Raw genomic sequence first — 144,179 nt, forward strand, 5'->3', positions numbered from 1 at the left:
TTGTCTAGGGGGTAATATATTGTCCATTGGAAATATAAGAGTCACTCAGTTCCTGCAGGCTTCAGCCTTTGGGGACCGCTGGGTTTTCACTTGTTGGAGAGAGAGAGATTTGTGAGAAAAAGAAACTTGCCCGGGTCTTTTGATGAGGCCAATCCATTGGGTCGGGGGAGTTGGTTCCCCATTGTTAGTTCAAGAAAATCGTTTCTGTGATACCCGCCACCGGCTCCCAGGCAAGGGAAACCGAACGCACATGGCTTCCTTCAAATGGCTGCCCGCTATTACGGGATCGCTAGCGTGTCTTCTGGTGCGTCTGAGGGGCCGTCTCTACAGCCCCTCTTTTATCTGGACTCACGGGGTCTCAGATGTCAATCAGGTTGGGATGATGCAATCTCTCCCCGTCACCCAGCCCATGTTGCCCTGAGGGATGGCATGTAGCCCAGTCCCCAATCCACAAAGGTGTCTCCAAGAGACAATGGCCATTATCCGTGGCTTTGTCTTGCTGAGGGGCCAGGACACATTCCAAAACCTTGAGGATTCTCTCTCATTTCCTGGGTCCAAGACCCGAATTAATAGCGATCTTGCGATTCTCAAGAAGGTGGGGGCTGCGGTCATAACACTTCAATCTACATATAGATTGGGTGAACTAAATTGGTAAGGGTGCTGAGGAAGAGGATTTCTTGGAATGTATGCGGGATGGTTTTCTGAACCAACATGTTGAGGAACCAACTACAGAGCAGCCATTCTAGATTGGATATTGAGCAATGAGGAAGGGTTAGTTAGCAATCTTGTCGTGCGAGGCCCCTTGGGTAAGAGTGACCATAATATGGTGGAATTCTTCATTAAGATGGAGAGTGACATAGTTAATTCAGAAACAAAGGTTCTGAACTTAAAGAAGGGTAACTTTGAAGGTATAGGACGTGAATTAGCTAAGATAGACTGGCAAATACTTAAAGGGTTGACGGTGGATATTCAATGGCAAGCATTTAAAGATTGCATGGATGAACTACAACAATTGTTCATCCCAGTTTGACAAAAGAATAAACCAGGGAAGGTAGTGCACCTGTGGCTGACAAGGGAAATTAGGGATAGTATCAAGTCCAAAGAAGAAACATATAAATTAGCAAAAAAAAGCGGCACACCTGAGGACTGGGAGAAATTCAGAAACCAGCAGAGGAGGACAAAGGGCTTAATTAGGAAAGGGAAAAAAGATTATGAGAGAAAGCTGGCAGGGAACATAAAAACTGATTATAAAAGCTTTTATAGATATGTGAAAAGAAAAAGATTGGTCAAGACAAATGTAGGTCCCTTACAGTCAGAAACAGGTGAATTGATCATAAGGAACAAAGACATGGCAGACCAATTGAATAACTACTTTGGTTCTGTCTTCACTAAGGAGGACATAAATAATCTTCCGGAAATAGTAAGGGACCGAGGGTCTAGTGAGATGGAGGAACTGAGGGAAATGCATGTTAGTAGGTAAGTGGTGTTAGGTAAATTGAAGGGATTAAATGGAGAGAAAGCAGGTACAGGGTTCTGAGTTGGATGATCAACCATGATCATACTGAATGGCGGTGCAGGCTCGAAGGGCCGAACGGCCTACTCCTGCACCTATTTTCTATGTTTCTGTGTTTCTATTTAATTTCTAGTTCTACCCTCCCTCAAAATGGGATCAGCTCTGGTTCACAGGTGTCTGAAGAGGCCAATGTGGGAGTCACAGACACTGCCGCAGAAGGGGCAGGAGATGGCTGACAATTGGGCAATCTTGGAGGCTGGACACTTCCTGCTGTCCTCTGTGTGTGCTTCTGGTACACGGATTTACATTTCTCAATGAAATCCCAAACACAGTCCATCCACTTTGAGTGTCTTTGGGCCTGAAGTTCTGGGGAGTGAGTGGGGATGTTGCATTTTTTCATGTTCAAATCCTCTGCCCACCAGGAAGCTTTTCCTTTTATGGATTTAGAAGGAGTGGATTGGGACAATTCGTTTTATGGGAAGGTTGTAATAGAGAAGTGGAGATCATTTAAAGGTGAAATTTTGAGGGTACAGGTTCTTTATGTTCCTGTTAGGTTGAAAGGAAAAGTTAAAAGTTTCATAGAACCATGGTTTTCAAGGGATATCGGAAACTTGGTTCAGAAAAAGAAAGAGAGCGACACTAAATATAGGCAACATGGAGTAAATGAGGAGCTCGAGGAATATAAAGAATGTAAAAAGAATCTTAAGAAAGAAATTAGAAAAGCTAAAAGAAGATATGAGGTTGCTTTGGCAAGTAAGGTGAAAATAAATCCAAAGGGTTTCTACAGTTATATAAATAGCAAAAGGATAGTGAGGGATAAAATTGGTCCCTTTGAGAATTAGAGTGGACAGCTATGTGTGGAGCCAAAAGAGATAGGGGAGATTTTGAACAATTTCTTTTCTTCGGTATTCACTAAGGAGAAGGATATTGAATTGTGTAAGGTAAGGGAAAAAAGCAGGCAAGTTATGGAAACTATGATGATTAAAGAGGAGGAAGTACTGGCACTTTTAAGGAATATAAAAGTGGATAAATCTCCAGATCCTGACAGGATATTCCCTAGGACCTTGAGGGAAGTTAGTGTAGAAATAGCAGGGGCTCTGACAGAAATATTTCAAATGTCATTAGAAACGGGGATGGTGCTGGAGGATTGGTGTATTGCTCATGTGGTTCCATTGTTTAAAAAGGGTTCTAAGAGTAAACCTAACAATTATCGGTCTGTAAGTTTGATGTCAGTGGTCGGTAAATTAATGGAAAGTCTTCTTAGAGATGGTACAAATAATTATCTGGATAGACAGGGTCTGATTAGGAACAGTCAACATGGATTTGTGCGTGGAAGGTCATGTTTGGCAAATCTTACTGAATGTTTTGAAGAGGTCACTAGGAAAGTTGACAAGGGTAAAGCAGTGGATGTTGTCTATATGGACTTCAGTAAAGCCTTTGACAAGGTTCCGCACGGAAGCTTAGTTAGGAAGGTTCAATCATTAGGTATTAATTTTGAAGTAGTAAAATGGATTCTACAATGGCTGGATGGGGAGATGTCAGAGAGTAGTGGTGGATAACTGTTTGTCAGGTTGGAGGCCAGTGACTAGTGGTGTGCCTCAGGGATCTGTACTGGGTCCAATGTTGTTTGTCATATACATTAATGATCTGGATGATGGGGTGGTAAATTGGATTAGTAATTATGCAGATGATACTAAGATAGGTGGCATTGTGGATAATGAAGTAGGTTTTCAAAGCTTGCAGAGAGATTTAGGTCGGTTAGAAGAGTGGGCTGAAAGATGGCAGATGGAGTTTAATGCTGATAAGTATGAGGTGCTACATTTTGGTAGGACTAATCAAAATAGGTCATACATGGTAAATGGTAGGGCATTGAGGAATGCAGTAGAACGGAGTGATCTAGGAATAATGGTGCATGGTTCCCTGAAGGTGGAATCTCATGTGGATAGGGTGGTGAAGAAAGCTTTTGGTATGCGAGCCTTTATAAATCAGAGCATTGAGTATAGGAGTTGGGATGTAATGTTAAAATTGTACAAGGCATTGGTGAGGCCAAATTTGGAGTATTGTGTACAGTTCTGGTCACCAAATTATAGGAAAGATATTAACAAAATAGAGAGAGTACAGAGGAGATTTACTAGAATGTTACCTGTGTTTCAGCACCTAAGTTACAGAGAAAGGTTGAACAAGTTAGGTCTTTATTCTTTGGAGCATAGAAGGTTGTGGGGGGACTTGATAGAGGTATTTAAAATTATGAGGGGGATAGATAGAGTTGACGTGGATAGGCTTTTTCCATTGAGAGTAGGGGAGATTCAAACAAGAGGACATGAGTTGAGAGTTAGGGGGCAAAAGTTTAGGAGTAACACGAGGGGGAACTTCTTTACTCAGAGAGTGGTAGCTGTGTGGAACAAGCTTCCAGTACAAGTGGTAGAGGCAGGTTCAATATTGTCATTTAAAGTAAAATTGGATAGGTATATGGACAGGAAAGGAATGGAAGGTTATGGGCTAAGTGCAGGTCAGTGGAACTAGGTGAGAGTAAGCGTTCGGCACGGACTAGAAGGGCCGAGATGGCCTGTTTCCATGCTGTAGTTGTTATATGGTTATATGGAACTTAGAGCAAAGCATCTATTTTGGGAGTTCAAAGTAAGGGGTGCAAGCAATGTGGCATCCTAATGTAGTTAAAGGAGTATAATCAGATTTGTTGGCCTTGGAGAGAACATTGGTTTCTTATTCTTCTTGTGGATTTGGAAGATTTGGCACAGAGAGTATTGGTGAAATTTTTCCAGTATTTTGATTTGCCCAGGTCTTACTGCTGCTGATGGTGGATCATGAATTTTGTGTCATGTCTGCATCTTCGAATACTCTTTTTCTCAAGTCAATCAAGGACTGTGCTGGCTCAATGAAGTCAAGGGTGAATTTCATCCTGAGATAGGGGAAACTCTTTAACAATAAACTTTTACTGTTGGAGGGCTGTGTTGCATAGCGGGGAACTTGCAGATGTTGAGAGTATGACCCATGCTTTAGGAAACGTGTTGATGATGATATGAAATTCTGGGTGGGTGCAAATACAGGCATTGCCTGTATACTGAAACTTAACTGCTCAGATACTTGTGGCCTCAGACCTAGAGATTATTCACCAAAGGTTAACCAGTTCCCATTAGTTCTGAAGATTGATTCAACCACCACAGAGTTTTTCTACAGATGCGGTGAGAAAAAATGTGAAAAAAAATGTGTTGTGACAATATCTCAGCCTCATCTGACATTTTCTTTATTAAGGTTGGTTCTGAATTTGAGAGGGAACTCCACTATCGCTCTTAATTGACAGAGTGAAATGCTTGAGTGAAAGTTGGTTTAGTGGCTGGTATTTTACCTGAAGTTCTTGTGCACTGATGTTTGTGTGCCACTATATGGATTGAATCCAGAATGTGATTTGGGAAGCAGGTCTTTGACTATCAGAACAGACCTGTAAAGGTTCGTGGTATTGGCTTCAGCTGTGTGAATAGTGGGAAGGCATTTCTGTGGTTACCATATGCAGCTACGTTTTTTTATTGTTAGATTGATTCTTTCATAATGACTGCTTAACACACCACCATTGTGTTTATATTTCTAATGAGCCACTGAGCTACTGCACTCTTAAAGGTGGGCAGATTATTTTTGATGATTTACTTGTGGAACATGGGTCTATGTGGTGTGTGTGTTGCTGGGGTATTTGGCTGGAGAAGCACCCTGAGCTGACCTCTTCAATGAGGAATGTTTCCTCAGTAGCAGGTTTTAGGAAAACAACAGCTTTTGTGCAAAGGTGGGTTCTTTTATCCAGCATCCAGAATTGCACAAGGCCCTAAGACATAGGAGCAGTATAAGGCCATTCGGCCCATCAATTCTGCTCTGCAATTCGATCATGTTGATCTGTTATCCTTCGTGTTCTCCCGTCTTCTACCTCAAACTTTTCATACCCTTATTAATCAAGAAGTTATCAACTTCCGCTTAAAATTTACCCAATTTCTTGCAGATGGTGGACAGGCTTTGGGGAGTCAGGAGGTGAGTTACACGCTGCAGGATTCCTAGCCTTTGATCTGCTCTGGTAGCCACAGTGTTTATATGGCTAGACCAGTTCAGTTTCCTGTCAATGGTAACCCCCAGAATGTTGATAGTAGGGGATTCAGTGATGGTGATGCCACTGAATGTCAAGGGTCAATGGTTAGAGCCTCTCTTGTTGGAGATGGTCATTGCCTGGCATTTGCGTGGCTTGAATGTTACTTGTCACTTGTCAGCCTGAGCCTGGATACTGTCCAGGTCCTGCTGCATTTGCAAAGGAACTGCTTCACTATCTGAGGAGTCGTGAATGGTGCAGAATATTGTGCAGTCGTCTGCGAACATCCCCACTTCTGACCTTATTGTGGAAGGAAGGTCATTGATTAAGCAGCTGAAGATGGCTGATCCTAGGAGAGTTCTCTGAGAAACACCTGCAGTGATGTCCTGAGGATGGGATGACTGACCTCCAACCACCACAACCATCTTCCTTTGTGTCAGGTATGATTCCAACCAGCGGAGGGATTTTCCCCTAATTTTCACTGACTCCATTTTAGCTTGAGCACCTTGACGCCATACTTGGTCAAATGCTGCCTTGATGTCAAGGGCTATCACTCTCACCTCACCTCTGGTATTTAGCTCTTTGGTCCTCGTTTGGACCAAGGAGGTGATGAGGTCAGGAGCTGAGTGGCCTTGACGGAACCCAAACTGGGCATCCTTAAGCAGGTTATTGCTGAGTAGGAGCTGCATGATAGCACTGTTGATGATGCCTTCCATTAGTTTGTTGATGATTGAGAGAAGGTGGTAATTGGCTGGGTTGGACTAGTCCTGTTTTTTGTGTACGGAACATAACGGGGCAATTTTCCACATTGCTGGGTAGATGCTGGTGTTGTAGCTGTACTGGAACAGCTTGGCTCATGACGCGGCAAGTTCTGGAGCACAAGTCTTCAGGCTATTGCTGGGATTTTGTCTGGGCCCATAGCCTTCACAGTATCCAGTGCTTTCAGCTGTTTCTTGATATCATGTGGGATGAATTGGAATGGCAGCATACTGATGCCGGGGACTTCTGGAGGAGGCTGAGCAGAATTATTACTAAGTGTGTTTTTAAATGTTGCTGCTGTAATGAAATAATTTCCCACTCGGGTTCAATAAAGTATTATTATTATTGTTATTATTCTTGCTGCCGCCATTAGGTAGAAGGTGCAAGTGCCTCAGGACTCACACTCCCAGGTTCAAGAGCAGTTGCTACCCCTCAACCATCAGGCTCTTGAACAAAAGAGGGAAATACATTCACCTATTGAGTTGTTCCCACAACAAAATGAACTCACATTAAAGCCTCTATCCTGTTATTTCATGCTGTCATTATTTATTGCTATTTCTTTATATTTACATTTGCACAGTTTGTTGTCTGTTATACTCTTGCTCTTGCATTGATCCTGCTTACAGTTACTATTCTGTAGATTTGCTGAGTATGCCCTCTGGAAAAAGAATCTCAGGGTTGTATGTGGTGACATTTATGTACTCTGATAATTACATTGATTTTTCTGAAGTTTAATACTGGAATATATCTTTCCTTTGTAAAAGATAAGACACAATCAAACGCAAGGAATGGTGAATCAGATAATCTCTGACATCAGAGTTTCTTTGTCTTCCACTTAATATAATGAGAGGCCACTGAAACTGTGCCAGCACAGCCAAGCATGAGTCTCCCCCAACATTTTCTCCATGTTGTATATGGAGTGAATTAAGAGCTGAATATCTTATAGGACCAAGACTCATGAAGGGTCACAAGCCCGAAATATTAACCCTGCTTTTGTCTGTTGCCTGATCTGCTGACTGTTTTCAACATGTTCTGTTTTTCATTTCAGATTTACATCGGTAGTTTTGTTTTTGTTTTCTATCTGACATGATCCTCAGGTCTCCCTGCCTGGAATGTCAGAGGCAGACAGAGGAGCGCTTATGGCATTGTGGAATTATAGAACAGGATTCCAGGAAGCTGCAGAACAGTATGGTGCGTGTGATGCCTCAGGGAAGAAACCAAATAGCAATTGGTCTTGATTGTCAGGACTATGTCAACTTGGGACCATGGATTCAACTCATTGCCTAAGTGTTTTGTGGCACAGATGGGGAGATTTCCACAACACAATTTTACAATAAGAAGTTCTACAGTCCTTAGCCACAGTCACAGAAGAACTGGAGTCCCCACTGAAATCCCAGGTCATTGACATAACACTACCAACCCCTGTGATAGGCCAAGGGAGAAGCCAGTGAAATTATTTCACACAGATGTTCTAAAAGCTTCTGGGGTCAGAGACCCCTTTCACCTAAAAAGCATCGGTTAAAATTGATACCTGTTCCCAGCTAGAAGCCCCAGAAGAGAATATTTGTTACCCAGAATTAATGTTCTTAGTGCTGATTCTGAGTACAATATTCCAACTATTGATTGCACCATGTTTGATACGCTAAGTGACAACGTCGGTCTCATCGGCCAACTTCCTTGAACTCAGTCACAAAGGCGCAAAGTAACTTAGCCCATGTTCTCTGGTTTGATGCAACCCAACTAACATAAGCCTATTGTCCTTCTTTTGTTTAATGCAAATGAGAAAGTCTAATGGTCACTTTCTAAACCATATTTCTTGAGCAGTCAGCCCTCTGCAGTGAACCAACAACCAGTGCTCTGTAAACAGTGCTGCTGAAAATCCAAGTCTATGCATAAAGAATAAAATCAAGTTTCTGTTCAGAATTTTGGACCTCTTGTTTCTCATGGTGTATATATTGTTTGAATAAGCATTCTTTGTTTGTTTACATAACTCATTGTGGGCTATATGTAAAAGTACATGAATGATATACGTCATCATGCCACCGCGTCATACGTGCGCTCCTCACTAAATTAAAAATCTCCTGTGTTTTTCTTTCAATTAATTTGATGTTTTGGAGTTACAAAACATATCATTTCTACCTCTAATTTCAGTACTTACTTTGGTCCAAAACCATTGATGGAGATGGAGTGGAATGTTGCAGAATTATATATTTAGGGATCTCTTTATTTGTTTTATTTTTGTTTATTTAGCGATGTAGTGCAGAACGGGTCCTTCTAGCCCATTAAGCCGCACCACCTACTAACCCAACTATTTAACACTAGCCTAATCACAGGGCAAATTTACAATAACTAATTAACCTATTAACCAGTATGTCTTTGGAATGGGGGAGGAAACCAGATCACCCGGAGGAGACCCACACATTCACTGTGAGGCATGTATGAACTCCTTACAGCGGGTGTCGGAATTAAACTCCAAACTCCACTGCCCTGAGCTGTAATAGCACCAGGCTACCTGCTGAACTATTGTGACTTTCCATTCATTTACTTCAGATTTTGGTGTCACTGGCCCAAGGGCTTACCTTGTCTCAGCGCTGAACACACTCAGCTGCTGTGGACTCACTTCTGGGATTCTGCATTCATGTTCCACGTGTTTTTGTTTAACTTCTTTGATTGTGAATTGACTGGGGCACCTCAGCGCTGAACTGGAGTAACTCTGCAGATAACGCTATTTGTTTACTTTTTATTGTTTGCACCATTGGGTTTTTTTCACACATTAGGCGTTTGATGTTCTTGTTGAGTGGGATATTTCTTTCAGTGGGTTCTATTGTGTTTCTTTGTCTCTGGCTTCCTGCAAGAAGATGAATATCAAGATCGTATACTGTACACATACTTTAATAATGAATAAGTATACTTTGAAGTTGTGCACAATGTAGCCACTCTACGTTATTTCTTAGCTCTCCATCAATGCTTTGGGTAGTAGATGGTGTCTGTTTTGTCCTGCATGACATTGAAAGTTTTTGAGTGTTTTTGGTGCTGCACTCATCCAGACTAGTGAGGCATAGTCCATTGTGCACCTGACCTGTGCTTTCGATTGGGTGTAAAGATGTTGGAGTGACATGAGTTGACCTGTTTTCCATAGGATATCCAACTTCTAATCTGCCCTTGCATTCACAGTAAAATGTGATGGGGGACTTGACCAATGCAATGACATTATGTACTGTGGTGAGATGCTAAATCTCTCTCAGTGGCGATGGTATTTGTCCAGCCTTTTATGGTATGTATGTTACTTACCACTTGACAACCCATACATGAAATTTCTTCAGATCTCCCTGGGCACAGACATGAGCTACTTCATTTTTGAGCAGTTGAAAATAGAAATAAACCTTGTGCAGCCATTAGCAATCTTCTCCACTTCTTACCTTATGATGAAAGGAAGGCCAATGCCTTGAAACAGCTGACGGGGGGACACAGGACACTGCCCTGAAGAACATCTGGAGTAATGTCCATAAGATATAGAAGCAGAATTAGGCCATTCAGACCATTGAGTTTTGCTGCACCACTCCATCGTGGGTGATCCTGGATCCTACTCAACCTCATAAGTCTGCTTTCTCACCATAACCTTTGATGCCCTGACCAATCAGGAAACTATTAATTTTCACTTTAACTATACCCATAGTCTTGGCCTCCACAGCTGTCTGTGGCAGTGCATTCCACAGATTCACTGCTCCCTTTTAAAAGAAATTCTCCTTAACTCTGTTCTAACTCATGCCATCTTGGACAATGACTCCCATCCACTCCATAATGTACTGGCTAGGCACAGGAGTACATCCAGCCAGAGACTCATTCCACCGAGATGCAACACTGAGCGTCATAGGAAGTCATTCCTACCTGTGGCCATCAAACTTTTCAACTCCTCCCTCGGAGTGTCAGACACCCTGAGCCAATAGGCTGGTCCTGGATTTATTTCCACTTGGCATGATTAATTTATTATTATTTAATTATTTATGGTTTTATATTGCTATATTTCTTCACTATTCTTGGTTGGTGCGGCTGTAACGAAACTCAATTTCCCCCGGGATCAATAAAGTATGTCTGTCTGTCTGTCTGTCTGTCTGTAAAGGGTAGTTCCTCAACTAAATTAACCTCTGGGAGTTTCGCATGAGGACTCTTATGTCCCTTTACACCTCTAATGTTTGAATTTTCATTTAGATAATAGTCTGCACTTTTGTTCCTTTTACCAAAATGCATTATCATACATTTCCCAACACTATAATCTATCTGCCACCTTTTTTCCTAATTTGTCTAGGTCCTTCTCCAATCACATTTCTTCCTCAGCACTGCCTACCCATCTCCCTATCTTCATATCATCTGCAAACTTTGCCAGAAAGCCATCAATTCCATTATCCAAATCACTGACAATGAATATGAAAAGTAGCAGTTCCAATAGTGATCGCTGAAGAAAAATACTAGTCACTGGTAATCAAGCAGAAAAGGCCTAATTTATTCCCACTCACTGCCTCCTGCCTGTCAGCCATTCCTCTATTCATGCCAGTATCTTTCCTGTTAACCAGCCTCAGGTGTGGCACCTTATCAAATGCCTTCTGAAAATCCAAGTAAATGACATCCACTGTGTTTCATTGTCACCAGCTTGTTTCTTCATTGAAGAACTCTAACAGATTAGTCGGGGAAGATTTACCTTTACTGAAGCCATGTCGATTTTCACACCAAGTTCTCTGAAACCTCATGCTTAATAATGGACTCCAACACTCTCCCAACCACTGAGGTTAGGCTAACTGGCCTATAATTCCCTTTCTTTTGCCTTCCTTCTTTCTTAAAGAATGCAGTGACATTTGCAATTTTCCAGTCCGCTAGAAACATGCCAGAATCGAGTGATTCTTGAAAAATCACAACTATTGCATCTGCTATCTTTTCAGCAACCTCTTTCAGAATTGTAGGATGTAGTCCATCTGGTCCAGGTGACTTGCCCACCTTAAGATCTTTCAGCTTGCCTAACACTTTTTCCTCTGTAATAGTAATTGGACTCACTCTTGCTTCCTGACACTCACAGACCTTTGGCACACTGCCAGTGTCTTCCACAAAGTACTTATTCAGTTCATCCACCATTTCTCTGTCCCTATTACTAGCTCACTGGCATCATTTTCCAGTGGTCCAATATCAACTCTCACCTCCCTTTTACTCTTTATATAACTGAAAGACCTTTTGGTATCCTGCATTATAATATTGGCTAGTTTGCCCTCATATTTCATCTTTTCCATTTTTATGGCTTTTTTAGTTGCCTTTTTTTGGATTTTAAAAGCTTCCCAATCATCCAACTTCCCACTCACTGTTGCTACCTTATATGCCCTTTCCTTGGCTTTAATGCAGTCCTTAACTTTCTTTGGCAGCTACAGTTGCCTGCCATTTGAGAACTTCTTCTGTGGGATGTATGTACCCTGCACCTTGTAAAATACTCCCAGAAACTTCAGCCACCTCTGCTCTGGCATCATCCCCACCAGCATCTTCCTCCAATCCACCCGACAAGCTCCTCTCTCATGCCTCTGTAATTCCTCTCGTTCCATTTTGATACTGATACATTTGTCCCTCTCAAATTGCAGTATGAATTCAATCATATTATGATCACTGCCTCCTAATAAGATTACATTAAGTTCTCTAATAAGATCTGGGTTATTACACAGTGCTCATTCTAAGACAGCTTTTCCTCAAATAAGCTTACGTACAAGCTGCTCTAAAAAGGCATTCAACAATTTCCCTCTCTTGTCATCCAACACCAACTTGATTTTCCTAATACTTATGCATTTTGAAGCACCCTCCCATGCAAGACTCGCAGGAAGTTCATTTACAGGTTGAGTCTGTAGTAAAGATGGCAAATTCAATGTTGTCATTTATTTCAAGGGGAATAGAACAGAAAAACAAGGAGATAATGCTGAGGCTTATAAGACACCGGTCAGGCACATTAGGAGTATTGTCAACAGGTTTGGGTCCCATGTCTTAGAAATGATGTGTTGTCTTTGGAGAGAATCCAGAAGAGGTTCACGAAGATGTTTCTGGAAATGAAGGAATTAACATATGAGGAGTGTTTATTAGCTTTGGGCCTGTGCTCACTGGAAGTTAAAAGAATATGGTGGGGGGGGGGGGGGGATCTCATTGAAACCTACTGAATGTTGAAAAGACTCGATAGGGTGGATCAGGAAAGGATATTTCCTCTGCTGGGGATATCCAGAACTAGAGGGCACAGCCTCAAAATTGAGGGGCGACAATTTAGAGGAAAGGTAATGAGAAATTTTTTTAGCCAGAGAGTAGTGTATCTGTGGAATGTCCTGCCACAGACTGTGGTGAAGGCCAAATATGTGGGTATACTTAAAGCAGAAGTTGACAGTTTCTTGTTTGATCAGGGTATCAAAGGATATGGTGAGACGGCAGGTGTATAGGGTTGAGTGGGATCCAGGATCAGCCAGGATGGAATGGCGGAGCAGACTCAACGGGCTGCTCCAATGCACTGTCTGCATTTGTACCCATCATCGGCTTGTCCTTCCTTGCATGTTACACCCACCATCTACTTGTAAACCTGTTGGCTCATCCTCAGCTCTATCATACTGGTTCCCATCCCCTTGCCATATTAGATTATACCACTCCCAACAGCTTTAGCAAATCTACCTTGCAGGGATATTGGTCTCCCTCGGATTCAGGTGCAGCCTGTCTCTTTTGTAGGGGCTGTGGCTGAGATGAGTAGCCTCTAGCACCCAAAACCACCTTCCATGTGCAAGTTGTGACTCGAGTTATTGGAGTGCTTTTCCTTTGATAACCATTAACATCATTTTTTTCCAGGGCTCTTTGATGCCACCTTAGTTGCACAGGCAGTCACTAACACCGCTTCACTTGGACTGAGCTGTGTGTTTTGGTGAGCCAGTTATTGATGACTAAGCACTGTTTCATTGCATCTGTTAATTGCATCTCCTATCAATTTGTTGATAATTCAGAGTCAGCAGATTGGGCAGTAATTAGGTACATTGGATTTTTCCTGCATTCGGTGACCCTTTTTCCATGTTGTTACATAAACATCAGTGTTCCCTTCCTGAAATAATTTGTTTTGAGGCTAGTTGGGAATGCAGATAATCAGCACTACAACTGAGAAGCGGTCTGTTCCTGAAAATTTGCTGCATCCAGTATTCACAAGCATGGCTAGATACAGTATAGAGTGAATCACATTGGCTGTAGTCTAGCTTCTTTGGATCGTGGAGTTGTACAGAGTAGAAACAGAACCTTCAGCCCATCTTGTCTATGACGACCATCCCGCTTACCTATGCTAATCCCACTTGCCTGCAATATTTCCATATCCTCTCTGTCTATTGCATTGAAGTACCTGCCCAGACTCTTCTTAAACATTGCTGCTGTTCTGGCCTCCAGCATCCTTCCTCATTCCAGATAACAAATACTCTTTGTGTTAAACACTTACCCCTTAGATCCCCTTTAAATCTCCCCTCTCTCATCATAAGCTATGTTCTCTAATAATGCCATCCTTGCTACAGGGAACAGTTTCTGGCTATCTATATATAATCTCTATCACCTCACCTTTCAGCCTTCAGTGCTCTGGGCAAAACAGACCCAGCTGATCTATCTCTCTTTATAACTCATTCTTCCCACTTCTGACAACACCCTTGTGCATCATTTTTCCTTGGTCTCTGGCTTAATGACACCTTTCCTTAGAGTGGCAACCAGAACTGCATGTTGCTTTCCAAGTGCTGCCATGGCTTTGCACATCATCTGAAAGTGGTTCTTCAAAACTGCACTGGATGTTAGCCAAGGCACTGAAAGTGGGCTGTGGTTCTTCAAAACTGCACTGGATGTTAGCCAAGGCACTCAATCTTGTGTGTCAAGTTACTGCAGTAGCACAAGAACCCACAAACATCTGATTCAGAAATAGGCATGCTGTCACTGACACACAAGAGCTGAGATGGCGGAAGACTAGAGTGGAATATAGTCAGTGTTGTAAATACGCTGGGGCTATTTTGTATGTGGTATAATCTGCATTTTAATCAAAAATAAAAAAGTGATGCAGGGTCACATAGATGGGGCATAGAAATGGAAAGGCACAGTACAGTAGTGGTTAGCACAACACTTTACAGTATCAACGACATGGGTTCAATTCCCACCACTGCCTGTAAGAAGTTTGTACATTATCCCCATAATTGTGTGGGTTTTCTTCAGGTGCTGCAGCTTCCTCCCACAGCCCAAAGATGTACTGGTTGGTGGTTAATTATTCATGGTAAATTGTCCTGTGGTTAGGCTAGGGTTAAATTGGGGGATTGCTGGGTGGGGCGGCTTGAAGAGCCGGAAAGGCCTATTTGGCATTGTTTCTCAATAAATAAATTAAACAAATAAATGAACTAACAGCACTCTCCATGGAATACTTGCTAATGGTTTTTCGGTTAGACAAATCCATTCACTGAGGGTCAATATTTTGTCTGATAGTGCAGCTTTAGGCAATTAGGTAGAAGAGTGTTAGGGCAGCAGGGCAGTGCTGATGGTTTTAAGTGATGTTTGTTCTGTCTCCCTTGAATCCTCTCAATGACAGCAGTCAGAAATCACTTCTCCTTGCTGCTCTTTCACTTCCCCTGCACTCAAGAAAACAGTTTCTTAAGCTGATTGTGTTGTGCTGGCAAAGTCGCACAGATTTAAATAATTTGTGTCATGATTTTGTTGTGTAAGTCACGTTTCAGAAACCTGGTCGCATGCACTGCATTCTTAAGCTTTCTTAAATGTCCTTAATATATCTAGCACCACCCTTGGCTGGGTATTTCATTCATCCACAACTCACTGTGTAAAAAAAATCACCGCTGACATACTCCATATATTTTCCACTAATCCAACAGCCGTGGATGAACTAGAAGGTTTGTCATCTGCTGAGGGCTAGATCTGTAGTATTTAGGTCTGGTAACCCAAGTCTGTAACAAGAAAAGCAGGTATGACTTGCTGAGGGTTACTTCAAGAGCAAGGAAACAATTCCAAGCGAAGTTGGAGGTGACATCGGATGCACGGCAACTCTGGCAGGGTCTGCAAGACATTACTTCCTACAAAGCGAAACCCAATAGCAAGAATGGCAGTGATGCTTCACTACCAGATGAACTCAATGGCTTCTATGCACGCTTTGAAAGGGAGAACACAACTACAGCTGTGAAGATCTCTGCTGCACTCAGTGACCCTGTGATCTCCGTCTTGGAGGCTGATGTCAGGTTGTCTTTCAGGAGGGTGAACTCTGGCAAGTCTGCAGGCTCCGAAGGAGTACCTGGTAAGAATCTGATAACTTTGCCAACCAACTGGCAGGAACATTCAAGGACATTTTCAACTTCTCACTGCTTCAAAAAGACAATGATTATACCAGTGCCTAAGAAGAGCAGTGTGAGCTGCCTTAATGACTATCATCCAGTAGCACACACATCTATGGTGATGAAATGCTTTGAGAAGTTAGTCATGGCTAAAATGAACTTATGCCTCAGCAAGGACCTTGATCCACTGCATTTTGCCTATTGCCACAGTAGGTCTACGGCAGACGCAATTTCAATGGCTCTTCACACGGCCTTAGATCACCTGGGCAATACAAACACCTACATCAGGATGCTGTTCATTGAACATAGCTCAGCGTTTAACACCATCATTCCCACAGTTACGATCAATAAGCTACGGAACCTGCGCCTCTGTACCTCCATCTGCAATTGGATCCTCGACTTCCTAACCGGAAAACCAAAATTTGTGTGGATTGGTAATAATATCTCCTCCTCACTGATGATCAACACTGGGGTGTGCGTTTAACCCACTGCTCTACTCTCTCTATACCCATGATTCTGTGGTTAGGTATAGCTCCAATGCCATCTATAAATTTGCTGATGATACGACCATTGTTGGTAGAATCTCAGATAGAGATGAGTGTACAGAAGAGAGATATGCCAACTAGCTTAGTGGTGACGCAGCAACAATTTTGCACACAACTTCGGTAAGACGAGAAAGCTGGTTGTAGACTTAAGGAAGGGTAAGGCAAGGGAACACAAACGGTCTTCACAGAGGGATCAGAAGTGGGGAGATTGAGTAATTTCAAGGTGTTCGGTGTCAAGATCTCTGAGGATGAAACCTGGTCCCAACATATCAATGCAGCCATAAAGAAGGCAGGACAATGGCTATATTACAGTTGTCTCTGTTTCAGGCTTTTGTACGTTATTATCGCACATTATTGCAAATTATTGCACATTGGTAAATAAATTATTATTGTGTATATTATTATTCTGTACTTTTTCAAGTCTGCACACTGCTAAGTGTGTTTTTAAATGTTGCTGCAGTAACAAAAGGATTTCCCACTCAGGATCAATAAAGTATTTATTGTTATTATTATCATTATTATTTGTTTCATTAGGAGTTTGAGGAGATTTGGTTTGTACCTAAAACACTCAAAAACTTCTATAGATGTACCGTGGAGAACATTCTGACAGGCTGCGTCACTATCTGGCATGTGGGGACTACTGCACTGGACCGAAAGAAGCTACAGAAAGTTGTAAAATTAGTCAGCTCCATCTTGGGTACTAGCCTCAGTAGTATCCAAGACTCCGTCAAGAAGCAGTACCATAGAAAGGCGACTTCTATTATTAAGGACTTCCATAACCCAGAACATGCCCTCTTTTCATTGTTACCATCAGGAACAAGGTACAGAAGCCTAAAGGCACACAGTCAGCGATTCAGGAATAGCTTTCTGGATTCAGGAATCCCTGCTGGACATTGAACCCATCAACACTACCCCACTTTTTTATATTATTTCTGTTTTGCACTATTTTTGATCTAACTATTTAATATATACATATATATACTTACTGTAATTGATTACATTTTTTCTTTCTATATTATCATGTATTGCATTGTACTGCTTCTGCAAAGTTAACAAATTTCACGACACATTCAGATGATAGAAAACTCAATTCTGATTATATCCCTTGTATTAGCCAACTCCCCCCCGGGAAAAGGTCTCTGGGTATCCATTCGATTTATGCCTCATCATCTTGTACGTTTCTATCAAACCACCTCTCATCCTCCTTCAGTCCAAAATGAAAAACTCCCCAATGTATCTTCATATGTTCTCTAATCCAAGCAGCATTCTTGGAAATCTCCTCTGAACCCTCTCCAAAGCTTCCACATCCTTCCTATAATGAGGTGACCAGAACCAAACACCACATTCTAAGTGTGCTATAGCCAGGTTTAATAGAGCTGCATGGGCTAGATGGCATAATATATGCTCTACACCTAGGTCTTTATCTACATCAGTCTTTAGTAGAAAAGTCCCCCTTGACATCTAGCATACAAGATCTAATGGAATGGTTTCTTCCACCTGTTTGTTGCTGAGAGGACAACTGGTAGCTAGGCAGTTCGAAGGTAAAAGTCTATAGTAAATTTATTATTGAAGTACATATACAGTATGTCACAATATACAACCCTGAGATTCATTTTATAGCAGGTATACTCAATAAATCTATACAATAATACCCATAACAAAATCAATGAAAGACAGCACCAACTTGGGCATCCATGCTGTGTGGAAAAGACAGCAAACCGTGCAAATACAAAAAGAAAGGAAGAATAATAGTAAATAAATAAACAATAAATATTGAGAACATGAGATGATGAGGCCTTGAAAGCGTTTGTGGGAACATTTCAATGCTGGGGCAAGTGACGTTGAGTGAGGTTATCCCCTCAGGTTCAAGAACCTGATGGTTGAGGGATAGTAACTGTTCCTGAACCTGGTGGTGTGAGCCCTGCTGCTCTTGTACCACCTTCTTGATGGCAGCAGTGAGAAGAGAGCATGTCCTGGGTGGTGGGGGTCTCTGATGGATGCTGCTTTCCTGCAACAACGTTTCATGTAGATGTACTCAATGGCTGAGAGGACTTTATCGTGATGGACTGGGCCATATCCACTACTTATTGTAGGATTTTCTGTTCAAGGGAACTGGTGCTTTGATAGCAGGCTATGATGTAGCCAGTCAATATACCTTCAGCTACACATCTATAGATGTTTGAAAAAGTTTTAGATGTCATACTGAGTCTTCGCAAACTCCGAAGGAAGTAGAAGGACTGCCACACTTTCTTCCTAATTGCACTTACGTGCTGGGCCCGGGATATGACCTGCAAAATGATAACACTGAAGAATTTAAAGTTTGCTGACTCCCTCCATCTCTGACAAGGATTGGATCATAGACCTCTTGTTTCCTTCTCCTGAAGTCAATAATCTGCTCCTTAGTCTTACTGACCATAAACCATAAGGGATAGGAACAGAATTATGCCATTAGAACCATTGAGTTTGCCTCACCAATTCATCATGGCTGATCCAATTTTCCTTTCAGTCCCAATCTCCAGCCTTCTCCCCGTATCACTTCATGGCCTGACCAATCAAGGATCGCTCAACCTCTGTCTTAAATATACATAAAGACTTAGCCTTCCTTGCCTGTGTCAAAGAATTCCACAGATTCACCGCTCTCTGGCTAAAGAAATTCCTCCTCATCTCTGTTCTAATTCTAGTGAATACAGGCCCAGATCCATCAAACACTCTTCATATGACAAGCCAGTCAGTCCTGGAATCATTTTTGTGAACCTCCTTTGAACCAGTTTCTGCACATCCTTTCTGAGATAAGGGGCCCAAACCTGCTCTCAATACTCCAAGTGAGGCCCTGCCAGTGCTTTATAAAGTCTCAACATTACATCCTTGCTTTTATATTCTCGTCCTCTTGAAACAAATGCTAACATTGCGTTTACCTTCCTCACCACAGACTCAACCTGCAAATTAACCTTTAGGGAATCCTGCACAAGGACTCCTAAGTTATTTTTTTGTGTTTTCTCTCCATCTGACATTGAGTAAGAAGTTCTTGTTATGGCATCACTCAGCCACATTTTCAATCTCCCTGCTATACTGATTCACCATCACCTTTGATTCAGCCTGTGATGATGGTGTCATCAGCAAATTTGAATATGGCATTGGAGCTATGCTTGGCTACACAGTAGTAAGTATAAAGTGAGTTGAGCCAGGGTCGAAGCACAGTGACTTGTGCTGATGACGATTATGGCGGAGATATTGCTGCCAATCCGAACTGACTGCGGTCTGCAGGTAAGGAAATCTAGGATCCAATTGCACAGGAAAGCATTGAGGCCAAGGTCCAGGAGCTTATTGATTAGTTTTGAGGGTATGATTGTTATTGAATACTGAGCTGTGGTCAATAAAGAGCATCCTGATATATGCATCTTTGCTGTCCAGGCGTTCGAGGGTTGAGTCAAGAGCTAATGAGATGGCATCTGCTGAGATAAGAACAGGATGTCAAAAGAATGTCATATCAAATGATACCGACAGCAAGCAGAAGGTGCACTGAAGATATAAGGGACTCTACTGATCCAAATGTAGTTTTGTCAGTTGGGCTGATGATAGGTAAAAATGGAAGGAAATTGTATTGAAGGAAGTCAATGGCAAACAGCAAGCACACAAAAGATCAAATCTGGACCACTTGGGAAACTAACTTTAAATGACAGGATTCTTTGACGACCTTTTCACAGAGCAACTGTTTCGATGTACACCCAACTGTGCTAGCTTCCAGGGTTTAGATGCTCCAGCTCTCCGGAATATGGATAGTTGGCCGGCTCCTTTAAAGGCTCAGCCCTGCCCTGTTAATTGGTGGCCGTGTTCTGACACCAAGATTTAGTATTTTAAAAACACCTGAACCGAGATTTAGAGCTCAATCGCCAGTTCTACTGTGGATTCTTGTCAAACATTTAGTTCTCGTCTCTGTCTCGTACAGTGTTGCAATTCTACTTTCGCATACTCCACCACTTGGGTCCTAACTATTCTTACTTGGGTGTGTGGTCACAACAACTGCTTCTTTTTTCTCACACTACTGAACAGCGTGGGGAATTTACTACTTGACCAACAAAATATTAGGCAATCTATGACTGTGAGATAAAAATAAGCTGGATGACTTGGCAGATAGACTGACAGACGCAATTTCACCTGAAGTGTTAGTTTCAGTTCTGAAAATTCCTTATAATTTTCACAGAAGCACAAGACCGAGCAGTGAAATACTTAAGTTTTTCTTCACCAGCAGAAGTGAAAGTTTTGTCTTCTCCCGTCTTCTTTTGCAATGATTCCTTTCAAGTACTAATTATTACTTCCTGACCTGCCCTTCTCTGAAATGCTGATAGTTATGCTGTGGAATGCATGAAAATTTCCATGCATTTGTTCCTTCACGAAAGGGCCTAAAACACTGCTGTCTAGCCTACATTTGGTCCTTTATTGGCATCATATTCAGTAGTTAATATTATTGGATTGTTTGGTAAATCTCTACAGAAAAATAATAAAATTTACTCTGAAATATGTGTCATTCTATTGAAAAATGTGATCATGATTGTGGGGCAAGGTCAAGTTGTTCCTTTCATCCTCATGTATATAATTATCATTGCCCTGTATCAAAGCAGCAATATTTTGAGAAGCTTCAAAAGCATTTAGTCTGGAAAGATCATCTTTTATCTGTTCAATTGAGCAAAACAAATCCAGTTATGTCATATTGACTCTGACTTTTATTGCAGAGTAGGACTAAACTGCTGACCAATCCAGCCAGAACATTAGTGATAAAGGTAAATCTTGTATAGCGTTCAGTTCACCCAGTTGGAACAACATTTAGAGTGGCACAGTTGCTTTGAGCACCTTTTGTTCCAAAATACAGTCACTGCATCCATATATAATAATTGCAGGCATGCCATTATACTCAAGGCAATAATGCAAAGACATTAAACCCTTCTTTGGCAATATGCAGTTGATCTCATTGAGAAAATGTGCAGGGTTAATTTCGGAGCTTCTATCTTGAAGCGGGCGGACCCAATTGGACTACGAGAACAGATCATAAACCAGTATGTTGATCACTAAGGTGTTTCTCATTAACTCTACAATGGCTGGTGCAAGATAATGTGCTTGGCAAATGCTCAAGTCTTCAGCGAGTGCTTGCGACAGGAGACGCAGGACATCATTTGCAGATTCCATGGCTTCTGCACAAACTATCGACACCCAGACATGGATGTACAGGAAAGGATTTTTTTCTGGAGTATAAGACGGGGAATCACAAGAACACCAGAGTACATTCTGACAGATTTTCAGTGAAGTTTAATTGGAATTTACTCTTGTAGTATTTGTCTGTCTGGGATTTTTATTCTGAAAAATAAATTCCAATGTGAAAAGAAATGACTTAAATTACAGCAAAAAATTTCCATGTGTCCGAATACTGTTTGAGGCAAGAATTAAAAAAAGCTTCATATATGTGTGCTCCCAAAAAGGAACACACTCAGAATAATGAATCAGGCTTACATACAGAAGCTCAAAGCTTTCTTAAGATGTAGCTCCAAACTGGGAATGAAAGACCATGCTGTAGATGCACTTTGTTAAAAAGGAAGGTCTTATTCTTCAACAGCACTTCTGTTATTCCACGTGCTGTGTTCCTCTGTTACTGAGCACAGCCTGTCCCCTGTGCTGTGTTCCTCTGTTACTGAGCACAGCCTGTCCCCTGTGCTGTGTTCCTGCTTTGCTGAGCCCAGCCTGTCCCCTGTGCTGTGTTCCTCTGTTACTGAGCACAGCCTGTCCCCTGTGCTGTGTTCCTCTGTTACTGAGCACAGCCTGTCCCCTGTGCTGTGTTCCTCTGTTACTGAGCACAGCCTGTCCCCTGTGCTGTGTTCCTCTGTTACTGAGCACAGCCTGTCCCCTGTGCTGTGTTCCTCTGTTACTGAGCACAGCCTGTCCCCTGTGCTGTGTTCCTGCTTTGCTGAGCCCAGCCTGTCCCCTGTGCTGTGTTCCTCTGTTACTGAGCACAGCCTGTCCCCTGTGCTGTGTTCCTGCTTTGCTGAGCACAGCCTGTCCCCTGTGCTGTGTTCCTGCTTTGCTGAGCCCAGCCTGTCCCCTGTGCTGTTCCTCTGTTACTGAGCACAGCCTGTCCCCTGTGCTGTGTTCCTGCTTTGCTGAGCACAGCCTGTCCCCTGTGCTGTGTTCCTCTGTTACTGAGCACAGCCTGTCCCCTGTGCTGTGTTCCTGCTTTGCTGAGCACAGCCTGTCCCCTGTGCTGTGTTCCTCTGTTACTGAGCACAGCCTGTCCCCTGTGCTGTGTTCCTGCTTTGCTGAGCACAGCCTGTCCCCTGTGCTGTGTTCCTCTGTTACTGAGCACAGCCTGTCCCCTGTGCTGTGTTCCTCTGTTACTGAGCACAGCCTGTCCCCTGTGCTGTGTTCCTCTGTTACTGAGCACAGCCTGTCCCCTGTGCTGTGTTCCTGCTTTGCTGAGCACAGCCTGTCCCCTGTGCTGTGTTCCTCTGTTACTGAGCACAGCCTGTCCCCTGTGCTGTGTTCCTCTGTTACTGAGCACAGCCTGTCCCCTGTGCTGTGTTCCTCTGTTACTGAGCACAGCCTGTCCCCTGTGCTGTGTTCCTGTTTTGCTGAGCCCAGTCTGTCCATTTGCTGTCTTCATGTTTTACTGAACACCGCCTGTCTCGTGTGCTGTTTTCCTGTGTTACTGAGCATAGATTGTCCCATGTACTGTACTAATGTGTCACTGAGTACAGTCTGTCCCATGTGCTGTGATTGTGGGTTACTGAGTACTGCCTGTTCCATGCATTGTGTGTAGACCATAAGATCATAGGACATAGGAGCAGAATTAGGCCATTCAGCCCATCGTGTCTGCTGCGTCATTTCATCATGGCTGATTCCAGATCCAATTCAACCCCATACACCTGACCTCTCATCATATCCCTAGATGCCCCGGGCAAGCAGGAATCTATCAACTCCATTTTGAATATACCCATGGACTTGACATCCATCGCAGTCTGTAGCAGAGCATTCCACAGATTCACTGCTCTTTTAGTTAAAAAAATTATTCCGTAATTCTATTTTAAAAGCTTGCCCCTCAATTTTGAGGCAGTGCTCTCTAGCAGAGCAGTAGAAACATCCTCTCCACATCCACCTTTTCCAGTTCTTTCAACATTCAGTAAGTTTCAACGAGATCCCCACACATTCTTCTAAATTCCAGTGAGCACAGGCTCAAAGCTGCCAAAGGCTTCTCATATGTTAACCCCTTCATTCCTGAAATCATCCTTGTGATCCTCCTCTAGACTCTTTCCAATGATAAAACATCCTTTCAGAGATAAGGGGCCCAAAACTGTTTGTAATACTCCAAGTGTGGCCCGACTAGTGTCTTGTAAAGACTCAACATTATCTCCTTGTTTACATATTCTATTCCCCTTGAAATAAATGTCAACATTGCATTTGCCTTCTTGTGAATTAACCTTCTGGGAGTCTTTCATGAAGGCTCCTAAGTCCCTTTACATCTCTGATGTTAGAACTTTCTCCCCATTTAGATAATAGTCTGCGCTATTATTCCTTTTACCAAAATGCATTATCATACATTTCCCAGCACTGTATTCCATCTGCCACTTTTTTTGCCCATTCTTCCAATTTGTCCAAGTCATGCTGTAATTATATTGCTTCTTTAGCACCACCTAACTCTCTACCTATCTTCACATCAACCGCAAACTTTGCTACAAAGCCGTCAATTGTGTTATCTAAATCATTGATGAACAATGTGAAAAATAACAGTTCCAATACTGACCCCTGAGGAACACCACTAGTCACTGGCAGCCAAGCAGAAAAGGCCCCCTTTATTCCCACTCACTGCCTCCTGCCTGTCAGCCATTGCCCCATCCAAGCCAATATAGTTCCATTGTTCCTGTGTTACTGAGCACAGTCTGCCCCATGGGCTGTGTTCCTGAGTTTCTGGGCACAGTCTGCCCCACTTGCTGTGTAACTGTGTTACTGAGCACAGTCTGCCCCATGTGCTGTGTTCTGTGTCACTAAACATAGATTTTCCCATGTACTGTGCTCCTGTGTTACTGAGTACAGTTTATCCCATACGCTGTGCTCACGTGCTACTGCGCACAGTCGGTCCCAGCTGCCGTGTTTCTGTTTTACTGAGCACAATCTGTCCCATGCGCTGTTTTCCTGTGTTACTGAGCAGTTTCTCTGATATGCTGTTCTCGGGTTACTGAACACGATCTATTCCATGTGCGGTATTCCTCTGTTAGTGAGCAGAGTCTGTCTTGTGCTCTGTTCCGTGTCACTGAGCGTAGATTGTCCCATGTGCTGTGTTCCTGAGCACAGTCCGTTCCATCTGCTGTGTTCCTTGGGTAATGAGCACAATTTGTCCCTTTTACTGTGCTACTGATTGCAGTCTGTACTCTGTGCTGTGTCTCTGAATTACTCAGCAGTCTTTCCAATTTGCTGTGTACCAGTGTAAAGGTCTATCCCATATGCTGTGTTCCTGTGTTACTGATCAGTCTGTCCCTGTGCTGTGTTCTTCAGTTACGAAACTGTTTGTCAACTGTTCTCTGCTCCTGAGTCCCTAAGCACAGTGTGTCCCATGTCCTGTATTACTGGGCACAATTTATCTGATGATCTGTGTTGCTGTGTTACTGTGCACTGTTTGTTCCATAAGCTGTGTCTCTGGGTTACTGAGCAGTGCCTGCAGGCTGTGCTGTGTCCCTGTGTTACTGAGCGCATTCTGTTCCTTTGTTTGCCGAACAGAGTCCGTCCCGCGAGCTATATTCCTCAGTTACTGAGCAGAGTCCGGCCGATGTGCACAATCATTACCACGTTTTGTGTTCCTGTGTTACTGTGCCCAGTTTGCCTCACGTGCTGTTACTGAGCAGAGCCTATCCCATGAGCAGTGTTTCTGTTTTACTGAGCAGATTCTGGCCTGTGGGCTCTGCTCCTGTGTTACTGAGCTCATCCTGTATCTTGTGCTGTTGTTTCTGTGCTACAGAGCCGAGTCTGCCTCATGTGTTGTGCTTCTGGTTACAGTGCATAGTTTGTCCCACAAGCTGTGTCTCTGTGTTACTGAGCAGAGTCTGTACCCTGTGCTGTGTCTCTGTGTTACTGAGCAGAGTCTGTACCCTGTGCTGTGTCTCTGTGTTACTGAGCAGAGTCTGTACCCTGTGCTGTGTCTCCGTGTTACTGAGCAGAGTCTGTACCCTGTGCTGTGTCTCTATGTTACTGACCACAGTCAGACCCCCTGTCCAATGTGCTGTGTTTCTGTGTTACAGAGGACAAACACTCCCATGAGCTGTGTGCCTGTGTTACAAAGCACAGACTTGGCCTCCACCGCAGTCTGTGGCAGAGCATTCCACAGATTTATTACCCTGTCGGTAAAAAAATTCCCCTTTACCTCTTATCTAATGGATCAATTTTGACGCTGTGCCTTCTAGTTCTGGATACCCCCACCACAGGAAACATCCTCTCCGCATCCACCTTTTCTAGACCTTTCAACATCCGGTAGACTTCAATGAGACTATATCCCGCATTCTTCTAAGTTCCATTGAGTACATTCCCAAAACTGCCAAAGGCTGCTCACATGAAAACCCCTTCATGCCAAGAATCATCCTCGTGAACCTCCTCTGGACTCTCTACAACGATAACACATCCTTTCTGAAATATGGGGTCCAAAACTGTTGACAATACTCTAAGTGCAGCCTGACTAGTGTCTTACAAAGACTCAGCATAATTTCCTTGGTTTTATATTCTATTCCCCTTGAAACAAATGCCAACATTGCATTTGTCTTCTTTACCACAGACTCAACCTTCTGGGGGTCTAGCACGACCATTTGTACCTGTGAAGTTTGATCCTCCTCTCCATTAAATAATAGTCCACACCATTGTTCCTTTTACCAAAATGCATCATCATACATTTTCTGACACTGTATTCCATCTGCCACTTTCTTGACAATTTTTGCAATTTGTCCAAGTCCTTCTGCAATCGCGTTGCTTCCTCAGCACTACCTGCCCCTCCACCTGTCTTTGTCTCATCCGCAAACTTTGCCACTAAGCTATCAATCCTGTTATCTAGGTCATTAACAAGCAATGTGAAAAGCAGTGGTCCCTGAGGAACACCGCTAGTCACTGGCCTTCAACCAGAAAAGGCCCCTTTTATTCCCACTTGCTGCCTCCTGTCAGTCAGCCATTCCGAGATCCTTGCCATTATCTTTCCTGTAATGCCATAGGATTGTATCTGGTTAAGCAGCCTCATGTATGGTACCTTATCAAACACCTTCTGAAAATCCACGTAGGTAACATCCACTGTCTTCCCTTTGTCTACCCTGATTGTTACTTCCTCGAAGAACTCTAACGGATTTGTCAGGCAAGATTTCCCTTAACAGAAACCATGCTGATTTCGACTTATTTTATCATTTTCTCCAAATACCTCAAAACCTCATCCTTAATAATAGACTCCAACACTTTCCCAGCCACCGAGGTTAGGCTAACTGGCCTATAATTTCCTTTCTTTTGTCTGCTTCTCTCCTTAAAGAGTGGAGTGACATTTGTAAACTTCCAGTCCTCTGGGACCCAGCTAGAATCAAGTGATTCCTGAAAGATCATGATCGATGCATCTGTTATCTCTGCTGCAATCTCTCTCAGGACTCTGGGATGTCATCCATCTGGCCTAGGTAACTTATCCACCTTAAGACCTTTGAGTTTGCCTAGCATTGTTCCTTTGTAATAGCAATGGCACTCACTCCTGTTCCCTGACACTCATGGGCCTCTGGCACACTGCATGTGTCTTCCACAGTGAAGACAGTTACAAAGTACTCATTAAGTTCACCGGCCATTTCTTTGTCCCACATTACTACCTCACCAGCATCATTTTCCAGTGGTCCAAAATCAACTCTAAACTCTCTTTTACTCTTTATACAACTGAATAAACTTTTGCTATCCTGCTTTATAATATTGGGTAGTCTGCCCTCATACTACATATTTTCCTTTCTTAGAGCTTTTTTAGTTCTCTTTTGTTGGGTTTTAAAAGCTTCCCAATCATCCAGCTTCCCACTCACTTTTGCTATTTTACATGCCTTTTCCTTGGCTTTTATGCAGTCTTTAACTTCCTGTGTCAGCCACAGATGCCTCCCCCTGCCATTTGAGAACTTCTTCTGTGCGATCTATCGATCCTTTGCCATGTGAACTGTTCGCAGAACCTTTGGCCATCTCTGCTCTGCCGTCATCCCCGCCAGTATCCTCCTCAAATCAACCTGGCAAGCTCCTCTCTCATGCCTCTGTAATTCCCTTTATTCCATTGTGATACTAATGTGTGTGAATTATGCTTCTCCGTCTCAGATTGCAGTAGTATGTCAATCGTAGTATGATCACTGACTCCTACACTAAGCTCCCCAATAAGATCTGGTTATTACACAATGCTCAATCTAAGGTAACTTTTCCTCAAATGGGCTCACACAATCTGCTCTAAAAAGCCATCTCATAGGCATTCAAAAAATTCTCTCTCTTGTGATCCGACACCAACTTGATTTTCTTAATCTTCTTTTGCATATTGAAGTCCCCCGTTACAATAGTGTCACTACCCTTACTGGGATGCCTCTTCCGTCTCCATTTGAAATCTTAACCCCACAGCGTGGCTACTATTTAGAGGTCAATATATGATCCTATAATGATTTTTTTACTCTTGCAATTTCTTAACTTCACCCACAAAGATTCAACATTCTCTGACCCTATGTCACCTCTTTCTAAAGGTGTATAGTATCTGCTTATTAAAGGGATTGAACCATCTAGTCATCTAGTTCTCCCAGCACCATTACTCTTTCTTCAAATTATTCACTTATATATGGAGTCATAGAAAAGTACAGCAAGGAAACAGACCATTTCGTTCACCTAGCTCATGCTAAGCAATTTAAAATGCCTCCGACCTGCCATGGGGTCTTTTTCCTCCATACCTTATGCATCCCCGTACAGTTTTTATCTAAACTTCTCTTAAACACTATAATCGAGCACACACACACCACTTGTGCTGTCGGCTGGTCCTACACTCACATGGATCTCTGACTGAAGAAGCTTCCCTTCATGTTCCATGTTCCAGGCAGTGAATGCTGTCTATGTGGACTTTAGCAAGGCATTTGACAATGTCCTGTTTTATAGGTTGGTCAGGAAGGTTCAGTCTCTCTGCATTCAGTAAATTGGATTAGACATTGGCTTTATGGGAAAAGCCAGAAAGTGGTTGCAGATGGTTGCCTCTCTGACAGGAATTCAGTGATTAGTGGATAGCCACAGGGATTGGTACTAGGCCTACTGTTGTCTGACATTTATATCAATGATCGGGATGACAATGTGTTTGACTGGATCAGCAGATTTGTAGATTATACCATGATTGGTGGTGTAGTCAACAGAGAGGAGGACTATCAGAATTTGTAGAGAGATCTGAAGCAGCTGGGAAGATGGGCTGAAAAATGGCAGATGGAATTTAATGCAGAAATGCAAGGTGCTGCCCTTCTGTAGGACCAACCAGGGAAGGTCTTACACAATGAACTGTAGGGAACGCGCAGAACAAATGGATCTAGGAAAACAGGTCCATAATTCATTGTAAGTGGCATCACATGTAGATAGTCATGAAGAAAGCATTTTGCACAAGGGCCTTCATAAATCAAAGTATTGAGTACGGGAGCTGGGACGTTATGTTGAACGTGTATAAGATGTTGGTGAGACCTAATTTGAGGTATTATTTGCAGTTTTGGTCACCAACTTACAGGAAAGATGTAAGTAAGGTTGAAAATTTACATGATATTGCATTGCTGCTACTGGAGGTCCTGAGATAAGGAAAGATTGAATCTGTTTGGACTTTATTCTTTAAAATGTAGAAGATTAAGAGGAGATTTGATTGAGACATACAAAGTTATGAGCAGCATAGAGAGGGTAGAAGCAAGCAGGCTTTTTCCTCTGAGGTTGGATGGGATTCCAGCCAGAGGTCATGGGTTAAGGGTGAAAGGTGAAATTTTTAAGGGGAACATGAGGGAAGCTTCTTCTCTGAGAGGGTCATGAGGGTTTGGAATATGCTGCCAGCATGAGTAATGCATGCAAGCCCAATTTCAACGTTTAGGAGATGTTTGGGTAGGTACATGCATAGTAGGGGTATGAAGGGCTATGGTCCAGGTGAAGGTCAATGGAAGCAGGCAGTTTAAATGGTTTCAACATGGAATACATGGGCTGAAGGGCACCTAATTGCCCACCATTGAGAACATTTATCATAAACGCTGCCTGGGCAGAGCAAAAAGCATTACCAAGGATGCATCTCATGCTAACCATTGAGTTTTTACTCTTCTCCCATCCAGTAGATGTTTCAGGAGCCTCCACTCCCGCACCAGCAGGCTCAGGAAGAGCTTCTTCCCTGAGGCTGTGACCCTGCTGAACCTCACATCACAGCGCTAAGCAGTATTGCACCCATATTGTACTGTCTCAGTACTTCTATATTTGTGTGCTGTAGCACTTACTTTTCATTCGCAATTGTTTTGTAAATAACACTATTCTTTTGTACTTCTGGTATGATGCTAACTGCATTTCATTGGCTTTGTATCTGTACTCAGCACAATGACTATAAAGTTGAATCTAATCTAATCTAATTTAATTTCTGTGCTGTACTGCTCTGTGACTATGACTTCAACTGCAATTTATTATACTTAGATTCACTCCAGTGAACGCTGTTCTTTCATATACTGATCTTACTGCATCCATGCTCTATGACCAGTCTAACTATGACTAATGACCAGTTTCAGATAATTTTCCCTCATGTCCCCCATTGTGCATCCTCCTCAACTGATAACTGCACAGCCGTTCCAAAGTGAGTGCTCACTCAAATCGAGAGCAGAAATAGTCTCAAACAAATTTGTGGTTTGATAATTAGGGAGGCCTTCTTCAATCTGGGTTTGATAAAATAAAACTTTCTAGGACAACATGCAAGGATTACTACTTAGAAAGAATTCTGCAGTAATAATTAATGGGAAACTGGAATCTATTATTAGAATGGAAATTACATTGACACAAAGTAAAAAAGCCTTTTAGTTATCAGTTATTCTCATTTTAATTATGATATTTGTTGTAAAGAGATTAGTCATAAATGTTATTTAATAAAGTAATCGTAATGCATAGCTCATAAAATTCCTGGATTGGAAAATGCAGTGACAAACACTTTGTGAGATAGATTTTTCTTTTGTATGGGGAGCATGATTATCAAAAAGTATACTAAAATTTTGCTTTTAATTCTGAAGGACTGAATTATAGTAAAGCTCTGATAGTCTAGCACTAAACTCAAAAGAAGATTTTTAAACTCAATTTGATTTAAATATCTACGGTGACTCCCAATGTAGGGAGTTTAAACTCTTCAAAGACTAGCTTACTTCCCTGTCTAGTCTCTGTGGCGAGGTCTAGCTGTCAATACCCACTACTTGAGTGCTGGGTCACCCCTCCCTGCCAAGGAGAAGATGCTTACAGCTAACAAAATAATTTACTTACTTACTGTCCATTATGCCGCTGGCATTTAGGGCAGCGGTGTAAGTCCTCCATCTTTCCTTGGCTGCACTCAGATGCAGAAGGATTCTTCATTGCTGTTTCTGTAACAGTTTTCTTAGACCAGTAATGGTTGTTAGCCCTGAGCTGAACCCTCAAACCTGGAGGAGCAGTGGACCACTGCTAGTCTGGCATCTACCCTTTGAACTGCTTGGCATTGGTGACCCTATTAAGAGCCGAAGTATAAAGCCCTGACTTTAGCCAGCATAGCTCTCTGGGTCATTGAGGCTCAGAAGCCTCCAAACCATGATAAGGTTGTGTTCCTCTTGGAGGATGAAGAAGTTTAAATGCAGTCTGTTTCATTTTTAATTATAGAAATTTAAAATTAGAAAGAATCATTTTTTAACACATATTAAATACTCACAGAGGATTTCTGATTTATAAAACATTTTCAACTTACAAAAAATTTACAAACTACAAAGGATTTCCAAACACAGGTACAAGTCTTATAAATTAGAAGAACATGCCCCACGTTACAGACTAATGAGTCGTCCGTCACAGAAACCAAAGGCTGAGGAATGAATTCTAGTTCTTCTTTCTGTCCTCCTGCTTGATGTTCCTAACAACTTTCAATGTTTCCTAATATTTGCACTGTTTTCTATGAGATGGTATCATCTGATATGATGTTTTCCAGATACCTTTTGATGGGACAAAGTAATTTACACAGATGGGTTTAAATCATTTGCAGACAATGGTGCAAATAATGCAGCTGTAGTTGCCAGGTTTAATGTAGGTCAGTTATCCTAGTTCCATTGTCTTGCATTTGGCCAAAGTAGCCTAGACTTATGGTCACTTCACTTTGCAAACCCCATCTTTTAACAATCATCCTAGTTGTCCGTTTGATTGGTATTTGCAATATACATTAAGAACTGAAGACTTGTTCTTGTTTACAATAAGAAGTTGAGCAAAAAATATTTGTTAAAGTTTAACTTTGTCACAAAAAGCTCTGATGCTTTGGAAAGGTCATAATGTTGTAGCAGAAAGTTAAGGTTAGCAATAAGCCTCTTGGGCCTTGAAAAGTGAATACACATCACAAGGCAAGTAGATTTTGCAGGCTGTTGGATGTTATTTTCCTTTATACCCCCTTATTTCCTTTATATGACTGTTTTTGAAGTTCTAACTACAAAGTAGTATAATATTTTTCCCCTGGTGAAATAAGTAACTTTAAAGGGAGTGCAGGAAAAGGGGCCCTGGTGAGTTGATTAGGAACACAGGAATCAGGTGCCTGGAGAATGGGAAAACAAGCATGGTACTGGGGCTGCAATGTGTGGCTTGGATGTTTCTCCTAATAATATTGAAATGCATTTCTATTTCGCTACCCATTTTTCCCATATTAGACAATATCATAAAATAAAGCTTCCAATGAGCCCAGTGAGCTTAAAGGGAGAGGAAAACATACAAATGCCAAGTTATTAGAGTTTTACTCCATTTCAAAGTAAGCATGCAAGCAGAAGCAAAATGAGCATTAATGCTCCACCACTATATTACTTCAATAATTGTGACTTCAAATTATGAACAATGGCTTTATGTGGTATGGCATTCAAATTTGACATGGAAATGTTAAGAAGACCTTTGAATGCAAACCAGCTAACATTTTTCTCAAGTTAATAACTGATGGTAAATAACTTAATTTAATAGATGAATGTTAAAACTAAGTCAGAAGTTTGAAGAGAGAGAACCATGGAAAACATTTTTGTCTGATTCAGAGTCTGATTTTGGCAGGATGAGGGACTTTTTAAGTTAAAATATTACCTGGTGTTTAAAGCAGAAACCATAATTATTGAAAAGGTAGAATTTTCATTGGAGTTAGAGATTTTCTATTATCGTTCTTAATTACCCATCATCCTCCAAAGAATTAGACTTCTCAAGCTGTTGGTGATCCCCAAAGTACAAATTGGATTCTGGCCAAGGTGTAGTCACTGTGGGGAATTTACAACTGTTTCATTAATTTTACAAGTACCAGACTTTTTCTCAACTCATTGTTTGAGCATTTATTAGACCATTTTTTCAGGGAGTCTTTCCCTACCTTCAGTGAAGTCAGTCACAAAATATTTATTTAATTGCTTCTGGCAAAATTTCAAACTACAAGAGGCTTACATTGATTTTAGAAAGTTTTTACACTTTTTATATATCAATAAATGTTCCTTTTTCTGCTACTTTGTTTCTTACTGGCCTGGTCTCCTATTCCATTTTCTCTTGCTCATCAATGCCTTGATCCTACTCTGAAGAATTCTGAAATTTTCCAAATTTGCTGCTATTTGTGACTTTCCCCTTTGACTATGTTTAGCTTTCCTTAAAATCCGCAAAGGAACACTTTCCCTGTTGCGTTGGGTTTTGCGTTATGTGGGTATACATCTGGCTACATCATGACTCAGTATCAACACTGTCTTTCATGATGATCTACAGCCAATGAAATCAAGCCTTTTCCCTGACAAATTTAACCCTCAACAACACCCAGCCCACACTGATCTGTATACATGCAGGGAGGTTGCTGAAATTAGAAGGACAAGCCAAGTACAGCCTAAGGAACATAACTCTGAAAATGGCCATGCGTTGTTGCACCTAGTGGCAGGATCCAGATTTTGAACCAACACAGGATGGGATTGGATGGCATGTTAATGTGAATTTGCCACCTACTAAGGCAGCAGCCAAGAAGAAAGGTGAAATTGCTTTACACCATTGCCAATGCAAGCCAGGGAAGCAACTATGCTTTAATTATTAACAAAGGTCATTGTGCACTTTTGTGTACTGGTATAGATCACAAGTAGCCACTTCTAATCTGTTGATATTCAGCTGATATTCAACGCCATTGAAAGTCGTTGGTCAAACCCAACATCGTGTCCTTGCATAATGTAAACATACAACAGCCAGGAAGACCAATTAATTGATATAGTGAGGTACAATACTACAGTTTGTGTAGAGCTTACTGCTTCAGTGAGCCTGGGCCCATCCTGGATCTCGGGTGCTCTCTATCTGCTCTGTGATAGTGTGGCATCTCCCCTGAGTTGTTCCAATTCCCTCCCACATCCAAAGACATACAGATTGGTTGGTTCATTGTCCACGGTAAATTTCCCCTCATAGATAATGAGTGGATGTTAATGAGAAGAGAATGAAAATGGGATCAACGTTGGATTAGTGTTAATGGATGCTTGATGCTCACTTCAGAATTGGTGGGGTTGTGATGGTATGGGTTTTTTTTGTCCACAAAATCCTAACCTCAGAAGAAGACTTTGAAGAGTGTGGCCTAAGGTAGAAGGAGTCCATTTTAGAAAACCTAGCACATTCATTTTTGAACATAGTCTCCTCCTACATTTACACACTTAGTCCAGTGGTCGCGGAGCATACGGATCTTGGATCTCCAGAAAGTGTCCATAGATGGGTGATTGATAAGTTTGTGGCCTAAGGTAGAAGGAGATGAGTTATACAGCTCTTGTTACATGCACATGCAGGTCAACTCTTTGAGTGATTATACAGAAAGTTGGAAGTTAATAACTCACATCCTTCCACCTTAGGCCACAAACTCATCAATCACCCCTGAAGGTCAAATCAGTCGGTTGAAACTCAGCGGCAGGAAGAAATCCACAGTCTGCAGAGTATCAGCACCTATGGGATGTGGAAGAAGTTTCAGGCACAAGCAGCAGTCCAAGACACAGCCAGGCACATCGTAAAGTGGAGAACGTGCAAGGACGTAAGCCATTGGTGAAATGGCCAAAGTCTAACAGCAAGGAGTGGGAAACCGTCAATGCAGATGTGAACCTGATCTTAAGTGGCATCAAGGGATCAGCAGAAAAGAAGTTGGAGAAGATGGGCGACCTGATCTACAGCTATGGAAAGGAGAAATTTGGAGTGAAGGAACAAGTCAGCAGGAAAGATATGCCTCCTCCCCCCAAATCCCGTCGTCTCCAGGAAATCCAACAACTTGTTAAAGAAAGAAGAGGCCTGAGGAAGTTGTGGAAAAAAGCAACAGCAGAAGAAAGGGAGGGCATCAAGCTCCTTCAAGAGGACCTTAAACAGAGGCTCTCGAAGTTGCGCAGAACAGAGAATTTAAGGAAACGAGGCAAAAAGAAGGAAAAAGCGAGAACAGACTTCTACAAAGACCCCTTTAAATATGTGAAAGGTACTTTCACAAAAGAGAAAAGCGGATCTCTGAAAGCATCAAAAGAGGAGGTTGAAAGATATCTCAGAACCACCCACACTGATGAGCTAAAAGATGAACCGATACTTGTCCCAGCTGGCATCCCACCAATCTCACCCCCACAACATCTATTTAACATCAGCCCTCCCAAGCTGAGTGAGGTAAAAAAGGCAGTGAGGAAGGCAAGATCAGCATCGGTGCCAGGCCCAAACGGTGTTCCATATTGTGTTTACAAGAACACCCCGGATGTTCTGAAATTCCTCTGGAGAAACAGGAGGGCTGCGTGGGAAAAGCAAGTTATCCCCAAAGCCTGGAGAAGAGCCGGGGGGAGTTCTGATCCCAAAAGAAAAGAATTCGTCCACCATTGAGCAGTTTTGCCAAATAAACCTTCTGAACATAGAAGGCAAGATCTTTGTCAGCGTGTTGGCGCAAAGACTTGCAAAATATCTGAAACAAAACCATTTCATTGACACATCAATCCAAAAGGCTGGCATAGCAGGCTTCTCGGGATGCCTTGAACATACCAGCGTCATATAGCATCAAATCCAGACAGCTAAGGAAGAAGGAAAGGATCTGCATGTCTTGTTCCTCAACCTGGCCAACGCCTATGGATCAGTTCCTCATTCCCTGCTGTGGACTGCTTTTGAATTCTTTCAGGTGCCTGCAACAATAACAAATCTGGTAAAACACTACTTCCAGGATCTGCAAGTTTGTCTCACAACATCAGACTTCACCACAGCTTGGCAACCACTGGAAGTAGGCATCATGGCGGGGTGCACCATCTCCCCATTGGCCTTCACTATGGCAATGGAGCTCATTATCAGAGCCTCAAAAAGGGTTGCGGGAGGAAAAAGGCTACAGTTTGGTCAAAGGTTACCAACGATACGAGCCGATCACCCAGCAAGTGCAGAAGCATCTCCATTGTCAAAGGTCAAGTCACGGATCAAAGATTTCATATTGATGGGACACCTGTCCCAACTGTTTCAGGAATGCCAGTGAAGAGCTTGGGTTGATGGTATGATGCTAAGCTCAAGGACACTGAGCAGTTTAAACAACTCAAAAAGGATACCATCACATACATAGCTCACATCAACAAGACCTTGCTGCCAGGAAAACTCAAGCTGTGGTGCTTCCAGTTCAGCATACTCCCAAGACTCATGTGGCCTTTAAGAGTGTATGAAATACCCATCAACAAGGTGGAAAAGCTCGAAAGAGTAATCAGCACACATGTGAAACAGTGGCTTGGACTTCCACAATGCTTAAGTCCTGTTGGATTGTACGGGAACGGCAAATTGGAATTACCAATTCCAAGTCTTGTGGAAGAATACAAATGCACCAAAGCAAGGTTGGTCATGACCCTCACTGAATCTGAAGATACTGTTATTCGAACAGCAGCCCTCCGTGTGGCAACGGGAAGGAAGTGGACCCCATCTGAAGCTGTTCAGAGTGCTAGGTCTGCTCTTCACTTCAGTGATCTGGGAGACGGAGGGATCTCGGCTAAGTTTTGTCATCAGAGCCACTTATGACCTCCTACCAACACCCCAGAACCTGAACCAGTGGTGGGGAGAAGACCCCACTTGCTCTCTTTCTCAAGCACCTGGATCACTAAGGCACATTTTAACAGGATGCACCATGAGCCTCGGCCAGGGGTGGTATACTTGGCGGCATAACCAAGTTGTCAGACAGCTGGCATCAATCTTGGAACAGAGGCAAACCACCGTAAACCCTCTCCCACAAACATCGGCAGGAAATGTCCACATTACACGATTTGTACCAGCAGGCCAACCTCCAGAGCACCAAGTAACATCAAAGGATATAAGCATTCTGCATGTTGCTCAGGATTGGAAAATGGACGTGGACTTGGAGAAAAGGCTTGTGTTTCCCCCAGACATTGTGGCTACAACACTCCGGCCAGACATAGTCCCGTGGTCCACAACAGCCAAGCTGGCATATGTTGTGGAATTGACAATACCATGGGAAGATGGTGTTGAAGAAGCTTATGAGAGGAAAAAGACCAAGTACTCTGAACTGGCAACTGAAGCTGCTCAGAACGGCTGGAAGATCAAGATTTTCCCTGTAGAAGTGGGATGCAGGGGATTCGTTGCTACATCTACGACCAGTCTATTGAAGAAGGTGGGGTGAGGGGTGTCTCCCTCCAACAAGCAATCAAGTCCTTGTCAAATGCAGCAGAGGAAAGCAGCAACTGGATTTGGATTAAAAGGAAAGACAACAACTGGGCTGCAAGATGAAGACAGGAGGGTACGGAACTGAGGAGGGTGTATCTGGGATGTCAGGTAGCACCGTTGAGCCCCCTGGAGACTTCATGGGCTTATCAACGAAACGTCAAAGAAGGAGGGTGTCCACCTAATGACGTTGATGACATAGCTACCCTCCTCGTCACCACTCCAAGCCTACTGACAACATCGAGAGTGCCAACTTTAACATTGGGATTGAAACATCAAGTCCTATTAGCTCTACTCTACCGTAAGTCCTATCTGACATAGATAGGAAAGTTGAAAGTAAACTTATTATCAAAGTACATCCATGTCATTATATACAACCATGAGATTCATTTCAAGATTCAAAAACTTTATTGTCATTCTAACCATACATCAGCTCTGCAGGGCAGAATGAGACAGCGTTTCCCAGGAGCAGTGCAATCATAACATAACAAACGCAACACTAAATAATAAACATAACAATAAATAGTAAAACACAACAGCCACATGTCAGTTAAAATCAAGTTATAAGTGTCCAGTGCAAGTTAAAAGTGTCCAAAGCAGAGTCAGGAAGAGCAGCTATTTAGCAGTCTGACTGCCTGTGGGAGGAAGCTGTTTAGTAGCCTTGTGGTTTTAGTTTTGATGCTCCTGTAACGTTTACCTGATGGCAGAAGAACAAACAGTTCATGGAGAGGGTGTGAGGGGTCTTTAATGATGTACTGTGTCTTCTGGAGGCATTGATTTTGAAAGATGTCTTGGACAGAAGGTAGGGAGACCCCAATAACCTTCTCTGCTCCCCTAACCACCCTCTGCAAGGCTTTTTTGTCGGCAGCTCTGCAGCTGGAGTACCAGGTTATGATGCACACTCTCAACCACGCCTCTGTAGAATGTAGTTAAGATGTTAGTGGGGAGTGATGCTTGTTTAAGCTTCCTCAAAAAGTGCAATCTCTGCTGGGCTTGTTTCACAATCCCAGTGGTGTTCCTGGACCAGGTGAGATTGTCTGAGATCTGCACCCCAAGGAACTTGATGTTTTCCACTCTCTCCACTGTGGAGCCGCTGATGCTGAGGGGTGTGTGCTCAGGCTGAGACCATCTGAAATCGACAATCATCTCCTTGGTTTTGGTGACATTAAGCATCAAGTTGCTGTCACTGCACCAGCTCTCTAGGTGTTTGACCTCCTCCCTGTACATTGTTTCATCATTTTTGCTGATGAGCCCCACCACTGTGGTAACATCAGCAAATTTAATGATCAGGTTCTCCTTGAATCTGGCTGCACAGTCATGTGTTAGCAGTGTAAACAGCAATGGGCTAAGCACACAGCCTTGTGGGGATCCAGTACTAGTGTGATGGAGTCAGAGATGTTCCTGCCAACACGGACTGACTGTGGTCTCTCTGTCAAGAAATCCAGAATCCAGCAACACATGGCAGTGTTAAAGCCAAGCAGCGACAGTTTCTCCCCTAGTCTCTGCGGGATGATGGTATTGAACGCTGAACTGAAATCAATGTTCAGGATTCTGGCATAAGTGTCTTTGTTGTCCAAGTGAGAGAGAGCTGTGTGCAGTGTGGTGGATATTGTGTCCTCCATAGAGCGATTTGGATGATAAGCAAACTGTAGAGGATCCAGCGATGAGGGGAGGCTGGCTGTGATATGAGGCTTGACAAGCCGTTCGAAACATTTCATCACTATGGGGGTCAGGGCAACGGGACGGTAATCATTCAGACAGGCTACAACTGATTTCTTTGCTACAGGGATGATTGTGGAAGTTTTGAAACATCTGGGGACAATGGCTTGACTAAAGGAGGTGTTGGAAACTTCTGTCAGGACATCTGCTAATACATCAGCACATTCCTTGAGCACACGTCCAGGGATGTTGTCGGGACCTCCCGCTTTTCGTGGGTTAACCCTGGCAAGGGTCCTCCGTGTTTGCACGGAATCAATGATTGGAGCCGGCTGGTCAGATGATAAGAAGGGATTGGCTCTCCCCCTTGCTGTAGTGTTTGATGCTTCAAAGCGTGCAAAGAAATTGATGAGCCTGTCTGGAAGAGAGGCGTCACTGTCATCAGTTTTCTGCCTGATCTTGTAGTCTGTCAGAGCTTGAATTCCCTGCCACATCCGTCTGGTGTCACCTGTGTCACAGAAGTGTCCATATATTTTGCCCACGTAGGCCCTTTTCGCTTTCCTGATCCCTAGTGAAAGCGCAGTCCTGGCTGAGCGAAGCGCACTCCTGTCCCCCGATCTGTAGGCTGTGTCACGGGCCTTCAGTAGTGAACGCACCTCTGTTGTCATCCATGGCTTTTGATTACCACGTGCAGTGAAGGTTTTCATCACAGTGACATCCTCCGTGCATTTGGCTATGTAGCTGATTACTGCCTCCGCATACTCCTCAATGTCTGTATGGTCATCATAGGAGGCTGCTGTCTTGACTATGTCCCAGTCTGTGTGCAAAAAACAGTCTTGTAGTGCTGAGGCTGCTCCTTTTGGCCAAACCCTTATCTGTCTTTTCTCTGCTCTCATACGTTTCCTTGTGGGCATTCACACTAAGTACTAGAAACCCAACAGAGGTAATGAAAGATTGCATTCAGCAAGACCCTGACAAACAAACTATAAATACAAAGAGAAAGAAAAAGAAGAACTAATAATAATAATAAAGAAGAAACTATCCAACACATTTCAGGATCCTGCCTGCAGCTGTTTAACTCAATCTGATTACTTGCATTGCACAACCAAGTGGCAAACATCATTCACCAAAACCTTGCTTTAAAATACAATTTAATTGAAGACGCCATATCGTACTACATTTACAATCCTGATTCAGTTTTAGAGTCAGAGTCCTACAAATTATATTACGACCCATCTATTCTTGAAGATGGGACAATCCATAATAACCATCTGGATATAATATAACAGGATGAGCAAACAAGAACAACTTACCCAGTAGATATAGCCATTCCAAAGACACATAACATACAGAATTCAATAAAATAAAAACTCCAGAAATAAGCTGTATTAAAAGAGGAAATTGAAAGACTGGAACATGAATAGGATATACATTGTCCCAATAGTTATATCTACAACTGGTATCATCCCAAAGTCACTGCACAGTCACATTAAACAATTAGGGTGAAATTTATGTAGTAGTAGTCTCTCGAAGACTGAGGAAGACGAATGTGTTGCGCAGTCAATGTCTGTGGGCACGCATATGACTTCTGAGGCTGAAGTCCAAAGCGCAGATACAGTCGCAGATGGGGCAAGGAGCACCGCCTGTTGGGGCAGGAGCGGATGCCTTCCTGTGTCTTTCTTGACTCGCCTTGAGGCGCTGCATGCGCCAGTTGGCTTGGAAGTTGTTTGCTGCCTTGGAGCATAGATTGCGCCACTTGGACCGATCAGCAGCAGTGTGTTCGAGATCGCGGGGCTGGAGTTTGGCCCATTTAAGGTTTGACTTGAGGTTGTCCTTGTACCTCTTCCTTGGGCGACCTTGGGCACGGTTGCCCTGCTCCAGTTCTCCGTAGAACAACTGACGCAGCATTCTGGACTCATCCATGTGGATCACACGGCCAATCCATCGGAGCTGAGCCTTCAAAACCTTGGCTTCAATGCTTGTGGAATTGGCTCGGTCCTGGACTGTCAGGTTGGAGATACGGTCTTGCCAGCGGATTTGCATGATCTATCGCAGAGCGCGATTGTGGAATTGTTCAAGCTGTTTGACATGGAGAGGCGAATGACTTTGTGCTACAGAACTTTGACCCGGAGCCTTCTGAGTGCCTGGCTTGCTTTCTGGATCCTTGACGTGATTTCTTTATCGAGGGCACCGTCGCTGGAGATGGTACTCCCCAGGTATTTGAAGTTGTCAACGTTCCGTAGTTGTGTGTCATCGATGGTGATGCATGGCTATGGCGGGGCGCTGTTAGGTGCAGGCTGCAGGAGGGCCTCTGTTTTACCAAGGCTGATGGTCAAGCCAAACAACTTAGGTGCGGAAGGGAATTTGCTGACTATTGTTTGTAGGTGGTCCTCTTGGTGCGCCATGATTGCGCAGTCATCTGCAAAGAGTGCTTCCGTGAACAGCTTTCAGAGGGTCTTTGTGTGTGCTGCAAGGCAACATAGGTCAAAGAGTTCAGGTGGTGTTTGATATAAATGCCCAGGTTTAGGTCTTTGACGGCATGCATTAGTACTTGAGTGAAGAAAAGTTTGAAAAGTACTGGTGCAAGCACACAGCCCTGCTTAACGCCATTGGAGATGTCAAATTTCTGGCTAGGCTCGTCAGCTGAGAGAATCTCTCCAGTCATGTTGTCATGGAAGAGGCATATGAGGTTGATGAACTTTGGAGGGCAGCCAAGTTTCCCGAGGATGATCCACGAGGCTTCTCTGTTGACAGTATCAAACGCTTTAATGAAGATGAAGTACAAGTTCATGTTCTGCTCCAGGCATTTCTCCTGCATTTGTCTAACAGAGAAGATCATATCCACAGTACTGTGTTTAGGCCAAAAGCCGCATTGCGATTCTGGGAGGTTTCCTTCGGATACTGTTGAAATAAGTCTATTGAGGATGATGTGAGCCAGGATTTTGCTGGTGATGGAAATTAGGGAGATGCCCCGGTAGTTCCCACAGTCTGTGCGTGGGCCTTTGTTTTTGTATAGGGCGACTATTGCAGCATCGGGAGGCATTACTTCCTCTTCCCAGATACTGACCAGGATGTCCTGGAATGCTTCGAGTGACTCCTGGTTGAGGGCTTTGAACAGTTGTGCGGGAATGCCATCCTTGCCTGGTGCTTTGCCACAGCTCATCTGTTTGATGGCTGTGCTGACCTCGGTCAGGGAGGGGGGGTTGTTGAGGTGCTCATGGACTGGGCTCTGGGGAATCTGGTCGAGTACTGACTGGTCAACAGTAGAGGGGCAGTTCAGGAGCTAACTGAAGTGTTCCTTCCATCTGCTGTTGATGCCCTTTTTGTCCTTGATAAGCGAGGATCCATCTGCAGAAAGCAGAGGAGCTATGCTTGACTTTGAGGGACCAAAGACAGACTTGATGGCGTTGAAGAACTGCTTGGTGTTGTTTGTGTCAGCATAGTGCTGAACCTCATCCTGTTACCGGGACGTGGCAGGAAGGACGAACCCAAGTGCAGGACTCTGACACGGAGGCAGGATCAGGAGGCAGAATCTCCGTAGCGAGCGCAGAATCGAGCCCAGGCTGAGTCAGGACTAGGGAGGCTTGATTCACGAAGAGATACGGGGTTGGAGACTTGGAGCAAGCTTCCTCTCTTTCTGAGAGTCAACTGACCATCTGGCAAGGGCTGACCGGAGCCGTCGGGGTCTTATCCTCCGGTGGCTAATGGAAACCAGGTGCTGGTGATTGAGAGGAATTGGGAAAGATTGGGAATCGAGTGTGGGGATTAAGGACCAATTAGGGAGGAAAGGGAAAAGGTGAGAAAAGCCAGCCAGGACCATGACAGAACCCCCTCCTCAAAGGGAGCCCCCCGGCGACTTTCCCGGCTTGTCGGGATGGTCCCGATAAAAGTCCTGGATGAGGGAAGGGTCCAGCATAAAGGAGTGGGGAACCCAGGAATGCTCCTCTGGCCCATACTCCTCCCAATCCACCAAGTACTGGAACCCTTTGCCCCTTCAGCACACATCCAATAGTCGTCGGACGGTGAAGGCTGGATGGTTGTCAATGATTCGGGCTGGTGGGGGAGTATCGGGCGGTGGACACAAGGGGCTGGCCGAGACTGGTTTAACTTGGGAGATGTGGAAGGTAGGGTGGATGCGTAGGGAACTTGGTATCTTCAGTCGGACCGCCGTAGGATTGATAACCCGTTCAGCCCTGAACGGACCAGGGAAGCGAGGAGCGAGTTTGCTGTGCTCATTCTTGAGCGGAATGTCTTTGGAGGACAGCCATACCAACTGCTCAGGTTGGTACTCCGGTGCCGGGGTCCGGTGTCAGTCGGCTGTTTCTTTGTAGCGATCTGTTGAATGGGCTAGAGCCGCGCGTGTCTCCTCCCAAATCCCGCGGCACCGGTCAATATGATCGCGGACGGATGGTACAGCAATCTCTGCTTCCTGCGCGGGAAACAATGGGGGCTGGTACCCCAGTGAGCACTCGAACGGGGATTTTCCTATGGCTGAACTCACGAGGGAGTTGTGGGCGTACTCGACCCACGGGAGTTGGTCACTCCAGGTGGCTGGGTTGTTTTCGGTCACACAACACAACGTCGCTTCCAGGTCTTGGTTAGCCCGCTCCGTCTGTCCATTAGTCTGGGGGTGGAAGCCGGATGATAGGCTGACCGATGCACCCAGGGCTCGGCAGAATGCTCTCCACACCTTGGGGATGAACTGGGGACCTCGGTCCGAGACGATGTTGGCGGGGATCCCGTGGAGGCGGAAGACATGGCGGACAAGGAGGTCAGCGGTCTCTCGGGCTGAGGGGAGTTTAGGTAGGCCTACAAAATGCACAGCCTTAGAAAATCTGTCCACCACGGTGAGGATGGTCGTATTCCCGCGGGATTTGGGCAGACCCGTAATGAAGTCCAGGGCAATGTGCGACCATGGGCAGCCAGGAACAGGCAGGGGGCGAAGCAATCCCGCAGGCGGCCGATGCGAGGCCTCTCCCCGGGCACAGGTGGGGCATGCCGCGACGTAGGAGCGGGTGTCTGCCTCCATGGAGGGCCACCAAAAATGCCTTCTTAGGAGTGCCAGGGTTCGATTACTTCCTAGGTGGCAGGCAAATCGAGACGCATGCCCCCACTGGAGGACCCGAGATCGGACACGTTCGGGCACATAGAGGTGGTCGCTGGGTCCCTTACCTGGGTCTGGGTCACCTCGTTGGGCTTCTTTTACCACGGACTCGATCTCCCAGGTGAGGGAAGCCACCACGCAGGATGGGGGGGATGATCGTTTCTGGACTGGAGGTGTCCTCCCTGGGGTCATATTGGTGGGAGAGCGCATCCGGCTTTCCGTTCTTGGACCCTGGACGGTAAGTGATGGTAAACTTGAATCGCCCGAAGAATAATGCCCAACGGGCCTGGCGGGAGTTCAGGCACTTGGCGGTCTGAATATACCCCAGGTTTTTGTGATTTGTCCAGACAACAAATGGGTGCTCTGCCCCCTCCAGCCAGTGTCTCCATTCCTCCAACGCCAGTTTGGCCGCCAATAATTCTCGATTTCCCACGTCATAATTCCGTTCCGCGGGGGACAACTGGCGGGAAAAGAAGGCACAGGGGTGAACCTTTTCGTCCGTACCCGACCGTTGGGACAGGACTGCTCTTACCCCGGAATCTGAAGCGTCCACCTCCACGATGAATTGTCGGGACGGGTCCGGATGGATCAGGATGGGGGCGGTAGTAAAACGTCTCTTTAAGTTAGTGAATGTTGCTTCCGCTTCGGCGTCCCAAGAAAAGGGTGTGGAGGGCGAGGTAAGCCGGGTGAGGTGGGCAGCCACCCGACTGTAGTCCCTGATAAAACGGCAGTAGAAGTTTGCGAACCCCAGGAACCGTTGGAGTTGCTTGTGGGTCGTTGGCCTAGGCCATTCCTCCACCGCACGGATCTTCTCGGGGCCCGCTCTCACCTGCCCACCTTCGACGGTGTATCCTAGAAAGCTGACCGAAGGGACATGAAACTCACATTTCTCCGCCTTCACAAACAGTTGGTTTTCCCACAGCCTCTGAAGGACTCTACGGACATGACGAACATGTTCTTGCAGGCTGCGGGAAAAAATCAGAATGTCGTCTAGATAGACGAACATGAAACGGTTAATGAAGTCCCTTAACACATCGTTGATGAAGGCCTGGAAAACGGCGGGGGCATTCATAAGGCCAAACGGCATTACCAGATATTCAAAATGGCCCAGAGGGGTGTTAAAGGCTGTCTTCCACTCATCCCCTTCTCGTATCCTAACGAGGTGGTAGGCATTCTGTAGGTCCAGCTTGGAAAAGATGGTCATTCCGTGCAGCGGGTCGAAGGCTGAACTAATGAGGCAAGGGGTACTTGTTCTTAATGGTGATATTGTTCAAGCCTCGATAATCGATGCAGGGGCGAAGCGATACATCTTTCTTTTCCACAAAGAAGAACCCGGCGGCCACAGGGGAGGAAGAGGGCCAGATGAGGCTGGCTGCGAGGGACTCGCCCATGTATTTCTCCATGGTCTCCCTTTCTGGTCGCGATAAGTTACAGAGGCGACTGGTGGGCAGCGGGGGCCCCAGGGAGGAGGTCGATGGCACAGTCATAAGGGCGGTGTGGAGGCAGGGCAAGTGCTCGTTGTTTGCTGAACACCTGTCCCAGGTCGTGGTATTCAGCAGGTACCCGGGAGAGGTCAAGGTCTTCGGAGACCAGCGGAGTCGCCGGAGCCTCCCTGGGAGGTGGGGCCGACTGCAGACAGTAGGCGTGACATGCCGAACTCCACCTGGCCATCCTCCCGGCGGTCCAGTCGATCTGGGGATTGTGGTGAACCAGCCATGGGTATCCTAGTACCACCAGGGCTCGAGGCGAGTGGATTAGATTGAATCTAGCCTTCTCTTGGTGGTTACCGGACAGGACTAGTGTTAAGGGCGGAGTGCGGTGGGTTACCCGAGCCAGCAGCCTACCGTCCAGACCCTGGGCCTCCACAGGGGTGGTGGGTGGTTCTTGAGGGATTCCAGCCCGGGTGGTTACGACTTCATCCATCAAATTCCCCTCAGCACCGGAGTCTATCAAGGTAGGCAAGGACGGGGACTGTTGGTTGTAGGTTACCGTAGCTGGGATCTGCATCTGGGTTTGGGGAACTGAAGGGAGTGTCATCTGATTCACCAGAACCGTTGGAGTGGGGGCAACACCAGGAGTGGACGGGGAAAGAGAGGCTGGCCGAAGGTGGTAAGGTGGGCCATAGGATGCCCCGAGGAGCGGGGCGACCGGCCTTCTCTCTCCGACGTTCTCGAAGTCGGTTATCTAACCTGGTGGCTAGAGCAATCAAAGCATCCAGGCTGTTTGCGTCATCCGTGGTCGTTAATTCATCTTTTATCTGGTCGGAGAGACCCCGTTGAAACACTTCCTGTAGTGCATCGTCCTTCCACCCAGAGTTGGCCGCTAATGTTCAGAACTCTACAGAGTATTTCGCTACGCTTTGCGAGCCCTGACGGAGAGTCAGAAGGCGCCTAGCGGCGTCCCTCCCGTGAATGGGCTGTTCAAAGACCTTCCTCATTTCGGAGATAAAGGTGGAGAAGGAGGAACAGATCTCTGGCCGGTTGTCCCAGATCACGGTGGCCCACGATAAGGCATCCCCTCGTAGCCCCATGATGTACGCAATCTTTGATCTGTCCGAGCAGTACGTACGTGGCTGTTGCTCAAAAACCAGAGAGCACTGCAGTAGGAAAGCCCGGCACTTCCCTAGGTCCCCGGCGTAGGGTTCTGGTTCGGGGACATACGGCTCTCGAGGGGGTCTTGTTGACGGTTCCAGGGACACAGACAGTCCAGGTTGCCTGGATGGGTCGGCCGGAGTTCTCGGGGGTTGAGGTGGACCAAGGAAGACGGACAGCCGGTCCACCCGCTCAATGACCTTCCCCACACTTGTGGCCAGCGTATGGAGGTGTTCCATAACTTCCCGGAGAAATTGGTCGTGGGCGCCCAGCAACGTTGCACGGGATCCGAGTCCGCTGGGTTCATGGTTGGCCATATTGTTCTGTTACCGGGACGTGGCAGGAAGGACGAACCCAAGTGCAGGACTCTGACACGAAGGCAGGATCAGGAGGCAGAATCTCGTAGCGAGCGCAGAATCGAGCCCAGGCTGAGTCAGGACTAGAGAGGCTTGATTCACAAAGAGATACGGGATTGAAGACTTGGAGCAAGGTTCCTCTCTTTCTGAGAGTCGACCGACCATCTGGCAAGGGCTGACCGGAGCCGTCGGGGTCTTATCCTCCGGTGGCTAATGGAAACCAGGTGCCGGTGATTGAGAGAAATTGGGAAAGATTGGGAATCGAGTGTGTGGATTAAGGACCAATTAGGGAGGAAAGGGAAAAGGTGGGAAATGCCAGCCAGGACCATGACACATCCGCATTCTTATTCCACCATGTGTTGCGCATTATACGGATTTCCCTTTGAGCGAGTGCCTGATAGGACTTGAATCTGTCCTTTTTGCAGGTGGAGTTTGGGTCATTCTGCCATTCTCTGAATGCCTTGTTCTTCTTGGTGAGTAGGTCATCGATGATGGTGCTATTCTCATTGAACCAGTCTTGGTGGGTGCGCTTTCTGCGGCCTAGGGTTGATTTTGCCGTTTCAGTTATAGCATTTTTGAAGTGGCTCCATTTCTGGATTGGGTTACCCGTGAGTGGCTGGTTTGTTGATAGTTTCTGTTTAAGAGTGTTTTGAAATTCGCATAGACACGGAGGGTGCTGAAGTTTGGAGGTGTTAAAGGATGGCCGTACTGCCTTTGGACGCTTTTTGTGAGATTGAACGATGTGTAGCTTGAGGGTGGTGCGGAGGAATCTGTGGTCCATTCAACACTCTGCTCCTTGCATGGCTCGCGTGATGATTACGTCTCGGATGTCACATTGATGGACAATGACATAATCGATCAGATGCCATTGTTTGGATCTAGGGTGCATCCATGTTGTCTTGAATTTGTTGGCCATTCTGAACACTGTGTTCGTGATAGTGAGGTCATACTCTTCACATCTGCTGAGAAGCAGAAGGCCATTGCTGTTCATCTTCCTGACTCCATGTCTGCCGAGCACTCCACTCCACTGATCATGGTCTTGGCCGACTCGGGCATTAAAATCTCCCAGCAAGATCAGCTTATCACTGGCCAGCACTGAGCGCAGGATGGAGTCAAGGTCGGTGTAAAACTGCTCTATGGTTTCAGTAGGGCTGGTCAGGGTGGGGGCATAGGCACTAATGATAGTTGCATGTCGGTTTTGGCTGAGGGGCAGACGTAGCTTCATCAATCTTTCACTGATGCCAACAGGCAGGTCAGGGAGCTGTTTCATCAGGGTACTCCTTATGGCGAAGCCCACTCCGTGGATCCTGTCTTCGTTCTGCGCCCTTCCTCTCCAGAAGAAGTTGAGCCGCTGGCAAGCTCAGTGTTGGATCCCTCATCTGCAACCCTGGTTTCGCTCAGCGCTGCGATGTCAATGTTGTAGCGAGCAAGTTCTTTACCAATGAGAGCTGTTCTCCTTTCAAGTCTTGCAGTGTTTTCCTTATCCATTAAAGTGCGAACGTTCCATGCTCCTAGACAGAGAAACTTTTTCTTTGGATTTTGATTTCGACCGCAATGATTGGGTGATCCATCAGTCGCGGTTAACTGACCAGATGATCTAGGGCAGGCGATGTTTAGGACACCTATTCTAGGCCCCTCCCTGATTACAGGGTGGGCAGCGCTGTCTTAAAAAGGGCTGCCCAGTCACCCTGGATGCTGCCGGACTCCCCTACTGCCCTGGGTTCAGAGGAGAATGACCATCTGTCCAAGGGCCGCCGACGTGCAGGTTTGCAACTGCAACTCAGTGGTCACCTCCTCCTGTTGGTTCGCTGCTCTCCCATCACCGTAGGACTTTTGAAGAGAGAAGGAAGACGAAGATGCACAACACAAGGACCTGTGCGTGAAAGATATTATAGTGAACAAGCCTTAGTGTGGAGACAGTCCCACTCTCTCAGCCTCGGAGGTCAGGATCCACTGGCACGAAGATCGTTACACATGGTGGCCTCTTCGGCTGCAGGAGTTGCCAGACAATAGATTGATGAAGTCCTCCCTATTGACCGCCTACGGGCCTCCGGCTCTGGATTTCTTCTCAGGATTTACTCCCATAGCCTTTCCCACGATTGGGTGTGGCCACAAGGCAGCAGAGGTTTTAAAATCAGAGTTTTCCTTCTCCTAGGTGGGCAGTCGACCAGGACTAACGAGCCCCACCTGCCCGAAGCATCTGGTTTTGAGGCGCCAGAGACCCACCTTTGCCCCTTCTCCCGTTGGTAGGAACAGTTCCGCCACGTGAAGGCCGGGAGCTGGACTTGGTTGACAGAGGCTATTTGAGGCGCAAGCCATGTGGAAGCACTTTATAGGTAGTGAGAGCTTATCCTCATTACCACCTCCAGCTATGTCAACCTTGGAACCGAAATTTATGTAAATATTTGTGTAAATCTCCAAAAAGCCAAAATTCTAAACACCACTAAAATACTCTGAAAGTTCCTAGCAATTGAGAAATGAGTATGCTTGGCTATGCCTGTACCAGCTTGAGCTGAGAAAAAAATATAAAAATAAATAATAATAATAACCAAGCAATAAATATCGAGAACATGATATGGAGAGTCCTTGAAAATCAGTCCGTAGGATTCTAGTTATTCTTTCTCTAACCCCATCTGTCTGTCATTTTCCTTGTCATTCCTGACAATCCCCAATGCTACTTCCCCAATTTCTACTTCAGGGACACCATCAAGATGATTGTCTCGTGCGAGCAGTTCCAATGGAAAGCATCGGGTACTCCCGATTCAGTCTGCTACAGCTGAGAGTCACATCTACATCTGAAATCTGTACAGTTAAACCTGATGCTGATTCCCATTCTTATGCTATTTTCTATTAGATGACATCAATCTAATGATTGATGTTTTCCAGATATCTTTCCTAGGACTAAGTAACTCACAGATGTTCTTAAAAGCTTCTGGCAACAGGATCCCAAGTGTCTGCAATTAATGCTGTGAGGGGTGACCCTCTGAGTACCCAGACATCTCAACGTGAAACTACATTTGATGCGCTAAGTGACATAACCCCATTGTCTTGCATTTGGCTAATGGAGAGAAGAAGACTCTCGGTCACTTCACTTGGCAGAACTGTGTTTCCAACTTCAAATGGATTGCTGTTTGTTATTTATATTAAGAACTGGAGACTTGTCCTTGTTTACAACAAAAAAAAATGAGCAAAGAATATTTGTTAAATGTTTAACTTTATCATCAACACCTCTGATCCATTGGAAAAGTCATATTGCTGTGCTAGAACGTTGAATTCAGCAATATACTTTTCGGGACGTGGAGAGTGAATAACCATCGCAGGGGAAGGGAATATTTCAGTGCTATTTTACTGTATGATTCTAGAAATGATCATCTCCAACCAGGATCTAAACAGTTTTGCACCTTCGGGCTAATATGTTTATCACCTTGATTTTACATCTCAAACATTCTGTGAAAGGATGATCATAAAAGATCTTTGGTTTTGATTTTCTACCAGACGTGAGCATGTCTAAAGGAACATCGTTGAATTTATGGCATAGCTAGAAGGGAAAGTTTAAAGTTCTCTTGTGTACAGCTGTTGTCAACCAAACTAATGGAATATGTAATCAGCTTGATCCCCAGCATCTTACAATGAGCAAGACATCAAAGTGATGCACACTGATGCAATTGCATGCCTCAATTGCCTAAATAATTGTTCATCTACATCAATGCTTGACAAGCACAAGAAAGATTTGTCCTTTTTAGCAAGTCATGATAAATCAAACGATATTTCTCTATTTGCCTTGTCACTTAACCACAGCTAACTTATTTGGCAGACATAATTTCCTTTTCGGCACTGCTTTTCTGTGGCTTCCAAAGAGAATGTATTGCAACGAACATCTGTTATCTGTTGAACATCTGTTGCTGCATAAGGCTTGAAAGAGTTTGGTTATTAATCTGGATATAATTTAGTTTGGGTTTTAGCACGTGGGAGACATAAACCAAGATACATCACAGGAAATAACCCCTTCCCCAAACATTCCCCCCACTGTTGTTCCTCAATATGTTGCACCTTCAATCTAAAGCAAATATAATTCAGATGAACATTGATACATGGATCTGCAAATCAGAACCAAGCACTCAAAATAGTTTAAAGGACCACTAGCCTTTTGATAAATTACATACGTTTCTACAGGTAGCTACTTCTTTACCCTTAATCTTAAACTGGATTATGAAGATAGTGAAATAGTCAAAAATGCATAATCTTGAAGGAACTGAGTCACTTTTAAAAGTAAAAGTAGAAAATGCAGAAAAAACTTAACAGTTTTGGCTGCCTGGTCTGCTGTGTGTTTTCAGCATTTCCTGTTTCAATTTTAGACTTCCAGCACCTGCTTTTTACTGTTTAATTCTTGCTATTGAAAAATGTTTTGCAAAACAATGTGCACAAACTGAAATGGAACACATCCATATTCATAAGATCACAATAAAAATGTTCTCAAAAATTGTCACAAATCCACAGCATAGCTTTCTGCATTATTTTCATTTGGTAATGGCTGGGCACTCACTAGAAAATACACCACGGGTTTGAATATTTAGTAGTACTGCAAGTATGCAGTCATTAAAGTTCCCACCTCAGACTTCTGTTCATTTGTATTATGGCTGCTGAACAATAGGTAGATGGAGATTCATGATTCAGCAGCAACTAAATGTCTACAATCTGTAGGGCTTCACGCTAAAGACATTTAAAAGACCTGCCATTGATATTTGAATGTGAAAAACTGAATTAATGGCAGAAAAACTACCTTTATTAAGGACTTCATTGTGGAGATTATGCTCTATGATATCCATTAAAATTGGAATGTCCTCCTTAAAACTGAACTGTTGTTTGTGCTGAGGTCCAATGTCTTGGTCAGGAGTTGCAGAAAGATGCATTGTCCTTCATCAATCAAAAAAGGTGAAAGATCTTCTAAAAGCAGCAAGACTTCTAGACCAGGACATTCAAATTTGACCACTCTTAGTATACACCAGTAGCATGACAAGTTACTTGGGTGCTGCTTCACTGTGACCAAATTCAAATCACTCTGGCAATGCTACTGTCAGGTGCATCACTTGAAGAGGAAACATGAGTGGGATTGAGAGGCCAAGAGGATCTCCAGGAGGAGCAGGTAAGGTTTGCAAGAGCAGTGTCTCAGGCAAAACAGGACAGTGGACAAGGTGGAAAAACACTGAGAAAAGAAAATTCAGTGGGAAAGACTGATGGGAAAAGGAAGGAAGAAAGCTCAGCTTCCTTATAAGAGCTGTTTATGATGTTCTCCCAACTCCCAAAAATCTGAGCCAGTGGCTCAGTGAAGACCCTGTGGAAGAACAGCAAACTTCAAGCACATCCTCTCATTTTGCAAAGTAAGCCTCACTCAAGGAGGATACGCATGAAGGCACAACTAGGTCCTCAGATATTTGGCATCCATTGTGGAGAAGCAAAGGCTGAATAACACTCTAAGCCCCATATGACTGGAAGAACCACCATCATCTTTGTGCGGCAAGGACAGGCAGTGCCACCCTCACTGACACGGTGTCAGGCATACTGGAGCCTGCTCATGACTGGAACGTGGCTGTCGACCTTGCCAAAAGGATGATGTATTCCCCAGAGATAGCCACTGCCACCCTCAGACCAGACTTGGTCTAGTGGTCCTGCGGTCTGAAGGCTGGAGTAATCTCAGAGCTCACGGTGCTCTGGGAAGATGCAGTCTGCGATGTGTATGAGCAGAAACATGTAACACTGAGCGGGCCACAGATGCTAACCAGTGTGAATGGAAGGTGTAGATTTTCCCAGTAGTGGTTGGCTGCAGAGGGTTTGTGGCTACTTCCATGATCAGATTGCTGAAGGGATTGGGAGTCTGAGGCCAGGGCCAGTGGCAAGCTATAAAAGAACTCTTAGAGGTAGCCGAGCAAAGCAGCCACTGGGTATGAATGAAGAGGAGTGATGGCAGCTGGGCCCTAAAATGACCCATGGGTGGCCAGACGTGAAAAGACACTGCACCTCAGATGCCGGGTTGTACTGTTGAGCTTTCTGGGGATGTAATGGGTTAAACTGATGAAACATCTAAGAAGTGGGGTGCCCACCTGATGACCCCTGAGAAGCATCTGTCACCCATCAAGTCCTATCTTATGATCTTTATGCTGTGGCCCGAGTTAGGATCTGCTTAACAAGGGGATTGAAACATCTAGTCCTATGAGCTTGAATTATAAATCTGATTCATCAGTGACTGCTGTGAAAGAGCAGTTGACAACCAGGGAAAGTCCTGTTGACATTTTGGAAAGACAGATGACAGGACGGAAAGACCCCATTGGGGTTGCCAAGGGCTACCTACCCATGGCAGCAGACTCCTCTTGCCTAAGAAGCATACAGGGCTCAAGCACTGATGGCTACAAGAACTACATAAAGAAGGATACTCCCAGAGTCAGTGAGAGTTGGGACACAAGATGACTCAAGGATAGATACTCCGGTAACAGAGCATGGCATAACATCGACTATGAGAAACATAGACAGTATAGTACTCGAGTCAGTGACATCAGCGGGAAGCACACTCCAGAGTTGCATCTGCGGCTGGTCCAAAGCAACATCAGCTAGGGGCTTGAAGATACACCAGGGCAGGATGAAGTGCCTGATGGAGACAAGGCTAGGACCTTGTATCGACCAGAATTTCTTGAGGAAAGGACGAGTAAATCAAATAAAGTTCAATGGCAGGATGGAACCCAAAGTCTGCAGAGCATCAGTATCCCAGGCGCCGTCTCAGAAGTACACATCAGCACTGAAGACCACTCCTCACAAGATAGACAAGGGCAGCCAGCAGAATAGAAGCTGGAGGTGAAAAAGTGACATGTGAAATGGCCAAAAACCTGCTACAAGAAAGAATGGGCAATGGTCGACAAGGATCTAAGCATATTCCTCAGTGGGCTAAAGGACACAGTTGAGAAGATAATGAGAAGATGCGTGACCTCATATACAACTACAGAGCAGAAAGATTTGGAGCGGGGTAAATAATTAAATCAAAGCTACCAGTACAGCTCAAATCAAGGAGACGAAAGGAAATAAAGGGCCTCATGAAGGAGAGACGGCAACTGAAGAAACAGTGAAGAAAATCAACCATGGAGGAAAGAGAAAAAAATCAACATCTTGCAGGCAGAACTAAAGGCATGATCGTTGACTCTAAGGAGGGCAGAAACTTTTGTCATTGGTCATTCTTTCCCTACTCACTTACGCATTCATAGACAGGCAGGTAATCAATATACCGTAACGGCATAAACTACAATATGTTACCACGAGGCTGAGATATGGTAGTCTAGCAGTTGTCACCGCAGCAACACAGGAATGGGGAGACTTGAAGGACTTGAATTATGGAAAGAGGCTGAGCAGGTTGGAACTTTTCTCACTGGACCACAGGAGAATGCGGGGCAATATTATAACAGTGTATAAAATCATGAGGACCGTAGAAAGGGACAATGTCCACAATCGTTCCCCCCAAGGGCTGAGAAATCATGACCTGGAGATCCCAGGATTAAGGTGAGGGGGGAGGGATTTAATAGAAACCTGGGGGGGGGGGGTGTTCCCAGACGAAGAAATGAGATGGGTACATAAATAAGATTTAAAATTACTTTGACAGGTACATAGACGGAAGAGATTTAGAACATAGAACATAGAATATTACAGCACAGGAACGGGTCATTCAGCCCATGATGTTGCTCTGAACTAGCTAAAAAATAAATCATAACCCTCAAAAACTAATCCCTCCTACCTACCCAATGTCCACATCCATGTGCCTATTCATCATATCTAAAAGCCTTTCTAATGCATTTGCCTCTACAACCATACCAGGCATCCATGATGCTCTGCATAAAAAAAACTGACCCCTCACATCTCCTTTGAACCTACCCCCCTCTCACCTTCAATGCATGCCCTCTGGTATTGGACATTTCTACCCAGAGAAAATGTCTACTCTATCTAAGCCTTTCACAATCTTATAAACCTCTAACAGATCTCCCCTCAGCCTCTGCCACATCAAAGAATACAACCCAAGTTTCTTCAGCCTCTTATGACAGCAAATGGCATTAAAACCAGGCAACATCCTGGTAAACCTCTTCTGCAACCACTCCAAAACCTCAACATTCTTACTATAGTGGGTGACTGGAACTGATTGCAATACTCCAGATGTGGCCTTACCAGAAGTTTATAACATTGCAACATAACGTCTTGACTTTTCAACTTAATGCCTTGACTAATAAAAGCAAGCATTCCATCAGCCTTTTAACTACGCCATCGACATGTGTAGCCACTTTCAAGGAGCTATGAACTTGGACCCCAAGATCTCTCTGCTCAGCAACATTGTTAAGAAGGATATGAGCCAAGCCGGGTAAATGGAACTAGATTAAGATGGGGATCTTAGTTGGTATAACACAGTTAGGCTAAAGGGCCTGTTTCTGTGTTGTATGACCCAATGGCTCCATGACAAAAAAGTGCTGCACGAAAATTGATTGCTGTAAGCTACCACTTAGTGGCAAAAGAATAAAAGAGAAATAAACAAAAGCTTATAAATGGCAGGGAGACAGATTTATGAGGGGAATGATTTGACTGAGTTCAATGAGTTGAATAACTTCCATTTGTACCATAATAAGTAAGTACCTGATACCAGTTTCAAGTTATATCTTGTCAAAAGCAGGCCAACCATAGCACTGACTCATTAAAATTCCATGCATTACCCATTCCAACAATGACAAGAACTATTACAGCACAGAATTCAAATTCTCTTTAAATTGTAGAGTCATGTGTTTTCCCCCCATAAATGCCAGGGGTAGCCTGTAGAAGTAACAATCATTTCTTTTTAGAAAAGTAATTTGTTCAATTCATTGTGCAATATGTGGTACTGAAGCTTAACTTTCTCTTGATCCAATACTAATTTATTCTTTACCAGAAAAGAACATATGCAATTACAAATATTGTAATTATATATTCATTAAAATGTAACACTCAAAATTTTGGGGAAATTTGTGCCTCTTTCCTTACAGTTTCTGACCTTTTGTATTCCAGGTAGAATGTTTTGTTGAAGGCATAGGAAGAGTGATCACTGTTTTTAACAAAAAGGACATTAGTATGCATGCAAGCAGACCACAAAATAATGTTACATATTTGAATACCATCAACAGAAACTTTTATCTCATAAAAAAGCAAACTCACATTTTGCATTATAACCGATCACTTCTTAATCTCAGAAAGTTACAGCCACCATCTTGAAGAGAGTAAAGTGATGTCAAAATAGTGTTGTGGAACATAATGGTCCCTGTGAAGTCAGGAAGTTGGAATTGTCATTTCACAGAATACACTTGGGTTGGTTTAAAAGAATAATTGAGTTGGATGGGTAGTTGGGAAACATAGAAAGCACAGAAAACTTACAACACAATGCAGGTCCTTCGGCCCATAATGCTGTGCCAAACATGTACTTACTTTACAAATTACCTAGGGCAGGGGTGTCAAACTCATTTTAGGTCATGGGCCGGATTGAGCAAAATGCAGCTTCATGCGGGTCGGATCAGTCGGACGCGTGCGAACGCAGCTTTCGTTGCCTCCGTTTTTTCAACCTGCTCTCATGTGTCTCAGTCTCTGCTATAACTACAAAGTGTTTCACTTTACAAATTCCGTTTCTTATGAAGAAGACTGCCGAGCAAGACTGCCAAATAAACACTAAAAACCCTGAAAACCTGGTACCTGAATAAACTCAGCATTAGCCATATCATACGCCATAGGCGCTTCGATTACTGGGGCCAGCTTTTATAGTAATTAGATATTATCTTGTGAGCCAAAGATAATTCCACCGCGGGCCGGATTTGGCCCGCGGGCCTTGAGTTTGACATATATGACCTAGGGTTACCCATAGCCCTCTATTTTTCTAAGCTCCATGTACCTATTCAAGAGTCTCTTAAAAGACCCTATTGTATCCACCTCCACCACTGTCACCGGCAGCCCATTCCACGCACTCACCACTCTCTGTGTAAAAAACTTGCCCTGACATCTCCTCTGTACCTACTTCCAAAGCACCTTAAACCTGTACCCTTTCACGTTAGCCATTTCAGCCCTGGGAAAAAGCTTCTGACTATCCACACGATCAATGCCTCTCATCATCTTATACACCTCTATCAGGTCACCTCTCATCCTCCATTGCTCCAAGGAGAAAAGGCCAAGTTCACTCAATCTATTCTCATAAGGCATGCTCCCTAATCCAGGCATCATCTTTGTAAATCTCGTCTGCACCCTCTCTATAGTTTCCACATCCTTCCTGTAGTGAGGTGACCAGAAATGAGCACAGTACTCCAAGTGGTGTCTGACCAGGGTCCTATATAGCTGCAACATTACCTCTCGGCTCTTGAACGCAATCTCATGGTTGATGAAGGCCGATACACAGTATGCTTTCTTAACCACACAATCAACCTGCACAGCATCTTTGAGTGTCCTGTGGTCTACAACCACTCTTTGCCTTCTGTGGGCAAGCCAATTCTCAATCCACAAAGCAAGGTCTCCTAGGATCCCATGCCTCCTTACTTTCTCAATAAGCCTTGCATGGGATTACTTATCAAATGCCTTGCTGAAATCCATATACACTACATCTATTGCTTTACCTTCTTCAATGTGTTTAGTAACATCCTCAAAAAATTCTATCAGGCTTATAAGGCATGACCTGCCCTTGACAATGCCATGCTCACTATTCCTAATAATATTATGCCTCTCCAAATGTTCATAAATCTTGCCTCTCAGGATTTTCTCCATCAACTTACCAACCACTGAAGCAAGACTCACTGATCTATAATTTCCTGGGCTATCTCTACTCACTTTTTTGAATAAGGGAACAATAGCGGCAACCCTCCAATCCTCTGGAATCTCTCCCATCCCCACTGATGATGTAAAGATCATTGCCAGAGCTCAGCAATCTCCTCCCTCACCTCCCACGGTGGCCTGGGGTATATTTTGTCTGGTCCCGGTGACTTATCCAACTTGATGTTCCTGCACATCCTCTTTCTTAATGCCTGTATAATCAAGCTTTTCAGTCTGAAGTAAGTCATTTCTACAATTGCCAGTCCTTTTCTGTAGTGAATACTGAAGTATTCATTAAGTACCTCTGCTACCACCTCTGGTTCCATACACACTTTCCCACAGTCACACTTGATTGGTCCTATTCTCTCACATCTTATGCTCTTGTTCTTCACATAGTTGTAGAATGCCTTGGGGTTTTCCTTAATCCTGTCCGCCAAGGCCTTCTCATGGCCCCTTCTGGCTCTGCTAATTTTAATTCTTAAGCTCCTTCCTGCTAGCTTTATAATCTTCTAGATCTCTATCATTACCTAGTCTTTTATAAACCTTTCGTAAGCTTTTCTTTTCTTCTTGACTAGGTTTTCAACAGCCTTTGTACACCACGTTCCTGTACCCTACCATCCTTCCCCCATCTCAGTGAAACGAACCTATGCAGAACGTTACGCAAATATCCCCTGAACATTTGCCACGTTTCTTCCGTACATTTCCCTGAGAACATCTGTTCCCAATTTATGCTTCCAAGTTCCTGCCTGATAGCCTCACATTTCCCCTTACTCCAATTAAACATTTTCCTAACTTGTCTGTTCCTATCCCTCTCCAATGCTATGGTAAAGAAGATAGAATTGTGATCACTATCTCCAAAATGCTCTCCCACTGAGAGACCTGACACCTGACCAGGTTCATTTCCCAATACCAGATTAAGTACATCCTTTCCTCTTTTAGGTTTATCTACATATTGTGTCAGGAAACCTTCCTGAACGCACCTGAACTCCACCCCATCTAAACCCCTCGCTCTAGGGAGATGCCAATCAATATTTGGGAAATTAAAATCTCCCATCACGACAACCCTATTATTATTGCACCATTTGAGAATCTGTTTCCCTATCTGCTCTTTGATGTCATCATTATTATTGGGTGGTCTATAAAAAACACCCAGTAGAGTTATTGACCCCTTCCTCTCTCTAACCCACCCACAGAGACTCAGTAGACAATCCCTCCGTGACTTCCTCCTTTTCTGCAGCCGTAACACTGTCTCTGATCAGCAGTGCCACGCCCCCACCTCTTTTGCGCCCCTCTTTGTCCTTCTTGAAACATCTAAAGCCTGGCACTCTAAGTAGCCATTGCTGCCCCTGAACCATCTAAGTCTCTGTAATGGCCACAACATCATAGCTCCAAGTACTGATCCCAGCTCTAAGCCAATCTGCTTTGTTCATAGTACTCCTTGCATTAAAATAGACACACCTCAAACCATCAATCTGAGTGCATCTCTTCTCTATCACCTGCCTATCCCCCCACTCACAAGCTTTTTCTAATTGCGAGACAGCCGCCTCTTCATCTGTCTCAACAGTTCGGGTCCCACCTCCCAGCAATTCTAGTTTAAACTCTCCCCAACAGGATTAGCAAACCTCCCTGCCAGGATATTGGTCCCCCTCGGATTCGAGTGCAACCCATCCTTTTTGTAAAGGTCACACCTGCCCCAAAAGAGGTCCCAGTGATCCAGAAATCTGAATCCCTGCCCCCTGCTCCAAACCCTTAGCCATGCATTTATCCTCCACCTCACTCTATTCCTATACTCATTGGCGCATGGCACATGCAGTAATCCTGAGATTACTATCCTTGTGGTCCTGCTTCTCAGCTTCTTTCCTAACTCCCTGTAGTCTGTTTTCAGGACCTCCTCTCTTTTCCTATCTATGTCGTTGGTACCAATATGTACCACGACCTCTGGCTGTTCTCCTCATTTCACGTGTGGGGAGCAGGAGTGAAACTGCTATGGGTTTCCACTGGGGTGGGGAAGTGGGCTGTGGGGACTTGCAACAGCAATCAGCGTGGAGCTCCCTGAGCAAGCTATCTACCTCAACAAACCGACTCCATGATCAGTTACAAAAAACATGGAACCAGTCGGGAAGCATCCATCCCTGCTTATTGTGCTGACTATCCACTACAGGCACTGTATAGGGTGAGATAGTTCTACTGGAAAGCCAAGTCCCATGGGTATAGTGACTTGATGTAATTGCTTATCTCTGCACACGGGGTAAGCTGACACTTCTGGCACAGGGATCTGAAAATATACCCATGCGTATTTTGTATATATTTCTGAAGGTTAAAACTATGCAAAAGAGTATTTTGCCCGTCGCCTGGCCAGTGAAGATGCATACATCAGGATGCTCTTCATTGACTACAGCTCAGCATTCAATATTATCCTGTCCTTGAAGCTCATCACTAAGCTCCAGGATCTGGTCCTTGATATCTCTTTGTGCAGCTGGATCCTTGACTTCCTCACTTGTAGATCTCTGTCAGTATGGATTGACTGCAACATTTCCTCATACTCACCCTCAGCACAGGCCCTCTGCAAGGCTGTATGCTTAGCTGTCTTCTCTACTTGTTGTTTACCTATAAAATCTAGTTGAATAGGGCCACAACACTGTGAGCAAAACCGAAGAACTGATTCTTCACTACAGGAGGAGGAAGCCAGAGATCCATATGCCAGTCCTAATTGAGGATTGGAAGTGGCGAAGATTGGTAACTTCAAATTCCTTGTTTTTACCATATCGGAAGATCTGTCCTGGGATCAGTACATAAGTGCCATCACAAAGAAGGCATGACAACATCTCTACCTCTTCAAAGTTTGCATTGATTTGGCACATCAACAAAAACTCTTCAAACTTCTATAGATGCTCAGTGGAGATAATACTGACTGGTTGCATCCCGGTCTGGGGTAGAAATACCAGTGCCCACGAATAAAAAAGGTCTAGAATAAATGATGGCTACAGCTCAGTCTATGACAAGCTAAGCCCTCCCCACCATGGAGCACTGCTACAGGAAGACAGCACTAATCTCCAACGACCCCCACCATTTAGGCCATGCTCTCTTCTTGCTACTGCCATTGGGCAGGAGCTATGGAAGACTTAGTGAGGTTCAAAAACAGTTAGTACACTACACCAATTAGGCTCCTAAACCAGCATGGCTAACTCACTACAACTCTGAACTGATTCTACAATCAGCAGACTCAGTTGAGCAAATATCAGTAGTCTCCAGTAGGGCCTGCAATGGATTGCATTCTTGAGATGGAAGTTTAATCTTGCATCTAAAAGGAATGGCACTTTGACACTCCCACAAGTACTATCCCAAAGCCAAAAAGTAAAATACTACAGAGGTGAGAAATTGGAAATTAAATTGAAAACACAGATCTGTGGGTATAGAAAGGGAAATAGGGTTAATGTTTCAGAACAATGCCAGATGAGTCTGATGACAGGTCATCAATCTGACCCATTAACCCCTTTTTAATAACCAGCTAGCTGAGCACTTACAGCCTTTTCAATTCCACTTTACCGCACTGAAGTACTTATTTAACCTATGCGCTCAAGTCCAAAAACCTTCTGAATTAAAAGTAAGGATCCTGCAACTGAGCTGCAGCTAACACCTGGAGTATGTGTAGGGAAGGGAAAGAAACGTCATTGTGATCCATGCTAGCAGTCTCTGCATCTGTATCAACCATCCTGCTAGGTCATGCATTATTCAAACTAACCACTTAGGGCGATATACAGCTGTAGCTTCCTTACCCACTCTTTGAATGAGGGGTTGCTCTGGGAGAAAAGAGAAAAAATCTGCACTGAAACATGTCCAAGGGGTGAACAAAGTGGAAAACACTGAAGGCAATGACCAGAAACTTAATGAAGTTGCAAAACCCTCTGTCATGGAATTTTTTTTCCTTATTCATTATTATGATCTGGTCATAGTTGACAAAGGCAAAACATATTGTTCTTCCCTATTTACCATTGGGTAGATAGTAGTGAGCTTTCTTCTTAAACAACTGAGTCATTTTGGGGAAGGCCCTGCCTCAATGCCATAGGGGAATGAGTTCCAGCACTTAAACCCTGCAACAACAGTCGCAGTGATAGACTTTCCAGTCATTTTGATGTTATCTGAGGTAAATTTAAAGCTAGAGACTTAGACGAAACATGTCATACAATTGAAGTTGGAATTTCTGCCATGCATGCTTTCGTACTGATATATTTCTCTGCCTTGAGCTTCACCCCACCTACCTACTATTCTTTCCACGTTACACTTATTCCCAGCTTTGCTGCTGTTTTGCAGCAGATGGAGCTTCATCTGGGAAAGTATGAAGTAATAGATTTTGGAAGGTTGAATTTGAAGGCAAAGTATGAGGTTAATGGCAGGATTATTAGTAGTGTGAAGAAACAGAGCGATCTTGGGCTCCAAGTCCACAGATCTCTCAAAGTTGCCACCAAGCTGAAAGGATGGTGAGGAAGTCGAATGGTGTGCTGACCTTCATTAGTTAGAGGATTAAATTCAAGGGCCACGCGGTAATGTTGCAGCAGAATTTTTTAATTCTGGCTAGATCATATTTGGAGTACAGTTGGCCTTCCTTATCCGCGGATTCTGCATGTACAGATTCAACCAACCGCAGAGCGGGAAAACCCAGAAGTTCTCTCTCCAACACTTGTTGCTTGAGCATGTACAGACTATTTTTTCTTGTCATTATTCCCTAAACAGTACAGTATAACAACTATTTACATAGCATTTACATTGTATTAGGTATTATAAGTAATCTAGAAATGACTTTAAGGTACAGGCCATAGGTGTCAAACACAAGGCCCGCGAGATCATTTTAGATAGATCTATTATTTTAATTATTAATGGCCCGGCGATATGAAGCGCTGATAACACACAAACTACAGATCCCATAATGCAGCGCAACAGCAGCCGATAGGCTACCCGGGAACATTCCCGCGTCAAGCGTCTGTTGCTGTATACAACGCTATTCTGAAGTCAAAGCTGACCCCTAACAATGGCGAAGAGAAAAGTTGATTCTGAAAAAAAGAGTCTTTCAAAACCGATGAGTATACGTTTACTGACATTGTCGGTAAACCCGTGTGTCTTATTTGTGGAGCTAATGTGGCTGACATAACAACACATCTCAGCGTCTTAAACCTTCAGCTCCAGGGACGTGACCGCATGATCACTGACATGTATGATGCAGTGAAGGCATTTCAAGTGAAGCTGCTCTTATGGGAGACACAAATGCACCAGTGCAACTTGCCTCATTTTCCCTGTTGCCAAGTAATGTTGAACCAGGTCGGCGCAATGATGCTCCCAAATGCGCACTTTGCTGATAAACTGAGCGCACTTCGCACTGAGTTCGCACGGCGCTTTGGTGACTTTGAAGCACAAAAAATTAATTTCGAGCTGCTTCGCAACCCATTTGCCGTCGACGTGGAAACTGCACCTGTACAGATTCAGATGGAGCTGATAGAGCTGCAGTGTAATGGGACACTAAAGGCAAAGTACGACACTGCAGGGCCCGTACAGTTTATTCGCTCCATTCCTGAAGCAATGCCTCAGCTCCATCTACATGCCGCTCGAACCTTGTGCATGTTTGGTAGCACATATCTGTGTGAGAAGCTTTTCTCAGTGATGAAGATTAACAAAACATCACACAGGAGTCGTCTCACTGATGAACACCTGCAGTCCATCCTGAGAATCTCCACAACACAGAACCTTACACCAAACCTAAACGAACTTATTGCCAAGAAAAGATGCCAAGCATCCAGCTCTGACAAAACGGCATAAGAGCAAAGAAAACTGAGTGTTTTGATTTGTTGTTGTTTTAACTTTTGCTGAAAAGCACAAATTTTATTTATATTTTCAGGGTTTTTTTGCAGCATGCTCATATTTCTAACTTGTATAATACTGACAGCAGATATTTTTATGGAGAGCAAAATATTTAAGTTATTTAAAGTTTTAGTTTATTTTTTCTGGAATAATATTCCTGTCTGTTTTTATTCATATTTATGTTAAAAAAATGTTTAGTTTTAGTGTGTTCAATAAATGTTTATCCTGTTTGGCCCATGACCTAAAGTGTGCTTTGAGTTTTGGCCCCATGTGCAATTGAATTCGACACCTCTGGTACAGGCAGTCCCCAGGTTATGAATGAGTTCCGTTCCTGAGTCTGTCTTTAAGTCAGATTTGAGGTCGGAACAGGTACATCCGGTATTATTTAGCGTCAGTTAGTCAAACGTTTTTCTTACACCTCGGACTTCAACTACTGCACAGAGTCTTGCCATCTTCAGAAGTTTTCTGATGACTCTGCCATAGTTGGATGCATCAGCAAGGGAGATGAGGCAGAGTACAGGGATATGGTGGGAAACTTTGTCACATGGTGTGAGTAGAATCACCTGCAGCTTAATGTGAAAAAGACTAAGGAGCTGGTGGTGGACCTGAGGAGGGCTAAGGCACCGGTGACCCCTGTTTCCATCCAAGGGGTCAGTGTGGACAGGGTGTAGGATTACAAATACCTGGGGATACGAATTGACAATAAACTGGACTAGTCAAAGAACACTGAGGCTGTCTACAAGAAGGGTCAGAGCCGTCTCTATTTCCTGAGGAGACTGAGGTCCTTTAACATCTGCCAGACGATGCTGAGGATGTTCTACGAGGCTGTGGTGGCCAGTGCTATCATGTTTGCTGTTGTGTGCTGGGGCAGCAGGCTGAGGGTAGCAGACACCAACAGAATCAACAAACTCATTCGTAAGGCCAGTGATGTTGTGGGGGTGGAACTGGACTCTCTGACGGTGGTGTCTGAAAAGAGGATGCTGTCCAAGTTGCATGCCATCTTGGACAATGACTCCCATCTACTCCATAATATACTGGTTAGGCACAGGAGTACGTTCAGCCAGAGACTGATTCCACCGAGATGCAACACTGAGCGTCATAGGAAGTCATTCCTGACTGTGGCCATCAAACTTTACTACTCCTCCCTCGGAGTGTCAGACACCCTGAGCCAATAGGCTGGTCCTGGACTTATTTCCACTTGGCATGATTAACTTATTATTATTTAATTATTTATGGTTTTATATTGCTATATTTCTGCATTATTCTTGGTTGGTGCGGCTGTAACGAAACCCAATTTCCCCTCGAGATCAATAAAGTATGTCTTTCTGTCTGTCTGTCTGTCTTAGTATATAGTACATATTTTACCTTTCTATGCATAGAAAACACTTAAGAAACATACGTATTTCAATAATTTAACCACTACGTTGCTTAGTAATAATTGTAGCTTTCATCAGGGCAGGGCCTTTCACATGCTCCATTAAAATTGTTCCAATCGTTGACCGACTGTAGCCTAACGCTTTTCCAATGACCGATGGCATTTCACCTCTTTCCAATTGCTTTATTACTTCCACCTTATTTTCAATCGCGATCGTGATTACTTTCATGAACAGAAACACTGTGGATTCAGAACTGCGCCACCAGGTCCTAATGTCCACCATACGGAGACATGTTAAATAAAGTCCGGGGTTCCACTGGGTCCTAAAGACCACCGCACTGATACATGTTAAATAACGGACTTGAGCATCCGCGAATTTTGGTATCTGTGGGGGGTCCCGGAACCAATCCCCCGCAGATAAGGAGGGCTGACTGTATTGTGTTCAGTTCTGGTTGCTTCATTCTTGGAAGGACGTGGAAGCTTTAGAGCAGGTGCAGAGAAGATTTATTAGAATGCTGGAGTATTGTCAACAGTTTTGGGCCCCATACCTCAGAAAGGATGTGCTGTCGTTGGTGACAGTCCGAAAGAGGTTCACGAGGATGATTCCAGGAGTGGAGGGGCTGACATATGAGGAACGTTTGGCAGTTTTGGGCCTGTACTCACAGGAGTTTAGAAGAATGTGATTGGATCACATGGAAATCTACCCAATGTTGAAAAAACTAGATAAGGTGGATGTGGAGAGGATGTTTCCTATGTTGGGGGTATCCAGAACTAGAGGTCACAGCCTCAAAATTGAGGGGTGACCTTTTAGAACAGAGTTATGGAGGAATTTTTTTAGCCAGAGGCTAGTGAATCTGTGGAATGCTCTGCCACAGACTGCGGTGGAGGCCAAGTCCGTAGGTATACTTAAGGTGGACTTTGATCATTTCCTGATCAGTCAGGGCACCAAAGGATTTGGCGAGAAGGCAGGTATGGGTTGAGTGGGATCCGGGATCAGCTATGATGGATTGGCGGAGCAGACTCGATGGGCTGAATGGCCTAATTCTGCTCCTAAGTCTTATGGTCCTACAATGAAGTGTCTCGGCCTGAAATGTCGACTGTACTTATTTCCATGGAAGCTGCCTGGCCTGCTGAGTTCCTACAGCATTTTGTGCATGTTGCCTGGATTTTCAGCATCTGCCGATTTTCTCCAGTTTATCAGAATGCTGCCTGGTTTAAAGAATGTTGTTTTTTTTAAACTTTATTTTTATTGTTTTGCCAATAACAGAACAAATAGGATAAAGACAAACAAACAGACAGGGTCATCATAGGTGAAGTAAAATCCGTATCTTATAATAGAGAAAATGAATAGAGAAATGGGTTACATTTGCTATATCAAGGTTAACCAAACTCTTATGTCCATAATTGTCCTTCAAAGTCTCAGGGGACCTTAAGATCCATAACTTTAATGTCCATTCTGCAGGTTCCCTCATAAGAAAAAATAAAACAAAGTTCTTCAAGGTAAATAAATGTACAGTGAAGAAGTCATTTCAGGCCAAAATAAAATGTCCAATTTTCCCAGAATCTTTCAAATTTTTTAGTGGCATGTCTCAGAGAGTAAGTCAATCGTTCTATAACATAAATTTCTTGAACTATTTCTATCCATTCCAGGACTGTAGGAGATTCTCTGCTTAGCCATTTCCTGGTAATTGCTTTCTTACTGACTGCTAGCAGCATTTGTAACAAATATCTTACATGCTTTTTGAGCCCATTTGGTACATTACCCAAATAAATAACGTTAAAGTGAAAATTAATCTCTGGGCTGAGTATTGACCTTATCTCTGTTACCACATCTAACCAATAAGACAAAATCTTTCGTCACTCCCAGAAAATGTGAAAATGATCAGCCAACAGGTTATCACACATTCTCCAACATTGACCTTGTTCAGGTCTGTTACTTTGTAACTTCTTTATTTTTAGCATTATGACAACTCTTCAGGTATTCTTCCAGGTGAATTCCCTCCACAGAACTGAGCTTGAAGTAGTCGAATGTGTTCTGCATAGGTTTAACCGATCATCTTCTGTCAATTTTATGTTGGCTTCTTTCTCCATTTGGATTTAACATACATTGTGGAGAGACCCCTGTTAGATTGTAAAATCAAGTAAATCCTGGTTATCAGTTTCTTTTTAATATTACCTTTATACACATCAATGAATATATTAATCAGACTTAACCCTTTCTCTCCAATAGTTTTAGTATTATTATTTAAATATTGTCTTAGTTGAAGATATCTAAAGAAGTCTAGTTTCTCTAATTGATATGCTTCTGTGAGTTGTTGAAAGGACTCCAGACCCTTAATGGAGGATATTGTACAGTATGAGGTGATTCCCTTACTTGTCCAATGTGTAAATCTACCATCCAAATGTGCTGGAAGGAATTCTGTGTCATGTGCCATCCAACGTAGTATTCTTATGTTCCTTTCAAATTTTGGGTCTTTAAGTTCTTTATACCAGATGTTTAGAGGGACTGTTGTCCACTTAGTCAGTTTATTTAAATGCTTCTCTTGGAGTGTTTTATCCCCCAGTAAAGATTGGGAGAGATATTTATTAGACTTTGTTCTAAATCCTTCCACTTTGCCTCACAATTAGGGTCACACTAACAGACCAGACTGCGCAGCTGTGCTGCTCTATAACAGTCTTCAAAGCAAGGCTCAGCAAATCCTCCTTTATCCTTAGGCAGCTGTAATGTCTGAAATCTAATTCTTGGCTTCTGTTTTCCCCAAATAAATGTTGAAATCATTCTTTTCCATTCATTAAATTGCTTAAAAAGTACTTCAACAGACAATGATTGAAAAAGAAAGAGCAATCTAGGTAATACATTCATCTTTATGGCTTCTATTCGATTATACATATTCATTGGCAGCAATGACCATCTATTTAAGACTGCCTTAATATCAGCTGTTATGGGAATATAATTATGTTTGTAGATAGTAGGCAAGTCTTCAGGTATTTGCACTCCTAGGTATTTAATAATATTGTGATGACCCACTTACTAGCACACTCGAACCGGCTCACAATTAGCCAGCTTGCAGGCACAAAGGCCAGGTCTGCAACAAAGGGAAAAAGCCTGCGGGGGTTTGTGAGTACGTGTCTCTTGGACCATCCGCGCCCGAGGAGGGCAGGATGACGGAGGCTTTAAAGCAAGGCTGTGAAGTTTGAATTAAATATTCTTTGATTGCAGTTATTGACTCCGTGTCATTATTTTAGCGCTGCGTGTAGCACACCGCTACAATATTACCTTTCCGTTTGAATTTATTCATTCTGTAAATGTTTTCTTGTGGTTCATAATTAAAATTTAAAGTTTGCATTTTATGTAAATTTAATTTATAGCCAAAGTAGGAACCAAATTCTTTCAGCAGGGATAATAATTTAGGCAAACCTGCATTGGGATTGGTAAGAGTCACGAGAATGTCATTCACATGTAAACAAATCTTCTGTTCTGTATCTCTGATCAGTACACCTGTTAGAATCTTGTCTTCTCTAATTGCCTGGGCCAATGGCTTGATAAAAAGAGCAAAAAGCGTGGGGCTTAGGGGGCACCCTTGTCGACATCCCCTTTCAAGAAATATTGTTTTAGATGAATTCCCATTTATTTTAATTCTGGCTGTAGGGGAAGAATGTAAAGATTTCAGACATCCAACTACCTGATTAGTAAAGCCAAACCGCTTGAGTACCAAGTAGAGATATTCCCATCGTACCAAGTCAAAGGCCTTTTCAACATCAAGGCTGATAACTACAGATTCCAGGTTATTATTGCTCATATGGTCAATGAGATGAAGGGCCTGTCTCACATTGTCCTGGATTTGCCTACCTTTTACTAAACCTGTTTGATCTGTGTCAATTAGATCTGGAATTATATTTTCCAATCTTTTTACTAATATTGATGCAATTAATCTATAATCTATGTTTAGAACAGATATGGGTCTATAAGAACTGCATTCAGTCCGATCCTTACCACTTTTAGGAATTACTGAAATTATTGCTTGATTCCAGGACAAGGGAGTCTCCCCTCCTCCGAGAACATAAGTAAAACAATAGACAATAGACAGTAGGTGCAGGAGTAGGCCATTCAGCCCTTCTAGCCAGCACTACCATTCACTGTGATCGTGGCTGATCATACACAATCAGTACCCCGTTCCTGCCCTCTCTCCATATCCCTTGATCCCACTATCTATAAGAGCTCTATCTAACTCTCTCTTGAAAGCATCCAGAGACTTGGCCTCCACTGCCTTCTGGGGCAGAGCATTCCACATATCCACCACTCTCTGGGTGAAAAAGTTTTTCCGCATCTCTGTTCTAAATGGCCTACCCCTTATTCTTAAACTGTGGCTTCTAGTTCTGGACTCACCCATCAGCGGGAACATGCTTCCTGCCTCCAGCATGTCCAATCCCTTAATAATCTTATACATTTCAATCAGATCCCCTCTCATCCTTCTAAATTCCAGTGTATACAAGCCCGGTCACTCCAATCTTTCAACATATGACAATCCCACCATTCCGGGAATTAACCTTGTGAACCTACCTGCACTCCCTCAATAGCAAGAATGTCCTTCCTCAAATTTGGAGACCAAAACTGCACACAATACTCCAAGTGGGGTCTCACCAGGGCCCTGTACACCTGCAGGAGGATCTCTTTACTCCTATACTCAATTCCTCTTGTTATAAAGGCCAGCAATCCATTAGCTTTCTTCACTGCCTGCTGTACCTGCATGTTTACTTTCATTGACTGATGTACATGAGCACCTAAATCTCGTTGTACTTCCCCTTTTCCCCACTTGACTCCATTTAGATAGTAATCTGCCTTCCTGTTCTTACCACCAAAGTGGATAACCTCACATTTATCCACATTAAACTGCATCTGCCATACATTCACCCACTCATCTAGCCTGTCCGAGTCACCCTGCATTCTCATAACATCCTTCTGACATTTCTCACTGCCACCCAGCTTTGTGTCATCGACAAATTTGCTAATGTTATTTTTAATCCCTTCATCTAAATCATTAATGTATATTGTAAACAGCTGCGGTCCCAACACCAAACCTTGCGGTACCCCAGTGGTCACAGCCTGCCATTCCGAAAGGGACCCGTTAATCGCTACCTTTGTTTCCTGTCAGCCAGCCAATTTTCAATCCATGTCAGTACTCTGCCCCCAATACCATGTGCCCTAATTTTGCCCACTAATCTCCTATGTGGGACTTTATCAAAGACTTTCTGAAAGTCCAGGTACACTACATCCATTGGCTCTTCCTAGTCCATTTTCATAGTTACATTCTCAAAAAGCTCCAGAAGATTAGTCATGCATGATTTTCCCTTTGTAAATCCATGCTGACTTGGACTGATCCTTCTACTGCTATCCAAATGTGTCATAATTTCCTCTTTTATAATTGACTCCAGCATCTTTCCCACCACTGACGTCAGGCTAACTGGTCTATAATTCCCTGTTTTCTCTCTCCCTCCTTTCTTGAAAAGTGGGACAACATTAGCCACCCTCCAATCCACAGGAACTGATCCTGAATCTATAGAACATTGGAAAATGATTACCAATGCATCCACGATTTCTAGAGCCACCTCCTTAAGTGCACTGGGATGCAGACCATCAGGTCCCGGGGACTTATCAGCCTTCAGACCCAACAGTCTATCCAACACCGTTTCTTGCCTAATATAAATTTCCTTCAGTTCATCCATTACCCTAGTTCCTTTGGCCACTATTACATCTGGGAGATGGCTTGTGTCTTCCCTAGTGAAAACAGATCCAAAGTACCTGTTCAACTCATCTGCCATTTCCTTGTTCCCCATAATAAATTCTCCCGTTTCTGTCTTCAGTGGCCCCACTTTGGTCTTAACTAAATTTTTCCTCTTCACATACCTAAAGAAGCTTTGTTATCATCCTTTATATTCTTGGCTAGTTTACCTTCGTATCTCATTTTTTCTCCACGTATTGCCTTATTTGTCATCTTCTGTTGCTCTTTAAAAGCTTCCCAGTCCGGTTTCCCGCTCATCTTTTCTATGTTATACTTCTTCTCTTTTATTTTTACACTGTCCTTTACTTCCCTCGTCAGCCACGGCCTCCCCTTATTCCCCTTAGGATCTTTCTTCCTCTTTGGAATGTACCGATCCTGCACCCTCTGCATTATTCCCAGAAATACCTGCCATTGTTGTTCCACTGTCTTCCCTGCTAGGGTATTGTTCCATTGAACTTTGGCCAGCTCCTCCCTCGTAGTTCCATAGTTCCCTTTGTTTAACTGTAATACTGACACATCTAATTTTCCCTTCTCCTTCTCAAATTGTAGGTTAAAACATATCATATTATGGTCACTACCTCCTAATGGTTCCTTTACCTTGAGGTCCCTGATCAAATCTGGTTCATTGCACAACACTAAATCTAGAATTGTCTTCTCCCTGGTAGGCTCCAGTACAAGCTGTTTGCACTCCACAAACTCCCTCTCTTGGGGTCCAGTACCATTCTGATTCTCCCAGTCTACCTGCATGTTGAAATCCCCCATGACAACTGTATCATTACCTTTGCGACATGCCAATTTTAACTCTTCATTCAACTTACACCCTACGTCCAGACTGCTGTTTGGGGGCCTGTAGATAACTCCCATTCGGGTCTTTCTACCCTTAGAATTTCTCAGTTCTATCCATACTGACTCTACATCCTCAGATTCTATGTCCCCCCTCACAAGGGACTGAATATCATTCATCACCAACAGAGCCACCCCACCCCCTCTGCCAGTCAGTCTGTCCTTTCGATAAGATGTATATCCTTGAATATTCATTTCCCAGGCCCTGTCCGCTTGAAGCCATGTCTCTGTTATTCCCACAACATCGTACTTGCCAATTTCCAACTGAGCCTCAAGCTCATCTACTTTATTCCTTATACTTCGTGCATTCATATATAATACTTTTAATTCATTACTCCCCCCACCTTTCATATCAATTCCTATTTCACTTGGCCAATCTTATATGATCTGTTCCTGAACTTTCTGCTCCATTGATTCTGTTGTCCTTTTTAACTTCTCCTATTTTCACTTTCCCTTTAACGCCATCTTTATATTTCCAGTTCATCCCCTCCCCCCCACTACTTAGTTTAAACACATCCGTGTTGCAGTGGCAAACCTGTCTGCCAGAATGCTGGTCCCCCGCCTATTAAGGTTTCTTAAGTATTGGTATTATTATCTCACTGAAAGTTTTGTACCATTCTGCTGGATAGCCATCAGCACCTGAGATTTTATTTGTTTTTAATGCTGATACAGCCTTAACTATTTCTTCTTCTGTTATCTTCTGTGCTATTATTTTGCTCCATTCCGACCGATGATAAATCTAAGGACGTTAAGAAATTAGATATGTCTGCTAACTCTGCAGCTTTGAGCTGAGCGTATAACATTGTGTAGTATGTTTTGAAAGATTTTTGAATATCTTCCAATTTATGAAGCATATTATTAATCTGGGGGTCTTTCACCATATGTATAGATCACTCAGCCTGTTGATTACATATTCTCCATGCAAATAATTTAATAGATTTGGGACCATTCTCATTGAAATTTTGTTTAACAACCATAGCTCTCTTCCAACTTCACTTTCATAAATATTATTTAGAAATCATTTTGATTCAAGACATCACTGTCATTATACTCCATACGCTTACTCTCCAAAAACTGTAATTTTTCAATAAGGTCCTTGATTTGTTTCTCTTTTTCCTTTTTCTTCTGAGCTGACCACTTTATGAGTTTACCCCTAATAACAGCTTTTGCAGCATCCCACAGAGTGCTGGGGGACACCGTTCCATTATCCTTATATATTATATAATCTTCAAACTCTTTCTTTAGGTATTTTAAACATAGGGTATCATTTAAAAGACTGGTATTAAGTCTCCACAAGGTATCTTTGGGTTTGTTGTCTAAATGTAATGTTAAGTAAGCCTCTGCATGGTCAGAGATGTCTCTTACCCCAATATCGCATTTTATAATCCTGTGTCTCTCTGAATTAAACATAAAAATGTAATCTACTCTCGAGTACACACAGAGTGGGGGTGAGGGAAAAGAGCTGAACCGTCTGTCAAGTGGATGTAACTCTCTCCATATATCTGTCATGCCTATTTCTTTGAGTAGTTTCTTGACATGTAATGCTTCTGGGTTTATCTTTTTTGTTCCATTTGAGGAGTCCAGGGAAGGATGTGATTAAATATTCCAGACCCCCCCCACATATTACCACACCAGCTGTTTCCATAGCTATCATATTAAAAACCTTCTTAATCAGCTGTTTATCATTTCCTGGTGGTCTGTAAACATTCAGTAAACTTCCTTATGATCAATAAAACCCTTCACCAGCAAATAACGAGGAAATCTGCAGATGCTGGAAATTCAAACAGCAAAACACACAAAATGCTGGTGGAACATGTGGTGAACTACATATACCTGTCTGGACATGCGCCCCCCCCCCCCCCCCGCTGACTGCTCCTGTGGCTCCTCCCACAGACCCCGGTATAAAGGCGATTGGAGCCACAGACCCTTCCTCAGTCTCCAGGATGTTGTGTGATGGTCACTTGCTGCTTGTGCTTTCTTCCAGCCAATAAAAGCCTACATTAACCCACGTCTCAGAGTTCTTGATGGTGCATCAGAACACAGCAGGCCAGGCAGCATCTATAGGGAGAAGTGCTGTCGACGTTTCGGGCCAAGACCCTTCGTCAGGACGAAGGGTCCTGATGAAGGGTCTTGGCCCGAAATGTCGACAGTGCTTCTCCCTATAGATGCTGCCTGGCCTGCTGTGTTCCACCAGCATTTTGTGTGTGTGGTTACCAGAAAATAATGCCCTTCTTTGTCTGTAATCTGTGAGGAAAACCGGGAATGTACTTTATTTGAGATTAATATTGCAACTCGTCTTGTGTTTCCCCTTTCCAAAGAAGAGTAATAACAATTTTTAAATCCCATTTTGCATAACTTCTCATGTTCAATCTTTGAAAGGTGAGTTTCTTGCCAAAAAATTTTATCTTGCTTTTCTCTCTTCATTTTAGCTATATCCTAACTCCTTTTGATTGGGTTCTGTAACCCATTCACATGAAGGGTGATTACTCTGTATTCTTGATACAGCATTCCACGCCAATAAAAACAGGTTTGTATAAATAGTTAGATATCCCTAGATGACCTAAACAAACGAACTTCCATCTGTACAACAAGCAAACATTTAACATATAAACAGCATATATAACATCTGTGACTTCCATCTTTGAAGTTTAAACTAAACTTCTAAGTCGGGGGGGAAGCCCTTAAACCCAAAGGGGCCCCTCCTAGTGCAGGTTGATGCCTCTGAATAATTGAAATCAGGACCGTGCACAAAAAAACCAAAACCAAACATCAGCTCCCAGGTTTGTGGTCAGTTACAGTATTAAGAGCTTACAGAGGAAAAATTGTTTATGTTCTATTTTTAATTTCTTAATACAAAGTCAGTTATAGTTTGGTGTTAGGGTGCATGTGATTTTACCGACCTAGCTGAAGGATATTTTATCACCATACTTTTGAGAGCTCTCATGCAGTATCTTTGTTGCGTCGAAATTCCATTAGCTCGTCCTGGATGCATTTCAGACGTGTTTCTCAGTCTCGACTGGATTTTGCACTCGCTGTCTCCCAGGAAAGCCAACTCAGTTTGGCCGTGGCCATGCCTTCCGCGGGAGCCACAATTCCAGGACAGTCCGGGAAAAATCCCCTGATCTTCAGGTCTTGTGTCACCTCCGATACGTTACTGTAGATGACTTGTCCAGAGTCAAAAAAAACACTCGAAGTTTGGCTGGGTAAAGAGTCTGGAACCAGAGCCCCCTTTCTTCAAGCATCTTCCTATGGTGGAGTAAGCCTTTCTTTTCGTAAGTATTTCGATTGGGTAGTCTTGATCAAAAAATACTCTTTTCCCGTTGTAATAAATCTCTCGTTTTTTCCAAGCATAGTGAAGCACCAACTCTTTAATTTTATACTCCAGAAAGTAGATGACCACGGACCTTGGGTTGGAACCTTGTGGTGGTTTGGATTCAAAAGATCGATGGCAGTGTTGTATGCCGAGGGCAACATCAGGAAGGGACAACTCTGTTTTAATAAATTTTTCCAGAAATTCCTGAATGTTGTCTCCTTCTGCCCCTTTGGAAATTCCATGGATATGTATGTTATTCCTGTATGCACACGCCTCCAGGTCCGTTAGTCGAGCTTGAATGATCTCTTGAAGTTCCAGTGTGTGGGAAAGAACCTCCCCGGCCTCGGCCTTCCATTTCTCCACTAGTGTCACCCTTATCTCCATGTCCTCAACTTGCCCGTTATTTCTTTTAAATCACCAGCAATAGCATTCAACTTCTGATTAATATCTTCTCTGAAATCCACCAGTTCCTTCTTTAGAAAACCCAAGGTATCACTCAGTTCTTTTTTCATGTTGGAACGAAGTGCCTGTATTTCGGCCATGATGTTTGCATGAACAGCCTCCACATCCTCGTGCTCAGCTTGGTTGCCAGCGCCAACGTCAGTGTCCTCACCATCAGTCGGTATTTTATCGCTTGTCTTCGGGTTTTGTTGCGGTTTTCCTCTTGTCTTTCTTTTGTTTACCCCTTTCATGCTACAAGACCCACTTTTCTATTTAAATAACCATTTCTTATTTAGGGGGAAATAAGACCATCTGGGAGCCCTTACTGATTATGCTGCTGGCTGTATCTGCGCCATACTGGAAGTCGGTTCAGAAAATGTTTTATGAGGAAAGGTTGAGTGAACTAGAGGTTTTCTCTCTGGAGCAATGAAGGATATGAGGTGACTTGACAGAAGTATTTAAGATGATAAGAGACATTGGCAGGGTGGAAAACCCATCCCCTTTTTCCAGGACAGCAATGGCTAACATTTTTTTACACAGAGTCTTGAGGCCTGAAAAGCACTGCTGGGGCTGGTAGATGCTGATACGTTAGACACATTTAAGAGATTCTTAGATAGGCACACGGATGAAAGAAAAGAATGGAGGGTTATGGGCTGTGTGGGAGGGAAGCATTAGGTTGATTGTGAAATAAGTGAAAAGGTCAGCATATTTTAGGCAAAGAGACCTAAAATACTGTTACTATGTTGTACTAGAAGTACTGTTCTATGTTGTACAGTATAATATATTGCTGGAAGTGGATTCAGTTTTTAATTCTGAAAATTGTTCCTTTTTCAGCAAAGCTTTGAGACAGACATCTCATGCAAAGGGCCGGCTGGTGGTGTAGTGGTATCAGCAGTGGACTTCAAGGCAGATGGTCCTGAGTTCAAACCCGGCCTGGTCCCAACCTTGGCAGGAGCAATACCTGCGTGGAAGAAAGGCCTGGTAATCTACTCCCGTATCTTGCCATGAAAACCCTATGGACCCTATGGTCCATGAGGTCACGAAGAGTCAGACTTGACTTAATGACTGAACAACAACAAATCTCATGCAAGCGCACCCTGGTCTGTAATACATCTCAGCAATTGATTTAGAAGATTATTTATGGTCACATTCTGGTACTCTAGAAGCCTTCAAAAGGAGATAAACTCACTAATATGGTGGTGGAACATAGATAATCAGGCAGCTTCCATGGAGTGAAATTGACAGCTGATGATTCAGGTCAAGGCACTCGAAAACTTCTACAAAAGTACTGTGGAGAGCATTCTGACTGGCTGCATCACTGGCTGGTATGGGGGTGGGGGTAGTTCCTGCACAAGATCCAAATAAGTTGCAGAAATTTGTAAAATTAGGCAGCTCAATCACGTGCACTAGCCTCCATAGTATCCAAGACATCTTCAAGGAGCAGTGCCTTAGGAAGGCGGTGTCCATCTATAAGAATCCCCACCACCTGGGACATGCCCTCTTCTCACTTAAGTCAAGTCGTCACTTTTTATTGTCATTTTGACCATAACTGCTGGTACAGTACACAGTAAAAACGAGACAACGTTTTTCAGGACCATGGTGTTACATGACACAGTACAAAAACTAGACTGAACTACGTAAAAAACAACACAAAAAAAAAACTACACTAGACTACAGGCCTACCCAGGACTGCATAAAGTGCACAAAACAGTGCAGGCATTACAATAAATAATAAACAAGACAATAAGGTAGTAAGGCATCAGTCCAGGCTCTGGGTATTGAGGAGTCTGATAGCTTGGGGGAAGAAACTGTTACATAGTCTGGTCGTGAGAGCCCGAATGCTTCAGAGCCTTTTCCCAGATGGTCGAGAAGGGGTACGGAAGCCTGAAGCTACACACTCAGTGATTCAGGAACAGCTCCTTCCCCTCTTCCATCCAATTTCTAAATGGACATTGAATGCATGAACATTACCTCACTAATTTTTATTGCACTACTTATCTTAACTATTTTATAGACATATATATATATATGTCAAGAGAGGCAGGCGGAGCTGACAGAGAGAGCAGAGCACCCCTGTGGCCATTCCTATCAAAAATAAGTATACCGTTTTGGATACTGTTGGTGAGGATGACCTACCAGGAACAAGTTGCAGAGGTCCTGTCTCTGGCACTGAGGTTGGACCCTCGACTAGGAAGGGGAAGAGGGAAGAGAAGAGAGCGGTAGTGATAGGGGATTCTATAGTCAGGGGGGCGGATAGGAGATTTTGTGGGGAAGATCGGGAGTCTCGGATGGTATGTTGCTTCCCTGGTGCCGGGGTCCGAGACATCTCAGATCGGGTGCAGGTTATTCTCGAGAGGGAGGGCAAGAATCCAGATGTTGAGGTCCATGTAGGGACCAATGACGTGGGTAGGATGAGTGAGGGGGTCCTGCTTAGGGAGTTCAGGGAGTTAGGTGCGAAGCTGAAGGGCAGGACCTCCAGGGTAACAATCTCAGGATTGCTACCTGTGCCACGTGTGAGTGAGGCAAGGAACAGAAAGATTATACAGATTAATACGTGGCTGAGAAGATGGTGCAGGAAGGAGGGCTTCAGGTTTTTAGATAATTGGGCTTTGTTCCAGGGAAGGTGGGATCTGTTCCGAAGGGACGGTTTACACCTGAACTGGAGCAGTACTAACATTCTTGCAGGGAAGTTTGCTAGTGCTTCTTGGGGGGGTTTAAACTAAATTTGCAGGGGGCGGGGATCCAGAATGTGAGAGGGGATAGCGAGAGGAAGAATAAAGGACCGGTGGGGACTACACGGTTCCGGAATATTAAGTGTGTAGTAGAGAAAGGTGAGGTGGAACAAGCGATAAGGAGGACTCGTGTACAGAGGGATGGTCTGACGGAACATGGAGTTAAATGTGTTGAAAGAATAAGTAAATTTAGGAAGGACAACAAAATTCTAGGGGCGTATAACCCGATGGGAGTTCGGGGAGCTGAGTTAAGCACAATAGGCAGAGATTCAAACAGAGAGAGGAGAAATGGGTTAAAAATTCTATATCTGAATGCACGAAGTGTCAGAAATAAGACGGATGAGCTTGAAGCTCAGGTGCGAATGGGTAACTATGATGTTGTTGGGATAACGGAAACATGGCTGCAGGGAGATCAGACCTGGGAAATGAATGTACAAAGGTATACATGCTATTGTAGGGACAGAAATGTGGGCAGAGGGGGTGGGGTGGCCCTGTTGGTGAGGAATGAGATTCAGTCCTTTGCAAGGGGGGACATAGGATCAGGAGAAGTAGAGTCTGTGTGGATAGAACTGAGGAACAGTAAGGGCAAAAGGACCCTAATGGGTGTTGTCTACAGGCCACCAAACAGTAGCATGGATATTGGGTGCAAGTTGAATAGGGAGTTAACATTGGCATGTGGCAAAGGTAATGTCGCAGTAGTTATGGGGGATTTCAACATGCAGGTGAACTGGGAGAATCAGGTTGGTGCTGGACCACAGGATAGGGAGTTTGTAGAGTGCCTACGGGATGCATTTTTGGAACAGCTTGTACGAGAGCCGACCAGGGACAAGACTATTCTGGATTTAGTGTTATGTAATGAACAGGATTTGATAACCGATCTTGAAGTAAAGGAGCCATTAGGAGGTAGTGATCATAATATGATAAGTTTTTATCTGCAATTTGAGAAGGATAAGGGCAGGTCGGAGGTGTCAGTGTTGCAGTTGAACAGGGGAAACTATGGAGCCATAAGGGAGGAGCTGGCCAAGGTTAACTGGACGGATAGACTAGCAGAAAAGACAGTGGAACAGCAATGGCAGGTATTCTTGGGAATAATGCACAAGGTGCAAAATCAGTTCATTCCCCCAGAGAAGGAAGGATTCGAAGGGGGGAAAGGGGCCACAGTGGTTGACAAAAGAAGTCAGAGATTGCATAGCATTAAAAAAAAGGAAGTATGACAGAGCTAAGGTGAGTGGGAGGACAGATGATTGGGAAGTTTTTAAGGAACAACAGAACTTAACTAAGAAGAAAATACGGGGAGAAAAAATGAGGTACAAATGCAAGCTAGCCAGGACTATAAAGGAGGATAGCAAATGCTTTTTTAGGTATGTGAAGAGAAAGAAGATAGTTAAGTACAATGTTGGGCCCTTGAAGAATGAATTGGGTGAAATTGTTATGGGAAACAGAGAAATGGCAGAAGAATTTAATAAGTACTTTAGATCTGTCTTCACTAAGGAAGACACAAGCAATCTCCCAGATGTATGGATGGGCCAAGGACATAGGGTAACAGAGGAAATGAAACAGATTGACTTTAGGAAGGAAACAGTGATGAGTAGACTGATGGGACTGAAGGCTGACAAATCCCCAGGTCCAGATGGTCTGCACCCTAGGGTACTAAAGGAGGTGGCCCTGGAAATTGCGGATGCATTGGTAATCATTTTCCAATGTTCCTTAGATTCAGGATCAGTTCCTGAGGATTGGAGAATGGCTAATGTTATCCCACTTTTTAAGAAAGGAGGGAGGGAGAAATCAGAGAACTATCGACCTGTCAGCCTGACATCGGTGGTGGGGAAGATGCTAGAGTCCATTATTAAGGATGAAATAGTGGCATATCTAGATAGCAGTGATAGGATTGGGCCAAGCCAGCATGGATTTACCAAGGGTAAATCATGCTTGACTAATCTGTTGGAGTTTTTCGAGGATGTAACCAGGAAGTTAGACGGGGGAGATCCAGTGGATGTAGTGTACCTCGATTTCCAGAAGGCATTTGATAAGGTCCCACATAGGAGATTGGTGGGTAAAATCAAAGCTCATGGCACTGGGGGGAAGACATTGACATGGATAGAAAACTGGATGGCAGATAGAAAGCAAAGGGTAGCGGTGAATGGGTGTTTCTCGGAATGGCAGGTGGTGACTAGTGGGGTGTCACAGGGCTCGGTATTGGGACCACAGCTGTTTACGATTTACGTCAACGATTTAGATGAAGGCATTGAGAATAACATCAGCAAATTTGCTGATGATACTAAGCTAGGTGGCAGTGTGACATGTGATGAGGATGTTAGGAGAATTCAGGGTGACTTGGATAGGCTGGGTGAGTGGGCAGATACTTGGCAGATGACCTTTAATGTGAATAAGTGTGAGGTTATCCACTTTGGGAGTAAGAACAGGAAGGCAGATTATTATCTGAACAGTGTAGAGTTAGGTAAGGGAGAAATACAAAGAGATCTAGGAGTCCTTGTTCATCAGTCACTGAAGGTGAATGAGCAAGTGCAGCAGGCAGTGAAGAAGGCTAATGGAATGTTGGCCTTTATTACAAAGGGAATTGAGTACAAGAGCAAGGAAATCCTCTTGCATTTGTACAGAGCCCTGGTGAGACCACACCTGGAGTATTGTGTACAGTTTTGGTCTCCAGGGTTAAGGAAGGACATCCTGGCTGTAGAGGAAGTGCAGCGTAGATTCACGAGGTTAATTCCTGGGATATCTGGACTGTCTTACACAGAGAGGTTAGAGAGACTGGGCTTGTACATGCTGGAATTAAGGAGATTGAGAGGGGATCTGATTGAAACATATAAGATTATTAAGGGATTGGACAAGATAGAGGCAGGAAATATGTTCCAGATGCTGGGACAGTCCAGTACCAGAGGGCACGGTTTGAGAATAAGGGGTAGGTCATTTAGGACAGAGTTAAGAAAAAATCTTCTTCTCCCAGAGAGTTGTGGGGGTCTGGAATGCACTGCCTCGGAAGGTAGTGGAGGCCAATTCTCTGGATGCTTTCAAGAAGGAGCTAGATAGGTATCTTATGGATAGGGGAATCAAGGGATATGGGGACAAGGCAGGAACCGGGTATTGATAGTAGATGATCAGCCATGATCTCAAAATGGTGGTGCAGGCTCGAAGGGCTACTTCTGCACCTATTGTCTATTGTCTATTGACTTTTAATGTGAGTCATTTTTTGTCTAAATTTATTTATCAGATATCTCATTGTACTGCTGTGCCAAAGATAACAAATTTCATGACATATGTCGGTGATATTAAATCTGATTCTGATTGTAATTCTGAAGACCTTGCATCTGGAATTTGCATGTTGCTTCACATTTCCAGCCTGTGCAGTCACTTGTATGCCTTGTTTATTAGATCGCTTTGTTCATTCAGTTTGGCCAGGTGCACTGCCGTAGATGACTACATTTGTCTAGAGCACAGACCATCACATAATTGTAATAAAAGCATAGGAATGTCCCAAAATACCTGAGATACCACACACTCTTCAACCTGAAAGGTATTTTTTAATCAAGGAATTTCTTAATTAGCTAGATTCATATAGTCTGTGGCACATTAGTTTCTTTTCTATGAAATAAATTACTTGGATACTTCTATTTTCCTTTTTTAGGAATTGCAAATTGAATAAGATAGGAGGAGTGCAAGGGATTAGGGGAATCTCCACTCCATTTTTCATCGCTGGCTGTTGTACAATATAAAGACATAAAAATATAAAGAAATACCATCTATAAATTTGCTGATGATACAACCATTGTTGGTAGAATCCTTGGTGATGATGAGAGGGTGTACAGGAGTGAGTTATGCCAACTAGTGGAGTGGTTTCGCAGCAACAACCTGGCACTGAACGTCAGTAGGACAAAAGAGCTGATTGTGGACTTCAGGAAGGGTAAGACGAAGGAACACATATCAATCCTCATAGAAGGATCTCTGAGGATCTAACCTGGTCCCAACATATCGGTGCAGTTGTAAAGAAGGCAAGACAGCGGTTATACTTCATTAGGAATTTGAAGGGATTTGGTATGTCAATGACAACACTTAAAAACTTCTAAAGATGTATCATAGAGAACATTCTGACAGGGGGCATCACTGTCTGGTCTGGGGGTGGGGGCTACTGCACAGGACCAAAAGAAGCAGTAGAGGGTTGTAAATTTAGTCAGCTCCATCTTGGGTACTAGCCTACACAGTACCCAGGAAATCTTCAAGGAGCGGTGTCTCAGAAGGGCAGCGTCCATTATTAAGGACCTCCAGCACCCAGGGCATGCCCTTTTCTCACTGTTACCATCAGGTAGGAGGTACAGAAGCCTGAAGGCACACACTCAGCAATTCAGGAACAGCTTCTTCCCCTCTGCCATCCGATTCCTAAATGGACATTGAATCCTTGGACACGACCTTACCTTTTTAAAATATATAGTATTTCTGTTTTTTGCAAGATTTTTAATCTATTCTATATACATATACAGTAATTTATTTATTTTTTATTATTATTTTATTTTGTGCTTTTTTTCTTCTATATCATGTATTGCATTGAACTGCTGCTGCTAAGTTAACAAATTTCACATCACAAGCTGGTGATAATAAACCTGATTCTGATTCTGATTTTGAAATATTGATTAGAACCATAGAACATTACAGCACAGAAACAGGCCTTTTGGCCCTTCTTGGCTGTGCCGAACCATTTTTCTGCCTAGTCCCACTGACCTGCACCTGGCCCATATCCCTCCATACCCCTCTCATCCATGTACCTGTCCAAGTTTTTCTTAAATGTTTAAACTGAGCCCGCATTTACCACTTTATTCCACACTCCCACCACTCTCTGTGTGAAGAAGCCCCCCCCACTAATGTTCCCTTTAAACTTTTCCCCCTTCCCCCTTAACCCATGTCCTCTGATTTTTTTCTCCCCTAGCCTCAGTGGAAAAAGCCTGCTTGCATTCACTCTATCTACACCCATCATAATTTTATATACCTCTATCAAATCTCCCCTCATTCTTCTCCGCTCCAGGGAATAAAGTCCTAACCTATTCAACCTTTCTCTGTAACTCAGTTTCTCAAGTCCCGGCAACATCCTTGTAAACCTTCTCTGCACACTTTCAACCTTACTAATATCCTTCCTGTAATTCGGTGACCAAAACTGCACACGATACTCCAAATTCGGCCTCACCAATGCCTTATACAACCTCACCATAACATTCCAATTCTTATACTCAATACTTTGATTTATAAAGGCCAATGTACTAAAAGCTCTCTTCATTACCCTATTTACCTGTGACACCACTTTTAGGGAATTTTGTGTCTGTATTCCTAGATCCCTCTGTTCTACTGCACTCCTCAGTGCCCTACCATTTACCTTGTATGTTCTACCTTGGTTTTTCCTTCCAAAGTGCAATACCTCACACTTGTCTGTATTAAACTCCATCTGCCATTTCTCAGCCCATTTTTCCAGCTGGTCCAGATCCCTCTGCAAGCTTTGAAAACCTTCCTCACTGTCCACTACACCTCCAATCTTTGTATCATCAGCAAATTTGCTGATCCAATTTACCACATTATCATCCAGATCATTGATATAGATGACAAATAGCAATGGATCCAGCACTGATCCCTGTGGCAAATAGATTAATTGATTTCTATTGTTAGCCTGCAGAAAACAAGATGAGATCAAAGAAAAGCCCAGTTTTGTCACTTGCCTCTCCTTAGGAGGTAATGTTTCCCACAAGCTCCTACACGGGTGTCCCATTACAGGGTGCTTCAAGGATTGGAGCCACAGTTTTAAAATTTAGGGCAGAAGTGATAAAGGAGGATGTGAGGAAACTATATTTAAGAATAATCAGGAATTGAATTCACTCTTTCTAACGGTAATGAAAACAAAACCACCCAGTGCTTTCATAAGAGAACAGCAGGGATGTTGGATTCATGTCTAATTCCATCAATAGTCATCTATTAATGACAGCTGATTGAACTAATTACAATAGTAGTTAGCATCAACACAATGTGTCTAAAGGCCTCCTTCTCTACCATAACAATTTTATGATTCAAGTCCTGACTCAAATTGTTCATGTTCTGCATTCTAAGAATACTAAATTCTGACAGAAACCCATTTGTTCTGCATCTGAATGTACCAATATTTTTTGTTTGCGCATATACTGTACCTGCAAAGTCTGAGGTTGCCCACAATTACACTAGAATATTGTTACGGGGGATTAGTTCTGATTTATCCCCAAAAAGATGTGGGCATGTCCCCTGGTTTTAATTTCTTGGTCAAGTGAAAGTGAACTAGATGTGGATGAATGATGTTTTGTTTTTCTCTTTCAGAAATATAACATGAAAATTTTGTGGCAACAGCTCCCTTTGGACCTTTCCAGAAGTCATTAGCATTTGATGAGGACTACTGTACTTGACGATGGGAATTCATTGACTTATTTATTCATTGAAATACAGCACAGAATAGGCCTTTCAAGCCTCAGGGCCCAGCAATCCTGTTTTAATCCTAGCCTAATTACAGGACAATTAACAATGACTAATTAACATCTGACATTTCAGGCCGAGTCCCTTCAACAGGTTTGGAAATAAGGGGGGGAAATGCCAAAATAAGAAGGTGGGGGAATGGAAGGAATATTCATTCATTACCATAGATGCTGCCTGACCTGCAGATTTCCTCCAGCATTTTGTGTGTGTTTGTTACACACAGACTTCCGGAAAATGTCATACTAGGCAGAGATCCACATGCTAGGCTGTATCACTTTGAATGATTTATGATGAAAAAAGCAATGGAGCTTGTTTCACTTCTCCTTACCACTCAGCTTCAAATGGGGAAGTGGAAAGGTCAGTTCATACAGTACAGGAGGCGCGAATGAAACAAAATTACAGAAGAGCAATCACTTTTTCTGACAAAACACTGACTAAGTAGTGTGACCCCCTGCTCCGCTACAGGATGTACTTCCACTGAAATTTCAATGAGGAAAACACTCACAATTCAGTGGAGTCTTGCCTAATTCAATTTCTAAGGAACGGAATGGTGGAGAGGCAATCAAAATAGATACAGTGCCATAATGTGACTCACAGAACCTAACAGTCCTGTATAACAGAGTCTGAGTGCTGAGCCTCCTGATGGCTCATTGGCGATGAGATGGAATGTTGGGAGACATTTGGGTTTAAATTTGGAATTACGAGTTTTAATCAAGTGTTCTTGAAAAGTTGGGATGATCTAGAGTCTTAATGCATTTTATAGGGCATATTTTGATTGTCTTCAAAGACTCTAAAGTTACCTAATTTTTCTCGCAGTAGTCAATGGTGGCTGGAAATTCATTACACCATTTACAAAATCAAAATGCTGTGCTGTTGAAACAGACTACCCTAAAGGAGCGAGACTGCTTTGGGTCTAAAACAGAAACAGAAAAGCAGCATGTCAGGTGGCAACTGTGGGAAGAAAAATCAGATTTTCAAGTGTTTTTGGATCTTTGGAAATCTGCTTTCTTATTTTTCAATTTGATTTCATTCCTTGGCAATTTGTCCTCTGTAACATTCCCCCAAGTGACATGAAGAGCAATACTAAATACAATATTCAATTCAACGTGCATATTGCAAGTTGAGAAGCCAAGATAGAGTGGATGTTAAGAGGATGAGGGAGTTGAGGACCAGAGGGTAAAACCTTAGAATACAAGAATGTCCCTTTGGAAAAGAAATGAGGAGGAATTTCTTACGCCAAAGTTAGCCAAATGGCCTAATTCTACTTTAAAATGTGATGGTCTTTTTCATCTGAAGTGGACAAAAGGCCAGATTTAACAAACCCTAAAGTAGAGGTTCCCAACCAGGGATCCTTGGTTCCTTTCAGAATGGTATTGGTCAATGGCTAAAAAATGGTGGGAACACCGGCCCTAGAGACACAAGAGACTGAAGATGCTGGAATCTGAAGTAAAAAAAAATTCTGGAAGAACAGTGTTAGTCAGCATTTCTAGAGGCAGACAGGTAGTTATATGTTGAGTCAGTGGATCAAGATTGAGACTGTGAATGGGAGATGGACACTTTCAAGAGATAATAGGGAGGGGCTGAATTGAGAGTAGGTAGATGGACAGATGGAACCAGCTGAGGGAGTGAAGAGTAAAGAAAGTGACAGAAGCAAAAAAGAAATAAGCGGAGAGCTGCAGATTATGGAATCTTATAAGAAAGGAAAGTGAAGGGGGGGAATCAGATAAGGAAGGGATGGTGAGTAGATGGGAATAGTTGGGGGAGCAGATAGGACACCCAATGGGAGGAGTGTGTGGGTGAGGGAGGGGAAAGAAGGAGGGTAACAAGGGGATAGGGAATGGTATCAGTTTTGGAAAGAAAGGCATCTGTGAGAGGACATGAGTAGATTAGAGAAGAGGGAAAGGTACAAATGGAGTGCAGGTTCCTTGAAATAAGAGAATTAACTGTTAATGTTGCATTGTAGAGTACACAGGTGGAAAGTGAGATGCTGCTTTTCTGGTTGGCCTTTGGTTTCACCCTGGCAGTGAAGGAGGCCAAAGACAGAAAAAAACTGGCGTGGAAATGGGGAGAGGAACTAAATGGATATCGACTAAAACAATTTCTCTGCTACAGGTATTAAAGGGAGAGAAATGAACAAGTGTATTTTGTGCCTAGTGAGAGACACAATCTTCAGTGAACTCAAAGGTAACGTGATGCGTGTGAGTTGACTTCTTTGTTCACAGAAGTTAGCGTCACAGACACGGTCAGTATTTTCGCCTCAGGATCACTGCTGCAGATTTCTGCCTCATCTCACAGCTTACAGTTCACTTTTATTAGGGAGCTCACCCAAACTCCACTCTCATCTTCTCTTTCATCAGCCCACAGGAACAGGCAGAATGTAAATGGGCCTTTTTTCCCTCAAAATTCTGATTCTCATACAACATCCTTGCAAAGGCCTCTCAGGAAATTCTAGCCACCATGCACATATTCAATGCTTTGTGGGCATTTTCTTCTCTAGCTTGCCCATGAATCGCTGATCTCCTGAAAGAATACTCCCACCTAATCACATCTTTCTAACTTCCATTCATTCAGTCGCAACTCTCTACTATAGCTGGGAGAGTGGTGTCAACATTATAATATATCCCTTTAAAAGTCAGCTTCAAATTTAAATTGCATTCTCCATTTAAGTTTCATAATGCAGGGAAATATTGTAACCCCGTTCTGTTTACTTTCCACAAGCAGTAAGGCTGATCAACTCCTCCACCCATTAACACACCCCTAACCACCACTACTTTATCATTTCCTGTCAGTCACCTGATGTACAGACACTCCTGTACCTAGTTTCACTTTATGGACATAGACTCCATCTACGTATGTAAGATTTCTCACATATGTGTATCTATTACATTATTTTTATTATTCCGTTCTTTATCTTATTGCAGTGTTGCAGTGCTGCATCGGATTTCCACCTGTGTACTCTACAATGCAACATTCTTGTATACTGGGAATAACATTAAACAGCCCTGAATCTTGATTGTTTAATTTCACCTTCTGTTGCAGTAGTATTGAGCTGTGTAAATGTCAATGATGGCTGAAGCTGTTTCTGGGTATTCTTTTGCAAAATACTGAATGCTGACTCTATTCGTAGTCTTTCAGTACTTAACATATTACTAAAGGCATCTAAGTTACTGTTCTTCTACATTAGTGCTATTAATTAGGCAACAAATAGATGCAAAACTCTACCTTTCACATTTAGCTCCATTCGTTAACTTAATTAGCAAATAACTCATGATCAAAGTGAATGTGCTTCATATGTCCATTCACCGAACTATTACCAATGAGTAACAAAGAAACTGAGGTATTCGCAATGACTAAAAGGTCTTAACATTTTAAATCTTCATCGACTTATATTGCTGTAGCCAAACCACGTCAAGGTTCTACGTGTTGTGTGTTCAGAGATACTCTTCTGCACACCGCGATTGTTTCGCGTGGTTACTGTCACCATCCTGTCAGCTCGAATCAGTCTGGCCGTTCTCCCCTGACCTCCCTCATTAATAAGACATTTTTTTGTCCACAGAACTGCTGCTTACTGGTTTCTTTTTTGTTTCCTTGCACCATTCTCTGTAAACTCTAGAGACGTGTGTGTGAAAATTCCAGGAGATCAGAACTTTGTGAGATACTCAATCCATGCCCACTGGCACCAACAATCATCCCGTGGTCAAAGTGATCTGGATCACATTTCTCCCCCATTCTGATGTTTGGTATGAACAACAATGGAACCTGCCTGCATGCTTTTATGCATTGGGTTGCTGCCACATGATTGGCTGATTAGATATTTGCATTAATGAGCAGGTGTACTTCATAAAGTGCCACTGTGTATATTCTTGCATATGACTTGAGAATTAATGTCAAAATAATAAATTTAATAACTGGAGGCACAAGAAATGACATGTCCTGGAACCTGTATCAACAAACAAAATGTGAGTGGGAATCTGTGGTCAGGCAGCATCTGTAGAGGGAAATGAAACAGCATCATTTTGTGTCGAAACCCTTTGCTTGAATGTTCCGTGTCATCCTGAGTGTCAACTGTCCATTTCCCTCCACGGATGCAGTCTGTCGCAATGTTCCCATATTACGTGGTTTGATATTTCAACAACTGGCTAGACTGGTAAATTGGTTTATTACTGTCACATGTACCAAGGTACAGTGAAAAATTTGGCTTGGATATCATTCATACAAAACATTTCATTACAACTGCATTTTAAGTTATTTGTTTTCAGTTGCTTATGAGAATTGCAATTATGCTGTCCAGACTCTTGATCAGAAACAGTAGACAGGGGAACCCAGTAATTATCATATTTGATGTGATAGTAGATTCAGCCTTGCCCCTGGCCTCAACATGACCCCTTCCTCCAAATGTCATTGCTTCTTTTTCCTTACCAACAATAATTTATTGATGGCTTCCTTTAAGATGGCAGCACGTTTGATCACAGTGGCTTCTACGGGGTCAACTAAAGGTGTCATTAACCTTTTTAGACATATTATTTTATGATCACAAAACCCTGCTGGACATTAAGAACTTGAATTACGACAGGTCTACCCAATCAGCAAGTTGCTCGTTAGTGAAGAAACTGAAGGAGCAGGACTTGGCATGATCGTGTTGCGGGCTCGTGTCAGAGGGGCACCAGTGTGTGAAGAACGTGTGCAGACGAACAGCAAGCAATTATTTTAGTCGCTTTTCTTGTGATCACATGACCTTGTTGGGCATTATTGATGTGGAATGTTGCAAGCCCGATTTGCTGATGTGTTGGCGGACGGCAAGGGAGCTTTGTAGCCTTGGTTGTAACAGGGACCAGGTCTCAAGCTATGGGTCACCTGTTTACAGCCATCGAGGAGAGAAGTGTCAGAGTTGGTGTGCTCCACTGGAGGCAGTTTGGCACAGCATCCAAGCTGGAGTACATGCGTCCCCCTCTCCCTGTACCCCCACCCCCCCCCCACCCCGTGTTTACTTGGCAGAAAATAAGCTGTATTAGAAACATAGAAAACCTACAGCACAATACAGTCCCTTCAGCCCACAAAGTTGTGCCGAACATGTCCTTACCTCAGAAATTACTAGGCTTACCCACAGCCCTCTATTTTACTAAGCTCCATGTACCTATCTAAAAGCCTCTTAAAAGACCCTATCGTATCCGCCTCCACCACCATTGCTGGCAGCCCATTCCACGCACTCACCACTCTCTGAGTAAAATACTTACCCCTGACATCTCCTCTGTATCTACTCCGCAGCACCTTAAACCTGTGCCCTCTTGTGGCAGCCATTTCAGCCCTGGGAAAAAGCTTCTGACTATCCACATGATCAATGCTTCTCATCATTTTTGACTGCAGATTTCTGCAACATTATTCATGGAGTCAGGGTATCAGACTATTTTTTTGTGTAACTGTATATTATATACCTTCTATGTGCTATATGTGCTTTGTGTTCTGTGTGACTATTGGTACAGAGTGTTACATCTTGACCATTGAATAACTCTGTTTTGTTTGGCTGTATTCATGTATGGCTAAAGGACAATTTAACTTGAACTTTGAACTTTAGCACAATACAATCTTCTTGGATAGAAAGGGCATCTTCTCCTTTCACCTCTGCAACTCACTCCCACTCCTCACCTCATGAGAAAGTACCTCCTTCGCCAATGTTATGTTGCCCCAGCCCGAACTCTTACTGCGTGAGGTTTCATTTTGAATTAATATCTGCCAGGAACTGAGAGATCAAGACCCATCATATCAGTGTTGGGAGCAGGGATGAGGGGTAATAAAGCCAAAATTTGATCAGGGAAGAAAAAAAATACAAAACTTATTTCATTCTACAAATTGTTCAAATATCTATTAACCAGGTTTTTAAAACTTTAATCATTTCAAAGTTCAAAATAAATCTTATTATCAAAGTACATATATGTCACGATATATAACCATGAGATTGATTTTCTTGTAGATGTATGTAATAAATGTATAGAATAATAACCATAACAGAATCAATGAAAGATATCCTAACTTGGGCATTCAAACAATGTGCAGAAGACAACAAACTGTGCAAACACAAAAAGATGAAATAATAATAATAAATAAGTAGGCAATAAATATCGAGAGCATGAGAAGAAGAGTCCTTGAAAGTGTGTTCATTGGTTGTGGGAACATTTGGATGATGGGGCAAGAGAAGTTGAGTGAAGTTATCCCCTTTGGTTCAAGAGCCTGATGGTTGAGAAGTAATAACTGTTCCTGAGCCTGGTCGTGTGAGTCTTGAGGCTTCTTTTTCTGATGGCAACAGTGAGAAGAGAGCATGTCCTTGGTGGTGGGGGTCCCTGATGGCGGATGTAGCTTTCCTGTGACAATGCTCTGCGTAGATGCATTCAATGATTGAGTAGGCTTTGTCGAAGATGGACTGGGCCATATCCACTACCTTTGGTAGGATTTTCCATCATTTCAGAGAGAATTGGTGAGAGATATGTAAAGCAGGGATATTTATGTATAACTCTTCTATGTAATTTTCACCTTCTCAGGGGGAGTCAGTTAGCATTCCTTGTTTTAATGTATTCAATGCTGTAGCATGTAACTCAAATTTCAGTTGATTAATTCCAAAGAATGGTTGTTACTGTTCTTTGGATTAAATTGATGTTCATATTCACCAGTAGAGGGCAGTATTACAGAACAAAAAGCGGTAGATGACCATCGGCCTAAAAATAGCTGCGCTAATTTCAGTGATAAGGAAATGTCACACAAGCTTTCACCATGAGGCCACTGGGATTCAATCCAAATATAAACACTTGTCATCTTGCGTAGGGAGACTGTTTGCATTGTTTTTAATTAATTATGTTGATGAATTTTGAAGTCAAATACATGTAAGAACAAAAGACGCTAGAGTTATCAGTAGATTATCTGGTTTCATCATTTATGAGGATCATGGCTGATCTTCCCCTCCTTAGTACCTTCCTGCAATATCGCCACATCACTTGATTTCCTTCACATTCAGAAAAACTATCAACCTCTGTTTAACTGAACTCAGTGACTGAGTCTCCACAGTCCACTGTGGCAAAATCTCCAATGGTTCACCAGCCAGGGGAGTGCTGAAATCGTTCCTCATCTCAGTCCTAAATAGCTTGTCCCTTATTATCAAACTTTGCCCTGGTCCTAGACTTTTCAACCACGCCAACTATGAAAATGGAAAAGGGAGAGCCAGTGGATGTAGTGTACCTGGACTTCCAGAAAGCTTTTGGTAAAGTCCCACATAGGAGATTAGTGGGCAAAATTAGGGCACATGGTATTGGGGGCAGAGTACTGACATGGATTGAAAATTGGCTGGCTGACAGGAAACAAAGAGTAGGGATTAACGGGACCCTTTCGGAATTGCAGGCTGTGACCAGTGGGGTAACACAAGGTTCGGTGCTGGGACCGCAGCTGTTTTCAATATACATTAATGATTTAGATGAAGGGATTAAAAGTAACATTAGCAAACTTGCTGATGACACAAAGCTGGGTGGCAGTGTGAAATGTCAGGAAGATGTTATGAGAATGCAGGGTGACTTGGACAGGTTGGGTGAGTGGGCAAATGTATGGCAGATGAAGTTTAATGTGGATAAATGTGAGGTTATCCCCTTTGGTTCAAGAGCCTGATGGTTGAGAAGTAATAACTGTTCCTGAGCCTGGTCGTGTGAGTCTTGAGGCTTCTTTACCTGATGGCAACAGTGAGAAGAGAGCAGGTCCTTGGTGGTGGGGGTCCCTGATGGTGGATGTAGCTTTCCTGTGACAATGCTCTGCGTAGATGCATTCAATGATTGAGTAGGCTTTGTCGAAGATGGACTGGGCCATATCCACTACCTTTGGTAGGATTTTCCATCACTTCAGAGAGAATTGGTGAGAGATATGTAAAGCAGGGATATTTATGTATAACTCTTCTATGTAATTTTCACCTTCTCAGGGGGAGTCAGTTAGCATTCTTTGTTTTAATGTATTCAATGCTGTAGCATGTAACTCAAATTACAGTTGATTAATTCCAAAGAATGGTTGTTACTGTTCTTTGGATTAAATTGATGTTCATATTCACCAGTAGAGGGCAGTATTACGTAACAAAAAGCAGTAGATGACCATCGGCCTAAAAATAGCTGCGCTAATTTCAGTGATAAGGAAATGTCACACAAGCTTTCACCATGAGGCCACTGGGATTGAATCCAAATATAAACACTTGTCATCTTGTGTAGGGAGACTGTTTGCATTGTTTTTAATTAATTATGTTGATGAATTTTGAAGTCAAATACATGTAAGAACAAAAGACGCTAGAGTTATCAGTAGATTATCTGGTTTCATCATTTATGAGGACCATGGCTGATCTTCCCCTCCTCAGTACCTTCCTGCAATATCGCCACATCACTTGATTTCCTTCACATTCAGAAAAACTATCAACCTCTGTTTAACTGAACTCAGTGACTGAGTCTCCACAGTCCACTGTGGCAAAATCTCCAATGGTTCACCAGCCAGGGGAGTGCTGAAATCGTTCCTCATCTCAGTCCTAAATAGCTTGTCCCTTATTATCAAACATTGCCCTGGTCCTAGACTTTTCAACCATGCCAACTATGAAAATGGAAAAGGGAGAGTCAGTGGATGTAGTGTACCTGGACTTCCAGAAAACTTTTGATAAAGTCCCACATAGGAGATTAGTGGGCAAAATTAGGGCACATGGTATTGGGGGCAGTGTACTGACATGGATTGAAAATTGGCTGGCTGACAGGAAACAAAGAGTAGCGATTAATGGGTCCCTTTTGGAATGGCAGGCTGTGACCAGTGGGGTAACGCAAGGTTCGGTGCTGGGACCACAGCTGTTTTCAATATACATTAATGATTTATATGAAGGGATTAAAAGTAACATTAGCAAATTTGCTGATGACACAAAGCTGGGTGGCAGTGTGAAATGTCAGGAAGATGTAATGAGAATGCAGGGTGACTTGGACAGGTTGGCTGAGTGGGCAAATGTATGGCAGATGAAGTTTAATGTGGATAAATGTGAGGTTATTCACTTTGGTGGCAAGAACAGGAAGGCAGATTACTATCTAAATGGAGTCAAGTTAGGAAAAGGGGAAGCACAATGAGATCTAGGTGTTCTTGTACATCAGTCAAAGAAAGCAAGCATGCAGGTACAGCAGGCAGTGAAGAAAGCTAATGGCATGCTAGCATTTATAACAAGAGGAATTGAGTATAGGAGTAAAGAGGTCCTTCTGCAGCTGTACAGGGCCCTGGTGAGACCCCACCTGGAGTATTGTGTGCAGTTTTGTTCTCCATATTTGAGGAAGCACATTCTTGCTATTGAGGGAGTGCAGCATAGGTTCACAAGGTTAATTCTTGGAATGGCGGGACTGTCATATGTTGAAAGATTGGAGCGACTGGGCTTGTATACACTGGAATTTAGAAGGATGAGAGGGGATCTGATTGAAACATATTAGATTATTAAGGGATTGGACACACTGGAGGCAGGAAGCATGTTCCCGCTGATGGGTGAGTCCAGAACTAGAGGCCACAGTTTAAGAATAAGGGGTAGGCCATTTAGACAGAGATGTGGAAAAACTTTTTCACCCAGAGAGTGGTGGATATGTGGAATACTCTGCCCCAGAAGGCAGTGGAGGCCAAGTCTCTGGATGCATTCAAGAGAGAGTTAGATAGAGCTCTTATAGATAGTGGGGTCAAGGGACATGGGGAGAGGGCAGGAACGGGGTACTGATTGTGTATTATCATCAGTGAATGGCGGTGCTGGCTAGAAGGGCCAAATGGCCTACTCCTGCACCTATTGTCTATTGTCTATTGCCAAACATTCTAATGCTCTTCAAGAATTTTCTATGTTTTGATTCTTCCAAACTCTAGAGAATACAGCCCTGTTTATTCAATCATTCCTCCAACAGCTAGAATATCATTCTCGGAGCCAGACCATTGAATCTTGGCGCTGGCAGGAATTTATCTTTTGATCTTAAAGAAAACCCGAACTGTACACAGTGCTCAAGTTGTGGTGACCACAGTAGCAATAAGACTTTTTACTGCTGCATTCAAAACCATTTGAAATACAGGTTAACATACTATTTGTCACCGTAAACTCTTGCTTCTTCTGTATGTTGCCTTGTGCATAAGCACACTTAAGTTACTTTGAATAATAATATTACCCTGTCTCTTACCATTTCTGTTCTGTTCTGTGCTTCTTTATGAATCATCTCACCATTTTTCAATGTTACATCCTATTTCCATTGTCTCATCTCACCCATTGTCTCCAGGAATCCCTTTACATCTTCTCTGTACTCACAAGCCCATCCAAGTTTAGCATCATCAGCAAACTTGGAAATATGACAAGGAGTAGCCTCAGCCAAGTCTTTATTATGACTGGGGCCTAAGCACAAATCCTTGCTGTGCTCCATCAATCACGGTCTGCCCGCTTCAAATTAATCCATTAATTTGCACTCTTTGCTTTCTATCTGATATTCTATGTCGTTATGATAGTCCAGTGTATGTGCTCTGACCTTGTTGATCAACCAAGACAGAACAGTGGACTACCTGCTACATAACCATGGACTTACATTGATACTTCTATTTGCACTGCCTTGCTTTTACAACATTCCTGGCCCACAATCAGCATCCTCTGCCCGAACCTTTCCTTTTTTTCTCCCCTTGTCCAAATCTTACTATCCACTGTGCAACCCTCACCATCACTTGTTCAGCTTCGAGTGTGCCTTGTCTAAACAAACGGTTTCCAAACCAGGTCCACGGACCCCTCAGTTAATGCTATGAGTTCATGGCAAAAGAACAGTTGGGAACCCCTGGTCTAAACTTCCCCATCCGAGCTTTACTTTCATTTGTCTAAGCATTCCTTCACTGGTCTCCTGCCTGAAACTCCACCAATCATCTCCTCTCCCTCCCTCCTTTTCACTCTCCTCTTCATCAATGCTCTCTCTCTCTCTCTTCACTCATAAAGAGCTACCTTGATCCTGTCTAAACTCACTCAATCCTTACAGTCTTCTGTCAACACACTTTCTTCACTAACCTCACTTTTCCCAATTGCAGAAGTTCATGGAGGGACAGTCTATTGCTCACCGGGGCACCCTCAGACCTCAAACGTGGTAGAATACTTCAGCTGCTCAGTGTGCATCAGGAACGGTTTACCTCATCTGAGACAGGGAGATTGCCTATAAATAGAGACAAAAGAGAATGCAGGGTTTTGACCCAAAACATCAGCTATTCCTTTCTTCCCACAGATGCTGTTTGACCCACTGAGTTCCTCCAACAGACTGTGAGAGCCTGCAAATTATGATGGCCATCATCTGCATGCAAGCACAAATAACTCGAAGTGCAGAAAGTGCAGCAGCCATGTTTTGTGCCAGGTGGAGGTGATCCAAATAATGCTTGCCTCTGCAAAATATTTACTATCATCCAATCCCTCACAAGTTTATAGCTTAATCAAATAATAATGCTGGTCAGCTTGCCTCATTAGGCTAGTCTAAATATTACTTAACTGCCCCTTTTTTCACCTTTCCTTCGATGGTCTGTGAAGGGGTCGACCAATTTCTTTTTGTCAGGGTGCCGTTATGGAGAGTGACTATAGTATATAGAATTTGATATTGGATTTAAAAGTAAGTGTACAGGGGTCTTTATTCTAAATAAAGGAAACCATGAAGACATGAGAAGAGAGTTGGCTATGGTTAATCCATGGAAAGGTAGACAGGCAAAGGTTAGTATTCAAAGGAATGATGCAAAAGTTGCAAAAATGATCTTTAACCACACACAAAATAAAACAGGAAAAGTGACAATAAGATTAGGAGCAATTTTGAACACAACAGGCAAAGACTAGAGAAACTATGAAGGAAGGTTTCAATAGAGTGGATGTGCAGAGGATGTTTTGTATAGTGGGGGAGTGTAGGGGAGGGCACATCCTCAGAATAGAAGGACATCCCTTTAGAACAGAGATGATGAGGAATTTTTTGAACCAGAGGTTGGTAATCTGTGGAACTCATTACCACAGATGGCTGTGGAGGTCAATTCTTTGGGTATGTTGAATGTGGATGTTGATTAGTCAGGGTGTCAAAGGTTATGGGGAGAGGGCAGAAGAATGGGGTTGAGAGGGATAATAAATGAGCCAGGATGGAATGGTGGAGCAGACAATGATAGGCTGAATGGCCTAGTTCAAGTATGAGAATAGTTTAAAATATTGATTTCAAGAACCATTGCAGTTATGTAAAAAATAAAGGACTAGTGAATGCCAGTTTTAGCCCTATATAGACAGAGACAGGAGAAATTATAAAAGGAATTAAGGAAGTTATGGAGTTACTAAACAATTTCTCTGTATAACTCTGTAACAATTTCCTGAAGGTAAACACAGATTTATTCAGAAATTAAAGGTCCAGTGTGAATAAGAAGTTGAATGAAGTAACTTTTAGATTCAAGATTATTTAATGTTATCTCCTGTACAGAAGTGTAAGGAGAACAAAATAATGGTGACTCCGGATCCAATGCAGCAACAAAAACTAACGAACACAATAATAATACTAAAAACACACACAATAAATATAAATGCATAGCACAGCTTATATACAAAGATTGATTGTATATCCATAAAGTGACGCTAGGCTGTACATAAAGGTGACGGAAGGAAAATAATAAAGTAGTGGTGGAGTTAGTGGGCGAAGGCTTTGATCTTGCATTTGTACAGAGCCCTGGTGAGACCACACCTGGAGTATTGTGTACAGTTTTGGTCTCCAGGGTTAAGGAAGGACATCCTGGCCGTAGAGGAAGTGCAGCGTAGATTCACGAGGTTAATTCCTGGGATGTCTGGACTGTCTTACGCAGAGAGGTTAGAGAGACTGGGCTTGTACACGCTGGAATTAAGGAGATTGAGAGGGGATCTGATTGAAACATATAAGATTATTAAGGGATTGGACAAGATAGAGGCAGGAAATATGTTCCAGATGCTGGGAGAGTCCAGTATCAGAGGGCACGGTTTGAGAATAAGGAGTAGGTCATTTAGGACAGAGTTAAGAAAAAACTTCTTCTCCCAGAGAGTTGTGGGGGTCTGGAATGCACTGCCTCGGAAGGTAGTGGAGGCCAATTCTCTGGATGCTTTCAAGAAGGAGCTAGATAGGTATCTTATGGATAGGGGAATCAAGGGATATGGGGACAAGGCAGGAACCGGGTATTGATAGTAGATGATCAGCCATGATCTCAAAATGGCGGTGCAGGCTCGAAGGGCCGAATGGTCTACTTCTGCACCTATTGTCTATTGTCTATTGTCTATCACTCTTACTGTTTGGGGAAAGTAACTATTTTTTGAGTCTGGTGGTTCTGGTGAGAACGCTACGTAACCCTTCCCAGATGGGAGTGTGACAAACAGCCTGTGGGCAGAATTATTTTAGTCAGAAACAGTACAGCAGAAGCTAGGCAACCTGAAAGTTGACAAATCTCAAGGAGCTGATGACTTACTCCCCAAAATTTTGAAGGAGGTGGCTTTAGAGATAGTGAATTAAAAACCTCTGCACTCTGGAACTGTTTTGATGGATTGTCAGATAGCAAATGCGATGGAGACAGAAAACAAGGAACTGAGAATCTACTGGCATAATAGTGGAGGTAGGGAAAATGCTGGAATAGTTAACCAAGGGTAGAAGTGAAGAATAATAATTGAAAAGAATAATAGGCTTGTATGGAATTGTCATGAATTTATGAAAGGAAATCCATTTTTAACTAATCAGCTGTTCTTTGAAGATGTGACTACTAGAATAGAGGAAAAGTGCACCTGGATGTAGCACATTTGGCTTTCCAGAAGACATTCAGTTATGCCCCACTCAGGAGTTTCAAGTCAAGTTGAGTTTATTATCATGTCCACAAGTATGGCGAAACACAACACAATGAAAAAATTACCTGCAGCAGCGTCACAGGCAGGTAGGGACAGATAACAGGGAATATAATTTATACAGTGTAAAAATAAAGAGTGTGTAGACTGGGCAGAGGATGTTGAGCATGGCCAAGCTGGGAGTTGTTGAGAAATAAATACAATCTCTATGCTTGTGTAAGTTTACTCTTTTGGGCATCATATGATATTAATACAATTTTGTTTCTTTTAATGTTGGTATTCACCAGTTAATTTAATGTTTTCCTTTAGATTAAATTTCTACCTTAGCCTGTTCACTCATTTTCTCTGAATAGAAATATTTTATACTCACCCATCAAAATAGGCAGAGCTTGGCCTCAAACCTTACAGAACAAAATGGCACTTGTCATTTTGCAGTACTTCCTCAGTACTGTAATGAATTATCACCCTAAGCTTTGGGCTCCAGACCTTTCAGAGAAACTTGAAACCATTGACCTAGTGCCTCTACGTCAAGTAAACCATCAGTGACACATTGTCTAAATAACCTCCCCCTTTCCTGCAACTTCTGGGAATCCTGTCGTCTTAATCAACACAGCTCCTCCTAGTTGAGGTTCCTTCCTTGCTGTGACCTTCCTCTGCTTCATTACATTCTCCCTTCCTTTCCCCGAGTGGTAACTATTTGAAACATCATCACCATCTCAGTCGCTATTTGCCAAAGATCGAATCAAGAGTGAAAACCCCATGTCTATCCCCACCTCTGTGTGAAATAATTCGATCAGATATCAGCTGGATCAAGGGGAAAGCCAAACCCTCTCTGTTCTGACAGCAGTGCCAGAAATATCTATGCTTCAACTTCTAGCACTTACTTCAACAAACAAAATAATATTATCAGATCTGTCATTGTTCCAAAAGGTTCTTAGCAGATGCTGCCTGGCCTGCTGAGAATCCCTGACTTCGTTTATTTTTATTAATAAACTGTTCTCAACATTGTTCAGCGTGTCTACTTTACTAGTCAATAGAATTTGAGCAGAGGATATTCAGTCCCTTCATCTCATTTTGGTTCTTTGAAAGAGTTTCCAATTAGAACCAGTTTTCCTCCTCGTTCTCCCCTCTAGTCAGCAGACATCTTTCAGCACTCACAACTACGTTTGCTATTCTCACAGCTTCCAGTTTCAACAAAGGGTTTGCACCAAAAAGGTTGGCCTGCTATTTCTCTATTTAGACAGTAGGGAGCTTTGTTTGTCGAGCATGCTATGCTTTCATTTTAGCTTTCTGGCATTCGCCCTTTCGATCATGATGTGGTTTCAGTGGCAATGCAATCGTTTGCTCAGAGATGCCATTGCGTCATCAATTTGCGTCACTGTGCTCTCCTCCATTCACTGATCCAGTAAGTCAGTTTACAACAGTACCTATCCTGCAGCGGAGCACTTGCACCTTTATGTGTGAATTTCGGAAATGGCCCGATAAACTACATGTAAACAGACATTCTAATTTCCTTGAAATGTTAATCAGGCCTTTAAAAAGGCCCAATCAGAGCAAAGGTTCATTTGTCAAGGGAATATATTGAAAGCAGAGAAGTTAATCATGTGAACGATATCCATGTCCATACATGAGTTAAAGTGCAAAGTTCTTGACTTAGAGTCATAGAGTCTCAGAATCCTAGAGAAGTACAGCACAGAAACAGTCCCTTCACCAATGTAGTCCATGAAGAAACCACTTAACCTGCCTATTCCCACCAACCTGCACCGGGATCAGAGCTCTCAAAACCCCTACTATCCATGCACCTTTCCAAACTTCTCTTAAACGTTGAAATTGAGCTCACGTGCATCAGTTGTGCTGGCAATTCATTCCACACTGTCATGTGAAGATGTTTCCCCTCATGTTCCCCTTAAACTTTTCACCTTTCACTCTTAGCACATGATCTCTGGTTGTCATCCCACCAAACCTCAGTGGAAAAATCTTGCTTGCGTTAACCATATCTATTCCCCTCATCATTTTGTATACCTCTATCAAATCTCCTCTTAATCTTCCACCTTCTAAGGAATACAATCGTAACCTATTCAATCATTCCTTAGAACTCAAGTCCTCTGGACCCAGCAACATTCTTGTAAATTTTCACTGAGCTCTTTCAACCTTGTTTACATCTTTCCTGTAGGTAGGTGACCAAAACTGCACACAATACTGTAAATTAGGCCCCACCAACATCCTATAGAACTTCAACATAACTTCCCATCTCCTGTACTCCATACACTAATTTATGAAGGCTAATGTGCCAAAAGCTTTCTTTATGACCCTATCTACCTGTGATGCCACTTTCAACAAATTATGTGCTTGTATTCCCAGAACCCTTTATTCTACTACACTCCTCAGTATCCTATCATTCACTGCATAGGACGTACCCTGGTTGGTCCTACTGAAGTGCAAAACCTTGTACTTATCTGCATTAAATTCCATCTGCTACTTTTCAGCGCATTTTTCCAGCTGATGCAAATCCTTCTGCAAGCCATGATAGACTTCCCTGACTGCCACTATACCCCCAAACTTGGTGTCATTTGCAAATTTGCTGATCCAGTTGACCACATTATCATCCAGATCATTGACATAGATGAGAAACAACAAAGGGCTGGCACCGATCCCTGCAGCACTCCACTAGTCACAGAGGCAACCCTCTACTACCACTCTCTGGCTTCTCCCACAAAGCCAATGTCTAATCTAATTTACTACCTCATTTTGAATGTAGAACGACTGAACCTTATTGACCAATCTTGCACGCAGGACCTTGTCTAATGTCTCGCTAAAGTCTATGAAGACAACATCCACTGCCTTGCCTTCATCCATTTTCTTGGTAACTTCCTTGAAAAACTGTGTAACATTCATTAGACATGACCTACCATGCACAAAGCGATGCTGACTATCCTTAATCAGTCCCTATCTATCCATATATATTTGGTCTCTTTGAACACCTTCCAGAAACTTTCCCACCACTGATGTTAGACTTGCTGGCCTATAATTTCCGAGTTTGGAGATTAATCTCTGCCATTTTTTTAGATGTTACAACATTGTTTCATGCAACATCCTTTAAAACCCTTTAAGATCTTGAAGTGCTGTTGATACAGAAGGCCTTGTAGCCTGGTTTACTCACTGCTTCTGAGCATTGGGCATTACCCAAGAGACAGTGTTAGATAATGAAGGGTGGGAGGAAGTTTGTGTGGAATATAAACACTGACACAGAGCAGTTAACTGACTTGTTTCAGTGCTGTGTTTTTGATGTAATTATATGAACTCTGCTGCTGAAAATCAATGTTCCCTAATTCAGAACATGCAGTCAACACTTTGAATCCCGTAAAACGGTTTTGCAGTTGAATGTATACACTCAGTGTTTCAGCTCTGCTTTTAGCGGTTTCTATTTTTAATTCAGATTTCCAGTACCTGCAGTATTTTAACTTTCATTTTTAGTTGAATGTGTTCTTATTTTAGGAATAATTGTCATGCAGGAAACAGTGGTTTTGCAGCAAATGCAGAAGCAATCATTGAAGGTCTATCGGGACTTCAAATGTATACAGTGGTGCTGGAAAGTTAGTGAGGATTGTAGAATTTTCTCTTATTTCTGCATAAATATGACCGGAAATGTGATCAGATCTTCACATGTCCTAAAACTGTATAAAGAAAATCCAATTTAATATTGGACCATTTTTCTCAATAAATAAATGATGCATAATGTTTTTTGTGCTATTTACTTAATTGGAAAATTGAACTTAAAGGCTGAGTACAAGGTTATTGGCAGAATTCTTAGCAATGTACGGTCCAAGGTAATAGATCCTTCAAAGTTGCCATGCAATTTGATAGCATGGTTGAGAAAGTGTATAGTGTGTTGGTCAGGTGATTGGTTCGGGTGATTAAGTTCAAGAGCCGTGGGGTAATATTGCAGCTGTGGTTGAAATAGATTGAAGTGTATTGTGTTCATTTCTGGTTGCCTCATTACAGGAAGGATGTGGAAGGCTTAGAGAGATTCAACAGGATGAGGCCTGGATTAGAGAACAAGTTTCATGAGGAAATGTTGAGCAATCTTAGGCTTTTATCCAAGAAATCTTCAAGGAGCAGTGCTTCCAAAAGGTACCATCCCCCACCACCCAGGACATGCTCCTTTCTCATTATTATCATCAGGAAGGAAGTACAGAACCCCAAAGGTACTCACTCAGCAATTCAGGAACAGCTTCTTCCTTTCTGCCATCCAATTTCTAAATGGACATTGAAACCATGAACACTACCTCACTACTTTTTTTAAATTTCTGTTTTTGCACTACTTATTTAATTTAACTATATAGTATACACACACACACATATATATATATATATACTTACTGCATTTCAGGTTTTTAAATATATTTATCATGCATTGCACTGCTGAGTTACCAAATTTCATGACAGGTACCTGCAGCATATCATTGGGGACGATACATGGATGTAAGAAAAATGGAGGGTTATAGGTTGTATAGGAAGGAAGGAAGGAAGGGTTAGATTGATCATGGAGGTTTATATTAGTTAGCACAGCATTATGGGCCAAAAGGCCCATGTTGTATTGTTCTACATGGTAATTCTTCCTTGTACTATATTTCCCTCAACTTGTACTAATGTCATTAAGTTAGTTTTGATTATTGAGTCAAATAAGTTATGTATAATTAATGTTAATTTATGTTCATACAATTTAAATATATCGTGATTGTCATGGACAGTGATGATGCTCAAAAAGCTCATTTTTGTGTTATTTACAGTACACCATGGGTATGTCTGCCTATGACAGTAAACTTCATCTTGAACTTGTTTCTGCAGAGATAGGAGTATGTTGCAAATAATTTTCCATGGTTCCTTTTTGGGTGTTGTAACGGTGTAATGAAGTGACCCACTGGGACATTTCAGAGGGCGTCCACAAATGATTGGGTCTGAAGTCACATATAGACCGGACCTGGTGGGCACAGGATATTTTTTCCCAAACCTGTTTTTACCTGATTGTTCACTGGTCAGCATGGTGATTGATGGCTGTTTTCCAAATTCTGGAATTAGAACTGAACCTAATTTTAACTTTATAAAGCATTGGTCAGGCCACAGCTGGAGTATTGTGATTGCTTCTTGTCTGAAGAAAGATGTGCTGTCATTGAAGGGCTTACAGATTCATGAGAATGATTCCAGGGATGAAAGAGACAACACATGAGGAGTTTTTCTTGGCCTATACTTGCTGGAGTTCAGAGGAATGATCTTATTGAAACCTACGGAATACTGAAAGGCCATGATAGAGTCAATTTGAAGAGAATATTTTCTATAGTTAGTGAGCCTAGGGCCAGAGGGCACAGCCTCAGAAGATAGGAATGTCCATTTAGAACAGAGTTAAGGAGGAATTTCTTTGGCCACAGGGAAGTGAATCTATGGAATTCATTTCCACAGGTGGCTGTGGATGACAAGTTATTAGATATACTTAAAGCAGAGGTTGATCGTTTCTTGATTAGTCAGGGCATCAAAGGTTATAGGAAGAAGGCAGGGAAATGGAGTTGAGAGGGATAATAAATCAACCATGATGTAATAGCAGAGTCATGAAGTAATGGTGTAATTCTGCTCCTACGTCTTATGGTGTTATGATCTTATAATGATGAAGCTGCCCTTGCCAAAGGCTATTAGGAGTTTGGACTTAAAATTGTGAAGCTTCAGCCAAAGTAATAATTTCTACCTGTTGAATGTGCAACACATGAAAGAGATGGATTGGCCATAGAACCAGATAGGACATAAGAATAAGCATTTGGTGCCATGTTTGGGTAAGTACTTAATGGAAGAAATTACATGGATTTGAGAAAGGAGATAATGTATGGATTGCCTTTCCAAAGAAATGGAACAGTTTGCCTTTCCAAGTTGCCTCCTTTGACTATAGAGGCACAGTGGAGAGTATCTGAACTGGATGTGTCACAGACTAGTGTGGAGGCACCAATGCCCAGGAACTGGAAGGCTACAGAGAGTGGTGGATACATCCCAGTCTATCACCAGCTAAGCCATCCGCATCAATGAGTAGATTTAAATGGAGAGCTGGCAAAAGAAAGCCATGCTGGCTTTTCACTACAACCATCAGGAGGAACTAAAGCATTACATCCCACATTAACGGGTTCAGGGACAGTTTTTACCCTACAAACATCATGCTGCTGAACCAGCTTGGATAACTTCAATCACCACTTCTCTGAACTGATTCTGTGATTGACAGACTCGCTTTCAAGGTTCCTTTTACTTTTCATGGTCTTGGTGTTATTTTTATTTGCATAGTTTGTCTTCCTTTTCACATTGGTTTTTTGTCACGCTTTGGCTGTTTATGTATAGTATGCGTAGACTTTCACAAAATTCTATTGTATTTTTTCTTGTAAATGCCTGCAAGAGAATATATCCCAAGAAAATAGATATGGAAAGGTATACGTATTATGATAATAAATTTACCTTGAACTTTCATCCTGTGGGCTACAGGTTCTATGCAGTGTTTAGATTGCAGCTCGGTGTCTTATATTGTTTGGAGAACTTATTTAAAAGTATTTTATTACTAGATGCACCCTAGTTTGCCTTTCCTTCCAGTTTTAATCTATGCCTTGAGCTTCGCTTTTTCCTGAAAGCCTTAGCCTTTTGCAGATGTCTTTACTAATTCAGCAGATGCACCCTGAATTCACACACCTCCAGTAAAAGCACTAGATAGTCATAGAAGTTCAGATCAGACCAGCATCTTGCTGCCTACATTGGTGGACTGGAATTGTTGGATGGTAAATAAGTGGGGAGGGGGGACAGCTAGTAACAGCTAGTAACAACACCTACACTAATTTCTCTGTAAAGGTGCAGAGAGCCTTAATCTGGGACCTGTTTATACTGTATGACTATTCTTTTGCTTTTAGGGAAAGTCCCTGCCATTTATTTCTAAAGTGATGATGCTAATGACTCATCAGTCAACATGTGCTTCTACAGAACAAAATATGTTACCAAACATCAGCAAGAGGTTTACCAGAGGCTCCCATTTCTTCTGTATCCCTCACTGTTAAGAGGTAAGGTGTTCCCTCCCCCCCACCCACCTCCACCTCCACTCGAGTTTGAATGTAAGTCTGGGGATTTGATCACACAAGGGTGACACTCCTGTTCTCTACTGAGGGACTGCTGTATTGTGGGCAAAGCTTACATGTGTTTGAATTATCGAGCTGTGGCCTCTTTTATTTATAAACTGCAGTTTAATTATTCCAGGACTTAATTGAAAGAACTATGGAATTGTCTCCAGTGTCCTGACCAATATCCAACTCTCCAATAATACAATAGTCCATTCATTACTATGAGTGATTTAAATGATTGCTATCTGCTCTTCAATGAAAAAATTTCCTAAAACTAGAGACCATAGATAGTCATTGAACTGGAATTTTAATTGTTTCTGTCTCCATTGCTCTGCCTGACCTGCTGAGTATTTCCAGTTCGTAGCATCTACAGTATTTTTGCTTTCAGCATGAAATCTAAGGAGCAATTGACCAAATAGGCATTATGCATATGATTAAATGATGCTGTAGCTGAGAACACTTTATAAAATAAGGGGTGATTAAGTTAGAAACAGGGGGAGTTGGATCAACCGTGCCTCTTCTCTCTCTTTTTCTGCACATTGGGTGTTTTGACAGTCTTCATTTTTTAATGGTTTCTATTGGGTTTCTCTTGTGACTGTCTGTAAAGCAGTGAACCTCAGGGTTGTATGTAGTATACATACTTCGATAATAAATGTACTTTGAAGTTTGAACTTTATTAAATGGAAAATGTAGGGGTGATCCATTGGATGTCTTTGAAATTGAACAAAACAAGGTGCTAAAACATTAAGGTTAATAATATACCAATAGGAAATTGAGGTGAAACCTCTTCATCCAGAGGGTAATTGGAACATGGAGAACAAGGAGCAGGTTCTGATTAGCCTTGATGCTTCAAGATAACCATGTTAAGAATGGAATGCCATAGATAAACATGTAGAAAGTTTGATGGAGACTCAGGAAGTGTCTCCATACACACCAGCATAGATCTGTTGGATTGTAACTGCAATGCAAAATGATGTGTTCATGACCCAAAACACCATTTCCAGTTGGTCTAGAAAGAAGTTTAATGAGGATCTCCTTGGGTTGTGTGACTAAGGATTTGATAGAGAATCTATCTAGTTAGAAGGAAGGAGCTGAATGTACACATTCTGTAATCAATTGGATAGTGGAAAGGAGTTCAGGTAATAAGTTTGCAGGCAAATTGCAGAATAATTCAGCAGCTATAGAAAAGTGGTAATGGGAGCTCTTTAAAGGGTAAGTGGGGGAGATCTGGAAGAGCAGACTGAAGCCCCCTTCGTCATTATACTACCAGCATAAAGATTTCAGTCACAACATTGATCTTACTGACACAGGGCAGGTCTGTCCTAATCACACGCTAGGGGAGAAACACTAACTAATCCCTACAGACCAAGAGCAATGAAGAGACTTGTTAGCCCTCCTTATGGTTTGGATGCTTGATCCTAAGAAAGGCTGCTATATCCTAACCAATAGTCTAATACTCAGAGAACCCAATGTAATTAATATGCATGCCCACAGGGATATCTTGCACACTTTTCCCACTCTTTCTTGTAGATATTCCTGAAGGCACAGTGATCATGGTAGAAGACTAAATTAATCCCTCCATGTTTAATGTGATTGGAATGGAAATCAAGGTAACATCAATTAGCAATTGATGTCAATTGTCATAACGGGATTAAAATCCCATTTAGGCAGAATGCACCTTCTTTACAAGCCATTTCAAGATATTCTTCATTGTATTTTTCTAATGCTACCCCATCTACCCTGAGTAACTTGTTACGATACTCGATAGCTGTCTCAGACCACGCTAAGTTCCTGATCAACTGCTATATTTCAACCATCATTGATGCTCAAACATTAATGTCTCAACCTCTCTTTCCTCGAATTTCTAACCTAACTTGATGTGCTGATTTTACTAATGAATCATTGTCAATAAAAGCACATAGTTACGCTTTGGATGCTGTTAAACTCTTTGTATTCCATTGGGAATTACAGTTTAATATGAGGGTAGGGCTTTTGTAGCAAATGACTGTGGTTAGACACATGATGCAGTCTGCTGACTCCAAGCTCGGGAACATTGGACATACCCGAAGTCTGGAAGAAGTTAAAGTGAAGACAGGCATGGAGTCAGGGAGTCTGGGCTCCTTGGAGAATGTCTGGATGGAGAGGAGTGGCCTGAAAAAGTAGATGTACTGCACCTTTTTAAAGACCATTCATTTTTCTTACCTTTTTATCTTTCTATTATTGCTCAACCTTCCTTGGCTTGCTGTCACTTTACAGTAGTATTAGCTTTGTTAGCACCAGAGGAAGCTGCTACTGTTTGAACTAATATGTTCAGAGGAGTGAGAGGGCTGGAGGCTGTTTTGGCAGCGTGTTGTGCGTGTTTACTTTGACCCCAGCATCTGCAGGGTATTTTGTGTTTGCGATTTGCCACTCTGCTGCGAAGTATGTCCACCCTGAAGAAGTTTAAATCTTCCCTTTGCCGGGAGTTCAGTGAGACCCTCTCTCACTGCTCCTCCTATGTGACCTCTGCCTCTCTCCGACTCTTCGACCACATCCTCACCCAGACCCGCTGCCATAGCCACGTCGCCTTCCTGGGGACATGACTCCGCCGCCATCTCGTACCGCAGAGATTCCAGCTCCAGTTCCAGGCCTCCCAGTTCAGGCCCAGTGAGGATCCCAGGTGCCTCCGTTTTATTGACCGTTGCTCCCTCCGCTGCTCCCGCCGGATTCTCCGAGCCACGCTCACCGCCATGCGAAGATATCTACGGACCCTGTCTCTCTCTCTGCCACCACTCCGGGCCCCGCTCTCCACCGTCTGTCATGGACCTCTCCTACACTTCATTCTCCGCCAGACTCACGCCTCCAACCACCATTTCTTCTCCTTCCTCACATCCAAGAAGGACCACAAGCTCGCCCGCCTGCAGCCCACGACGACGACCGCCTCCAGCGCAGTCCCCAACCCCTCAGTCTTCGACTTCTCAGGCTTTCGGCAGGCCGAAGACCCATCTGCCTCTGACTCTGATCCCGACTGGAACCATGGCCTCCCGGGCATGGGCACCAACCCCCGGCGGGCCATGGACTCACTTGCTTCTGACTCGGACCTCAGTTCTAGCACCCTGCAGGCCACAGGCTCCGCCACCCCCAGCTCCAGATCCAGCTTGGACCGAGATCCTGACCCTCTCCAGACTGGGACCACTCTTACTGCCGCTGGGTCCTACCGCTTGTCTTATTCCTCTACTACCCCCTATCCTCCCCATGTCTCCCAACCTTCCCTATACCCCTCATCCCCACTCCATTCCTCTGATCCCTCATCCTCCCCCGACCCCGCTCTCCCTGAACATCCCAAACCCTCTCTCCCTCCTGACGCCTCCCACTCTTTATCCTCCTCTGACCCCAGCCCCAACCCTTGCCATGTCTTCACCATCCCCTTTGACCTTCCCCTCTCTGAGGCAGAGCATGCTGTCCTTAGCAAGGACCTCACTTCTATCCCCCTCTGTCCACACCTCAGTATGTTCCGTGCCTGCTATGACGCTGAACTCTTCTTCGGTTGCCTACATCTCCGAGCCTACTACTTTAACGAGGATTCCCCACCCCCTATTGATGACCCCTTCTCCTGTCTTCAAGCCTTCTCCTCCTCCTGGACACCACCCCCCACCCTAGGCCTTCTACCTGCACTCGATCTTTTCATCTCCAAATGTTGCCAAGAAATTAACCGTCTCAACTTCACCACTCCTCTCTCCTGTTCCAACCTCACTCCCTCTAAATGCACTGCCCTCCACTCTCTGTGCGCTAATCCTAACCTCACCATCAAACCCGCAAACAAAGGTGGTGCCGCAGTAGTTTGGCGGATGGGCCTCTACCTCACTGAGGCCAAACGGCAGCTCTCTGACACCTCCTCTTACTTACCCCTGGAACAGGACCCCACCAAAAAACATCAAACCATTGTCTCCCATACCATCACCGCCCTTATCAACTCCGGAGATCTCCCATCCTCAGCCAAAAAATTCATAATTCCCACACTGCTCGGTTTTACCTCCTCCCCAAGATCCACAAGCCTGACTGTCCTGGTAGGCCTATAGTTCTGGCCTGCTCCTGCCCCACCAAACTTGTATCTGCCTACCTGGACTCCATTTTGTCACCCATAGTTTAGTCCCTCCCCACCTACATCTGGGATACATCCCATGCCCTCCACCTCTTCAATAACTTCTAGTTCCCCGGTCCCGACTGCTTCATTTTCACTATGGATGTCCAATCGTTATACACTTTTATTCCCCATCAAGAAGGCCTAAAAGCCCTCCGCTACTTTCTGGACCATAGACCTCACTAGTTCCCCACCACCACCACACTCCTCCGGTTGGCAGAACTGGTACTCACACTTAGTAACTTCTCTATTGGCTCTTCCCACTTTCTTCAGAACAGGGGTGTAGCTATGGGCACTCGCATGGGCTCCAGCTATGCCTGCCTCTTCGTGGGTTATGTGGAACAGTCTATGCTCCAAATCTATACTGGCACTGCTCCCCAACTTTTCCTTCGCTACATTGACGACTACATTGTTGCTGCTTCCTGCACCCATGCTGAGCTTGTCAATTTCATCGGCTTTGCCTCTAACTTTCACCCAGCCCTCAAATTCACTTGGTCCATCTCGGACACTTCGCTCCCCTTTCTCGATCTCTCAGTCTCTATCTCTGGAGACAGACTGTCCACTGATATCTTCTATAAACCCACTGACCTTCAGAACTACCTCGCCTATACCTCTTCCCACCCTGCCACATGCAAAAATGCTATTCCCTATTCCCAGTTCCTCCGTCACTGCCGCATCTGCTCCCAGGATGAGACTTTCCGTTCCAGGACATCTCAAATGTCCTCTTTGTTTAAGGATCATGGTTTCCCTTCTGCCATCATCAATGATGCCCTCACCCGCATCTCCTCCATTTCCCGCACTTCGGCCCTCACCCCATCCTCCCGTCATCACAGCAGCGACCGAGTTCCCCTTGTCCTCACCTACCACCCCTCCAGCCTCCGGATCCAGCACATTATCCTTTGCAACTTCAGCACCTTCAACAGGACCCCACCACTAAGCACATGTTTCTCTCTCTACCCCTCTCTGCTTTCCTCAGGGATCGTTCCCTCCGCGACTCCCTGGTCCACACGTCCCTCCCCACAGATCTCCCACTTGGCACTTATCCCTGCAAGCGTAAGTGCTACACCTGTCCCTACACTTCCTCTCTTACCACCATTCGGGGCCCCAAACAGTCCTTCCAGGTGAGGCAACACTTCACTTGTGAGTCTGCTGGGGTAATCTATTGCACCCGGTGCTCCTGGTGTGGCCTCCTCTACATCGGCAAGACCCGACGCAGATTGGGGGACCGCTTCATCGAGCACCTCCAATCCGTCCGCCACTACTGACAGGATCTCCCGGTTGCCACCCACTTCAACTTTGCTTCACATTCCCATTCAGATATGTCCATACATGGCCTCCTCTACTGTCATGATGAGGCCAAACTCAGGTTGGAGGAGCAACACCTCATATACCTTCTGGGTAGTCTCCCTTGGCATGAACATTGAACTCTCCAGTTGCCGGCAATTCCCTCCCCCTCCCTTCCCCCATCCTAGTTTCCATCTGCCTCCTCCTCCAGTTGCCTATCACGTCCCTCATGGTTTTGCCTCCTTCTACTTCCCATAGTGCTTTCCCCTTACATTTCTTCTTCACCTTTCCTGCCTATCCCCTCCCTGCTTCCCCTCCCCCACCCCTTGATCTTTCCCCTTACTGGTTTTTCACCTGGCAACTACCAGCCTGCTCCTTCCCACCCTCCCCCCACCTTCTTTATAGGGCCCCTGCCCCCTCCCTCTTCAGTCCTGACAAAGGGTCTCGGCCCGAAACGTTGACTGTTTCCATGGATGCTGCCCGGCCTGCTGAGTTCCTCCAGCGTGTTGTGCGTGTGGCTTTGACCCCAGCATCTGTTTAAGCTGTTTTGGCTCATTTCTCTGCTATTGCTAAACCCAAAGGTAAGCAGTCGTAAGCAATTGCACTGCTGGTGGCGCTGTTGCCTCTGAGTCACAAGGTTCAAGTCGTACTCCTGAGGCATCAGTCTACGATCTAGGCTTGACATACAGTGCAGATCAAGGAGAGATCTGTACTGTCGGAGGTGCCATCTTTCAAAGAGAGACATTATACCAAGCCCCTTTCTCTCCTCTTCCCTCGCTCTTTCTTTATCTCTCTCTTGCTCATAATTTGTCTTCTTGCTATTTTGGTGCTGAAAGCGTGGTGAGACTTGTGGCCTGTCTAGTACAATCCCCACTGATTTGATTTGACTCAATCTACATGTATGTCTCAACATACATGTGATAAATAAAGCTAAGCTTCATCTTTTTTTCACATCTCTGAACAATAATGATTAAATTATTGTTTTAGTAAATACCATATCAGTTATCCCTGGATGGTATTTACTAAAACAATAATTTAGTCATTATTGCCTGGAATATAAGTTGGTAGGCCATATTTACTACATTACAAAAGGAGGTATGAAGCACTTTAGTATGTTCTGAAGAGTACCAGAAATTTAACCATTTCTACGTACGTCCCACTACGACATATTATTGTTGGCTGTAGGCTTATCAGCACTAATACAATCCCAGCTACAGTACATTGCATGCCGGCAACAATGTTAAGTTTCTTCCAGAATTAAATCCAAAATTTGTAACTTGGGCACAGTATACATATTAAAATGTCAAATTACCAGGACATATTACACTAATGCAATTGGCCTGCCCAAGGCTACATCCTACACTTGTGAGACCAGCACTAACAGTTAGTCAGTCAGTTAATCAATTTCTTTCTTTCTTTTTTTTTATTGATTTTTAAAATTCATTTTCTACAACACTACAAATAAAAAAACCCAAAACAAAGTAAAAAAATAGTACAGTGCAAGATAAACATACAATAGTAATATAATACAAAAAAAGATAATTGAGAAAGCACCCAAATTGAAGTCATGTAAAGTTAGTATCCTCCCCAAGCCCCACAACAAAAAAAACTCCAGACCAACCAAAACAAAATGTAGAGAATATAAATCAGAACATTCAAACCCCCAAAACTGTAAATACACTTGAAAACAGAAGATAATAAAGCCTACTACCAAAAAAAAGCTGAAAGCAAGGAACTGAAAAAAAAACTTAATTAAGAGGAAAATTATGAAAATACTCAATAAAAGGTCCCCAGACCTTATGAAACTTTATATCCGAATTAAGAATTGAATAATGGATTTTTTTCAAGGTCTAAACAGGACATAATATCGTTAAGCTATTGAGCATGCATGGGCGGGGCAACATCTCTCCATCTAAGGAGGATTACACGTCCAGCCAGGAGAGAAACAAAAGATAATATTCGACATTTAGTCGAACTCAAACGTATATCTGTCTCACCCAAGAAACCAAACAGAGTAATTAAAGGGTTAGGTTCTAAGTGGTGATTCAGAATACGGGATAAGGTTATAAAAACATCTTTCCAAAATTTCTCTAAGCAAGGACAGGTCCAGTACATATGAATAAGAGAAGCCTCGCCACTTTTGCATTTATCACAAAGAGGACTAATATTAGGGTAAAATCGAGATAATTTAGATTTGGACATATGGACTCTATGAACAATCTTAAACTGTAAAAGACAGTGGCGAGCACAAAGAGAGGTTGAATTAAATGATTTGAGAATTGAGTCCCAAATCTCATCAGATAAAGAGATATTTAAATCATGCTCCCAAGCCATTCTAATTTTATCCACGGGGCACGCCGTAAGGATACTAATTTATCATGAATAAATTATATTAAGCCTTTACCCAGTGGATTAATAGAAAGAAAGAAATCCATAGCATTTTTCTCGGGCATTTCAGGGAAGTTAGGAATTAAAGGATTGATAAAGTGTCTGATTTGGAGATATCTAAAAAAAGGGGCATTAGGCAGATTGAACTTAGCAGAGAGCTGTTGAAAGGATGCGAAGCGATTATCGATAAAAAGATCTTCAAAATGTCTAATGCCCTTCCTATACTAATCATAGAATGCTGAGTCATACATAGTAGGTAAAAAAAGATGATTATGTAAAATAGGACTAGAAAAGGAAAAATCATAAAAACCATAAAATTTCCTAAACTGGGCCCATATTTGCAAAGTATGTCTAACAAGAGGATTAACAATTAGTCTAGACAAACTACTAGGGAGTACAGAACCAAGAAGTGCAGAAATAGATAGATCTTTAGTGGAATTCAGCTCCATTGCCACCCAATTAGGGCACTCGGGTTGGCTATGAAAAAAAGACCAAAAGGTAGTGCAACGAATGTTAGCTGCCCAGTAGTATAAACGAAAGTTAGGTAAGGCCATGCCACCCTCTTTTTTAGATTTTTGAAGATAAACTTTATTAATTCTAGAATGCTTATTCTTCCACAGATAGGACAAAATAATAGAGTCTAAGGAATCAAAAAAGGTTTTAGAAATAAAAATTGGGATAGATTGAAATAAATATAAAAATTTAGGGAGAACGTACATTTTAACAACATTAATATGACCTACCAAGGACATAGATAGAGGTGACCATTGTGACAGACTCTGTTTTGTAGTGTATAAAAGATTGGCAAAATTTTCACGAAAAAGATCTTTAAACTTCCTTGTAACTGTAATACCAAGGTAAGTAAATTGATTATGAACTACTTTAAAGGGGAGGGCACAAAATGCTAATACTTGTGCTTCTTTATTAATTGGGAAAAGTTCACTCTTATGTAAATTAAGTTTATAGCCAGAAAACTGGCTAAATTGATCAAGAAGTGAAAACATTGGAGGAATCAATTTCTTTCTTCTGCTACAAATTAAAATTTTAAAAAATGCATCAACCTTAGGCAGTCTAAATTTATTATATGGTTCAGATAGTATGGCCTCCCCAGGACCCTGATCGCAACATCATCCAGGCTGTCTGGGATTACCTGGACAGACAGAAGCAGCCAAAGTCTGCAGGAGAACTGTGACAAGTTCTGCAAGATACTTAGAACAACCTACCATCCAATGTTCTTATCAAACTGCAAGAGTGTACTTCCGAGAATTGATGCAGTTTTAAAGGCAAAAGGTGTTCAATCCAAATACTAATTTGATTGAATTTTCCTGGTTACTGCTGCATAGTATATTTCTGATATTTAGAAACTCTTCATTTCATTATATTTGAAAACATCTTCACTTTACAGAATTTTTACGTGTGCCTGGGACTTTTCTACAGTACTGTATGTCATCTTCTTGTGGATATTCATAGTAAATAAAAATAAACACAATAGAATTAATGCAAGACTGTGCATAACAAGGCAGACAAACAACCTATGTGCAAAGAAGCAATAATAATAATAATTTAAAAATAAGCAATAAATATCGAGAACGTAAGTTGTAGAGTCCTTGAAAGTGAGTCCATAGGTTGTGGAATCAGTTCAGTGTTGGGGTGAACGAAGTTCAGTGAAGTTATCCCCTCTGGTTCAAAAACCCAATGGTTAAGGGCAATAACTCTTCCAGAACCTGGTGCTGAGGGGTCTGAGGCTCATGTATCTATTTCTTGATGGCAAAAGTGAGAAGAGAATATGGCCTGGATGGTGGGGGTCCTTGATGGTGGATGCTGCTTTCCTGTGACAGCGCTTTTTGTTATTCCCATGTCAGGCAGTATCGCCACCATTCAGAATACTCTCCATCGTGCATCTACGGAAGTTTGCTGAAGTTTTAGATATCATGTCAAATCTTTACAAACTTCTAAGAAAGCAGAGGTGCTGCTGTGCCTTCTTTGTTATGGCAGTTATGTGCGGGACTCTGGACAGATTCTCTGATAGTAATACGCACAGGAATTTAAAGTTGCTGACCCTCTCCACTTCTGATCCCCTGATGAAGATTTGTCTCGTGGGCCTCTGGTTTCTTCCTCCTGTAGTCAGTCATCATTTGGTTTTGCTGACACTGAGTGAGAGGTTGTTGTTGTGGCACAATTCAGCTAGATTTACAATCTCCCTACTGTATGCTGATTCATTAGAACCTTTGATACGGCCAACAATAGAGGTGTCATCAGCCATCTTAAATACGGTATTGGAGCTATAAGCCTCACAGTCTTAAGTATTAAGTGTGTAGAGTAGAGGGCTAAGTACACAGCCTTGAGGTGCAACTGTGCTGGCTGAGATTGTGGAGATGTTGTTGCCAATCCAAACATGCTGGGGTCTACAAGTGAGGAAATTGAGGATCCATTTACACAAGGAGGAATTGAGGACTAGGTCTTAGAGCTTATTGATCAGTTTTGAGGAGATGATAGTGTTCTTTTGCACACTGGTTAAACGCACAAGTTAGTCCAGTCTTTCATTGATTCTGTTATGGTTATTATTCTATCATAGATTCATTGAGTATGTCCGCTAGAAAATATACCTCAGGGTTGTAAAGGGTACAAATGGCATCTGCTGTTGATCTGCTGTGATGGTAGGCAAATTGGAGTGGATCCAAATCACTCCATGTGCAGGAATTGATATGTTTCATAATCAACCTCTCAAAGCAATTCATTGCAGTAGATGTAAGTGCTACTGGATGACAGTCATTGAGGCAGATTTATCACATTCTCCTTGGAAATGTTGAAAATCCTGAAATAAAGAATTATGTAAAATCCAGAAACATTGAGCAGCTCATGCACCATATGTACACAAAGAAACAGTGTTAATATAACAGGCCAAAGGACCATTTGACACAAAACATTTAGCCATATTTCCTTTGTCACACACATTGCCGGACCCACTGATTGTTCCTGTTTTGTTTGTTTATTTCTGTTGTTTGAACCTGTCATTCCATGTACAGTTTTTCCTGCTTTTGCATCTTCTGAGGTGAATCATTCCTGCTCCCATGAATCAATCTGGGCAGACTTCAAGATTTGTTTTTAATAGTTGCAGATAAGAGGCTTATTCATAGTATATTTTATGCTTTTTAATTACATCACCTTGGGAACATAAGAATGGTCCATGAACTTATAGACACTACCTCAATATTTTTCTTTATTCTATTTATTTATTTTATTTTTGTTGCAACTTATACTATTTTTTATGACTTGCACTGTACTGTTGCCAAAGTTAGAATCAGAATCAGGTTTATTATCACCGTTTATAATCAGGTTTATAATCATGTGACGTGATTAAACGAACTTCATGACATATGTCAACGATGATAATCCTGATGCTGATTCTGAAGGGGCCACTTAATCCCTCAAAATTATTAGACTGTGTTCCATTTACTTATCCTCTTGCCATCTCTCAAGAAACACATAACAGACTGCTTTGAAAATTCCAATCTTCCCAACATCAACAAACTTACCCAAAAAAAAATTCCCACTTCTCACTATTCTTTCTTGGACATATGAGTGTTAAGCTTATGTGTACATGTGTGTAGGCATGCTTGTATGTATCTGAACATATATGTAAGTGAGAAAGAGAGAGAGAGAGAGAGAGAGAGTGAGAGAGAGAGAGAGAGAGAGAGAGTGAGAGGGAGCGAGAGTGAGAGAGAGAGAGAGAGTGAGAGAGAGAGAGAGAGAGAGAGAGAGAGAGAGAGAGAGAGAGAGAGAGAGAGAGAGAGAGAGAGAGAGAGAGAGAGAGAGAGAGAGAGAGAGAGAGAGAGAGAGAGAGAGAGAGAGAGGAGGTTTGGAGCAAGAAACCTGGCCAGTCTTCCATCTCCCTAACTTCAGAATCCCAAATTCGCTGAAGTCACCTTGTCTGCATCTCTGTGGATTTAGCTATGCCGGCAGAACTAGGTCTGAGATGGGATTTGGAAGTATATTGCAATTATATTGATATATCCTCTTCCAGTAATCTAGTTTAAATGCAGCACAAGTGAAGCTGAGTCAGATGAAGAAGTGTTATTTTACAAGAGCTCTTTTTATACAGATGTAACAGGAGGAGCTTGCAAGGATACCAAGACCTTTTGCAGAGATGAAAAGATGCCCACAAAGTATGCTTGCATTGCTGCAACAAGGTTGATGCTGAGGCAAAGAGACCAAGAGAACCTGAAATAATCTTTAACACTCATTATCATAATATGAGAGAACTTTCAGATGAGGAGAGTGACTTTCATGTCTAAAAATATTGACTTTGCCATTCAGTGTAAAGTGCCAGCATGACTCAGAACTACTAGACTCATCACTGTATAGAAGATAGGATATGGTTTTAGTGGTCTTCTGGGTCTCTTATATTTCAATACACTTTTGGGTTTTCAGTTACCTGGGATGTGTGCTATGAACAACCTTGCTGAGTTACTTTGCACGAGAACACAGGCTTATAGTAGGCCCTTCAGTCTGCCTTATGGTCATCAATATTCAATGTAGGCCTCCACTTTTCTTCTGTGCTAGTTCCCCGTTACTCTTTATTCTCTGCTCATTGATCTCTCCTGCTACCCCTCTTTCTTTCTCCAGGACTTCATTTCAATATGCCTCTTTGCCTCTGCTTTTGGTCACTATGCTGCTAATTGTAACATCCTCATGTAGCAATTGGGTCCCCAGGGGAGACAACCTGCCTTGCTTACCTGGTCGGGCTTATATGTGAATTCATACCCAGCCCGTGTGGTTGATTATTGCTAAGCAAGAAAGTCACTCTGATTAAGGTTAGGGAAATGAGGAACAAATGAGTAGACCCTAACAAAATGAACTTAAAAATTCCCCTTATTTGACAAGAATGTTACACTGGACTGAAGAATTTGAGCTATTGGCTGAGACTGTTTTTTATAGAGCATAGGAGGATGAGGGGGTGACCTTGTAGAGGTTTACAGAATCACATGGGGCATAAAGAAGGTGAATAGTAACAGTTTTTAATAGAGAGGGGAAAGATTTCAAAAGAACCTGAGAGACAAGTTTTTCACACAGAGGATGGTGGGTATATGGAATGAGCTGCCAGATGTAGTGGTTGAGGCAGGTCCAATTAAAATGTTCAAAAGATATTTGGACAGGTACATGGATAGGAAAGATTAAAGGAATATGGAATATAACAGTTGTGTTGTATAAATCTCTAACTGTGATATATATGTATATGCCTATGCAAACATGGACTGAAACAATTTGCATTGTTGTTAAAGTTTTCAGCTTTACTAGACTCCATCATTCTGTTCACAACCTCTACCTTACACGGGCTTCTTGGCAGAATCATGTAGATGTATGTACCTTGAGCAAAAAAAAACCTAACTACTGAGGCAACATAGTAGGCCAGGCAGCATTCTGAAGGACAATGGATAGTCAACATTTCAGGTCAAGACCCTTCATCTCGATTGAGGGGCTGTCTAGGTCTTCACTGATGAGGACGTTCAAAGTTGACCTAACGTCGTGAATCCTGAGCAACACACACAAAACGCTGGAGGAATTCAGCTGGATCTGTGGAAAAGAGTAAACAGTTAATGTTTTAGGCCAAGACCCTTCATCAGTCCTTGCCTCAAAATGTCAACTGTTTACTCTATTGCATTGGTTCTGATTGACCTGCTAAGTTCCTTCAGCATTTTCTGTGGGTTGCTCTGGATTTCCAGTATCTGCAGAATTTTTTGTGTCCCTGATTCCTTATGTTGTCAAAAGGCCTTTTTCACTGCTTCTAAGTCTTTCAATGATCGAAGACAATTGTAAAACATTTCACTAACTTAAAGGTATTAGATACATAAAAAATATATTTAACAAGTAATTAATCTATTTAAAAGCATATTTCATTTTAATTAATTAAAATTGATATTATCTAAAGCACTAAAGCATAGTTATAAAAAATATAATGCCTACATTTTAGTGAAATTTGGCAGTCCCATTTTAGTCAATGGAGCCACTCTAGATCTGCCAGTGAGGGCTGATTTAAGGCTAATGGAGTAGATATAATGACCCTGCCAGGGGGGTAGGAGGACAGATGTGCCAGTGCTATAGCAAGCCGGCAGTTCTCTCATGAAATGTCATTTGAAAGTCATTCTGATCACATCTATTGGTGAAAGTCCTACTGTTATTTTGTAGAAATTAAGAAAGCCCCACCAACTGAAATGGAAGATTCAATATCACTCTGTGGCTCAGAAGGGAAGGGGGTGAAGAGGAGTGCAGTAGTGCTAGGGGATTCCATTGTTAGAGGAACAGACTGGAGATCCTATGGATGTGAAAGGGACACCCGCCGAGGGTCAGAGATGTCTCAGTTCAAGTCCACAGCATTCTAACAATAGACAATAGACAATAGGTGCAGAAGTGGACCATTCGGCCCTTTGAGGCTGCACCACCATTTTGAGATAATGGCTGATCAACTACAATCAATACCCGGTTCCTGCCTTGTCCCCATATCCCTTGATTCCCCTATCCATAAGATACCTATCTAGCTCCTTCTTGAAAGCATCCAGAGAATTGGCCTACACTATCTTCCGACGCAGTGCATTCCACACCCCCACAACTCTCTGGGAGAAGAAGTTTTTCCTTAAATCTGTCCTAAATGACCTACCCCTTATTCTCAAACCATGCCCTCTGGTACTGGACTCTCCCAGCATCTGGAACATATTTCCTGCCTCTATCTTGTTCAGTCCCTTAATAATCTTAAATGTTTCAATCAGATCCCCTCTCAATCTCCTTAATTCCAGCGTGTACAAGTCCAGTCTCTCTAACCTCTCTGCGTAAGACAGTCCAGACATCCCAGGAATTAACCTTGTGAATCTACGCTGCACTTCCTCTACTGCCAGGATGTCCTTCCTTAACCCTGGAGACCAAAACTGTACACAATATTCCAGGTGTGGTCTCACCAGGGCTCTGTACAAATGCAAGAGGATTTCCTTGCTCTTGTACTCAATTCCCTTTGTAATAAAGGCCAACATTCCATTAGCCTTCTTCACTGCCTGCTGCACTTGCTCATTCACCTTCAGTGACTGATGAACAAGGACTCCTAGATCTCTTTGTATTTCTCCCTTACCTAACTCTACACCATTCAGATAATAATCTGCCTTCCTGTTCTTACTCCCAAAGTGGATAACCTCACACTTATTCACACTAAACGCCATCTGCCAAGTATCTGCCCACTCACCTAGCCTATCCAAGTCACCCTGAATTCTCCTAACATCCTCATCACATGTCACACTGCCACCCAGCTTAGTATCATCAGCAAATTTGCTGATGTTATTTTCAATGCCTTCATCCAAATCATTGATGTAAATTGTAAACAGCTGTGGTCCCAATACTGAGCCCTGTGGCACCCTGCTAGTCACCACCTGCCATTCCGAGAAACACCCATTCACCGCTACCCTTTGCTTTCTATCTGCCAACCAGTTTTCTATCCAAGTCAATGTCTTCCCCCCGATGCCCTGAGCTTTGATTTTACCCACCAATCTCCTATGTGGGACCTTATCAAATGCCTTCTGAAAATCGAGGTACACTACATCCACTGGATCTCCCCCGTCTAACTTTCTGGTTACATCCTCGAAAAACTCCAACAGATTAGTCAAGCATGATTTACCCTTGGTAAATCCATGCTGGCTCGGCCCAATCCTATCACTGCTATCTAGATATGCCACTATTTCATCCTTAATAAGGGACTCTAGCATCTTCCCCACCACCGATGTCAGGCTGACAGGTTGATAGTTCCCTGTTTTCTCCCTCCCTCCTTTCTTAAAAAGTGGGATAACATTAGCCATTCTCCAATCCTCAGGAACTGATCCTGAATCTAAGGAACATTGGAAAATGATTACCAATGCATCCGCAATTTCCAGGGCCACCTCTTTTAGTACCCTAGGATGCAGACCATCTGGACCTGGGGATTTGTCAGCCTTCAGTCCCATCAGTCTACTCATCACCGTTTCCTTCCTAATGTCAATCTGTTTCATTTCCTCTGTTACCCTATGTCCTTGGCCCATCCATACATCTGGGAGATTGCTTGTTTCTTCCTTAGTGAAAACAGATCTAAAGTACTCATTAAATTCTTCTGCCATTTCTCTGTTTCCCGTAACAATTTCACCCAATTCATTCTTCAAGGGCCCAACATTGTTCCTAACTATCTTCTTTCTTTTCACATACCTAAAAAAGCTTTTGCTATCTTCCTTTATATTTCTGGCTAGCTTGCGTTCGTACCTCATTTTTTCTCCCCGTATTGTCTTTTTAGTTAAGTTCTGTTGTTCCTTAAAAACTTCCCAATCATCTGTCCTCCCACTCACCTTAGCTCTGTCATACTTCCTTTTTTTTTAATGCTATGCAATCTCTGACTTCCTTTGTCAACCACTGAGGCCCCTTTCCCCCCTTTGAATCCTTCCTTCTCTGGGGGATGAACTGAGTTTGCACCTTGTGCATTATTCCCAAGAATACCTGCCATTACTGTTCCTCTGTCTTTCCTGCTAGGCTATCTATCCAGTCAACTTTGGCCAGCTCCTCCCTCATGGCTCCATAGTTTCCCCTGTTCAACTGCAACACTGACATCTCTGAGCTACCCTTATCCTTCTCAAATTGCAGATAAAAACTTATCATATTGTGATCACTACCTCCTAATGGCTCGTTTACTGCAAGATCGCTTATCAAATCTTGTTCATTACATAACACTAAATCCAGAATAGTCTTGTCCCTGGTCGGCTCTCGTACAAGCTGTTCCAAGAATGCATCCCATAGGCACTCTACAAACTCCCTATCCTGTGGTCCAGCACCAACCTGATTCTCCCAGTTCACCTGCATGTTGAAATCCCCCACAACTACTGTGACATTACCTTTGCCACATGCCAATGTTAACTCCCTGTTCAACTTACACCCAATATCCATGCTACTGTTTGGTGGCCTGTAGACAACACCCATTAGGGTCCTTTTGCCCTTACTGTTCCTCAGTTCTATCCACACAGACTCTACTTCTCCTGACCCTATGTCCCCCCTTGCAAAGGACTGAATCTCATTCCTCACCAACAGGGCCACCCCACCCCCTCTGCCCACATTTCTGTCCCTACGATAGCACGTATACCCTTGTACATTCATTTCCCAGGTCTGATCTCCCTGCAGCCATGTCTCCATTATACCAACAGCGGAGGGTGAACAGCAGAAGTCGTGGTACATATTGGTACAAACAACATAGACAGGAAAAGGGAGGAAGTCCTAAAGGGAGAACATAGAGAGCTAGGTAGAAAGCTGTAAAGCAGGACCTTCAAGGGAGTAATCTCTGGATTGCTGCCTGTGCCATGTGCCTGTGAGGGCAAGAATAGGATGACTTGGCAGATGAATGCTTGGTGCAGGGGGCAGTGTTTCAGACTTCTGAATCATTGAGAACTCCTCTGGGGAAGGTGTGACTTGTACAAAAAGGAGAGGTTACACCAGAACCTGAGAGAGACCAATATCCTTAAGGGCAGGTTTGCTAGAGCTGTTGCTAGACCAAGACCAAGGAGATGGTGGTGGACTTTAGGAGATCTAGGCCTCATATGGAGCCAGTGATCATTAATGGAGAATGTGTGGAGCAGGTTAAGTCCTACAAGTATCTGGGAGTACAGTTAGACGAGAAGCTAGACTGGACTGCCAACACAGATGCCTTGTGCAGGAAGGCACAGAGTCGACTGTACTTCCTAAGAAGGTTGGCGTCATTCAATGTCTGTAGTGAGATGCTGAAGATGTTCTATAGGTCAGTTGTGGAGAGCGCCCTCTTCTTTGTGGTGGCGTGTTGGGGAGGAAGCATTAAGAAGAGGGACGCCTCACGTCTTAATAAGCTGGTAAGGAAGGCGGGCTCTGTTGTGGGCAAAGTACTGGAGAGTTTAACATCGGTAGCTGAGCGAAGGGCGCTGAGTAGGCTACGGTCAATTATGGAAAACCCTGAACATCCTCTACATAGCACCATCCAGAGACAGAGAAGCAGTTTCAGCGACAGGTTACTGTCGATGCAATGCTCCTCAGACAGGATGAAGAGGTCAATACTCCCCAATGCCATTAGGCTTTACAATTCTACCGCCAGGACTTAAGAACTTTTTAAAAGCTATTATTAATGCTTTTTGAGATAGTGATTTAGATGTATATCATATTTTTTTTTACTGAGTTAAGTATTGTATGTAATTAGTTTTGCTACAACAAGTGTGTGGGACATTGGAAAAAAGTTGAATTTCCCCATGGGGATGAATAAAGTATCTATCTATCTATCTATCTATCTATCTATCTATCTATCTATCTAGAGCTGTTTGGTAGGGTTTATGCTAAGTTGGCAGGGGGTGGGAAGCGGAGTGATAGAGCTGAGGATGGAGCAGTTGGTATTCAAGTAGATGCAGTACGTAGTGAGACACTGAAGAAGGACAGGCAAATAATAGCGCAATGGGATGAGTTGTAGACTAGCATGGGGGCAATATCTAAAAAGGTGATGAACGCAGGGCTGAAAATGTTATATTTGAATGCAGACCGTATATGGACTAAGGTAGATGATCTTTTTAGCGCAGTTAGACTTTAGCAGACCTTATGTTGTGGCATCACTAAGTTGTGGCTGAAAGAAGATCATGATTGGGAGCTTAACATCCAAAGATATATATTGTATTGAAAGGACAGGCAGGGAGGCAGAGGGGTTGAGGTGACTCTATTGGTAAAAATGAAATCAAATCCTTTGAAAGTGGTGACATAGGATTGGAAGATGTAGAACCTTTGTGATAGATGTAAGAAACTGCAAGGGTAAAAAGTGGGAGTTATATAGATACCTCCAAATAGTATTCAGGATGTAGGGTACAAATTACCATAGGAGACTGTAAAGGCATGTAAAAAGGGCAACCACAAACGAGAGAAAATCTGCTGGAAATCCAAGTAACTCACACAAAATGCTGGAGGAACTTAGCAGGCCATGCAGCATCAATGGAAAAGAGTACAGTCAACGTCTCAGCTGAGACCCTTCAGCAGGACCAGAGAAAAAAAGATGAGGAGTGGATTTAAAAAGTGGGGTAGGAGAAGGAGAAACACAAGGTGATACGTGAAACCGGGTTGGAGGGGGGGGGGGGGGATGAAGTAAAGAGCTGGGAAGTTGATTGGTAAAAGAGATACAGGGCTGGAGAAGGGGGAATCTAATAGGAGAGGACAGAAGGAAGAAAGAAAAGGAGGGTGGATCTCCAGAGGGAAATGATGGACAGGCAAGGAGATAAGAGGAAAGAGGAAAAATGGGATGGAAACGGTGAAGGAAGGGGTGGGGCATTACTGGAAGTTTGAGAAATCTATGTTCATGCCATCAGGTTGGAGGCTACCCAAACAGAATATAAGGTGTTGTTCCTCCAACCTGAGTGTGGCCTCATCACAGCAGTAGAGGAAGCCATGGATTGATATATCGAAATGGGAATGGGAAGTGGAATTAAAATGGGTAGCCATTGGGAGATCCAGCTTCTTCTGGTGGACAGAGTGTAGATGCTCAGCGAAGCGGTCTCCCGATCTATGTTGGGTCTCACTGATGTACATGAACCCTCCCCCACCAGGCTTCTCCCTCCTCTCTGCCCACCTTTTAAATCTACTCCTCATCTTTTTTTCCGTTTGGAAACCTGAAATGTCTGAAACTAGTTGTCACCTGGAGCAAATGGACTACACTCCAGGGTTCTGAAAGAGGTAATGGAAGAGATTATGGAGGCATTAGTAATGATCTTTCAAAAATCACTAGATTCTGGAAAGGTTCCAGAGGATTAGAAAATTACAAATATCACTCCTCTCTTTAAGCAGGCAGGGAGGCAGAAGAAAGGAAATTATAGGCCAGTTAGCCTGACTTCAGTGATTAGGAAGATGTTGGAGACAATTATTAAGAATGAGGTTTCAGGGTACTTTGAAGCACATGATAAAATAGGCCAAAGTCACCATGGTTTTCTCAAGGGAAAATCTTGCTTGATAAATCCAATGGAATTCTTTGAGGAAATAGCAAACAGTGTAGACAAAGTAGAATTAGTGGATATTAATTACTTGGATTTTCAGAAAGCATTTGACAAGGTGCCACACATGAGTCTGCTTAACAAGACAAGAGCCCATAGTATTACAGGAAAGATACGAGCATGGATAGAAGACTGGTTGACTGGCAGGAGGCAAAGAGTGGGAATAAAGGGTGCCTATTCTGGTTGGCTGCTGGTGACTAGTGGTGATTCACAGGGATCAGTGTTGGAACCTCTTCTTTTCATGCATTATGCCAATGATTGGGTGATGAAATTGATGGCTTTGTGGCTAGGTTTGCGTATGATACTGAGATAGATAGAGGGGTAGGTAGTGTTGAGGAAGCAAGGGTGGGAGGAGGGGCAAAAAAGTGTCAGATGGGATATAGTGAAGGGAAGTGTATGGTCATGCACTTTGGTAGAAGAAATTAAGGCATAGACCATTTTCTAAGTATGTTGACAAATTAGAGGTGTCAAGCAACTTGGGAGTCCTCAAGCAAGATTCTCTAAAGGTTGAGTCAGTGGTAAGAAGGGCAAAAACAATATTAGCATTCATTTTGAGAGAACTAGAACATAAGAGCAAGGGTGCGATGCTGAGGCTTTTTAGGGCATTGGTCAGACTGCATTTGCAGTATTGCGAGCATTTTTGGGGCCCTTATCTAAGAAAAGATGTGCTGGCATTGGTGAGGTGCAGAGAATGATTCCAAAAGTGAAAAGGTTAATGTATGAGGAGTATGGCTCTGAGCCTGTACTCACTGGAGTTTAGAAGGATGAGCAGGAATCTCATTGAAACCTACCGAATATTGAAAGACATAGATATAGTGAATGTGGAGAGGATGTTTCCTATAGTGGGTGAGTCTTGGACCTGAGGGCACAGCCTCAGGATAGAGGGGCATCCATTTAGAACAGAGAAGAGGAGAAATTTATTTAGCCAGAGGGTAGTGAATCTGTGGAATTCATTGCCACAGATGGCTCTGGAAACCAAGTCTTTGATAATATTTAAAACAGAGGTTGATAGGTTCTTGATTGGTTATAGCACCAAAGAATATGGGGAGAAGACAGGTGAATGCGATTATAGGGATTAATAAATCAGCCATGATGGAATGGCAGAGCAAAATTAATGGTCTGAATGGCCTAATTCTGCCCCTATGTCTTATGGTCTAATAAACACAAAGATATACAGGAAAGATTTTGTTCCTTTGGGAAGCTTCATGTCTCCTTCAGGGAGGTGCTAACAATTCAAAGTTCATTTAGGAAAGAGAGGAGTCCACAAACCGAAAATGGCCAGGTGATCTGTTGTGGTGTTGATATCTGGGATTGGCAGAGGCCGGGCAGCAGGTAAAAATTGGAGACACAAGAGACTACAGATGCTGGAACCTGGAACAACAAACAATTTGCAGGAGGGACTTGATCCATTGAGTACTCCAGCAGATTCTTTGTTGCACCAGACAAACCCTGTTCTTCAAATTGATCTCATTGGAATCTTAGCACTTCCGAGAGCAGGAAGGATGTCAGTCTAATGGTTTTCCAAAAGATGGAACATCTGACACCGCACAACATCTGACACTGTACTTTGTTCTTCAAAGTAGTGCTAGTGCAGTCTCCGAGAGGGACTTGAGCTGAGAACCCCTGAGTAAGAAACAAAAGAGCAACTCAGCAGAGTTCACCTTGCCGTGTGTGGACCAGAACTAGATTGGTTTGATTGCTGTAAGGTGTAGGCTGGTCAGTACCTAGAAATTCCAGATCAAAGGTGACCTGAACAAAGAGCTCAGAAGGAGCTTTAATCATTCATTTGTCTAAATAATAATCTTTCAATACTAAAGCCGTTATCGACTTTTTTAAAAAAAGTGAATGCATTCAAGCTTGGCTAAATGCTTTATTTAGAATGTGGCCCTGGAATTTTCTCAAAATTCAAAAGTTCAAAGCAAAGTTATTATCAAAGTACATATGCATCACCATATACACCCCAAGCTTCATTCTCTTGTGGGCACAGTCAATAAGTCTACATTAGAATCAATGAAAGACCACACCAACTTGGGTTCAAACAGTGTGCAAACGACAACAAACTATGCAAATACAAAAATAAATAAATAATAATAAGAAGAAGTAGATAAGCAATCAATATCGAAAATATGAGATGGAGTCCTTTAAAATGAGTCCATAGGTTGTGAGATCATTTCAATGTTGGGGCAAGTGAAGTTGAGTGAAGTTATCCCCTTCGGTTCTAGAGCCTCATGGTTGAGAGGTAATAACTGTTCCTGAACCTGGTGGTGTGAGTCCTGAGGCTCCTGTACTTACTTTCTGATGGAAGCAGTGAGAAGAGATCATGTCCTGGGTATATGAGATTGCTGTTAGCTTTCAGCCTCAATCCCTATTACATAAAATATGACAAAATCAGCAACATTTCAATCCAATTATATCTCCAACCTTCAAATTCATATAGCTAAGTTATGTGATTTTGGATATGAAGCAGATGTCAAATGCCCAATGAAAGCATCCGATAAATGATCAGAAATGTAGTTGTTCTACTTTTAGGTTTAGAAAGATATGGGCAAACGTGAATAGCTTGGATGGCCATCTTCATTGGCTTGGACAGTTTGGACTCTGTCTCTATAATTTATTTGGAGACAAGGCTTTAACATTCTCAAGCCCAGTACTTATAGCCAAAAGCACCATGACAAGTTACGCTTTTAAGTGTTTTCATCACCCACCCCCCTCCACATGACTAGAAATTGAGTAAGCCTGCAGCTCAAGTTATGACAAATTCACAACCAACTTCACTTTCACTCTAAGTCAATATGTTTACATGTTACATAAGACTAGACGTCAGGCTCTTTTGGTATCTTTAAGGGTTATTGGAATATTTGAACTCTTTCTGTTCCTTTTAGCCTGATGATGATGTTATTAACTTTAATGATGTCACTTTATGAAATTGTCAGGTAAAGGAATAGATTTAAGTCTTTTCAATAGATACATACATTCCATTTATTTTCTTGCCTGAAACTATCACTTAAGATATCAGATAATTCCACCCACCTAAGTAACCCTAGTTGCCTTTGAAGCTTTGCTTAATTCATTTTGAGTGGGTGATTTATTTAAGTTCATATGCTATTCACCTGTGTTGAAATAAAGCTTATAATGTCTTATAGTGATAGCAATACAAAACATTATCATAGTTAAAATAATAAAACTGAGCTGGTTCCCTGGTGCTGGACAAATAAAATCCTCCTCAATGTTACAGGATTATAGACCTCAGGAGAGGGGAAGCAGAGGTTCATGAGCGAGTCCTCACGGGAGAGGGTTAGCAACTTTAAATTCCCGGGTGTTACCACTCAGAGAACTGTCCTGCAACCAGGACAGTTGCAAAAACAGCATGGCAGCACCTCTACTTCCTCAGGAGTTCGCAGAGATTCTGTATGACTTCCAAAACTTTGACACACCTCTATAGATGTGTTGCGGAGAGTGTATTGACTGGCTGCATCATGGCCTGGTATGTAAACACCAATGCCTTCGAACGGAAAATCCTGCAAAAGGTGGTGAATTCAGCCCAGGACAGCACAGGTAAAGCCCTCTGCACCATTGAGCACACCTACATGAAACGCTGTTGTAGGAAAGCAACATCCATCATCAGAGATCCCCACCACCCAGGTCATGCTCTCTTCTTTCTGTTGACATCAGGTAGAAGGCACAAGTGTCTCAAGACTCACACCAGCAGGTTCAAGAACAGTTGCTACTCCTCAGCCATCAGCTTCCTCAATAAGAAGGGATAACTACATTCACTTGACCCATCATTGAAATGTTCCATTACCAATGATATCACTTTAAGGACTCTCTATCTCATGTTCTCATTATTTATCACTCGTCATTTATATTTGCATTTGCAGTTTGTTGTATTCTGCACAATGCTTGGTCTTTCATTGATCCTGTTACAGTTACAGGATAGGTCTATAGGTTTGCTGAGTATGCCCGCAGGAAAATGAATCTCAGGGTTGTATGTAGTCACATATACAGGTATGTATTTTGGTAATAAATTTGGAAGAAAGGAAATGGTTATTACCTTCATGAGAATTTGCACCACTTGCACCCCTTTTTACATCAGCGACACAGCAGTGAAAACAACTAGCAGGTTCAAGTTCCTGGAGCACACATCTCACACAAAGTCTCATGGTCCCAGAACACATCCTACACCAACAGGAAAGCTCACCATTGCCTCTACCTTCTGAGGAGGGTAAGTAGAGCTGGACTGTGCACATCAATACTCATGCCCTCCTACAGAGGCGTGACAGAGAACATCCTAACTTGCTGCGTCATGGCACGGTATGTAAACTGCACTGCAGCAGACAGGAAGGCTCCACAACAGGTAGTCAACATTGCTCGATGTGTTACTAACACCCTGACACCAGCCTACCTCCGATCACGGACACATATACAAAAATGTGCCGGAAAATGGTCAGTAACCTCATGAAGGATCACATCCATTCTGCTTATGACCTGATTTCTCAATCCCATTTCGAAGAAGGCTATGCAGCATCCGTGCCAGGACTACCAGGGTCAATAACAATCACTTTCCCCATGCAGTAAGGATGATCAACACCTCTGCCCACTACCCTGCCTATCCACACCCTCCACCACCATTACTTTATCATTTTACGTCTGAGTCACTGCTTTGCCTAGTGCCACTTCTTGGACATACAATCTTTCTATTCATATACGCTATTTTATGTGTTTATATTTATTGTATTTTTATTAATGTGCTCTTTATCTTTTTGCTTTTATTTTTGTGCTACATTAGATTTAGAGTAATAATTACTTTGTTCTTCTTTACACTTGTGTACAGAAAATAACATCAATCTTGAATCTTCAAGCTAATGCAACAAATCTTTGACAAGAATTTTCTGTTGAGCTATCCAGTTCTGTACATCAGGTGACTCTGACAGGAAATGATAAAGTAGTGGTGGAGGGCGGAGGGGTGTGAAGGTAATGATCAGCCTTACTGCTCAGGGAAAGTACCTGTTTTAGAGTATTTTGACAGCTTGTACATCTGCCATTGTCTTCGTGTTAATTCCAACTATTGAGAAATACAGTTTTTGGTGTTCCTAATATAGATCATTTAGAAAAAAAAGGGAATGGCCAAATAGACTTTGAATGAAAGTTCAAGGAAGAAAAGGGTTTCATTCAGTCTCTCCATGCTCATTATATGCATCCGATCCCTACCTTCTCCCCTTCTTACCAACACTATGCTTCACCATCGGTCATACTTTCTGCAGCACTGCAATTCCAAGTGACCCTGAGATCTCAGTTTCCTAGGAACCCTGTAATGTGAGGTGTTACTTGTGTGACAATAAGATCCTAAGAGCCAGACTTCCATCCGAGAAAGCACACACCCCCAACCACTGCAGGACCCCTTCTTGTTAGTGATATATGCTGAGAAAGATATTTTGGTGTGGGAATGAGAAGTGAGAATTAAAATGTCTGTCAATGTCTTTATTTACTGCCAAAATGAGGCTAGATACACATGCCACCTTGGTAATCTCCAACTCGATGGCATGAACATCGATTTCTCTAACTTCTGGTAAACACCATACTCCCCTCCACCCCCTTTTGTCCCTTTATGTTTCCTCATCCCAAAGGCTCTTTCTAATTCCCCTCCCAGCAAAGATAGAGACGTCCGTTGGAATCTGGTGATACTATTTTTAACGGTATTTATTAATAAAAATACGCAAAAATAATATCAATGCAAATATACAAATAATGTACGTCACCAATACTAAACCTAAAAGTGCAGGTATAATAATGATCAATAAGAAATAAGCTCTATCGTTGTCTAGGGGATAATGAATTGTCCGATGGAAATCTAAAGTTCATTTCAGTTCATACAGGCTGCAGCTGTTGTTTGTTTGTCACTGTGTTGCAATTGTTGGAGAGAGAGAGAGAAATAGAAGAATAACTTGCCGACTTTCCTTGGTACGGTCTTGATCCGTATCCGTCCTTTAGCTAGACCGTTCCGTGGAGGACTCACCACCCAGGCAAGGATGGACACACACACAAGCCCCCCACCGGTCTCGTAACGTTTCTCCTGGTGTGTCTAAGGGGTGTTCCCCAGACCCGTCTTTTATCCTCACTCACGGGGTCTCAGATGTCAGTCAGGTTGGGAGGATGCAATCCCTCAACCAGACCACTCTAGTCTTCCCCTGAGGAGTTTCAATGAATAGTACAGTACTCAATACACAATTCCTTCTCCAAAAGACAATAGCAGTAATCAGTGGTTCTGTTCCGCTTTTGTTAGGAGGCATTCCACTACCTTGTGTATTCTGCGTTGTCTATAACAACTGCCTTTGCTGTGATCCTGCGTCTCTCTCTCTCTCATTATTGACATGATGTGTATCTCTCTCATTTCCAGGGTCTCAGACCCAAAATAATAGTGATCTTGCGATTCTCAAAAAGGAAGGGAGGGGGGACTTTGCACCCTTCGGCCCATCAGAGTTGCTCCACATTCGTAACACTACCCTTTGAATCTACCAATCATCCACACATTCCTCACTCGTTACCTTTCTCTCCTCCTTTCCTTTATTTTATGCTTCACTGTCCCATCCTATCAGATTCCCATCACCTTCAACCCTTACTCACTTCCACCTATCACCTCTCAGCATTTTACATCATTCATAATCTCTGTCTCCCCCATCTCCTGCGTCCACCTGATGACTGTCAGCTCATGCTTTACATTTCATCCCACCTTTTTATACTGGCTATCTCCTCTCTTCCTTTTAGACCTGAAGGGTCTCAACACCAACTGTCCATTTCCGTCCATACTGTATATGTTGTCTGACCTGCTAGGTTCCTCAATCATTTTCTGTGTTGCCTGTGATCTGTCTTACTGATTTGCATGAGAATATTGCTGGTATGGTTAGTAAGTTTGCAGATAACATGACAATATAGAACTTAATAAAGACAAATGAAATTAGTATAGATGGACAAAAAGGTTGATATGGATGTGATGGATTGTTTCTGAACTGTGCAACTCAAAGCCATCCAATCCAATGAGATCATGCCAACCAGCATCCATCCATTTACACTAATCCGGCACTAGTCCTGTTTTGTTAATTTTCCCCACATTCCCATCAACTAATATCCTCCCTCCAGACTTTACCATGGACCTATACACCATACGTCATTCTACACTGACCGATAACCCTATTGACCGCATATATCTGTGGAAAGAAACTGCAGAATCTGGAGAAAACCCAAGTAGTCAAGAGGAGAACATGCAAACTAGACAGAAAGTGGCCTGCAAGGTCAAGAAGGGACCTGAGACACTGGAGCTCTAAGGTGGAGACCTGCCAGTTGTCCCATAGTCTATGGTGTAAAAAGATAGGAATGGAGTCAGAACACTTTGAAGTCATGATGCATACTCTTGCCAAATAAATGAGGAAGGATGCAGGGAATACTTGGCATGTCAGAGAGTGCTATGATATTGACCAGATGGTTTGTACTTGCAGTTTTCATCATAGAAAAGATCTAATTCAAGTGGGCAGTCTCAGTGTTACATTAGCTTTTTATGGTCCCTGGAGTTTTACAAACACAGGAAGGATATGCAGTGACTGGAATAACTGGAAATAATAGTTGTGGGTTTTTGCTTGTAGATATGAAATAGCTGTGTGAATATAAACACCACAACTAGGAGGAGTTAAATTCAAATGTTTTAAGCTCACTCCTATTGTTTCAGAAAATATAAGCCATAAACCATTCCCAAAACTCCTTCCCAACAAAATGCGGTTAAAATTCAGGAGCTGATGGAGATAAATATAAGTTGCCTTTTGGCAGTCAGGATCGTCTAACCTGGGTAGGAGGTGTGGGGTAGGTATGGTTATCAATAGAAATGTTTTTAACTGAAGGAAATGAAAGTGGTTATAATATGTTTGCTAATTTCCAGGCCCATCTCTTCCCCCAACATCAGCCAATTCCAGGAAACCCTGTTCTTACAGTTGAAATCAGAATTATTATCGCTGAGTTATATGGCAAGACATTTGTTGTTCTGCAGCAGTGGTACTGTACAAAGACACAAAATTGCCAGAAAATACAAAATAATAAATAAGTAGGGCTAATACAAAAAGAACACAGTCGTGTTCATGAACCATTGACAAATCTGACTGTGGAAGGTAAGGAGCCACTTCTGATAGGTTTCTGGTAGTGCAAACACAAGAAAATCTGCAGATGCTGGAAATTCAAGCAACGCACACAAAATGCTGGTGGAACGCAGCAGGTCAGGCAGCATCTACAGGAGGAAATACAGTCGACGTTTTGGGTCAGGAGTAAGAGATTTGAAAGTGGGAGGGGGAGGAGGAGATCCGAAATGATAGGAGAAGACAGGAGGGGGAGGGATGAAGTTAAGAGCCGGGAAGTTGATTGGCAAAAGGGATACAAGGCTGGAGAAGGGGGAGTATTATAGGATGGAAGGTGATACATTTTCAGTGATACATGTTTGAATCACAACATTCTTTTTTTAAAAAAGATTTTTTATTGTGTTTTCAAGTAATTACAGAATAAAAGTGTATAAAAAATATATATTACCCATCCCCCCTCCCCTTAACCCCTCCCCCCTAATATCCCTATAGAAAAAAAAGAAGAAAAAAAGAAAGAAAGAAAAAAGAAAGAATGCCTGGATATTGGAAGATCCCCACATGCTCCATGGAGTTCATAATAACTTTAGTATATATACTTATTTCTTTCCCCAAATAACATTCTTAAAAGACACTTAAAACTCACAGGGTTTCAATCTCAAACATTTTCAAATTACAAACCATTTTTATATCTCAAAGCACTTCTCAAACACAAAGCGTAAAGATAATGGATTTCCAATACATGAGAAGGACGTACCAAGGTGTTGCAGATGAATGAATTGTCTGTTGCAGAAATTGAAGCCAAAGGAACGGACTATAGTTTAGCTTATGTATTTTTCTTGTTTCTTGATGTTTTTTTACCTATTTCTAATAAAGTCAAACTACACTTTACATTTATCTCCACTTTATCCTTATTCCTTTATCTCCACTTGGTTTACTTCACATGCATATGATATTTCCTCAGATATTCCTTTTACCCAAATGGCCTAAAACAATCTTTGAGATATAGATTTCAGCTAGCTTAATTAACGCTATAAAGTTAACTTCTTTGAGCCCAAAAATCTCCAAACATTAAACACATCAGTTATTCATATAGAAAAAGATAATACCCAACTGTTCTGCAAGCTCTTTGAACTAAACTCAGGGGAGTCTCTTTCCCCTCCCTCAGCTTTAATTCCGACATCTCACCCACTTCCTCTCAATCCTGAAGAAGTGTCTTGGCCCAAAATGTCAACTGTTTACTCTTTTTCATAAATTCTACTTGACCTGCTGTGTTCATCCAGCATTTTGTGTGTTTCATGTTGAATTTCCAACATCTGCCGGTTGTCTCATGTTTAGAATCAACTTGCCTGTTAGATACAGCTCAAATTAAACAGATTGACACTATAAAGCAGGTCCAATGAGTTATATCTGCTTCTCACAGACAGAGTGTATTCTATATAAAGATTTTGTTTGCAAAATGCTTCTATAGGCAGTCGTCTGATTTAACCTCAATCCTAGAGGAGCACATTTGCAAAGAGATCGCAGACTGTTGCAAGAAACATAAGGTTGTTATAGTAGGTGATTTTAACTTTCCACATATTGACAGGGAGCCCCATACTGTAAAGATCTAGATGCAATAGTTTGTCAAATGTGTTCAGGAAATTTTTCTTCTTCAGTACGTAGAAGTCCCACTGGATCTGCGATTTGGGAATGAAGCAGAGCATCTGACAGAAGATTATGTAGGAAACTCTTTTCATCCAGTGACCACAATACCATTGGTTTCAAAGTAAATATGCAAAAAGGTTGAGATTATAAATTGGAGACGGCCAGTTTTGATGATATCAGAAATTATTTGGCAAATGTTGATTTGGAAAGTGAGAGCCCTTCAAAAAAGAAGTTTTGAGAGCACAAAGCTTGTATGTGCCTGTCAGAATAAAAGGAAAAAATAACAATTATAGGGAACCTTGTTTGAACCTTGGTTAAGAGAAAAAAGGAGATGCATAGCAGGTAGCAAGCAGGAACAACTGAGGTGCTTTTGGAGTATAAGAATTGAAAGAGAACATAAGAATGAAATCAGAAAGGCTAAAAGAAGGCATGAAATTGCTCTAGCAGACAAGGTGAATGAGAATCCTAAAATATTCTACAAATAAATTAATTGTAAAAGAATTGCAAAGGACAACATTGGACCTCTGGAAGACCAGAATGGTAATCGATGTATGGAGTCAAGACAAGTGGAAGAGATCTTAAGTGGATTATTTGCATCTGTATTTACTCTGGAGATGGACACAGAGTCTATAGAAGTGAGGCAAACTTCATGGACCCTGTACAGATTAGAGAAAAGAAGGTGTTTGCTACCCTGAGGCAAAGAGAGTGGTAAAATTCCAAGGGCCTGACAAGGTGTTCCCTCAGACCCTACGGGAAGCAAGTGCAGAAATTGCTGGGGCCCTGGCTGAAATAGTTAAATCATTCCTAGTGACTGACAAGGTACCAGAGGACTGGAGGATAGCCAGTGTTGTTCTGCTCTTTAAAAAAGGCTCTAAATAGAAAGCAGGAAATCATAGGCCAGTAAGTCTGACATCAGTTGTGGGAAAGTTATTGGAAGGTATCTAAGGTACCGAAAATATAAGCATTTGGATAGATATGGACTGTTTAAGGATAGTCAGCATGGCTTCATGTGTGGTAGGTCATGCTGAACCAATCTTATAGAGATTTTTGAGGAAGTTACCAGGAAAGTGGATGAAGGCAAGGCAGCGGATGCTGTCTACATGGACTTTAGTAAAGCATTTGGCAAGGTCCTACATGGGAAGCTGATCAAGAAGGTTCAGTTGCTCAGCATTTAGGATGAGGTAGTAAATTGGATTACATTGGCTTTGTGAGAGAAGCCAGAGAGTGGTAGTAGAGGGTTGCTTCTCTGACTGGAGGCCCATGACTGGTGGTGTGCTGCAGGGATCAGTGCTGGGTTCTTTGTTGCCTTCATCAATATCAATAATCTGGATGAATATGTGATCAACTGGATCAGCAAATTTGCAGATGACACCAAGATTGTGGGGTGTACTGGATAGTGAGGAAGGCTATCATGACTTGCAGAGGGATTTGCATCAGCTGGAAAAATGGGCTGAAAAATAGTAGATGAAATTAAATGCAGACAAGTACAAGATTTTGCTCTTCGGTAGGACCAACAAGGGTAGGTCATACACAGTGAATGGTAGGGCACTGAGGAATATGGTAGAACAAAGGGATCTGGAAATACAGGTCTATAATTTGTTGAAAGTGATGTCACAAGTAGATAGGGTCATAAAGAAAGCTTTTGGCACATTGGCCTTCATAAATCATAATATTGACTACAGGATTTAGGGTTAGGGTTAGAGTACAAAGAAAATTTACAAGGATGTTGCTGGGTCGGGAGGACCTGAGTTATAACGGAAGATTGAATAGGTTAGGACTGTATTCAGAGGAGATTTGATAGAGGTATACAAAATTATGGAGGGTATAGAGTAAATGCAAGCAGGTTTTTTCCAGTGAGGTTGGATGGGACTACAACCAGAGGTCATGGGTTAAGGTGAAAGGTCAGAAGTTTAAGGGGAACATGAGGGGAAATGTCTTCACTCAGAGGGTTGTGAGAGTGTGGAACGAGCTGCCAGTGCAAGTGGTGCACGTGAGCTCGATTTTAACATTCAAGAGAAGTTTGGATATGGAGTTTGGTTAGTAGGGGTATGGAGGGCTATGGTCCCAGTGCAGGTCATATCAGTTTCAACATGGACTAAATAGGCTGAAAGCCAGTTTCCGTGCCGTGCTACTCTATGAATCTATAACTATGATTACTGCTGGCCATTTACATTTTAAGAACTGAAGACTGACTCCCATTTTACGACCAGAAACTAAACAAATATATACCTGTAGTTGGAACTTTACTTACAGCTGTTTGTTCTTACAAGAGGCAGCTGTTGAGTTTGGAAAGTGAGCTTGTCAAAACATGAGAAAGTGGCCTAGGAAGTGAATATCCATGCAAGGCTCACAAAGCAACACAAATCAATGTTCATTTAATGTTCTATTACAAATACCACACAACATACTGAATTCACCATTCCCTTTAATCGAGGCACCAGAAACTGCAGATGCTGGAGGAACCTGGTGGGTCAGGGAGCAGCTGTGGAAGGAAATGACAGCTGAGGTTTCATCTGGACTCTGACCTGAAACATGCCACTTCGACATGGTATGCCGACTGTCCACCTACCTCCACAGATGCCTGACCCACTGAATTTCTTTAGCATCTTGTTTGTTATTCGCCTTAAAACCTAATTTCCTTTGAACTTGAAGTATTATTTGCTATACAGCTCTCTTCAATTCTAGATGGATTAGGCAAACTCTAGTTATTCTGAGAAGAACTGTTTTGAGGTCAGAGTGCTGAATCAAAGATCTCAGTGCAGTAATTCTGATAAGAGATGCTTTGGTATGGAGGCTAGTTAGTGACAGATAAGTTCTGTGAATGTCTTTCCTTTTCTTTCTTTTAAGCCAGTAATAGCAAGGGGATGTGTCAGAGGTGTGATATGACGATAAGACATAGGAGCAGAATTCAATCATGCCTGATCAATTTTTTCAACCTTTTTCTCCTGCCTTCTCCCAAAACACCTTAACATTCGTAGAATGACTTGGCCTCAACAGCCCTCAGTGGCAACAAAATCCACAGATTCACCACCCTCTGGCTGAAGAAATTCCTTCTCATCTCATTTCTAAAGGAACATTTCTTTATTCTGAGTCTGTACCCTTAAATCTTAGATTCTCTTACAAATGGAAATACCTCTCCACATCCTTTTTATCAAGGCCATTCAGTATTTAGTAGGTTTCAATAAGATCCCTGCCTACCACCCCCACCCCCACCACACACAACTGCCATTCTGAAGCCCTTCAATTTAAGGACAGGAGTCATCAAACACTCCTTATATGTTAAACATTTCATTCCAAGGTTCATTCTTGCGAACCTCCTCTGAACCCTCTCTGGGACCAGTACATCCTTCCTTAATTACACGGCCCATAATTGCCCATATATTCGAAACGTACTCTGACTAGCTGTGCTTACTCCTTCTGTAAAAGGTGCTCTTCACTCTAACAGGAATATGTTTAAATTTAGAAACATAGAAAACCTACAGCACAATACAGGCCCTTCGGCCCACAAAGCTATGCCAAATATGTCCTTACCTTAGAAATTACCTAGGGTTACCCATAGCTCTCTACTTTTTTGTGCTCCATGTACCTGTCCAGGAATCTCTTAAAAGATCCTATTGTATCTGTTGCCGACAGCCCATTCCACGCACTCACCACTCTCTGTGTAAAAAACTTATCCCTGACAACTCCTCCGTACCTACTTCCAAGCACCTTAAAACTGTGCCCGCTCATGCTAGCCATTTCAACCCTGGGAAAAATCCTCTGACTATCCACACAATCAATGCCTCTCATCACCTTATGCACCTCTATCAGGTCACCTCTCATCCTCCATCTCTCCAAAGAAAAAAGGGCAAGTTCACTCAACCTATTTTCATAAGGCATGCTCCCCAATCTAGGCAACATCCTTGTAAATCTCCTCTGCACCCTTTCTATGGTTTCTACATCCTTCCTATAGTGAGGCGACCAGAGCTGAGCACAGTACTCCAAGTGGGGTCTGACCAGGATCCTATATAGCTGCAACACTACCTCTTGGCTCCTAAACTCAATCCCATGATTGATGAAGGCCAATGCGCCGTATGCTTTCTTAACCACAGAGTCAACCTGCGCAGTAGCTTTCAGGGTCCTATGGGCTCGGACCCCAAGATCCCTCTGATCCTCCACACTGCCAAGAGTCTTACCATTAATACTATATTCTGTCATCAGATTTGACCTAAAATGAACCACTTCACACTTATCTGGGTTGAACTCCATCTGCCACTTCTCAGCCCAGTTTTGCATCCTATCAAATATCCTGCTGTAACCTCTGACTGCCCTCCACACTATCCACAACACCCCCAACCTTTGTGTCATCAGGAAATTTACTAACCCATACCTCCACTTCCTCGTCCAGATCATTTATAAAAATCACAAAGAGTAGGGATCCCAGAACAGATCCCTGAGGCACCCCACTGCTGACCGACCTCCGTGCAGAATCTGACCCATCTTTGCCTTCTGTGGGCAAGCCAGTTCTGGATCCACAAAGCAATGACCCCTGGATCCCATGCCTCCTACTTTCTCAATAAGCCTTGCATGGGATACCTTATCAAATGCCTTGCTGCTTTACCTTCATCAATATGTTTAGTCACATCCTCAAAAAATTCATTCAGGCTTGTAAGGCATGACCTGCCTTTCACAAAGCCATGCTGACTATTCCTAATCACTTAATGCCTCTCCAAATGTTCATAAATCTTGCCTCTCAGGATCTTCTCTGTCAATTTACCGACCACTGAAATAAGACTCACTGGTCTATAATTTCCTGGGCTATCTCCACTCCCTTTCTTGAATAAAGCAACAACATCCGCAACCCTCCAATCCTCCGGAACCTCTCCTGTCCCCATTGATGATGCAAAGATCATTGCTAGAGGCTCAGCAATCTCCTCCCTCACCTCCCACAGTAGCCTTGGGTATATCTCATCTGGTCCCAATGTCTTTCAAATCTTTTTATTATTATTATCCAAAATAACAAGAGTACATCGAAGTAAGTAACACTTTCAATGTCTCAAAGGGAAAAAAATTTTTTAAAGATTGAAAAATATGGTGACACAAAAAAAGAAAAGAAAAAAACCCTACTAAAGCAAAGAAAAGTGAGAGAGAAAAAAGAACCCATTAGGTGTTCAACCACGGAACCATGCTTCTAAAGATAAACATCAAACCACCATCAAAAAAAATTACCAAAATTTACAATTAGATTATGGAGGAAATCTATCAATTAACTCAAATGGTAGTAATGAGCACATGAACCCCATCTTTTCTCAAAATCAAACATAGGTTCGAAGTTTCAACTTCTAATTTTCTCCAGACTAAGACATAACAACACTTGAGAGAACTGTCGTGACAGAGTGGGAGCCGACGTATCCTTCCACTTCAACAGAATGGCCCTCCCATCTATCAATGTACAAACACAATAACATGTTGGTCAGACACAGAAATACCACAGATATTTTGAGGAATTATTCTAAAAAGCACAGTTAATTTGATAGGTTGTAAATTAATTTTAAGTGCTTTAGAAATTGTAGACAAAACTGACTTCCAAAATTGTTCCATTATAGAACAAGACCAAAACATGTGTGTTAGTGTAGCTGTCTCAGTTTTACATCTATCACAATAACTATCAACATTAGGAAAGATTTTAGACAATCTCTCCTTCGTCAAATAGTAGCGATGTACAATTTTAAATTGAATCAGTGAATGACCAGCACAAATTGAATAAGAGTAACCAATTTCAGATTCCGTGTCCAGTCCTCTGTCATAAAAGTCAAATTAAGTTCCTTTTCCCAATATTGTTTAATCTTAAATAAAGGACGCTTATCTCATTGTAATAATAAATTATAAATTCTTCCAATGGAACCCTTCATCAAAAGGTTCATACTCGTAATAATATTGAACAGGTCGGCATCCAATATGTAAGGAAAATTACTTAAGTATTTTTGTAAGAAATGTCTAACTTGAAAGTATTGTAAAAAGTGTGAGTATGAAAGAGAATATTTATCAACTAATTATTCAAAAGACATCAGTCTATCTTCTTTAAATAGATCTAAAAAAGAATTAATACCTTTATTTTTCCAAAGTAAAAAAGTTGGATCACTCAAAGAAGGCTTAAAAAATAATTTTGATAAATTAAATTACAAAGTTTAAATTTTTTAAGATTAAAAAAATTACGGAACTGGAGCCAAATTTGTAAAGAATACTTAATCACAGGGTATAAATTTAAATTAGCAACTTTAGTTCTCTTGGTAGATTCTATGAAGTATTTACTTAGTAGATAGAACCCACTTACGATTTCACTTGCTGGCCGCATCCATATTGTCAAAATGATGATTTTACCAAATTTTTATATTTATTTCAGAATATCCCTGTTTTTTTGACTAAGAAGCTTTTTGATCGAATTGATTCTATTATCTCATCTTTTATTTGGAATGATAAAAGACCAAGAATTAGTAAATGTCACTTACAAAAATTGAAAAAGGATGGAGGTCTTGCTTAGCCTAATTTAAGAATGTAGTACTGGGTGTTAATGTACGATATATGTCCTTTTGGTTACACTGGGTTGATAAGAATGAGCAATCAGTTTGGGTAGATTTGGAATTGAAAGCTGTGAAACAGTTTTATTTAACCTCGTTATTGGGAGCGGTCCCAATGTCTTATTCAACTTGATACTTTCCAACAGCTGCAGCACATCTTCTTTCTTAATATCTACGTACCTAAGCTTTTCAGTCTGCTGTAAGTCATCCCTACAATTGCCAAGATGCTTTTCTGTAGTGAATACTGAAGCAAAGTACTCATTAAGTACCTCCGCTATCTCCTCCGGTTCCATACACACTTTGCCAAAGTGCTATTCTCTCATGTCTTATCCTCTTGCTCTTTACATATTTGTAGAATGCCTTGGGTTTTCCTGAATCCTGTCCACCAAGGCCTTCTCATGGCCCAATCTGGCTCTCCTAATTTCTTTCTTAAGCTGCTTCCTGCTCATCTTATAATTTTCTAGACCTCTATTCAAAAGACCTAGTTTTTTTGAATCTTTCGTAAGCTCTTCTTTTCTTTTTGACTAGATTTACAACAGCCTTTGTACACCACATTCCTGTACCCTACAATCCTTTTCCTGTCTCATTGGAACGTACCTATTCAGAACTCCACACAAATATCCCCTGAACATTTGCCACATTCCTTCCATACGTTTTCCCTGAGAACATCTATTTCCAATTTATGCGTCCAAGTTCCTGCCTGATAGCCTCATATTTCCCCTTACTCCAAATAAACGCTTTCCTAATTTGTCTGTTCCTATTCCTCTCTAAAGCTATGGTGAAGAAAATAGAATTGTGATCACTATTTCCAAAATGCCCTCCCACTGAGAGATCTGACACCTGACCAGGTTCATTTCTCAATGCCAGATCAAGTACAGCCTCTCCCCTTGTAGGCTATAAGAAACACCCAGTAGAGGTATTGACCCCTTCCTGCTCCTAACTTCCACCCACAGAGAGTCTGTAGACAATCCCTCCATATCTCTGATCAACAGTGCCACGTCCCCACTTCTTTCGCCTCCCTCCTTGCCCTTTCTGAAACATCTAAAGCCTGGCACTCGTAGTAACCATTCCTGCCCCTGAGCCACCCAAATCTTTGTAATGGCCACAACATCATAGCTCCAAGTACTAATCCGTGCTCTAAGCTCATCCACTTTCTTCACAATGCTCCTTGCATTAAAATAGACACATCTCAAACCATCGGACTGAACGCGTCCCTTCTCTGTGTCCTGCCTGTCCTCCCTCTCTTGCTCCAAGCTTTCTCTATTTGTAAGTCAACCGTCTCTTCCTCCCAGCTCTTCCGTTTGGTTCCCACCCCCCAGCAATCCTAGTTTAAACTCTCCCCAATAACCTTAGCAAACCTCCCCACCAAGATATTGGTCTCCCGGGATTCAAGTGCAACCCATCCTTTTTGTACAGGTCACACCCACCACAAAAGAGGTACCAATGATCCAGAAATTTGAATTCCTGCCCCCTGCTCCAATCCCTCAGCCATGCATTTATCCTCCACCTCACTCTATTCCTATACTGACTGTCACGTGGCAGAGGCAGTAATCCTGAGATGACTACTTTTGTGGTCCTGCTTCTCAACTTCCATCCTAACTCCCTGTTGTCTGCTTTCAGGACCTCTTCCCTTTTCCTGCCTATGTCGTTGGTACCAATATGTACCATGACCTCTGGCTGTTCTCCTTCCCACTTCAGGATATCGTGGACGTGATCAGAAACATCCCAAACTCTGGCATCCTTAAGGCAAACTACCATCCGTGCTTCTTTCCTGCGTCCACAGAATCGCCTGTCTGACCCCCTAACTATAGAGTCCCCTGTCACTACTGCCTTCCTCTTCCTTTCCCTACCCTTCTGAGCCACAGGGCCAAACTCTGTGCCAGTAAATTTAGTATCAAAGTAAGTGTATGTCACCTGAGGTTTTTTTTTCATAATAGAACAAAGTAACACAATAGAATCAATGAAAAAACAGACCCAAGGACTGACAAGCAACCAATGTCTTCTAAACTCTTCCCATCTTACTTTTAAAGTCTCTCACAGTCTGGGCATCCCTAAACCTGCAACTAGCCTTACCCAATCAATCTTAGCAAGTTCCTGTGTAATACCATCAGAATTATCCCAATTTATCATCAGAATCAGAATCAGGTTTATTATCACCGGCATGTGACGTGAAATTTGTTAACAGCAGATTAACAACTCAATACAATACATAATATAGAAGAAAAGAAATAAATAAATCAATTACAGTGTATGTATATTGAATAGATTAAAAATCATGCAAAATGCAGAAATAACATATATTTAAAAAGTGAGGTAGTGTTCGCAGGTTCAATGTCCATTTAGGAATCGGATGGCAGAGGGGAAAAAGCTGTTCCTGAATCGCTGAGTGTGTGCCTTCAAGCTTCTGTACCTCCTACCTGATGGTAACAGTGAGAAAAGGGCATGCCCTGGGTGCTGGAGGTCCTTAATAATGGACGCTGCCTTTCTGAGACACCGCTCCTTAAAGATGTCCTGGGTACTTTGTAGGCTAGCATCCAAGATGGAGCTGACTAAATTTATGACCCTCT

Source organism: Hemitrygon akajei, chromosome 12 (genome assembly GCF_048418815.1).
Source record: "Hemitrygon akajei chromosome 12, sHemAka1.3, whole genome shotgun sequence".
Lineage (NCBI taxonomy): Eukaryota > Metazoa > Chordata > Chondrichthyes > Myliobatiformes > Dasyatidae > Hemitrygon > Hemitrygon akajei.